This window comes from Monodelphis domestica, chromosome 2 (genome assembly GCF_027887165.1).
Source record: "Monodelphis domestica isolate mMonDom1 chromosome 2, mMonDom1.pri, whole genome shotgun sequence".
NCBI classification, from domain to species: Eukaryota; Metazoa; Chordata; class Mammalia; order Didelphimorphia; family Didelphidae; genus Monodelphis; species Monodelphis domestica.
In genome coordinates, this window is record NC_077228.1 from 187583785 (window position 1) to 187727963 (window position 144179).

Consider the following 144179-nt stretch of genomic DNA (forward strand, 5'->3'; position numbering starts at 1 on the left):
TCATTGTAAGTGCTGAAGTTTCCATATGGTACAGCAAAGGGCACTGGGCTATACTAAGTCACCTTTACCTTGGACCAAATTGGTAGTCTTTTTGCAAGAAGGTCATTTTGCTATGAAATATAAGTTAAGGCAATTAACTATGTAAGAGTGGGAGGATACCAGGGAGACATCAGAATAATAATGCTATGCATGTTAATTACTACGCTTAATTCTTTAAATCCTTACTTAAAAACCACATAATTTGGGGGTGGGTAGAGGTAGGTTGCTCAGTGGAGAGTCAGACCTAAAGCCAGAAGGTCCTGGGTTCAAATTTGATCTCAGACACTACCTACTTGCATAACCTTTGGCAAGTCACTAGACCCCTATTGCCTAGCCCTTATCACTCTTCTGTCTTGGAACCAATATTTGATTCTAAGACAGAAGGTAAAGGTAAAACACACACACACATATACATAAAGCAAATTACACAAAACACATCCACCAGGACCATATGTCTGCCCTTATGATACAAGTCAACTGAATTTCCTAAACATCTCTTTAACTACCTTTCCAATTCCTGATCTTGTAATTCTTACTAAAACACTCATGACAAGGTTCATACACTAGGTCATCCTACTTCATCATAGTACAGAGACATGTTCCATTCAGGTTTCTGAATGGTTCTATATTCTATAGGTTCTAATTTGAAAAAAAAATGATAGGAGGAATTCCTTCCTATTGGTATGGAAAAGTCACATAACCTGAGTATTTCTGTGACTTTCTTAATTATAGTTTAGTCCTGCTTTACCATCCAAATCTTTTACTATTATCATTCCTAAATCAGGCAGTCCTCATTTATAAATCACATTTGTTGGTAAGTACTCACATTAACTTTTCTGATGGTAAAACAAACAGAGACAGGACAGGTATTATTTTATCATCTAGGAATGAGAGCACAATTCAAAGTGATAGATTTGAAAAAAATATCTCTTTGAAAGAGTAAACTTTAAATTTTATTAAAATTTGAAACAATGGAAAAGGTGAAACCAATATTTATCATCTTGTTTAGTCAAGCATCAGATTCTATTAAGAAGAAAAGATTTTATATCCCATCAAAACTCTGAAACATGGAGAAGATACTAAAGCTAATCATAATGGTCCATTAATGAATAAAGGATTGTCATTGGTATAGAGATAATGTTCCTTAGTAGCATGGTGCATAAAGGCTTTAGAAGAAAAGAAGTTTCTTAGGCTACAAATATAAATGTACTTCCTAGGATCACAGATTAAGGGCTTTCAATTCCACTCTCTTAATGGCATAAATGTAGGAAATAAACCCCAGAGGAAGGGAATGAGACTTGTGTCTCATACTGAATACAAGACAGATACAGCTTTAAAACCCAACTCACAGATTTCTGAGCCCTGAGTGTTTTATAGTATACTATGAAGAAAAAAAAAAAACAGAATTATTTTTATTGAATTAAATAACTACAATCATTATATCCCAACACAGAATATTTTCCCTTACATAATTCTTTTCCTATACAAAATAATACTGCATAATACTTCAAAGCTTCTTTCAATAAAACACTAGCACCTCTCGCTACCTTGACTCTCCTCTATGCTTTGCCCTCCTATACATACCTCCTTTCTCCTGTTTCTTTTTATAGAGCTAAATACAATGTCTTTCATGTAGTAGTGCCTAATAAATATTTAACTTATTTCATACCAAGAAAAAAATAAGGGGAAGATAGAAAGGTAAAGTAAATGCTTACTAATTTCAAAAAGAAAAAAAAATATTACATGGGAAAGAACCCAGATTATTTTTCATATCATACAAAAAATCTCAGGATTTCCAAAGAATGAAATTCTTGAAATATTTCTTTATTCAAACACATGTTCTAGAATCCCAGAATGTTATGTTTGGAAGGGCCATCAGGAATCATCCTAGGCAACCCATACCTAATAAATATAGCTAATGAGTTAAAATTTATAAAACAAAATAACTACCAAATCTCATTTGATCTTCACACAAACTTGAGGGAGGAGTGAATATTATTATGGTCTCCATTTTACAGATGAGGTAACTGAGGCTAAAATAGGTTTAGTGACTTGCTCAGGGAAAATCATGTAGTATCTGATATGGAATTTGAACTTTGGTTTCATGACATCAATTAAATCCAGCTTTCCCAGTCAATGGACTATCTTAAGTATTTACTAGGACAAAGGAAACATTCTACATATTTATCCTAAGAAAAATTTTATAACCTCCCTAGTAAGTGATAATTTAACATAATAGAATTAAGTTTCTTTGTTTCACTCTATATCACCTTGAACCACTTGTTTTATCTTTTAATATGCCTTTTTCCCCAACTGTGGAATACTGATGCCATTTTCTCATTAGACTTTTTTGCAGGGATTTTTAGGGATTTAGGATTGGAAAGCTGTAAAATGTTTTAGATATTTTAAAATATGCATGAGTCCTTTAAATATAGACCTCTATAAAGTATCATGAATAGCACAAGTGTTACTCTATTACTGTATTTTGAAATCTTTCAGTGCCATGACTGAAAAAGGGGAATGTAAAAGTATCACTTAATTTTAGTACCTAGAGTAACATGTGTGAGTGACACTTGTGACTTCCTAATCCTTAATACTCTTTACTCTTAATTTATCAGTATCTTCTGTGTTTTCTTTTAAAAGCTGCGAGTCAGATTGCAGTTGCTTTTCAAATAAGTATCATCAATTAAAACACTAAATTAAACTACATATCAGAAAAAAAATCCTTGGATGTTCTGTCATGGGAACAGCAACAGATTTATCCAATCCTCATTAAAATCTCCAAAGGTTAATAGTTCAAAAAAATGAAAAAACTTTTGGAGGATGTGTATGTATGCATATATATATATATGTACATATGCATTATATATAATATGTATTCATTTATGTGTATTTATTTATACAGGTATACATAAGTTAAGTTTGTATGTGTATTCATATATAAAAATATGTTTGTCTATCTTTACTTATATGCAAACATATGTATATATTTCCAGAATCATCTTTTATTATTAGGATTTAAATACTGAAGTATGTTGGAAATATGATTGCTCACACAGAGAAGGAAAGTAGATCTATAATTGCTTGGACTTTGTCTTTCATGCTTTGATTCAGGACTCTATGGTCACTTAAATATGAACTGATGAAGCCAATAAATTTTATCCTAATGTTAGCTATTTGTTAAAGGGACAGGGAAATTCAATGAAGTCAAATAACATTAGAGATGTAATTGATTAGATATCAAAACAGTTCATAGAGGCTCCATGATTCCCTAAGTGTGAGAACTGTCTATTATTAGGGACAGTTTTTTACCTTTGTAGATAAATCTTAAATAGTGGCTATAGACTCAGGGAAGTTAAGCCACTCAATGGTCAAAAAGCAAATGAGTAATTGAGGACTAGATTTAAATGCCAAGTTCAGTTATGTCTCTATCTACCAAGGTAGCACCAAAATTTTGCCTCAAAAATTTACTAATTAGACACTCTGAGAAAGTCAATTAATTTCTGTCTCAGTATTTTCAGTGTGAAATGGTGGTTTTATTTATGTGTGTCTATCTCTGTCTCTTGTTTGTTTTTTTCTTATTCTATTGATAATAATAATCAACATTTTTCTCCTTCAAGCAAACCTTTCATCCCAAATAGGCTAAATTACTGTACTCACTTATAAGAACTATGTTGTCATTATTCAATGAGGAAAAGTAAAAAGAAAAGAAAAAAAATCCAGTGAAATCAATCTGTAAGTCTGACTACTAAGGGTTTCTGGATATTATAATTATTTCTAAAATAGCCAGTTTTCTAATTCTGATAACTTAGTCTCATATTATTTCTAAATTCTGTGAACCTTCTGAGGCAATTTTTTGTCTTTCAGAAATCCTATTTTTCCACTCTATAATTTTAGAGAATAATGCAATTAAATGGAGATCAGGGGAAAAAAAAAAGTCATCAGTGGTGGTCTTCCTACTACTCATGGATGAACAGAACATCATTGAACTCTGAATACAAGAATGACTTTACTTTGATTAACTTTGAGTCAAATATCTCAGTCACTGAATATTGTAATTATTTTCATTTCTTTTTGAGGACTGTGGGGAAAAGTGGACCAACTTGCAAAGTTATCCAATTAACATTTCCAATAAGATTCAGTCACCTACTCCACTTTCTCTATTCACTTCTGAAATCTCCAAGAGTTCTAAAATTACTTCAATGCACTGAAATACTTCTTGGTCAATAACATTTTTATATAAATTAAGTAAAATTTTGTTTTGTTAATAATAATGATAATCATAACCACAGCAACAAATTAATAACAATAATAATTCCTTTCAGTGCTCAATCCATGCTATGGAGTGGGATTCTGTGAGTATTGAATAATGGTGTCAGATTAAAATAGAAGTGGATCCCTGTTACCTGAATTTTGACTTAGAAAAAGCACAAAATAATATCTTATTCTCCATTGTACTTTTATTTCTATTGCTAAACATTTCCAAATTATTTTTTTAATTTTATTTGTGGTGCATTCAGGTGTTTTACAGGTCATTGTTAGCACAAAAAGTGAATACTTCTGGGCTAGAGGAAAAGCAAAATAAGGAAATTCCAATTAAGTTTATATACCACCTCATACAAGGTCTGACTTAAGGGCGTTATGGTAGTCAAAAAGTCTGGAAAGAACCATGAAAACTTGAGTTGAATTATATTGATATTACTATAGTATAACATAATAAAACTGTTTCTATGGATCTAAGAATATATATAGAAGGAAATAAATTTTTGACTGGCCCTCCGTTTTGAGTAATTATATTAAAATCGTGATTATGATAAGTCATGGAAAAACAAGTAGAAAGGAAGTTACTTTTTCCTCATAATCAAGATTCAACTTCCTATAGATGTTTTGCTGCAGATAGCATTGACCACTAAAAGGAGCCAACCACGAAGGCATGTAAAATAGACCATAAACAAAAGCATTCCTTTATTATTAAATTAGTAAATATTCATTATCTTTATATACTGTGATGATTAGAAATTCTGAGAGACGAAATTCTCAGTAAGAAAATTAATTTAAGTATTAGGCTGGTAGCATCCAATAAATTATTTAATCAATGATTATTTTTGGATATGAAAGAAATTCTGCCAGTTCCATCATTAAATACAATTTCAGAATCTCAAGAAATTTCAAGATAACCTTAACTGGTGAACAGCCAATGAGAAAATGATCCATCATTTTCTCAGCCATTCCCAGATTCCTTGATTGATGGCATAAATTTACAAGCCAGTCCTGTAATTTCAATGTCTAGAAATAGAAATCTAGGTCTGCTCAGTTAGGATGATTTTGTTAAATACATTTCAATTCAAGATTCAAAACTCTGTTCTGTTACTCTCAGACACACCTAGCCTAAATTGGTTTCTATTTACTAGGCAAGAAAGAACCTATAATCTCACTTTTCCATCACTCTACAATGGGTGTAAGAAATAATGATATGATGTATTGGAAATAAATCTTCTCATTACCATGTCATAATAAAATTAGAAACAACTCGCAAAAGTTTTGGAGAGAGCTTCATTCATTTACAAATAATTTTATTGATATTTTCTGGGTTTTTTATATTAGCAGAGACCTTTCCATTTTTATGCTGTATCTTATAGCATAGTAGTATTACATTCCTCTCAAGAACACCATTTGTTCAGTAATCACTGGTTGATGGAACTATCACAAAAATTTTGTGTATCTCTGTGTCTATATGTATTCATACATAATATACATAACTGTGTTGTGTGTTTCTGGGAACATTTTTTCCTTATTGTTGGTTTCCTTCGTCCATAATTCTCCATCTACCTTTTTACTACTGTTGCCTCTATTGGATTACTGCATTTATCCTTGTTTTCTTGTAGAAAGAAGTCTCTAACTAATGTTTCTGTTGTCACTCTGTAATTGTTGCTATCTGCATTTATGCACTCCTGCATTTCTGTTGTTTGGGGTGTTTGTGAGGCAGGAATTCATCAGTTCTAGTTTTCTTTCTAATTTTTTTCAAATTCTTCCTTATTATTGAATATCATCTTTTGTCCTGTATGAGACAGCTTGGGTTGCCTCCTGAGTTCCATTGCTCTTTGAAACACATTTTCCATTCCCTTCTCTTTCACCTAATGAATTCAGAATAATATTGCATTATTCTAATTCCTTTTCTTTTGAATTTCAAGGTCTTTCCCTAAAGACTTGCTGAACTTTTTCTGAACTGAATCATTAATTTTAGCCAATATGTGTTTTGGAGTTTGCAGCATTAGGATTTTTTTTGTTTTTTTTTGGAGGCCATCTGTGAATTCTTTAAATTGCAATTTAATCATCTATGTTCAGAAGTTCTAGGTAGTTCTCTTGTGTGTTTTTAGTAAAATTTTTTTTAAAATCTTGTCTTAATAGATTACCTAAGTAGCCCAATATCAGAAAAAGAAATTGAACAAGCCATCAAAGAACTCCCTAAGAAAAAATCCCCAGGTCCAGATGTATTCACAAATTAATTCTATCAAACATTCAAAGAACAACTAATCCCAATATTATACAAACTATTTGACAGAATAAGCCAAGAAGGAGTTCTACCAAATTCATTTTATGACACAAATATGATACTGATCCCAAATCCAGGCAGATCAAAAACAGAGAAAGAAAACTATAGACCAATCTCCTTAATGGATATAGATGCAAAAATCATAAATAGGATACTAGTAAAAAGACTCCAGCAAGTCATCACAAGGGTTACTCACTATGACCAGATAGGATTTATACCAGGAATGCAAGGATGGTTAAATATTAGGAAAACCATCCACATAATTACCATATTCACAAGCAAACTGACAAAAATCACATGATTATCTCAATAGATGCAGAAAAAGCCTTTGATAAAACACCAACACCCATTTCTATTGAAAACACTAGAAAGCATAGGAATAGAAGGGCCTTTCCTAGAAATAATAAACATTATATATCTAAAACCATCAGGAAACATCATCTGCAATGGGGACAAAATAGAAGCCTTCCCAATAAGATCAAGAGTGAAACAAGGATGCACATTAGCACCTCTATTATTTAACACTGTACTAGAAACACTAGAAGATGCAATTAGAGAAGAAAAATAAATTGAAGGTCTTAAAATTGGCAATGAAGACACCAAGTTATTACTCTTTGTGGATGATGGTCCGCAAAGAGTGATAACTTGGTTTCTTCATTGCCTAGAGAATCAACCAAAAAGCTAGTCGAAATAATCAACAACTTTAGCAAAGTTGAAGGATACAAAATAAACCTGCATAAGTCATCAGCATTTCTATATATCTCTAACCCCATTTCAGCAGCAAGAATTAGAAAAAAATTCCATTTAAAAATCACCCTAGACAATATAAAATACTTAGGAATCTAACTATCTGCCAAGACAAAAAAAGGAACTATATGAACACAACTATAAAACATTCTCCACACAATTAAAACTAGGTCTAAACAATTGGAAAAACATTGATTGCTCATGGGTGGGACAAACTAACATAATAAAAATGACAATTCTACTCAAATTAGTTTACTTATTTAGTGCCATACCCATTGAACTACCAAAAAACTTTTTTACTGAATTAAAAAAAAAAACATAACAAAGTTCATTTGGAAGAACAAAAGATCAAGAATATCCAAGGAAATCATGAAAAAAAAATGCAAAGGAAGGAGGCCTTGCAGTCCCAGATCTCAAACTATACTATAAAGCAGTGGTCATCAAAAAAATTTGGTATTGGCTAAGAGACAGAAAGGAGGATCAGTGGAATAGACTTGGGGTAAATGACCTCAGCAAGACAGTCTATGATAAACCCAAAGATCACAGTTTTGGGGGCCAAAACCCACTTTTTGATAAAAACTGTTGGGAAAATTGGAAGACAGTATGGGAGAGATTAGGTTTGGATAAACATCTCACACGCCACACCAAGATAAACTCAGAATGGGTGAATGACCTGAATATAAAGAAGGAAACTATAAGCAAATTTGGCAAACACAGCTAGTATATTTGTCAGACCTATGGGAAATGAAGACTTTAAAACCAAGCAAGAGCTAGAAAAAAATCACAAAATGTAAAATCAATAATTTTGATTACATCAAATTAAAAAGGGGTTGTACAAACAAAATGAATGCATCCAAAATTAGAAGGGAAGCAACAAATTGGGAAACAATCTTCATTACAAAAACTTCTGACAAAGGTCTAATTACTCAAATTTATAAAGTGCTAAACCAATTATACAAAAAAATCGAGCCATTCTCCAGTTGATAAATGGGCAAGGGACATCAATAGGCAATTTTATGTTAAAGAAATCAAAACTAATTAAAAGCACATGAAAAAGTGTTCTAAATATCTTATAATCAGAGAAATGCAAATCAAAATAACTCTGAGGTATCACCACACACCTAGCAGATTGGCTAACATGACAGCAAAGGAAAGTAATGAATGCTGGAGGGGATGTGGCAAAGTTGGGACATTAATGTATTGCTGGTGGAGTCGTGAATTGATCCAACCATTCTGGAGGGCAATTTGTAACTATGCCCAAAGGGTGATAAAAGACTGTCTGCCCTTTGATCCAACCATAGCACTGCTGGGTTTGTACCCCAAAGAGGTAATAAGGGAAAAGATGTGTACAAAAATATTCATAGCTATGCTCTTTGTGGTGGCCAAAAATTGGAAAATGAGGAGTTGTCTTTCAATTGGGTAATGACTGAACAAATTGTGGTATATGTTGGTGATGGAATACTATTGTGCTCAAAGGAATAATAAAGTGGAGAAATTCCATGGGAACTTGAACAACCTCCAGGAATTGATGCAGAGAGGAGCAGAACCAGGAAAACATTGTACACAGAGACGGATACACTGTGGTACAATCAATGTAATGAACTTCTCCATTAGTGGCAATGCATTGATCCTGAACAACTTGGAGGAATCTACAAGAAAAACCACTATCCACATTCAGAGGAAAAACTGTGGGAGTAGAAACAGAAGAAAAACACCTGCCTGAACACATGGATCGAAGGGATATGGTTGGGGATGTAGACTCTAAATGAACATCCTGGTACAAACATCAACAACATGGAAATAGGTTCTGATCAAGGACATAAGTAATACCCAATGAAATTGCGTTTAGGCTGTGGGAAGGGTGGGTGGAGGGGAGGGAGGGAAATAATGTGATTATTGTAACCAAGGAATAATGTTCTAAATTGACTAAGTAACCTAATTCAAATGGAAAAAAAATAAAATTCTGTCTTTTTCTTTTAGAAAACCTATGATCCTTAGTTTATCTCCATGTATCTTATCTTATGAATCCTATATTTTGCTTGTAAAATGAACATTTTTTTAGTAGTTTAGTTTCTTGCTTCTCTTCTTCTATGTTCTCTTTCATTTCTTTGTATATTCCAGGCTATTGTTCACTCTTTTATTTGGTGATGTCTGCCATTGCAAATTAAATTTTCTGTATTCTGCTTATTATTTTTGTTTTGTAGAGAAGAAAACTAATAATAAATATAATTTTCATTTCCTCTTTAAACAATTTTAAACAATTCAGGAGGAGTGTGACTATGTTCTTCACAGGCATTTGTCTCAAGTGTTTGGGCATTTCCCTTTATTTTTTGTCTTAAAATAAGAGGGATTTGTTGGCAGATAAAAGTTAAGTATGTGTGCTTAGTAAAGACTTTGCAACAGGGAAAACTGACCCTATTTTCCTTCATTTTTCAGTATTTATTCATAGATTCCTGAACTAATTTACTAGATATGGAGGCAATATTTTCTTCTGTTGTGACTGGTTTTTCTATTGACTTATCTGTTTATAGTGAAAGGCTTGAGGTTTCTTCTTCCTGGAATCTTGGGGAAATTCAGTCTCTTTCCTTCTCCAAGTATTTTACTTAATCATTTATTTCTGATTCCCTCTTAAAGTGTAGTTTCATTAGGGCCTGAATTTCAAAGCATCTCAGCCTCCTCTCATACTGGACAATTTATGATTCACTAGCTTACGTCTTCCCCAGTTGACTTTTAGGTGGTCAGAACTGGCTCCAGCTGTGTGTTCTTCCCTGAGACTTGATGGAACCTGCACAACTTCCCATCAGCACAATGTCCTGTCTTGGTGATGTGTGTCAGTCCCTTTGTTTCTTAGTTCTCTGGCCCAGTACTAGTACATCAGACCCTGAATTTCCTAGCATGGGCAGAGGATAGTTTCCCCCAGCACCCACAGTTGAGAACTACTAGCAATTCAGATCATTGAAATGTTGGTGCTTCCAGGTTACAACTGATGGGATTTTGCTCCTAAAAGTCTATACCCAACTTGACTGTCAAGATCTGAGGAAAATCCCATAGCTTGGATCCTGGGTCTCAGCAGCACTAGAAAGAGGGAGTGGGGATCAGGAAATAGAAGTGGGTTTTGATATAAGACTGTGTCTGGTAACCTTGATGCTGATAGTATGGTAGATTAGGGAGGGTTGCTATGAGGGCAGAATCAGTGAACATTAGTTCTTTTTTGTCTCCTTTTTGGATTCTGAGCATCAGATCATGGAAACAATTTAAACTGCTTTGCCCTTGGTGCATAATTTTAGTTCTGGAGAATTTTGACAGGTCATGGAGATAGAATAAAATGTCTAATTTGAATAGGATTATACCCTTTTTAAAACTTTCTTTTATTTTTTCAATTACATGTAGTTAAAAAAAACTTTTTACAATTGATTTTTGACTTTTTGTGATTAAGATTGTTTCTTCCCCTTTTGAACTGTCCTCCATGAGACAGTAAATAGTCTGAAATAGGTTTAACAGTGCTTTCATGCAATACATATTTCCAAATTCCAAATCTAAATTTCCAAATTCCAATACATATTCCAAACTCCAAAGACACATATCATACATACAATTAAAAAGATGAAGGAAATAAAGTCATGCTTTCATCTGCAATCAGACTCTAATAATTCCTTCTTTACCTGTGGACAGCATTTTTTTTATCATGATTCCCTTGGACTTATCTTGGAACCTTGTTTTGTTGATAATAGTTTAGTCCACAGTTGATCATCTTATAATTTCTGTCACCATATACATTGTTTTCCTGGTTCTGCTCATTTCACTTTGAATCAGCTCATATAATAAGTCTTTCAAGGTTTTTCTCAGTTCATCTGGTTTATCATTTCTTATGACACAATAATATTCCATTACAACCATATACCACAACTTGTTCAGCCATTCCCTAACTGACAGACACCCCTCATTTTCTAAGTCTTTGCCACTATAAATAGAGCTGCTAAAATATTTTGTATGAGTAGGTCCTTTTATCTGTCTCTTTGGGATATGGACACTGTAGTGGTATTGCTGGGCCAAAGAGTATACATAGTTTTTATATTGTTTTATCAGTTCACAGTTCAAACAGCAATGAATACTTATGTAATGATGGAAAAAAAGTAATACAAAATGCAAGAACCAACAATATCTAAAATAGCTTTGAAAAAAAGAAAGTCATACTTAGAACGTCATTCTAAAAATTGCTTTTTAATTTTATGGTATTAATATTGTCAAACTATATCAAAACAGAATAGTTTTTTTTTAAGTTTATGCCTGCTATAATCATTATGAAGTCTTCCATACTATATTTGAATATTTGACAGAAAGTATAAAATCATTTCAGGACCTGTATACCTCAGAATAATCAGCCACCATGGTAAGAACTACAAAAAGAAAAGTGAAGGTATCAAGGAATGCCCCTAAGGAAAGGAATACACAACCAAGTTGGAAGAAAACAATGCATTGTATAAGGAAAAAAATACTGTGTCAAAAAATTGCCAACAAGAAAAGGCAGTTTATAACACATTTGTTAAAATGAACAATATTCCTACAAGGACTACAACATTTAAACTGCTTTTGCTGATTATCACGAAGCCCAAAATTCTTTTCCATTCTCAAGGTTTATTTATGTACTGCAAAAAATATAAAATAGTCAGAAATACAGTGAAAATGCTAGAATATTTCATGTGCAAACTCAATACATTTCTCTATTTAAAACATATTACCAAGAAAAGACAAGTATTTATTATGCACTATGTTCCAAGCACTCTGTTAAGCTCTTGACATAGAAATGCAAACAAAAAGATGGTTCCAACATCTGCCATTAAATAATTTTTATATACTACATTAAAAGGAGGTAAAGTGGGTAATGAGAGGAATAACTGTACCCATGAAGGGTCATTGTGATAATGTCCTAAGAATCAGAAGCAGAGTCATGAAAGTAATGACCTCTGTCCCTCTCCAATATGGAGGTGCTAGGACAAATTCACCAATAAGATAAGAAGCCTAAAATGGTAGAGGGATATCCCTGGTGATGAGATCTCAGACACAAAGGGAATTTCTGTGGTGAAATAGCTGTGGAAAAGTCTGGCAAGTCACAAAGAGAGTCAGGAGGAAAATGAAAGTTGGCCAACCTGAACTCCTCAGGGGAACCTGATATAAAATAAAGTATTTTTCTGTGACATAGTTTCAATCCATTATATTTCTATTTATTCTTGACTATATTATTTATCATAAACATAATTATTTCTTCCCAGTTAAAACCACCTTACTTTTTGCTTGCTTGATATGAAATATCAAGTTATGTGATTCCACTAAAATATTTAAAAATTCCTTCTTTTCACTGAATCCTTGTCAATGAAATTTAAATATTTTGCTGACATGTGAAAATTTTGAAATGTAAATCAAGTAAATGGAAATCTTCAAGAATTAATCCAGAAGTCATATTGAACCAATTGGTGAAAGTAAATATCTGGGTGGACATCAGGGTAGACACATTAGGTATAAAGATAACAAAAAGAAAGCTGTGGCTTAATAGGTTGAGAGCTATTAGGATTATGAAATTAAAATGTAATAGGAGGGGACAGCTGGGTAGCTCAGTGGATCGAGAGTCAGTTCTAGAGACTGGAGGTCTTGGGTTCAAATTTGGCCTCAGACACTTCCCAGCTGTGTGACCTGGGCAAGTCACTTGACCCCCATTGCCTAGCCCTTACAACTCTTCTGCCTTGGAACCAATACACAGTATTGATTCCAAGATAAAGGTAAGGGTTTAAAAAATAAATAAAAATAAAAGTAAAATCATGTTAAAATATATTCATAATTATGGACCAAAAAAGGTTTTGGAAGTTTTTCAACCCAAAATTGACATAAACCAGGAAAAAAATAGCACCAGCCTAAGGCAGTAATTAATGGGGAAATTAACAATTATTGGGAAGAATATAATAAACATTTTAGAGTGCATAAAATAGGTACAAAAATAGGTATAAAAAATAAAAACATACAAATATAAGCAGACATTACTTCAACACAGTAATCATAAAAACTACTAATAGGTAGTAACATTAGTTTTGTGTATTGTAACTGAAAGTAATTTATTTCAAATGGATAAAATTAAAAAAAGGAATCAAAAGGCCCCCCATGGGTGAGATCCACATGAATTCAGGTAGCAATCTCTCAACAAAAATGCATTAACAAATCTAACTCACTCAGACATATTTCTGGAAACATAGATGTCAATTGACAATAATATGATTGCCCCTAGAAATCACAGAAGAGAAATCCTTGAAGAGCCTAGACATTGTTATTAATGCAGACAGTGCAAAGAAATGATCAAAAATTGCCTGACCCATAACTGCAGGCTACAGAAAGTTAGTACTTACCAAATGCTAGCAAGACATGATCTTACAATTAGAATTATACATAGAAGCTCGTTACATTTTATGGACTGAGAGATAATAAGTCCCGATGAAAGATAATAAATCTATGTAAGGGAGGGAATTGGTCCCTTATCGATTGATTTTCCCTGCCAGTTATAATAATAGATAATGAGATATTACTAAGTTAACAAGGTATTTAGATACTTTTCTTTCTTTACAAATTGGGAATACATTTCTTTGGTGGAATTGTTTAGGGGGGTGGGGGATGCCCTTGGATAGCTTTGAATTGTAATACTCTTCACTAGTCCATAATAACTGACAAATTCAATAAAACCCTTAATAAATAGCATTTTCATCTTGTCTTGCAAATATAAGCCATGTTATTTGGGCTGTGTCTATACATGACAAAACTATCCTTCATTTCCATTACTGCTTTCCAAAAGTACCAGAAAGGATTTTTTTTTACACATAGCTTCCTTGAGCTTAAGTTCCTCTCAAAACTTTCTCCTTCTTGTAGATTTTATAATAGTTTGTTGCATTGTTGCCATTCTCCTTCCACATCTCAGGTTGTTTCCTATTTTTTTCTCTTCTTGTTGCTACCCTTTACATATGATTATAACAATATGTGATCCCTAGTTCTTTTTCTTCCCCAAATTCTTTTCCTTAGGGACTTTATCCACTGTCCAGTCTTCAATTATCATCTTGATACAAATACTTTCAAAACACATATCCCTAACTTTGGCTTCTCTCCTAAATTTCAGATTTCAATTTCAAACTTCCTCTTGGTTTCCATATGGATAGTTGCCATCGACTCAAATTCTACATGTCCTATACTGAATTTATTTTCTTACCTTTTAAACCTGTATCTTTATTTAACTTCCTCCTTTCTGTTGTTTGTACTACCACTCTCATAGTCACCAGGATGAATTTGTATTATTTCTACTGTGAAGATTGGATTTGGCTCTCCCCTGATTGCAACAATGAAGGTACTTAGCTCTTCTTTGATTGTGAAGATTAAATTGTAATCCCCTCTCTATTTTTAGATTTTAATCCCTAAAGTGTAAAGCACTGTACTTAAAGTTGAATATGGAGATCTACCCATTTTGGATTTTAACCACAAAAAGATGTGAACACCCATTTCATAAACTGAGTGGGAGGTCTGTGACCCATGTGTGAAAGAGTGGGCAGTCCTGGAGTAGAGTGTCGTCTGTGATTGGTAGACGTAAAAATTTAGGGAAAGTGACACAAGAGAAAAAGGCCTTTAATAGTGGATATAGAGACAAACAGAGAGGCAGACACTTGGATAGCAAAAATGTTATTCCTTATTGTTCACCAGATAAAATGAAATACCTTAGTATGACATTCAAAATCATTTTGAATTGGATGCTCTCCTGCTTTTACATCAAAATTATTCAACATTTCTCTTCTTGCAATTTGTTTCAGACAAATCAGATTACTCCTCTTTTTCTAAGATTGTTTTATCTTTCCCTGGCTCAAGTCATTTGTTTTCTCCTTCCCAGAATGACTTTCTCCCATATCTACTGAATTCTTTCCTTTTGTTCAAATGTCTGTTAAGATCCACCTCTTCCAAGAAGCCATCCCTTACCTCCACCTCTAAGGAAATAGTCTGTCAATTGTCAAATCTCTCATACCATTCTGGGGGATCTCTTTTGTATACTTAAATTTATATGTATAAGTATCAGAGTCATCTGTATGTTTCTTTTATCCCATTCCACTAGATTATAATATCTTTAATGGCAGGAATTTTGGCCTATTGAATCTTATCACTCTCAGAACTTAGAATGATGTTGAACACATAAGAGGCATTTTATAAATGTTTATTTGCATTTTTGTTGAATGTAGTTTTATAATAAGGTGGCCATTTTCTTATATTTAGCTTTTATATATAGTTGGTAAATCAGCTAGGCATAACATAAGGTTCTCTTGGATTTATATTCATTGATAACTAAGACTTATATTTTACATAGTGAAGTAAAAAATTCCAAATTGCGTTCAAGGTGTTGTAGAGTTATTGTAATGAGAGTCTCCAATTAAATGACTCAGGATAATAACCAAGGAAACGTTTCTTTTATAGGATAATTATATGCCTTGCATTTCTATGTATCGCCATTTTAAAAGGCATATTAATGTTATTGTTATTAATAAAATAAAAAATTAATTCAAAAGCATTGCTAAATTCATAATGGATTTTGTTCATATATTTTCTCAAATAGATAATAACAGTACAACATGTGGAATAATCAGGAAAAAAGGTTTGAATCTAAACCAAAAAAAAAGTGTTGCTATTATTCAAAAAGTGGAACAACCATTATGGTAAAGTAATTATAGATCTTCTCTGAAGGTCCATGAAAATTTTGAAATTCTACATGTGCTTTTCTTGCCAAGGAATTTCACTGATATTATCAGGAAAGATCTTTAAACTTAGCTGTTTTCTTTCTAATCAAACTTAGTGGTATCTTCCTATTAACTTTTGTCCAGCCTGGATAGCCCAAATGAGTAAAAGCCACTTTCTTCACCTGGAACATTGAAGAAACCATTAGAAATGCCAATCTCTGAGCATACTGATAAAGATTTGGGATGTGACATTTATATATATATCCATCAAGTAAGTGGAAGAATTGTGGAAACTCTGCTTTGGAATTCTCTAGATTAAAATTTGGAATAGATGCTTCAGTCTGCTAAATAAGAACATCTCTCTATTCTAATTGAAGGCTGAAGTGATACAGGAAGCTGACCTTCATTCCTCCACCTATGACCTGATTGCCCACACATAATGACAAACATTTAACCTGAGGGGCATTTTCTGTCATTTACTTGATCTAAAACCAGATTCAATAAAGGTATTTGATTGAAAAGGAGTTCTATTCTTGCTTGCAGAAATGAAGACAGAAAATATGGGAAATTCCATAAACAGCTAGAGTTTGCCATGACAAAGAAGTAGGTTTTGAAGAAATTTGACAAGGTGGGAAGCTATTAATTATTGGTTTTTAATTTTCTGGGGACTAGATCAGTTTGGACTCTATTAAGGATAATACTTGTTTCACACAATCCCAGAAACTGAGTTTGAAGCACTTTAGAATTAGTCAATGGGTTAGAGATGAAAGATTGGATAACAAAAAGAAATATAGGTTTTAGTGCCTCATATCCCAAATTGCATTGAGGACATTTCCAATCAAACATACTATCATCATTTAAAACACAGAAATCAAGATCTAAACAAATCTTTTACAAATCAATCTCCTAGGGCTTCCATATTTCTGTCAGTGACATCTCAATTCCATTTCCTATATTTCAGCTTAAAACCTCTCCTCCCTTTCTATACTTTTTAACTGCTCACTCAGCCTTATTCCTTATTTTCCTTTTATGATATTGCTTATAGATATTCTACTGCAAACCTAGATCAGATCTTGATAATATCATGTTTGGGCTATAATTAATAGTCCTTTATCTGGTTTCTCTGGCTTCAGTTTCATCTCCCTCTTCATCTATCTAGTTCATTCTTCTAAAGATATCACTTTGACCAATTACTCTCTTGTTAAAAACATTCAATAATTCTAGCTATAAGATAAATTTCAAACTACTTATCTTACATCATAAAGCCTTCCATAGTCTTGTCTGATTTCCAGCTCTAAACTTATTATCCATAGTACTCTTATAAAAACTGTTTACTCAAGAGACATTGTCTATTCCTCTCTTAGATCCTTCACAATCAATAATATATCCATATATGTGCTTATGCTGTTATTAACCTATGAAATGACTTTTTCTTTCTTTGCTACATGTTGGAATTCTACCCAAACTTCAAGGTCCTACTTAAGTCCCATTTTCCTGGCTATGCCTTCCCATAGTAATCTTTGATCTTCTAAAATAGTGTTTTTTGTAAAACCTTTATGACATTAAGAAAGACATTTAATTTAATTGTGCCTCAATTTATTTACTTATAAAATCAGAGGGTTGGAATAGATGACCTTTGAGGTTCTTTCAAGTTATAGAAGTATGATCTAGAACTTTAGACCTTATGATCTATAACTTGTCATTTATAATAACAGTATACACATATCATTTAATAGACAAAAAACAGCTTCATATACACATATGTATGTATGTAAATATACATGTACCTTGTAGCGATATATAGTGTATATATCTGTATTTATATATGCCTCTGTGTAAATATGTATCTATTTCATATATAAATATATTTATCTATATCTATATAATATATACATATATATTCCACTCATCTCCATTTAACAGAAAAACAAAAGGCCCAGAATTCTCTTTTGGATTATTGTCAATCAATGGATCATTAAACTAAGCAAAACTAGATGTGGACAGCTCCTTAATTGGTTTGGAAGGAGTTATATGCTTTGATCATTAGATAAAAAAAAAGAAGATAACACATAGGAAATTTGATTGGCGAAATGAATGAGACATATTCCTCCATCTCTTTGTAATGCCGAAATGTATTTTAGAATCTTGCAGTCTAGCAGCAAAATCAGGCTTTGGAATCTTCCTGGTTCAGCATTTTAAAGAAGCCAAAACAAGTGCCTGTAACAAAGCACTTCAAGAAGGGAATGAGTCCAGAAGTATTTCCTACAGATGCACATACTTATTGACCATGTCCTTTTAAAGACTGGGCCACTAGTAAACTATGCACCAAAGTGGGAACCAAAAGAATCATGCAAAGCAAACAATACACATCAAGAAAATAGAAAACTTCATGATTTTACAACGACATCAGATATTGTCCCTCAGAGCCCAGTAGACAACAACATCTAAGAAGAACTCTGCAAGTGCTCAACAAGGAAAGAAATGGACTAATGTAATAGGCACTTTTAAATTTCTCTTTATTGTAGATATATCCTAAATGTGTACCTCACCACCACTGTACTCTATATTCAAGACCAATATTCCCATGAACCTGTGACTATATATAGGAGAAGACACCCAGAATATGATGTAGGATCACTATCCACCCAGAATATGATGTAGGATCACTATTTTTGTGCCAAAGATTCTTACAATATCACATTAAATACAATGTCAAAAGGCAAATTAATGAGTAATGAAAGGATGGGTGCTCATGTTAAGTACTAAGTACTTAAGGAATTTAAGAAGACTAATGAAATAGGTATTAAACCACTTTTCAGGAGCCAACCCTGAAAATTCCAGTGGGAGTGGGTAAGGTTCTTCACACATACACATACTCATACATATTTTCTTTCTAAATCATGAATTTAATAAAAGTTAGCCCAGTTCTTTTTTAATTTCATAAACCAATAATGATACCCAATAATTGAAAACTATAGCTCTTGAAGCAAAAATCAGGTACCCTGAAATGAATCTCTTTCAAATACAATGACAAGATTATATTTGCCACAGAATTTTCCTGCCCATAGATATTTTGTGTTTTGGATGAGCATGAGGTTATACAAAATTAAAGATTGTACCCCTTGGTGAAGTTGAAAAATTGGAATTATATGGCAGAAATACCTTTATATCAACCCTGACAAGACTGACTGATTATAGATATTTGAGTAATTCTGAATAAAAGAGAACATACAAATGTGTTCTTTACTATTTTCATTTTGAGGGAACACAGGATTTTCCTGATGTCACAGACTTTGAAAGTATCAAGGATTGATTGCTTCTAGTCATCTTGTTTAAAGTCAAGCATCATATTGCCTGACTACTTTGGTTTGGTCCAATAGCTACATCTCAAAATCGAAGCCCACTGGAGTGAGAATCATGAGAACCTAGTTCTAGATTCAAATCTACTGGTGATCATCTGCATAGAATTTTGAATATCTCTTTATCACTCTCTATCTCAGCTTCCTCATCAGTAAAGTATAAAGTTTGTATTAGATGAGCAAAATGACTAAACCAATGTAGATGCCTAATAAATGTTGTTGAATTAAACAGAATATTTTCTTAAACTCCTTCCCAATCTAACTTCTTAATTTTGTTTTAAACATTTTACTATAATAATAGAATTATTGTACGGAGTTATTTCCCTTGCAATTGAAAAAAAATTACTAGTGTATTTCTGTTTTAGTCTTTAGTTCTTTCATCTTCTCTGCTATTAAGAAAATGAGCAGGGGGCAGCTGGGTGACTCAGTGGATTGAGAGTGAGGTCTAGAGATGGGAGGTCCTGGGTTCAAATCTGGCCTCAGACACTTCCCAGCTGTGTAACCCTGGGCAAGTCACTTGACCCCCATTGCCTAGCCCTTACCACTCTTTTGCCTTGGAACCAATACACAGTATTGATTCCAAGACGGAAGGTAAGGGTTTAAAAAAAAAAGAAAATGAGCAATAAAAAAAATCAGATTATAGCAAGAACTTGTCCTTCAGGATTAGCTCCTTTTGACTTATCAAAGTCTCCTATAGAGAAGTCAGGAAAAAACAAACAAACAACAACATGTGCTTTAACTAGAAATTTTTCTTTTATAATCTAGAGATTGTAAAAGTAAAGTTTAAGTAACACATGGTCATCAAAAACGACTATATGGTTATTGTCTCCCACCCCAAATCTCATCCACTAAAAATATAAATGATAACTTTAGGAAAGTGAAAGCTGCATCCACAGTAAAAGAATGCAGAACATCACATAAGGCAAAAGTCTGTTATAATATTGAACTACTTAATAATGCTTAGAGTTTCACTCTAGTTGTAGTCATGCTCTCAGAAAAAATAAAAATAAAATTCACAAGATCAAATGAGAAAAATGGAAATGCTATACTATATTTAAAGGCATCATAAGCAATGAAAGAATATAAAATATTAAATGTTAAAATTAAAAGAAATTAAAATATTAAATTCCCGTATCACTTAGATCCATATGGGAAAAATGAAGTGAACTGGAAAAGGTCATAGATAGTAACACACTAAGAAAAACTCAACTTTGTCTCTTTTACACTTGCAGAAAACAAAACAGTAAGATTATAAAGAAAATTACAGAGAACTGAACCAACAATGTTGAATATCTTATGAGTCTTATGGTATCTTTAGAAGAGATAGATACAGATATAGACACAGATATTTCAGATCTATATCTCTGTGGACATATATGGAGAGTTATATAGCACATAAATACATTTAAATATTTAATAATCTCATTTAGTAGGCAACATATATAAATATATACATGTGTGTACTGAATATATGCAAAGACAGATGTCTTCTTAATATATAGAGAGAGGTACACATAATTTGGATATATATATTTTCAATGAATAGACATATATTGACTTAATTTAGAGGAAAGCATAAATTTATATATTACATATCATTTTATATGAAACATCTACTTTAGGCACAAGTATCATAGGAATTATTTGAAAAGATAAAATAAGTGTTATTGCCGAGAAAAATTGTAAATGACTATGACAAGGAAATACTACCCTTCCCCAATTTAGAAGTACCCATAGATTGCTCATTGCCAAGCAAATGGTGATTAATTAATTTCTTTAGCTTGGCATTAAGACTTTCCTATCATTGAGTCCTAACATACCTTTTCAGTTTTCTGTTGCACTTCCACCTTACATGCAACTTCCATCAAAAATGTCCCATCTCATCACCTAAATATCCTCTACTTTCCTAAAGATTTCCTTTTGAGAAAACTGAAACAGATAGGGTTGAGTGATTTGCACAGGGACATAGCTAGCAAGGGTCTGAGACTAGATTTGAACATAGAAAGATGAATTTTCCTGTACTCAGGAATTGTACTCAATCCATTGTGCCATTTCATTGCCTGTGTGTGTGCCTGTCAGTCTGTCTGTCTGTCTATCTCTCTATCCATCTATCAGTCTGTCAGTCTGTTTGTCTATCTGTCTATACATTTTTTCCTGTAATAACAATTTAGTAATAAAGACAAAAACGGTATATATTTTATTGGCATTCAATCAAAGCTTTGAACAAATTGACCTTGAACACTGCCAAGGCACCCTTATGTGCTGTTGGCATAGGTGTCGTTGCTAAGATACCTGTTATTAATCTTACCAAAGAGAATATCAAGATCAAGTTGTGGAGAAAGTGTGTTTATTATAGAACTTTAGTACTGAATTTTGTTTAGAACATTGAGCACCCAAAAGACATTTTAACAAGTTTATTTGTCTTCTCTGATTTAGGAACTAATTTCAACTGGTTAAGGTGTATTTGTGATTATTATTATATTTCACTATATGAGGCAGCATGACATTGTTAGATTTGATAGTGCTATTCCTCTATAAAACATCAGCAGATGCCTATTATATCTAGGTTAAAATACAAATATATATCTAGCTTTTAAAGCTCTCCAAAATCTCCCCCCAATCTACATTTCTAGTGTAGATTTTCCTCCATATTATTTTCTTTTATTTATTTTTCCCTTCTGTTCAAACTGCCCTGATATCTGGACCCCACAAATGATACTCCATGTGAGGTCTTTGCCCAGGTGAACCTTTTGCCTGGACATCATTCATTAGTCAATTCCATCTTAAATAGTTACACTTTCCTATAAAGAATAGTTTAGCTGGAACTTTCTCCATAATATATATTTCTTGATCCATTAAAGTATTAGTCTTTTCTTTCTGTTGAAATTAATAGTTCTCTGGCTAGCTAGATGACATATAGATAGATAAGTATATAGATTTATTTAATATGTATTTAATTCTGACCCCCTACCACAATATAGTGTAAGTTCCTTGATGGCAAAAACTCTTATTTTTTTGATGCCTCCTAGGAGCCTAGAATAGCACCTAAAATAATAAATATGTACTATTTTTAAAACATGTCAATCTTCAGTTTCCTTATCTATAAAATAAGGAGATTGGACTGAGCGGCTAAAGTTTCTTTTACCATCAAATGTTATGAAGGACTGGTCCTTTGATTTATTTAATTGGTACAAGGAGCACCCAGGTGAGAAAACACAGATCAACACCTTCTTTAGAAACTTTAAAATTTAGTGTATTATCTATAAAATAGAGAGATTGAGTCATACAATATATGTCAGAGGTAGGGCATGAATGCATTATCCTTCTGTTATACAATATTTTAATCAGTATATGTTTTGTCTTTTAAAGTGAGTTTTCTATTGTGTTCCTTGATAATCATAAATATGTACATGTATATACATTTATAGATGTATATATTATATACTTACATATAAAATGTTCCATAACTATATATATGTATATGTATATGTACATGCTTCATTTAAAAAAGAATTTATATCTTGATTTTTATTTTTATGGGCACAGTAAAGGAATGCATTTTATATCCCATTATCAAAGTTTTCATATCACTGACCTTTAACTTAATCACGTGATCATCTGATGAAGATAATTATTTTTTCTTGTTATGTAATATCATAGTTCATGACCGGTGACCTAAAGAGAAAATTTGCTTCCATTGCCAATAAAAAGGCAAAAATCTAATTAGTGAAGTTCCAGGGTGTCATAATAATAATTAGCATACCAAAGGAAAATCTGACTTCATTAAGTCATTATAGGAGAAGTTTAGTGGCAATTTTCAACTAGTCTCTCAGTTGTCAAATATAAATAAGAAAATAAAAGAACTTTTTGAAGATGTGTGGTTAACACTTAATTTTTGTACCTTACTATCTTATCTAATTCTTTGAAACACAGAGGCTGCCATGTGCTATAACAATATCGAGTGCCCCAAATAACCAAGATCACATTAAAACTCCCCATATTCTATATCTACAACAATGTAACCTATGTAAATTATGGAAAGTTCTTATCCCTATCACCACATGTGCTGAGGGGATAGATCCCCATAACAAGAGCAGCTCTTTCTCCCCCTCAGAATGCTAGGAGTTTTCCTTAGGAGCCTATAGACACAGATATTGAATTCCCATTCTAGTATGTTCTCCTAAAAATCAGTTTCCAGTTCCAGTTGCTTTATTCATTGTATTTCTTGTATCACCTTTGACTTAGTCATTAGTGTTTTATAATCATTTAGCCAATTAGAATTAATTAGTTAATATAAAAGATACACTCACTGGGAAAATATAGCAAGAATAGAAATGTAAACATTTCTCCCCAAACTAGAGACACACTCTCCCCTATAACACCTAGGTGACTATCCAGAAGGGAGTCAAACTAGAAATACTTAGCACAAAACATTCATCTTCCCCCCAAGTTCATTACTAACAATGGCATAGACAAAGGACACTTTTATTGTCTTGCTTGCAAAAATCAGTGGTCATATGTTGAGTTATTGCTAAGCTGAATATAGGATGGAGCTCCATACTGGGCTCAGATGCCCTCAAATTTTGGCATGGATTCTGGTTTCTGAAGATTTGATTATCTCTTGACCATTGGAGGCTCACAAGGTTTCAGACTATTGATCAGTCAAATATTTATTAATCATCTATGTGCAAGGAATTGTGATTAGTGCTGGGAAAACAGAACAAGGCAAACAAGAGAGCCTTTGTCTTCAAGTAGCTCAGAATCTCATGGAGAAAGACAATACATAAAAAGAAGGTTTAAAAGGTGGTAAAAGTGGGAAGCCATTCAGTGAGGGAGCAAGATGAAATCCAAATAAATAAACCAGGCTGATCTGGTTCATGAATAAATGGCTAGTCTGGGTCCCCTCTTTAAATGTAGAGATTAGGAGGAGCTCCCCATTCACCACCCTCCATCCTCTCAAATCAGATAGAGGAATGGGCTCCACAGGAAAGCAGTACTGCTTCAGTGAGAGTTTCAGGACTGATGTGAGCTTTCATAATGATGATGAAGTCTGGAGGAGTGCAAGAATGATAAATGAAGAGAGATTCCTTTTATAATGTTTTTTTTTAATTTAAGGTAAGAAAAAAATAGATAAAGGAACAAAAGTAGGAAGAAAAATATGCTCATGGCTTCATATTAACCCCAGGTGGGCAATAGGCCACCAGCACAAAGTTATTACTTCTCCTTTCACATCCCTGGACTTACAACAGTTATTACTTTACTCCACCAGAAAAGTAAAAATTTTGGATCCTCTTTTCTAGTTTTAATCATAGATAAACTAAATTATGTTTTAGGAGTCAACAGAAGAGGACTTTTCTTAACAAAGTGTAAAGTGGATAGAAAACTTTCATAAAATATATTTGCATGCACTGAAAAGAACTAATACCTTCCATTCAAAATCATTGCATACTCCTAGAAGCAGGTTCACCAATTCTATATGTTCCCAGACCTAATCCCTCCTTGGCCAGTGTTGTGTTCCATTATATTGTACTTAAAAACAAGAATTTGATAGTTTATCACATTAATTCCTTTATAACATGAACATGAGAGTTATTATCAAAAATTCAATGTTGGACAAATTGTATAAGACAGAAAGCAAGTTATATATGTTTCATTTTGTTCTGATAATTAGCCTTTAATTAAAAGTCAAAACTCCTCTGTGTTTTGTCTAAATATTGAAATTTTTCTATCATTTCTATCATATTTATATCTAGTTATCTATCTACAGATGGATAGCAACAATAAAAGAAAAAACATTAATAGCATTTTTTGCATTTGAAATTATGTTTCCTAAGCACTTTCAAATCTATTTCTCAAATATTTTTCTTAATAATTCTTCTTTAGTAACTTGAGACATTGGCAGGTTAAACATCATTATTCTTATTTTACAGTTGGAAGAACTAACACTCAGAGAAATACATTGACTTACTCAAAGTCTCAAAGCTCACTCATGGTAGAAGTGGGACCAAGAAATAAGAGGAGGAGGGAAGAGGAGAAGAGGAAGAAGAGGAGGAAAAGAAAGAGAGAGAGAGAAAAAGTCATAAAAACCCTAGAGAAAATACCAAAGAGCAGAACATAATCAGTAGTAGGTCTAAAAGAAGTCCTCAGATTAAGCATTTAAGAGATCATTGATAAAATGAGGAAGAGATTTTTCCATTGAATAATGAGTTAGGAAGCCAGATGGCAAAGTGTTGAAAATGACTGAGTAGAGAGAGTGGAGACAACAGAAGACAGATGTATTTATATATTTTCTTGTAAATTACAAAAAATAGGACAAAACAATTAGGGTAGTGTAAGGGGTGTTTTTATGTTGTTTTTGTGCCCTCAACGCAAGTTTTGTGCCCCAAAAACAAGAATGGTAGATTGTTTGTAGGTGGGAGCATAGGATCCAGAATATAGGGAGGAATTAAAAATGAGAAGGAGACAGTGATTGTGAGAGCAATATTGATAGAGATGACAAGCAGAGATAGGATCAAGGGCAAATTCAGAGAAAATAGTTTTAAAAAATGTTTCACCTTTTCATCAGAGACTGAAGTAAAAGGAGGAAGGAATATCAAACATGAGGTCAAGGGGTCGTTAACTGTAAAGAAGAGAAGAGAGAACTCACACTGAATAATCTCCTCTTGTCATTAAAATATGAGGCAAGGTCTTCAGTTTGAGAAAGTGAGGTAGAAAAGAATGTGAGAGACTTGAGCAGAAAGAAAAAAGGTTTCAGTTAAATAGAGAATCAGGGAGAAATTTTTTAAAATTGGCTGACTACAGTGAGGGCCTAGTGGGCATTAGATAAAATTTATTTGTAGTTTGCCAACTTACATAACTTGTGAGATTTCCTACAGTTCCATTCAGCAGAAAATGAATAATAGTGATAATGGAGGTGGTTAATAAGAGTAATCCAGAGTTAATGTTTGGCAAAGTGTTCACTTCAATAAGAGAGAGAAACAAGGGATTCAAGAGTAGGGGGACAGTGAAGAATTTAACTGGTTAGCTATGGAGTTGATAGAAGGAAGGAAAGAAAGTAAAGTTAGACCAGAGTTGATCATAGGAAGGAAGGAAGGATGGAAGGAAGGATGGAAGGTGGGATAGAAGGTGTAAATTATGAGGAAATATAAACTGTGATGAAAGAAATTATTCCTCCCAGTATTTATTTGAATTGAAAAGAGATAGAAACATGTTGTGATTTAAAGGGGAGAGGAGAAGTGGGTTTGCTTAAAATGTTATTGGCAACCAAAGAGGAAACTTGGAAAAATCTCTGAAGTGGTAATGAATTAGAAAAAATAGTATTCAAATGGGAAAAAATTACAACCAAACTCAAGGAAACCTTATATAATGTGAGACATAGCTGTATTACATTTACTTAATCCAGTAAGTGGAAAATTCTCATTACAGTCTTTCTTACTTTCTGTATTCTAAATTGCTGATGAACTCTCCATTTTCTTTCTGGAAGGAACAACTTGTATGACATTATAATTTTTAAAGTGGTAATCTAGTTAGACATGGACCATTAAGTACAAAATAAAAAGAAAAGAATATCCAAGAACCAAACTAAAGCAGCAATTTTATAAGAGACATTAAGAAGGAAATTGACACCATTCCATTCCATCTATCATATAAAATTTGAATCTACCATTTTAATGTTGTCATTTTGTACATTTGATATAATGTGAGCAAAACACATATCTAAACTCTCAACTTCAGATTGGAGAACTATCTAGGATTCAACATAAAAATGAGAACCCATAGATTTGTGGTAAAATTATAACATGAAACATATGACACATTTAGAATGGACAAAGGGCAGGTGTGGGAGGAAAAAAAAAACAGGTCCATCTCTATTAAAGACATAGTAGAGAAAAAGAATAGAGGAGGGAAAAGGTCTCCTGTCCAATGTTCTAGAAAGCTAGAAAAGGAGATTAAAAAATGAAGTAAATAAACAATGAAGTATAGGGCAACATTCAATTAAGATCATTTTTCTGCTTTTCTAATCTAAGTAAATCATGAGGATTATTTTTAGATTCAAATTTCTCTACAACTGTTTCTTCATGCATTATTTCCTACTCTAAAAGTAGGAAATGTATTGCCCTGAGAATTAATTGGTAACTATAAAAGATGAACATAAAGTTTCTTTCCCAGAGAACCCTCACTTCATATTGCAGAGCTTAGGAAGTTCAGGAGCAGTTACTATAGAAAAGAGGATTTATCTCCCAAAATTTCAGGAAACATAAGATACATACACAAGCAAGGAGAATACAATGTAGAAAGTGATAAATACAGGTAGAGGTACAAAGTAGAATGATTTGGGAAAAGAGAGAGAATACTTTCAACTAATGTGATCTTTGACTAGCTCTGTTTGGAATTGATTGATTATTTCAGATTAACAATAATAATGGATGCTGAGAGGCAGACATAAGTATTTTTAAAATTCAATTTCATTTTAAGTCCCAAATTCTATCCTTCTCCCATCTACTTCCCTGCATCAAGAAGGCAAAGAAATAACCTTCTTCCAAAACCCACTTCTGCATTAGTCATATCAATCCCAATGAAAAGAAAAGATAAAGAAAGAAAAGAAAATATTCTCCAAGTTGTACTATGAGTTGATTGACTCTTTAACTGAAAATGGATAGCATGTTTTACCTCAAGTTCTATGGAATTGTAACTAGTTATTGTGCTGATCTAAGTAACTGTCTTTCAGAGTTCATTATTTTTATATTTTTGTTACTGTAAAAATTGTTTCATTAGTTATGCTTATCACTTTCCATCAATTAATACAGCTTTTCTCAGTGTTATTTTTCTTATCTTGACACTATCTTTTTTCATTATTTCCTATAGCATAATGGAATTACATCATAATTTATTCAACCATTAACCAATTAATGCACATCCCCTCAGTTTCCAATTCTTTGTGGTCACAAAAATAATATCTATAAATGTTTTTGAACATATATGTCCTTCTATTTCTTTGATAATTTTAGAGTATAGACCATAATATTGCTTGGACAGGATATATACAATTTAATAGATTTTTGGACATATTTCTAATTTACTTTTAGAATGGTTGAACTGATTCAAAGTTCTATCAACAATACATTAGTGAACATGTTTTCCCATAGCTCCTTCGGCATTTGTCATTTTCCTTTTTTATATCTTGGCCAATTTGATAGATATGAGATGATGCTAAAATACTAAAAGAACTAAACTAAACCAAGACACCAAAAAATAGAGAAATGAAAATTAGAGCAACTATGAACCATCATTTTTGGAGTTTTCCTAATTTTCATTTCTCTATTTTTTTGAATTTTAGTTATTTTTAATGTGCCTGTAGATAGTTTTGATTTCCTCCTTTGAAAACCATGTATTTATATTGCTTGCCTTTATCATTTGGGAAATGGCTTAATCTTGTTGTAACTTAGTTCCTGATATATTCTTAAAATGAGATTTTTGTCAGAAAAACTTGCTCTAAAGAGACAGCAAATCTTAAATTATCCATATGCTAAAAATTCCAAAGCTAAAAATTATTATGTAAAAAGCACTTCATATATCTTAAAATGGTAAATAGATCCTATCAGCAGCAGCAACAGCTTGCCTCAGTTTTTGAAACAAGGAATAGAAAAACAAAAATCTTTTTATTGCCAAACAATATATGTGTATGTACACATATATACTATATTTTTCAGATTTTAACCAACAAAGAATGAGAGCTTTTCTCTGAGAATAATGTCATTTATTAATAGGGGCATTCAATTCTCATGAACAAAGAATAGATCTGTGTGAAGACAGCAAGTGAGTCTTGCTTCTTGCCTCTAAAGGGAGTTGTGTTCTCTTTCTGATTGACCAGATAGCAGGGCCTGCCTTGGCAGCTCAACCTTAGGATGACCCCTGACAGTTCCCATTGGTGCATATTTCAAAAGAGGAGGTGGACTTAGAAACCTAAACTCCTCTCTCATTACTTCACTGCAGGGGCAGAGGGTCTTTCTCCATACAAGGCGGACACCACCTTGAGTTTTCACAGCCATGATGCTAAATCATCTTACTTTTAAATGGGCCAAAGTTCAATAACTAGTGCAATACCCTTCTCTGACATATTGATAGAAAAATGAATGTCAAGGAGCTTATAAAACTCAGTTTCTTCTAGAAATCTTTGTTTAGAAAATATATTGAATCAAGTAAATTTTCAGTGATTCTTATCCCTTATTTGTGGATATAGTTATGCCAAATCTAGATTATATATAAAGCAAAGACCAAGAGAATTTTTGTTTTCAAATGATTCATAGAGTTCTTATTTAAAAATAAAGAGAAGGTCTCCATTAACAAAAGACAAAAGGATTCAGCTCAGTGAGATGCCTCAAGGCCTAGAAGTAAATTACTTTAGTTTGGAAGTCGAATGACTTTCAAAACCTGAAGTTTAAGAAAAATTTCATGTATAGAAATATTACTAATCCAACATTAATTTTCCCTAATGCAAACACACATATACACACTGTAATATGCAATGTAGAATATCAAATATTATATATATACAAAATACCAAGTACTATATTACTATTTACATATTATAGAATATAAAAACTATACCATATGTCATACTATATGTATTATATGTAAATATATGTATACACTGTTATATATGTCTACATATATATCCATATACCATGACAAATAGTGAATATATATCTTTGGATATATAATCACCAATAAATTCATATGTGCATGTGTTTGTAGATGTGTGTATGTGAAAAGAGGGAGAGAGGAATAGAGAGCAAAGCAGAAACAGGAACAAAGACAAACTCAAACAAAATTTCCATAGCAAATTTTTTTCTTCTTTTTTTTTCTTCCCATCCATAGTCCCTAGTCTCTAGCATAGTACCAGGGAAATATAGTCATTTAACAAATGTTTGCTGACCGATTGGTACTACAACTTCAAAAGTTAAGGACCCATAAGTTCTAGAGATTTAAATTACTAGTTTAACAAAGAAAACTTCTTAAGATATTGCATAAGAAAAGAATTTGTTTCTTGATGATATTGGTCAATATTATTTTAGATAAGAGATTTATTTCTAGATTAGTTTTTCATATTACTATGAAGAAGCCCACTAAATCTGCTGCTGAAGTCAAAAGGTCAAAAAAAATACTAGACATTTCTGAGAAGAGTATTGGAAATAAGCAAAATGACTGCTTGTCAGATATGTCAGAAACAAGTTTCCTTTTTAGTTAAAGGTTGAACTAAATGGACTTTGAAGTCCCTTCCAACTGTGAAATTCTTTGATTTTCTGATTTTCCTAAATTCAGCATAACCATGGAATACTCTTAAAATACTGTAGACAATTGTGTATATACTTCAAAAAAGATATTGAGGTGTTAGAAAAAATCAGAAGAAAAACAACTAAAATGATCAAGAAATTAAGGATATCTCTTTAGGAGAGACAAAAATGAAAATGAGCATGTTTCCATCTAAAAAGGTGTGTATTACTGCAATTTGTAAAATTATAAATATTATTAAGAGATTCAATATAATCTTGTTAACTGCATCCCTAAGTATTAGGACTATTCCCTAAGTTAGAAAGAATTAAATTTAGGACAAGAAAAAGAAGCAATAGTGTACTTTACATAGGAGGCAGGCAACTTGTACACTTCCTTTTCCCAAATGAAGACAAAGGCCAAAAATATGCAGTCAACTGACTACACAGGAGTTTCAATAAATTTGTGAATCACAGAGTCACAAAAGTTTATTAGAGGCAGGTAGTACCGTTTGGGTGCATAGCTAGCTTTTTCGAAGTTGGAGGTCAAGGCGGGCAACAGTACCCTTCCACAAAATATCCCTTTGTGCCATTATCAGAGGCATAAGCTTAGTCTGGGTGCACCATTAGTCTAACCTACTAGACCATCTCAGCCACTCTTATGTTTTTATCTGACCCTTCGGGAAAGCCTCAACAATAAGTTCCATATATGATTGTAGGGTACATGAAAAAAAGAGACATTTGAGGAAGCAGGCATTTTACAGAAGAGCTAGGATGCAATGCCTAAGGGAGTTTCTCAGTATTGATTTTTAGGAAAAGGTTGCCATCTGATCTCTCTTCCACTTCCCTCTGTCAGTGGGCAGCTACTATATAATAGCAACAATACTCTAACCTTAAAGTAACACCTTATTATTCAGTTTCACTAGGGGAAAAAAGATGCCTTTTCCAGTAACTGAAGTGTTTATATTTAAACTCCATAACTTTTCTTATTTTAACCAGTTTGCATGAAATTTTTTCTAAAATGTAGCACCTGTAGCAAAATGAATGCAGGTTTGGGAGATAAAAGACCTGTGTTCAAATTCCAATCCTGAAATTTACCTTGGACCGGGGACTTTTCTGTTTAGCTCTCAAAATTCTCATATGTAAAACAAAAAGGACCCTAGTCTTACTTAGTTTACTAGTCTTTCTATATTGTATACTGAACCTATTTTGTCCTTTCATTGGTAATTCAGGGTTATCAATTGTCATAATATAGCGATGCTCTTCTGGACTATTGAGATGTATTGGGTTGTTGTGCACTTCATCAAAGAGCTCCAGACTACTGGGCTTTTTGAGTTTTTTCCTTTTTTGATTTTTGAAGGAGTTATATGTTGAGGTTTTTAAAAATAAAATTCTGAATAACATCTTCTTTCATTTTGAATGGTTATATATTCCAATTGTCTCCCATTTTTTAAAACCTGTTATTACCTATGAAAACAGAAAATTAAGTTTCCTCATTTTATGAGTAAGCATTCTATGAGTAATGTGGAAAGGAAATAAGACTGACAGTTTGTGGGGGAAGGGGCCAACTGGGAGTGGCAGTTGGGTCTTGTGACTAGCACTTCCTTCCTGCCAGGTGGGTCTTGCTTCCTGGTGTTGGAGGAGAGAGGAGCTTGTAAGCCCAGTCTGGTGTGGTGTGCCTCTTTCTTGGTTCAGCCCGAAGATTCAGGCCCAATCGCTTCTGAAAGTCAGATCTGTTCTTGTTTGCTTTCTGTCTACTGCTAAGATTCTAAAAAGACAAAACTGGACTGATATAGAGTAGACGGGAGTGGGAGAACCCTCCGCCAACCTCTGGCCTGGCCTCAGGTCTGAAGCTGAGAAAAAACTCCAATCCCAACTGGTTATTAAACTTTATATATTTTGAATTCGCAGTCAGATACGTGGACTATCTTTTCTGGTCATAGAGGGAGCTGAACTTCAGTTCAGTCATTCCAGGACAAACAGGCCTTATCGGACCCCTGCTGCTTTGTCTCAGCAGGGGGCATCTCTCTCCCTTGCCTCACCAAGCAATATACTCTCTCTCCCCCTCTCTCCTCCATACCCCTGCTACAGACCTCACATTATCCCCATTTTTTTCAATCCTATTTATTTTCCCAATAAATATTACAGTAAAATGTATTTGTTTGAATATGTGTTACTTTGAAAAATTTTTGCTTCATTTTTAGTAGCTCAGTGGCCATTATTTGATTTCTGATTTTGAGTAAAGTTGATAGATGATCTTTAAATGATCTTTAAATACATGGTAAAATGGAATCAATGAAAACCTTGGACAATGACCATTTTTTTTTTTACAATTTGTGACATTCAAAGAGAGGAATATTTCTTCTGGTCAGATGCATCTAGTCTTTAAGAAGGCATTTCTAGATGTTCAGAGAAGAGATTGGTAAGATCCTTTGACTATTCTCAAGAGGTATATAAGCTTCTCAAGTGCAAAAATTTGATGAAAAATTATGAATTTTTCTGATGAGGAAGAATAGTAGGAGGTCTGAAATGATACTGCTATGACTTCACATGGTTCCAAGAGTTCAGATTAAGAGGAATGTAACTACAAAAGCAATATGTAGACAAAATGATATAGGATATCAGAAGGAGAGAGTACAGCCCTGAGTCCATCAGGGCACTGGTTAGATTTTCTTGAAGGAGTTATGGAAGGATCTTTTCCTCTCATACCCCTTGTATGTTCTGGGAGGCATGAGAATATGGTTGTTCACAGAAGGCTTTGTACTCATGGCCACAATCTCCAGCCATTGCTGTAGCTTTTCTCCTGCCTCCTGATTTATTCAATTAACCAACCAACCAACCTACCTATCAACTAACCAAACAAACAAGCATTTATTAAGCACTTACTATGAGTCTGGCACTGTTAAAAGCTAGGGATAGAAAGAAAAGTAAAAAAAAAAAAGGCCTTCCCTCAAGGAGCATACATTCTAATGAACACACTGATTAAAGAGAAAGAGGAATATGTTTTTTCTTCACTGCCTCTCCCTGATTCTCTCACTTCCCTCTGCTGCCTTCACTTAGCAATCAGTCCTCCTTACAGTTTCATTCTATACAGACCTACTGCCCTGTCTAGATAAAACCACCTTAGACTTAGGTCCAAAAGAGACCTCACACTATATGTGGAACAACCACTTAATTTTAAAGCTGAGAAAACTGAAGTCCAGGTGGGGTTAAGTGCCATGTCCAATGTCATACGTATAGTAAACATCAGAGGGGGTGTTGGAATATCAGTCCTCTGACTCTAGAATTGCTTGTTTTACCACAGGATTGCACTGCCTTTCATGGAAGTGCAGATTTTCTGTCACATTCTCACCAAACCATTCTCCCTCTGTTCTCAAGGAGCTCTTCTTTTCTACCATAACTCTTGCCCTTTATAATAAGAGGGACTAAATATATTTGCCAATATTCCCTAAAATACACTGGCTCCTCATTTCATCAACCTAGTCACCTCTTATGACCTTCAACTTTTCTCCATCTGAGCTGCATGCAGAAGTAGCCATATTCATGATTTCAACATCACCTACAATTATTTCACTTGCATTAACAGAGAATTGTGAAATTACTTGATACAGTTATGACTCCCCATCTTTACATCTCTTCCTGTGTCTCACCCTTCCTAATTTATCCTTATTCTTCACTGCTTCATCCCTTCACCTTATCTCATCTTGCTTTCCTAGGTCATTATTTCTATTTAATATCAATTTCATCCCTTCTCATTCTCCACTTTATGCTTTAACCAGTTACATTGTATACTACTTTATATATCTACTCTGGAATTCCCTGTCCTTTTGTCCCTCATATCTTCTCAAAGCCCAACCATGGGTAATCTATATCATCATCTTTCTCCCTTCCTATACACATATTGCTGAGAGGTACTGAAGGCAATCATAAAACTGTTCTGATATATTGGACTATGTGTGTGTGTATGTATATATATATATATATATATATATATATATATAATTTCAATTAGTTACTAATTATATGAGGCAATTATTTTACTCTTTCCTAAATGATACTATTTCATAAGTCCCACAATAAGTGCTCTAAGCCTTTCTTTCCTCTTTATATCTCACCTCCATTTCACTCATTCTTGCACTTGTCCCTCACTGTGAGCATATCCCAAGGTTCTATCCTGAGTGATGATCTCTTTCTTTTGTGCACTCTATATTTTTATTTTCCTTTATTTTTTAATTTTTTTTAAATTTTCTTCATTCATTCATTCATTTAGTATTATATCTTTTATTTTTCTTTAGGTCCAGCTGTCATATCTCAGAAGATGCTATTTCTATAATATATCTATAATATTTCTATAGTATATCTATATCTATATTTTCATAATAACTATATCTGTATATTTAAGTATCCTTTCTGATACCAGGACTGTATTATCAAATGTCTACTGCACATTTCCCATTGAATGTCATCAACATACTTGAAATTCCATATCTTTGGAGTGGAATTTCTTTTTATTCTCAAAAACCCTTCTATTCTTCTTAACTTTATTCTTCTATCCTTCTGTCATGGGTTCCACCATCCTTCTATTTATCCATATTTTCAAATTGAAAGTTATTCCTGAATATCCTCAGTCACCCCACATAGACTTTTTTCCTAGCCATATCAATCTTAATTCCATAATATTTCTCAAATCTGTCTTCTTCTGAACAGTTTTCAAGGCCAGTTTGTTGTGTTGTCCTATTAATTCTCATATACTCCTGCTTCTCTCCTCTGACTTCAACCACATTGGTACAGACCCTTATCACTTCACACCTAGACTATTTCAAAAGCCTTTTCCCTGATCTCCCTCTTTCTAGCCTCTCTTCATTTCACTCCACCCTTTAACTCAGCTATCAAATTAATCTTCCTAAAGCACAAGTCTGTTTATATCATCCCCTTACCTCGGATAAAAATAATTACAGTGGTCCCCTATTATATCCAGGATCAAATATAAAGTTCTCTTTTTTGCTTTTAAATTTTTTCATAACCACCTTTCCTCATACCGTTCCAGTTTTGTTACACCTTCCTTATCCCCCTGCCCACATATGCTGTGACCTTGTCAGTGACACTGACCTCCTTGTTATCCCTTACACCTGACACTTCATCTCCCAACTCCTAGCATTTCACTGACTCCCTCTTCATCTCTGAGTTCCCCTGGCTTTCTATAACTCTGTTAAAATCTCATCTTCTTCAAGAAGCATTTCCCAGTTTTACTTAATCATTGTGTCTTCCTCTATGCTACTTTACACACACACACACACACACACACACACACACAAACACACACATATTTTCTTCTACATAATCATTTGCATATTGTTTCACCCATTGGAATAAGAGTTCCTTGAGATTAGGGGTCGTATTTTTCTTTCTTTCTTTTTTATTTTTTTGTATTTCTTTATATCTCTTGTATATAGCATAGTCCTGCATGCTAGGTAGCATTTAAAGAAATGCCAATTGACTGATTTCTCTCCACTCACACAGCTAATAACTAGTTCAAAATCTCATCATTACATCTGACCTGGACTATTATAAGTTTCCTAAATAGACCCCATTTCTCATATCTCTTCCCTCTCAAGCACATTCTCCAAATAGCTGCCCAAGTGATATTTCTAAAACAAGGTCTGATCATATTATTCTTCCTAACAGGAACTTCCAGTGGCTCATGATTTCTCCTTGGAGAAAATATAAACTCTTCTTTTTGGCAAGCAAAGCCCTTCATAATTTTATTCCATCTCTGTGGAATTGCCTTTCCAGGATTATTAATCAATACTCCCTGCTCTATGTTCTATATTTTAGCAAAAGTTAGCTACTTATAGTTCCTCATAATAAACATGCCATTTCTCATTTCCATGTCTTTGCATGAGCTAACCATCATCATTCTTGCAATGCATTCCTTCCTTCTTTTTGCTTTCTATAATACATAGCTTTCTTCCAAGCTCAGATCAATTGCAGTTTCCTACATGTGGGCTTTCTTGATATTCCAAGCAATTACTGAATCTCTGATATTATGATCTATTTACCTTGTATATACATTTCCCTTAATTATAATGCATATTTTGCTTCCTTGGATGGAGTATAAACTTCTTGAAAATGGAGACTATTGGAGGGGTTGGGCGGGGAAGACGTATCTCAAGCACTTAACACAGTGTTTGGCACCTAATTATGTGGCAGTGGTTAAAAATACCTGTGTAATGTTATGCATGACTAAAAGTCCCTCTAAGGATTTAGTTTTGGCTCCAGCTATATATAAAAAGCCAGTAAAGCAATTAGATAAATATAAGAGATAATCACATGACCCCATCCCCTAGGCTTTTCTTGTCTCTAGCTTTTCTTTGATAATTTATCTTCTTGTGAGAATAAAAGAGGCTTAGAGTTCAAAAACTAGGTAGCTCCAATCCCTTCTTGGTAGTTATTAGTCAAATAGTCATTATCAGATATCCTATGGGTAATATATACTCAATGGATATTAGGTTAAACTTTTGTTTTTAATATTGAAATGCCTTCAAGATTTAATAGGTCCAGGTATATAAGACCTGAATCATCACTGTACACTTCTATTGAATTAATACTATTGTCAAATATCCTTTCTAAGATATGACTGAGTATATTTCCTTTTGATAACAGATAGATGTTCTGTGTATCTCATTTCATTCTAATAATGAACCTGGACTACCAGAATAACCTTATTTTAGATGGTTTGCAGTCCATTCATGAGATTAAAATCAGGAAGTATATGGACAACTCTCTCCATAAGCTATGGTAAGAGGTATGACAAAGAAACCAAGCCCTAGACTTGAAGAATATTCACATAGAGAGAGGCAGACAGAAAGACAGAGGGAGGCAGAGACAGAAATCAAGAGACAGAGAGATTAGGCAAGTTATATGAACTCTGCTCTTTGCTCTAAAAAGTTTGTCTCTTGGGGCTGAAAATTTCCTGCTGTGCAGAAGAGGGGGCTTTTTAGCCAAGACTCCAAAGGAACAATGAAATAAAGATAATAAAGGGAAAGTTATGTGCTTGTTCTCAGGCAAGATGTTTTGTTTTACTTTTTTTTCCCTTAAAGAGCTAGGTGAGGAAAAGAAGTCTGTGTGTTTTAAAGATCACAGTAGCATCCTCTTTTCCTTAAGGAAGAAATAGCCAGACTGGAGACAGCACAGACTGTACAGGAAAACATCATTTAATAGAGCAGAGAAAATTATAAAGCACACAGTCCAGTGTCATGGCTTGAAGATGTCATTCATCATCATAAGAAGATGTAAGATGTGGCATATTGAGTGCCTTGAGACAGTTGTCTTGGATAAGGGAGTACCTCCTGGGAAGAGAGAGGCACTCCTTTTGACTTGCTTTTTAAGACTGGGCTCACAGAACCAAAGACCCCATCAAAGGTGCATTAGTCAAAAAGAAAAATCCATGTCCAAACTAGTTTATGTTTATGAAAAGGTCCATGAGCTAGCCAGTGATGTAAAAAAAAAAAACAAAAAAAATCTTAATAAGTTTCAATGCTTGTGGATAATATATCATAATAATGAGAGCCATACAGAATGAATATTTGAAGAATGACTTGTGAATGTCTTTCTCCAGTGAAAAAACTGATAAATAGAAATATGAAAGAAATAATTTATATATTCATTATTTTTTTGGTTTAGTGACGCCCTCTGTGGTGTGAGGAGGTGAGGGAAAATGCAAAATATCTGAAAATAAATTCTTCAAATTTTTAAAAGAAAGAAAGAAAGAGAGAAAGAAAGAAAGTGAGAGAGAGAAAGAGAGAGAGAAAGAAAAAGAGAGAGAAAGAAAGAAAGAAAGAAAGAAAGAAAGAAAGAAAGAAAGAAAGAAAGAAAGAGAGAGAGAAGAAAAAAGAAAGAGAGAGAAAGAAAGAAAGAAAGAAAGAAAAAAGAGACAGAGAAAGGAAGAGAGAGAAGAAAGAGAGAGAGAAAGAGAGAAAGAGAGAGAAAAAGAAAGAAAGAAAGAAAGAAAGAAAGAAAGAAAGAAAGAAAGAAAGAAAGAAAGAAAGAAAGAAAGAAAGAAAGAAAGAAAGAAAGAAAGAAAGAAAGAAAGAAAGAAAGAAAGAAAGAAAGAAAGAAAGAAAGAAAGGAAGGAAGGAAGGAAGGAAGGAAGGAAGGAAGGAAGGAAGGAAGGAAGGAAGGAAGGAAGGAAGGAAGGAGGGAAGGAAGGAGGGAGGGAAGGAAGGAAGAAGGGAGGGAAGGAAGGAGGGAGGGAGGAAGGAAGGAAATTGAAAATATACTAAAAATAATGGGGGCCAATTAAATGTTCAGGGAAGAATGAGAAGGACACCCAAAATATAATTTAAAAATACACACATTAATATAAAATAAACTCATGTAAAAGAAGCATTGAGTTAGAGATCAAAGAGATATAGATTCACATATCTGTGAACACTTGCTTTCTTTGGAACAGCATGCCCCTGGAGAGGGGACATAGGCTCCAATGGGATAATACAAGAGGCCAGACTAGGGAAGAGGTGGTGGGAAGGGAACTACAGGTAGAAATAAGCTTAATTATTATCTGCATAGGAAGTCCATAATTAATTCCAAAATGCCCTTCTGAGAATGAGATACTTAAAACCTGATCTTGTTGATTACTTAGACCCAACTGATTGGCAAGTCAAGACTCAGGGCACATTGGGAATTTTTGAGGTACTCAGGTTGACCCCAATCCAACTCTTTATTCTCCCTGTTTAGGATCTTGGAATTGATTCTGGCTTCCTATGCAGATGATAATTAAGCTTATTTTTACCTGCAGTTTCCTTCCCACCACCCCTTCCGTAGTCTGGCCTCTTGTATTATCTCTTTTTTTAATAATGGCTTATTATATTGTAATAAAGGTCCCTGCCTCTGCCAGAACTTCTAATGCCTAAACCACATATTTTTCTCATCCTCATTTCATTGTGATTCTAACTCTAAGCATTATCCTTCAGTAGGCTGATAGGGAAATTAACTTTGCAAATGTTGTGTGTGTATGTGTTTGTATGCAATTTTAGGTGGTATACCAAATAAAAGTATAATGTCTAGAATACAGGAAGAACTAGTAATATATTCTGTTCCAGTCATATGACACCTTTAAAGTGCTTAGAACAATGCCTAGTATACAGTAAGTTCTCTATAAATATTAGTTATTATTTTTATTAACTGAAACCATTTTCTTGGAACTAAATGTTAAGTGGAACAATGCAAAGCTAGAATATATTTCTTGGAAGATAAATGGATAGTGATAGGCTAATGAAAGATTTCGAAATTACATGACATGAGCACTTGTTGAATGAACTTACAGTGTTTAGGCAGGAAAAGAGTTAAGACTTAAGAAAGGTATCCTCCATAAAGTCTCCAAATCTCTATTACTACAGCGGAGATCTGACCAGCTATGTCTTTTGTTCAAGAAGTTTCATTGATTTCTTCTTGGCCTTAGAATGAAGTACAATTTCCTCATTTCAAACTTTTAAACCTTTCACAGTGCGATTTCAGACAGTTTCTTTAAAGTAATTTTACATTTCTCCCCCTCCATACACTCTATATTCCAGTCAAAATGAACTACTTACTTTTCCCCAAATCCATTCTCTCTTATCTCCTTGCTTTTGTACATAAAGTCCTCTGCAACTAAAATGCTATTCCTTCTTACTTCTTCCTCTTAGAATCAGTTGTGTCCTAGCCATCTCCTTGCCAGCTGACATATGGCCCCAGTTAAGACCTGAAGGACTTAATTCTTTCATTCCTGGAACTCTGATTGGGACTCAAATTTGGAGGTCATTTCAGGTCATTTCTACAGGAAGGTAGAATACATCCATAATCCACTTTACTCATCTCCAAACAGATACCATGCCAAAATGCAGACATTCTCATTCTATCTCCCTCTCCACCTCTTCCAGTTTTCAAACGATAATAAAGATAGTAATTAAAGAATTTAATAAAAAAAAAACTTATTGCTCCTTATAGTGTTATGGCTACTTAATAGCTCTATACTTTTCCAAACCAAAATATTGTTCATTCTCTACTACTCTGATATTATATATTTGGTCTCTTTCTCTTAGAATACAAGCTCATGAAGGAAAGGGACATTTTGTCTTTTTTTTTTTAATTTTCACCTGTATTACTTGGAAATATCTACCACATAGAAGGAGCTTAATGAATGCTTTGACATTAATTTCTTGTAGTTCATTTCCTCATTATTCAATTCAAGACTAGACTTAAGTTCTACTACCTTCAAGAAATCTTATCTCTCATTTATATCTCATTATTTCTCATTCTATTTGATTATAGTGTATTTATAAATGTCCTTCATTTCTTTAGCTGTGTATATGTATCCCTAGAGAAAAATAGAATCTCCTTGGAGGCAGAAACTGTCTTACTTGTGTTTTGTGTTCCTAGTACCTAGTACAATTCCTTGCTTATATTAGGTGCTAATAAATAAATAAATGTGGAATGGATTGGCTATCAAGAATACTTCTCTTCCCTTGACACAATGATCAAACAATACTACCTGCATAAAATTTCTCATGATGGCCCCATTTATTAATGCCCTATCTTTTACCTTGTATTTAACTTTTTGTAGTTATTTGACATCCTATTTATGATTTTTCTCCATATATAATGTTAATATATTTTTGTTGTCTTCTGCTTTCAATATAAATTGCTTTTGAGTAAGATTTTTTTCATCCATAGTTTTCCATCCTCAGTTCTAGTAAAGCACTAGGTAAATTATTTTGGAATTGTGATTTTTATGAAGTGAGATGTTACTATAACTGCAAATGATATATCTCATCATGCCATGTTCCTGAACTCTAGTCTCTACCTTGAATTAAACAGTCTAGCTCTGCTGTGGGTTCTACACTTTGGGTTGGTGCATAATCCTGATGCACCTGTTGTACATGATGTACCTGTTCTGGTACATCACTGCTTTCCAGGCATTTTGATGCCATATATCCCTATGTACTCTTTTCACTCCCACTATTGCTTTCTACTATTAATTTAGGGAAGAGAAATCAGGTCAACACTACCATTCTTCAGTGGACATATTCATGAGTTGTTACCACTTTTGTGACTTCTCTGATCAAAACTTCCTAGACCAGAGCTTCTCTGTAGGTATTGTCTTACTATCTCAATTCTATAAGTTTCTTGAAGAAAAGGAATTTCTTGCCTTTAATTTTATATTCCCAACACTAAAGACTGTGTCTGACACACAAAAAAGAGTTTATTAAATATTTTTTCATTCACTCATTCATGTCTTATGGCTCAAGTATGATCAGAGAACAAAGAGAACTGAGAGGATAAAAAGAAGCAATATAATAAGCTCAAGATGTGTCTAATACCCAAATTATTATTGGTAGGATCAAAACTCTATTTCTCCCTGATCATCCTTAATTTCCATCACCCTTTTGAACCAAATTATATCAGAACTATCCCAAAAGTAATTCAAAGTTACCAAAGACATACAAGATTACTACTGGAAATGTTTTAGCAGTTTAAAAATGTCCTATTCGAACATGTTGTACTCCTTACAGCATCTTTAGGGACACTAAGTTGATGCAGCAGAAACAGCAATCAGGTCAGTGTTGCTTCCCAGAGAAAGAAGCTGTGACTCACTGATCCACTTCAAAGTCAAGTTTAAATTTAATATTCCTGCATAAATTTTGAGACTATACTTAGCTTATTTGACAGTAATGGAAATAGGGCTATTTCTAATAATAACGGACCCAAACACTCTAACAAACACATACAATGGTCTTGAATGCCCAAGGTGTCAGAAAAAAAGTTGTTAGAAAAACAAAATAAATGATCAAGCTTGGTAGCAAGATTTTAGGAATTCAAAGCTTTTATTGAAAATTAGCCTATAAGAATGAGACCATTTTTTTAATGAGCTAGATGTAAAATAATTCTCTTCTCCTTCATACAAAAATTAGGAAGAGTTCTGGATTTGAAGTCAGAATACCTGGATTCAAATTTTATCTCTGTTGCTTGATACCTCTGTCAAATCATTTGAATACACGAATGCATGCATCAATTAATTAATTACAAGTATCAGATATTTTGTGCCTCAAAGTGTATTGGGGATGAAAAAACAAGCAAGTAAGACAATGCATAGGCATTTCCTGTTTATATTCTAAAAGTACAAAATAGAACATAAAAGAGAATTCTCTTTACTAGGGGGGTAGACAGGATATGGATAGTGATCCAGGAGTGGGCTAGATTAGATTCTTTCTGAATATAAGATAAAACTTCCTTGGGTTTCAATTCACCTATAAAATTAGAAGGGTAGATTACTTAGATTCTAATGTACCTTCTAGTTTGAAATATCTTTTCATTATCTATTTAATCCTTCTGTGCCCCAGGTAAGTCACTAAGATTGAATATTATAGACAAGTTACTGATATGCAAGAATAAAAAGTTTCCAGTGCAAGAAGTATAAACACTGATGAAATAATGCTTCCAGACCCAACCTCCAACCCATATATCCCTAAATTAAGATTAAAAAAAAACAATGATTGTCACCAGCTCTCCAAGAAAAAGAAATCATGAAATATGTGGAATCAAGCTAGAAGAGTTGATGAGATATTCTTATTGAAATTATTCCTTTTCCCCATATAGGCTGGAAAAAAGTTTAACATTGAATGTAGTTGGAGTTCAAGTGACCCAGAATTCTTGTTTCTCAGTGAGGTGAATATAATGTCTTCAAGAACCTTTTGTATCAAGAATTAGCAGAGGAAAACATGAATTGTCAACAAATATTAAAAAAAAACAATTTCTGCAGGAAATATGACTCATAAAATTAATGCACTGGTATGTATTTGTATATGTATGTATTATCTTCCCAGGAGTAAAATGTGAGCTTCTTAATGTACCTATTATTTCTTTTTATTTTTAACACCTACAACATAGTAGGTTCTTACAAAAATACTTATTGATTGGTTGAATGATTTAACAGTAGGTCACACATATGCTGTGTATCTTAGAGAAACCTTAGAATGGTGATTGAGTGAATATCCAAAGGGGAGAATACAAATTCAAAATTCAAATTCCACCTAACTAGGAAAGGTATCATAGGTGAAATTACTTAAAAATAACATTTCCATAGGTGTTCTGTGATTAGGGAATTGGTAGATATTTATGTTACATAAATATAATGAATTATCATTGCATAGTAAGACAGAAAATATAAGAAATCAGAGAAAAATTGCCATACTTTTGAAACAGTAGAGCCAACAAGGGAGAACTAGGACAATAAATGCAATAACTTCAAAAATATGTCAAGATAGCAGTAAATGATAAGCAGATTCTGATTAAATGAAATAATCGATATTTGAGATGAATGAAGTTTGAAAATACCATATTCTTAGAAGAGATATGGAAGGTTCTGTACAGAAGAAATACCACATATGCTTTCAGTGGTAAGTACTCTATTACTACTTTGTTTGACTTGTCTCCGTACTCCTTCTCTGATTTAAGGGATGGTACAATGTGGGAACAATTGGTAACTGAATTTTTTAGGGAAAATTACATTAATAAAAAAAGGGCTCTTCCCCATGACATTTCTATATTTTAGAAAGAGCAGATGGCAAATCAATGACATAATCTCACAATTTCACTTAACAAAAAAAAATATATAAAAATTCTTTCAGAACTAAGGAATTTGATATCATATGAATATAATTGATGGACATCTGCCTGAAAGATTTACCTCTTGGTTATGGAATGCATGCTTTCCTTAAACTGCCCTTTCAAATTCTATTTTCTTCCAATTAATAACTTACAGACTGAGTGCTTTTAATAAATGTATTTGAAATAGCTGAGTTACCACGAGGTATTTTAAAGAAACATTCATTTAAACTTTACTGCTTAAATTGCATGAGCTTTACCTATGATATAGCATCATGATTAGTGATTCATGATTGATGTATACTAAAAAGGTCTTCTCACTTGTAGCAAAGAATAAATACAGGCAGTTATTCAATCAATAGTCATCATTCTGCAGTCACACTTACTTCAGGTATAGACATAGGGGAGGAATGGGGAGGGTAGAAAAGAGCCATAGTCATCCAAGAAGTAGCTGCTTAAGAAAAACAAATATTTGTCTAGAAGAAAACACTCTATGACACATGTAAAACCTGGTAGAATTGTGGGTTAGGTATTGGAGGGGGTTAGGGGGATGGGAGGGAAAGAACATGGTTTTTGTAATTCTGAAAAAATACTCTAAATTAATCAATTAAATAAAATTTTAAAAAAGAGAAAAAAAGAAACATCTAAAACAAACCAAGAATTTGATCCATTCAGCCTGGTTGGACCCATAACAACTCATGATTCTTATGATGGGAAGCAGAGCTTGAAACAAGTCTCAAATATGCAATATTATATAGCATTAAAGGGTTGGAAGGATCTATTGAATTAATCAATCACCCTTCCCTTCTTAAAGTGACTAACAATATGCTATGGTACTAAAATGTTTATCAGGTGAGAACACCTCTATTGAATTATCAAGGGCATTGAACTATGTCTGAACAATCTCATTAATCAAGTTGGGAAGAAATATAATGCTTCTAGTCATTGGATAAAGTGAAATGACACTGCATAGGAAGTATATTGGAATTGGTGGGTAAGACTCAATCATACCATATGGATTTTGGATAAGTGAACAAACCAGCTCAGAAGCTACCATTCTAGTGACAAGCCAAGAGAAAACAGTTTCTACCAGACCCCAGAGAATAAATCCCTTAAGAAGGAGGAACAAATAATAACACACTGGCCACCTTTGAAGGAAGGAAGCCTTTGAACTTCATCTATCTCTAGCTATCTGTTTATCTGTTTCTGTCTCTCTCTCTTGATAGATAGATAGATAGATAGATAGATAGATAGATAGATAGATAGATAGATAGTTAGATAGATAGACAGATAGATATGTCTCTGTATATATGAGGAAGTACATTAGCAGTTTCCCAGTAGGCAGGAAATTCATGAGACCTTCATGAAGGGAGGGAGAAAAAGAAATTTGAGCACCCAAAGCTTTGAGTTTACCCTTTTGCTAGGTAAGGTCAATTTGATCCTATTTTTCTCTGAACTCTTTATGTACTTGTGAGAAAATGTCATGGGTATTTGAGGGACAATATATACCAACTCTTTTGCTTTTACCACCTTGGCAAATACTCATTTTAAAAAACTAATTGATATCAATAGGTTATTGATGAATGATGAGGAACCATATCAGTTAGGTTTTTTGGAGGCAGGGAAAGAAGCCCTGAATGAGGGGTTTAATAGCTACTTTTGTTTTGGAAACATGGTGTGTTAGTCCAAATAGAAAATTTGGAATGACAGAGATCATAGATTGAAGCTGTAGCCTTCTCAACAGGCTAGCCTCCTAATTTTACAGTTGAGAAAACTGAGGCTGAGAGAAGGGATGTGGATGCTGCCTATCAAGAGAAGATCTAGAAGGAAAGTAATTAGTCAGGACACAAAGTGATGGTGGGGGTCAGCATTTTAAAAAATGAGAGGACTGAATGAGGTTTGGGATATTCTAATTAGGAAGAAGTGATAATTTACCACATGTGGTATTAAAGGTATTGAAAGTTATTCTTTTTCCTAAAAATATCTCCCCTACTGATTGTGCTGTGATAACTTGAAAAAGGTCATATTGCTCAGTCCTTTGATTAGTGCTTCTACTGTTCTCTACTCAAAGCAAATGCGATCTATGAACCACTATCTTCCATGAATATGTTAGTGTTGAAATATCTGTTAATTGCCCTGTAGAACTTGGGAATACTAGGACAAAACTTAGCAAAGCTAAGGAAATGGAGAAAGAAGGATGAGGAAATTTTAGTGCAGGTTGAAAGGCACATTTCAATTTAGAAAACATTAAGTGCTAACTAGTACAAGGTACTAGGTATTCAAACACAAAAATGAATTTATCCCTCTATTCAAGTTTACATTGGTAAAGTGCATTAGGTAAAGTGCACTGGTAAATGGAGGGACCTAAAGAAATACGAGGGATGACATGGAAAAAGGAAAGAAGGAAATGATTATTTGTTTAGCACCTACTATTGCCAAAAACTATGCTAAATACTTTGTAATTAGCATCTCATTTGGTCCTCAAAACATTTTACATTTTAGGAAACTGAAGCAGACAAAGCTTAAATTACTTGTCCAGGATCACGTAGGTGGTAAAATTCAGAGGCATAAACTGAACTCTCTTAATTCTTTTTTCCAATGTTTTATCATCACATAGTCCTAACTTGGGATTCTCAAAAGTTGTGTGAGAAGAACACTAAATGGAAAATACTAGGATTCAGATACATTGGTGAACTAAATCCTCTTGCCTAAGGGTCTGTAGGTTAAGTGCAAAAGACTCCTGTCTAGGGCAATAGTGGAGCGACAGATTTGTTAACCACATCAACTCAAGAGACCAAAATCCTTTACTAAGCTAAAGGGGGATTTTGATCCCCACTGGAGGACTTCCTAAACTGATGAATACATAGTTCTTTGAAATAGCAATGAACCTAAGAATCACTGATGTTAAGTCCCTGCTACCAAGCAGCAAATGCCAAGAGTTGTGTAAGGGGTGTTATTCACTGAATACAAAATGACAAAGCTCAAGCTGTCATGTAGTTTATTTTAGGCACAATTGGTGACCTTCAAGAGTTGACTACATTTAGCCAACAACAAAAACTTATGGAAACATGTTCTAAATGTGAACTCAAATGTAACCCTGCATTGTTGAAGTTGAGATGACAAGATACTGATATTGATTTTTTTTCTTATCCATAATCACCTTGTGAACAGCTGAATAGATAGAAACATTTCTACATGTCTCCGGATAAACTATTGATCAGATTCACATATGTCTTGGGGAAATTTTATTTATTTATTTATTTATTTATTTATTTATTTTTTAGGAATATAAACAAAAATTTTATTGAATCTCATAATGATTTCTCTTTCCTGTTTACCTTTCTATCCTTCTCTTAAGTCTTGTATTTCAAAAGCAAATTTTCTGTTCAGTTTTATTCTTTTTTTTTATCAGGAATGCTTGAAAATACTTTTTCAATAACTATTTTCCCCCCTTAAAGGACTATACTCAGTTTCACTGAGTAGATGACTGTTGATTGTAATCTTCCTTGCTCTCCCTCCACTTTTCTTTCCTGTTTTCCTCCTCCTGCTCCTCCTCCTCCTTCTCTTCATTCTCCTCCTCCTTCTCCTCCTTCTCCTCCTCCTCCTCTTCTCACTTTACTCTTTTTTTTTTTATTTTTAAACATTATTTTATTTGGTCGTTTCCATACATTATTCACTGGAAACAAAGATCATTTTCTTTTCCTCCCCTCCACCCCCACCTTTCCCTCTCCCATAGCCAATGCACGATTTAACTGGTTATCACATGTGTTCTTGACTCGAACCCATTTCCCTGTTATTGGAATTTGCATTATAGTGTTCATTTAGAGTCTCTCCTTAGTCTTATCCCCTCCAACCCTGTAGTCAAACAGTTGCTTGTCATCGGTGTTTTTACTCCCACAGTTTATCCTCTGCTTGCGGGTAGTATTTTTTAGATCCCTGAAGATTGTTCAGGGACATTGCATTGATACTAATGGAGATGTCCATCACCTTCGATTGTACCACAATGTATCAGTCTCTGTGTACAATGTTTTTTTGGTTCTGCTCCTTTCGCTCTGCATCACTTCCTGGAGGTTGTTCCAGTCTCCATGGAATTCCTCTACTTTATTATTCCTTTTAGCACAATAGTATTCCATCACCAACATATACCACAATTTGTTCAGCCATTCCCAAATTGATGGGCATCCCCTCGTTTTCCAGTTTTTGACCACCACAAAGAGTGCAGCTATGAATATTCTTGTACAAGTCTTTTTCCTTATTATCTCTTTGGGGTACAAACCCAGCAGTGCTATAGCTGGATCAAAGGGCAGACAGTCTTTTATCACCCTTTGGGCATAGTTCCAAATTGCCCTCCAGAATGGTTGGATCAATTCACAACTCCACCAGCAATGAATTAATGTCCTCACCTTGCCACATCCCCTCCAGCATTCATTACTTTCCATAGCTGTTATGTTAGCCAATCTGCTAGGTGTGAGGTGATACCTCAGAGTTGTTTTGATTTGCATCTCTCTGATTATAAGAGACGTAGAGCACTTTTTCATGTGCTTATTAATAGTTTTGATTTCTTTAGCTGTGAACTGCCAGTTCATGACCTTTGCCCATTTGTCAATTGGAGAATGGCTTGGTATTTTGTACAATTGATTTAGTTCCTTATAAATTTGAGTAATTAAACCTTTGTCAGAGGTTTTTATGAAGATTGTTCCCCAATTTGTTGTTTCCCTTCTGATTTTAGTTACATTGGTTTTGTTTGTACAAAAACTTTTAATTTGATGTAATCCAGATTATTTATTTTGCATTTTGTAACTCTTTCTAATTCTTGCTTGGTTTTGAAGTCTTTCCCTTCCCAAAGGTCTGACATGTATACTATTCTGTGTTCACCTAATTTTCTTATAGTTTCCTTCTTTACATTCAAGTCATTCACCCATTTTGAATTTATCTTGGTGTAGGGTGTGAGGTGTTGATCTAAACCTAATCTTTCCCACACTGTCCTCCAATTTTCCCAGCAGTTTTTATGAAATAGTGGATTTTTGTCCCAAAAGCTGGGATCTTTGGGTTTGTCATATACTGTCTTGCTGAGGTTGCTTGCCCCTGGTCTATTCCACTGATCCTCCTTTCTGTCTCTTAGCCAGTACCAAATTGTTTTGATGACCGCTGCTTTGTAATATAGTCTGAGATCTGGGACTGCAAGACCCCCTTCCTTTGTATTTTTTTTTCATTATTTCCCTGGATATCCTTGATCTTTTGTTCTTCCAAATGAACTTTGTTCTGGTTTTTTCTAAATCAGTAAAAAAAAATTTTGGAATTTCCATGGGTATGGCACTAAATAGATAGATGAGTTTGGGGAGGATGGTCATTTTTATTATATTGGCTCGTCCTACCCATGAGTAGTTAATGTTCTTCCAATTGTTCAAGTCTAGTTTTAGTTGTGTGGAAAGTGTTTTGTAGTTGTGTTCATATAGATCCTGTTTTTGTCTCGGGAGATAGATTCCTAAGTATTTTATTTTGTCTAAGGTAATTTTGAATGGGATTTCTCTTTCTAGTTCTTGCTGCTGAGCTGTGTTGGAATTATATAGAAATGCTGATGACTTATGTGGGTTTATTTTGTATCCTGCAACTTTGCTAAAGTTTTTGATTATTTCGATTAGCTTTTCGGTTGAATCTCTAGGATTCTTTAAGTAGACCATCATGTCATCTGCAAAGAGCGATAATTTGGTCTCCTCCTTGCCTATTTTAATGCCTTCAATTTCTTTTTCTTCTCTAATTGCTACTGCTAGTGTTTATAATACAATGTCAAATAATAGAGGTGATAATGGGCATCCTTGTTTCACTCCTGATCTTAATGGGAATGGATTTAGTTTATCCCCATTGCAGATGATATTAGTTGATGGTTTTAGATATATACTGTTTATTATTTTTAGGAATGACCCTTCTATTCCTATTCTTTCTAGTGTTTTTAGTAGGAATGGGTGTTGTATTTTATCAAAGGCTTTTTCTGCATCTATTGAGATAATTATGTGGTTCTTGTTGGTTTGCTTGTTGATGTGGTCAATTATGTGGATAGTTTTGGGGAAAATTTATTTAAAAAAACATTAAAAATAGAGAGGTACATATTTACAAAAATATAAATAGCCCAGACTAACAGAGGAAGAAATAGACTACCCAAACAACCGCACATCAGAAAAAGAAATTGAATAAGCCATCAAGGAATCTCTAAGAAAAAACCCCCAGGTCCAGATGGATTCACAAATGAATTCTATCAAACATTCAAAGAACAACTAATCTCAATATTATACAAACTATATGACAGAATAAGCAAAGAAAGAGTTCTGCCAAATTCCTTTTATGATACAAATATGGTACTGATTCCAAAGCCAGGCATGTCAAAAACAGAGAAAGAAAACTATAGACCAATCCACTTAATGAATATAGATGCAAGAATCTTAAATAGGATACTAGCAAAAAGACTCCAGCAAGTCATCACAAGGGTCATCCACTATGACCAGGAAGGATTCATACCAGAAATGCAAGGATGGTTCAATATTAGGAAAACCACCCACATAATTGACCATATTAACAAGCAAACTGAAAAAAATCACATGGTTATCTCAAAAGATGCAGAAACACCTTTAACAAAATACAACATTCATTCCTATTGGAAACATTAGAAAGCATAGGAATAGAAGGTCCTTTCCTAAAAATATTAAACAGTATATATCTAAAACCATCAGCCAACATCATCTGCAATGGGATTAAACTATAAGCCTTCCCAATAAGATCAGGAGTGAAACAAGGATGCCCATTAGCACTTCTATTATTCAATATTGTACTAGAAACACTAGAAGTAGCAATTAGAGAAGAAAAATAAATTTAAGGTATTAAAATTGGCAAAGAAGAGACCAAGCTATCACTCTTTGCAGACGATATGATGGTCTACTTAAAGCATCCTAGAGGATCAACCGAAAAGCTAGTCGAAATAATCAACAACTTTAGCAAAGTTGCAGGATACAAAATAAACCCACATAAGTCATCAACATTTCTATATATTTCCAACACAGCTCAGCAGCAAGAACTAGAAAAAGAAATCCCATTCAAAATCACCTTAGTCAAAATAAAATACCTAGGAATCTACCTCCCAAGACAAACACAGGAACTATATGAACACAACTACAAAACACTCGCCACACAACTAAAACTAGACTTGAGCAAATGGAAAAACATTAACTGCTCATGGATAGGACGAGCCAATATAATAAAAATGACCATCCTACCCAAACTTATTTATCTATTTAGTGCCATACCCATTGAACAACCTAAATACTTCTTCACTGATTTAGAAAAAAAACATAACAAAGTTCATTTGGAAGGACAAAAGATCAAGGATATCCAGGGAAATAATGAAAAAAAAAACACATATGATGGGGGCCTTGCAGTCCCTGACCTTATACTATATTACAAAGCAGCAGTCATCAAAACAATTTGGTACTGGCTAAGAAACAGAAAGGAAGATCAGTGGAATAGACTGGGGGAAAGCGACCTCAGCAAGACAGTATACGATAAACCCAAAGATCCCAGCTTTTGGGACAAAAATCCAGTATTCGATAAAAACTGCTGGGAAAACTGGAAGACAGTGTGGGAGAGACTAGGAATAGATCAACACCTCACATCCTACACCAAGATAAATTCAAAATGGGTGAGTGACTTAAACATAAAGAAGGAAACCATAAGTAAATTGGGTAAACACAGAATAGTATACATGTCAGACCTTTGGGAGGGGAAAGGCTTTAAAACCAAGCAAGACATAGAAAGAATCACAAAATGTAAAATAAATAATTTTGACTACATCAAACTAAACAGCTTTTGTACAAACAAAACCAATGTAACTAAAATCAGAAGGGAAACAACAAATTGGGAAAAAATCTTCATAGAAACCTCTGACAAAGGTGTAATTACTCATATTTATAAAGAGCTAAATCAATTGTACAAAAAATCAAGCCATTCTCCAATTGATAAATGGGCAAGGGACATGGATAGGCAGTTCTCAGATGAAGAAATCAAAACTATTAACAAGCACATGAAGAAGTGTTCTAAATCTCTTATAATCAGAGAGATGCAAATAAAAACAACTCTGAGGTATCACCTCACACCTAGCAGATTGGCTAACATAACAGCAAAGGAAATTAATGAATGCTGGAGGGGATGTGGCAAAGTAGGGACATTAATTCATTGCTGGTGGAGTTATGAACTGATCCAACCATTCTGGAGGGCAATTTGGAACTATGCCCAAAGGGCGACAAAAGAATATCTACCCTTTGATCCAGCCATAGCACTGCTGGGTCTGTACCCCAAAGAGATAATGGACAAAAAGACTTGTACAAAAATATTCATAGCTGCACTCTTTGTGGTGGCCAAAAACTGGAAAACGAGGGGATGCCCATCAATTGGGGAATGGCTGAGAAAATTGTGGTATATGTTGGTGATGGAATACTATTGTGCTAAAAGGAATAATAAAGTGGAGGAGTTCCATGGAGACTGGAACAACCTCCAGGAAGTGATGCAGTGCAAGAGGAGCAGAACCAGGAGAACATTGTACACAGAGACTAATACACTGTGGTATAATCGAATGTAATGGACTTCTCCATTAATGGCGGTGTAATGTCCCTGAACAATTTGCAGGGATCTAGGAGAAAAAAACACTATTCATAAGCAAAGGATAAACTATGGGAGTGGAAACACTGAGGAAAAGCAACTACCTGAATACAGCGGTTGAGGGGACATGACAGAGGAGAGACTCTAAATGAACACTCTAATGCAAATATTATCAACAAAGCAATGGGTTCAAATCAAGAAAACATGTAATGCCCAGTGGATTTACGTGTCGGCTATGGGGGGTGGGGGGAGGAAAAGAAAATGATCTATGTCTTTAATGAATAATGCTTGGAAATGATCAAATAAAAAATATATTAAAAAAAAGACAAAAAAACCTAGATCTAAACAATTGGAAAAACATTGATTGCTCATGTGTAGGATTAGCTAACATAATAAAAATGACAATCCTACCCAAAATAATTTACTTATTTAGTGCCATATCCATTGAACTATCAAAATCCTTTTTAATGAATTATAAAAACCATAACAAAGTTCATTTGGAAGAACAAAAGATCAAGGATATCCAGGGAAATCATGAAAAAAAGTGTGAAAGAAGGAGGCCTTGCAGTCCCAGATCTCAAACTATACTATAAAGCAGTGGTTATCAAAACAATATGGTACTGGCTAAGCAACAGAAAAGAGGATCAGAGGAATAGACTTGGGGTAAATGACCTCAGCAAGACAGTCTATGATAAGCCCAAAGATCCCCGCTTTTGGGACCAAATCCACTATTTGGCAAAAACTGCTGGGAAAATTGGAAGACAGTATGGGAGAGATTAGGTTTGGATCAAGATCTCATACCCTACACCACAATAAACTCAAAATAGGTGAATGACCTGAATATAAAGAAGGAAACTATAAGTAAATTAGGTGAACACAGAATAGTATACATGTCGGATATTTGGGAAAGGAAAAATTTTAAAACCAAGCAAGAGCTAGTAAAAAACAAAATGTAAAATCAATAATTTTGATAACATCAAATTAAATAATTTTTGTACAAACAAAATCAATACAACCAAAATAAAAGGGAAGCAACAAATTGGGAAACAATCTTCATAACAAAAACCTCTGACAAAGGTCCAATTACTCAAATTTATAAAGAGATAAATCAATTGTACAAAAAATCAAGCCAATCTCCAATTGATAAATGGCAAGAGACATGAATACGCAATTCTCAAAGAAATCAAAGCTATTAATAAGCACATGAAAAAGTTTTCTACTTCTCTTATAATCAGAGAGATGCAAATCAAAACAACTCTGACGTATCACCTCACACCTAGCAGATTGGCTAACATGACAGCTATGGAAAGTAATGAATTCTGGAGGGGATGTGGCAAAGTTGGGACATTAATGCATTGCTGGTGGAGTTGTGAATTGATCTAACCATTCTGGAGGGCAATTTGGAACTATGCCCAAAGGGTGACAAAAGACTGTCTGCACTTTGATCCAGCCATAGCACTACTGGGCTTGTACCCCAAAGAGATAATAAGGAAAAAGACATGTACAAAAATATTCATAGGTGTGCTCTTTGTGGTGGCAAAAAATTGGAAAATGAAGGGATGCCCTTCAATTGGGGAATGGCTGAACAAATTGTGGTATATGTTGGTGATGGAGTACTATTGTGCTCATAGGAATAATAAAGTGGAGGAATTCCATGGGGACTGGAAAGACCTCCAGGAAGTGATACAGAGTGAGAGGAAGAGAACCAGGAGAACATTGTACTCAGAGACTGATACACTGTGGTATGGACTTCCTTATTAGTGGCAATGCAATGACCCCTAACAACCTGGAGGGATCTATGAGAAAGAATACTGTCCACATTCAGAGGAAACACTGTGAGAGTAAAAACATCGAAGAAAAACAACTGCTTGATTACATGGGTCGAGGGGATAAGATTGGGGATGTAGACCCTAAATGAACATCCTAGTGCAAACACCATCAAAATGGAAATGAGTTCTGATCAAGGGCACATGTAATACTCAGTGAAATTGCGCATCAGCTACTTGAAAGGCTGTGGAAGGGAAGGAGGGAAAGAATATGATTCTTGTAACCAAAGGATAATCTTCTAAATTGACTAAAATTAATTTAAATTTTAAAAATTATAAAAATGTATAGAAAAAAAGAGAGGTACAATTTATTACAAAGTATTTAACTTTAACTTTGCTTGTAGAATTATTAGATATTGTGGCTAGGAACAAAAAGACATCATTTCATTTTAGAACTACATAACCTCAAAAGGAGGCAAGAGGGTCTCTTCAAAAAGCACAATAATAAGCCATTAAGAAAAAAAAACTAATTTCCGTCATAGATATCGTAGTATCATGCCATCTACTTAATGACTTAAAGGAAAGCTAATTGGATATATGTGGATATACATGCATGTGTGTGTGCTTGTATACACATGATATGCTCACACATATATGTATGTGTTTGTATATAGATAGACCATATTATGTTTATATGTAGATATGGATACATGTATATAAAAGTGTGATATTTTGAAATCTCATCACACTTAGGAGCAAGAAAAAATTGCTTTGTACATAACAGCAAGCTGACTTGTGTACAGGCTCAGAATGTTGGAGAGAGAAATAAATGATGTTGCAAAATCTCAGTGTCACCCAAGGTATTTCAGTAGTAAAACTGCAAAAAAAAAAAGTAGTTCTTTACTAAAATGTTCTTTTTTTTTTAAACCTTTACCTTTTGCCTTGGAGTCAACACTGTGTATCGTTCCAAGACAGAAGAGTGGTAAGGGCTAGGCAATGGGGGTCAAGTGACTTGGCCAGGGTCATGTAGCTGGGAAGTTTTTAAGGTCAGATTTGAACCTAGGACTTCCTGTATCTAGGCCTGGTTCTCAATCCACTGAGTCACTCAGCTGGCCCCTAAAATTGTTCTTAAAGAGAGACGATCTTTTAATGTTTGTTTTGAAGTGTAATCCATTGTTGTAGAGAGGCCATGAAAGGTCTGAGTACACATTCTCACATCCCATCAATTCAATGGTAGCACACATTTGTTCATTAACTTTGTGCAAAGGTACATGTTGAAGGCTTTGAAGATAAAAAGATAAAAAATGGAAAATACTTTGTTTCAATGCTCTAATATTCTGAAGTTTTTTTGACTGGAAAGAAAATCTGGGAAAATGTTTTGAGGTATCTCCCTTTTATACCCAAGCTGACCTCTCATTTGCAAATACACAGTTCTAATGTTACAGAAAAAGGTTTAGTTAAGAGGAAGTGGACATTTTTTTGAGGCTTATCACACAGTTTTACCCTTCACATAATTTGTAATCAAGCTAAATGTATCTTGCTCTTCTTCAGTTCTAAAATGTTCTTTCCTATCTCCATGTATTTGTATGCATTGTACACTCAAACCTTCATTCTTAGAATATATTCTTTCTCATGTTTTAGAATTCCTGATATCCTTCAAAAACAGTTTTTCAAGCACCATCTCTTATGTCAAAGCTTTTCTGATATATAAAGCTGCTAGTATAGACAATATATACATTTATGTATATTATCTAAACATATATGTTCACACCCCCATATATATTATGCACACATACATGTATTATACATATATGCATGTGTTTATATATGTATATACTTAGCTCTCTACATATATACACATCTAAGTGTATATGTATGTGTGTGTGTATTTCTACAGTTAGGTTATTTCAAATCTGGCCTCAGACACTTACTAGCTATGTGAACCTGGACAAGTCACTTAATCTAATTGGTTGCCTTAATTTCTTTATCTGTAAAATGAACTGGAGGACATGGCAAACTACACCAGTATCTTTGCCAAGAAAACCCTAAAATGTAGTCATGAAGAGTCAGACACAACTAAAAACAATTGGACAAAATATATAATTATATGTATGCATAGTTTACCCTGAAGGGATCCTTGAAAACAGACACATTTTCATTTTTAGTTTTTATTTTATTTTTTTTACCTATTATTGGACTCAGTGGCTAACAAACAATAAGTACCTATTAAATACTTATTGGTCAATTAATATGGGACAGATTGCTTGGTTTGGGGTCACAGATATGGACTTGAAGCATAATTCTGTTTCTTACAACAATGTGTCTCAGGAAAGTAAATTTTTCTGTCTCTCATTTTCCTCATCTATAATATGAAGGTGTTAGACAAAATGCTATTTAAAGCATTTTAAATATGAATCTCTAATTTTATTTATTTATTTATTTTTAAATTTTTATTTGGTCCTTTCCAAACATTATTCATCAGACACAAAGATCATTTTCTTTTCTTCCCTCCCACCCTCCCACCATCTCTCCCACAGCACACCCGCAATTCCACTGGGTATCACATGTGTTCTTGATTCAAACCCATTTCCATGTTGTTGGTATTTGCATTAGAGTGTTCATTTAGATTCTCTCCTCAGGCATATCCCCTCCACCCCTGTAGTCAAGCAGTTGCTTTTCATCGGTATTTTTACTCCCACAGTTTATCTTCTTGTGGATAGTGTTTTTTAGATCCCTGTAGATTGTTCAGGGACACTGCATTGCCACTAATGGAGAAGTCCATTACCTTTGATTGTACCACAATGTATCAGTCTTTGTGTACAATGTTTTCCTGGTTCTGCTCCTTTCGCTCTGCATCACTTCCTGGAGGTTGTTCCAGTCTCCATGGAATTCCTCTACTTTATTATTCCTTTTAGCACAATAGTATTCCATCACCAACATATACCACAATTTGTTCAGCCATTCCCCAATTGAAGGGCATCCCCTCATTTTCCAGTTTTTGGCCACCACAAAGAGTGCAGCTATGAATATTCTTGTATAAGTCTTTTTCCTTATTATCTCTTTGGGGTACAAGCCCAGTAGTGCTATGGCTGGATCAAAGGGTAGATATTCTTTTGTCGCCCTTTGGGCATAGTTCCAAATTGCCCTCCAGAATGGTTGGATCAGTTCACAACTCCACCAGCAATGAATTAATGTCCCTACTTTGCCACATCCCCTCCAGCATTCATTACTTTCCATAGCTGTTATGTTAGCCAATCTGCTAGGCATGAGGTGATACCTCAGAGTTGTTTTGATTTGCATCTCTCTGATTATAAGAGATGTAGAACACTTTTTCATGTGCTTATTAATAGTTTTGATTTCTTTGGCTGAGAACTGCCAGTTCATGTCCCTTGCCCATTTACCAATTGGAGAATGGCTTGGTTTTTTGTACAATTGATTTAGCTCTTTGTAAATTTGAGTAATTAAACCTTTGTCAGAGGTTTTTATGAAGATTTTTTCCCAATTTGTTGCTACCCTTCTGATTTTAGTTACATTGGTTTTGTTTGTACAAAAACTTTTTAATTTGATAAAGTCAAAATTATTTTTTTACTTTTTGTGACTCTAAGTCTTGCTTGGTTTTAAAACCTTTCCCTTCCCAAAGGTCTAACAGGTATACTATTCTGTGTTCACCTAATTTACTTATATTTCCTTCTTTATGTTAAAGTCATTCACCCATTCTGAATTTATCTTGGTGTAGGGTGTGAGGTATTGATCCAAACCTAATCTCTCCCACACTGTCTTCCAATTTTCCCAGCAGTTTTTATCAAATAATGGATTTTTGTCCCAAAAGCTGGGGTCTTTGGGTTTGTCATAAACTGGCTTGCTGAGGTCACTTGCTCCAAGTCTATTCCACTGATCCTCCTTTCTGTCTCTTAGCCAGTACCAAATTGTTTTGACAACCACTGCTTTATAGTATAGTTTGAGATCTGGGACTGAAAGTCCTCCTTCCTTTGCATTATTTTTTCATGATTTCCCTGGATATCCTTGATCTTTTTGTACTTCCAAATGAACTTAGTTATTTTTTTTTCTAATTCAGTAAAGAAGTTTTTTGGTAGTTCAATGGGTATGGCACTAAATAAGTAAATTAATTTGGGTAGGATTGTCATTTTTATTATGTTAGCTCATCCCATCCATGAGCAATCAATGTTTTTCCAATTGTTTAGATCTAGTTTTAGCTGTGTGGAAAGTGTTTTATAGTTGTGTTCATATAGTTCCTGTGATTCTTTTGGCAGATAGATTCCTAAGTATTTTATATTGACTAGGGTGATTTTAAATGGAATTTCTCTCTCTATTTCTTGTTGCTGAGATGTGTTGGAAATATAAAGAAATGCTGATGACTTATGCGGGTTTATTTTGTATCCTGCAACTTTGCTAAATTTGTTGATTATTTCAATTAACTTTTTGGTTGATTCTCTAGGATTCCTTAAGTAAACCATCATATCGTCTGCAGCTTGGTCTCCTCATTGCCAATTTTAATACCTTAAATTTATTTTTCTTCTCTAATTGCTATTGCTAGTGTTTCTAGTACAATATTAAATAATAGAGGTGATAATGGGCATCCTTGTTTTACTCCTGATCTTATTGGAAAGGCTTCTAGTTTATCCCCATTGCAGATAATGTTGGCTGATGGTTTTAGATATATACTGTTTATTATTTTTAGGAAAGGACCTTCTATTCCTATGCTTTCTAATGTTTCCAATAGGAATGAATGTTGTATTTTGTTAAAGGTGTTTCTGCATCTATTGAGATAACCATGTGATTTTTTTCAGTTTGCTTGTTAATATGGTCAATTATGTGGGTGGTTTTCCTAATATTGAACCATCCTTGCATTTCTGGTATGAATCCTTCCTGGTCATAGTGGATGACCCTTGTGATGACTTGCTGGAGTCTTTTTGCTAGTATCCTATTTAAGATTCTTGCATCTATATTCATTTGGGAGATTGGTCTATAGTTTTCTTTCTCTGTTTTTGGCCTGCCTGGCTTTGGGATCAGTACCATGTTTGTGTCATAGAATGAATTTGGTAGAACTCCTTCTTGGCCTATTCTGTCAAATAATTTGTTTAATATTGGGATTACTTGTTCTTTGAATGTTTGATAGAATTCATTTGTGAATCCATCTGGACCTGGGGATTTTTTTCTTAGGGAGTTCTTTGATGGCTTGTTCAATTTCTTTTTCTGATATGGGGTTGTTTAGGTAATTTATTTCTTTCCCTTTTAGTCTAGGCAATTTATATTTTTGTACGTATTCATCCATTTCACCTAGATTGCCATATTTGTTGCTATATAATTGGGCATAGTAGTTTTTAATGATTGCCTTAATTTCCTCTTCATTAGAGGTGAGGTCTCCTTTTTCATCTTGGATACTGTCAATTTGGTTTATTTTTTTACTTGTTTTAATTAGACTGACTAGTACTTTGTCTATTTTATTTGTTTTTTCAAAGTACCAGCTTCTAGTCTTATTCATTAAATCAATAGTTCTTTGACTTTCAATTTTATTAATTTCTCCTTTGAATTTTAGGATCTCTAATTTAATCTTCATCTGAGGATTTTTAATTTGTTCACTTTCTAATTTTTTAATTTGCATGTCCAATTCATTGACCTCTGTCCTTCTTGATTTGTTTATATATGAACTCAAGGATATAAATTTCCCCCTGAGTACTGCTTTGGCTGCATCCCATAGGTTTTGAAAGGATGTCTCACCATTGTCATTTTCTTCAATGAAGTTATTGTTTCTATGATTTGTTCTTTAACTAACTGGTTTTGGAGAATCATATTGTTTAATTTCCAATTAATTTTCAATTTACCTCTCCATGTTCACTTACTAATTCTTATTTTCATTTTAATCTCTAATTTTTTGACCCTAAAAATGAGTGGTCATACAAAATGAGATGGTGTAATGATGTATGTAAATTCTCATAGTCAATCACATGGATCCTCTGTTAGACTCACATATGCAAGAGGAGAACAGGACTCCGGGGTTCTCTTCTTTTTTTTTCACTAAAGCTTTCACTACAGTCACTTTCTTTCTGGCCCTACCTTTAAAAAGATCTGTTCCTTCTGCCATCTAGAAAAAAGTAAACAAATGAAAGAATCAAGCATCTACTAAATGACTATTTTATCCCTCCTATTAATAGAAATACTCTAATTTTTGTTTCCTTAAACATTAAGAAACACATAATTAGGAAATTTAAACAACTCATACAAAATTGAAGTAAAAATGAAAAAATAAAGAAATGCACTAAAATTATTTAGCTATTAATAAATGCAGAATTTTCTTTAAGAAATATACTAGATGTGTATATACTTATCAATGGTTTATACATTTGTAGGACAAGAATATACTGTCTATGAGCAAATGACTTCTCAGTCACATCTGTGATTCATTGATAGATTTTTGTTTTGGGGGGAAAGGAAGGAGCTTGATTTTTCTTATTTTTAAGTATTTTTCCATGGATATATGATTCATGTTCTCTCCTTCCCCCTTTCCCTTTTCCCTCTCAGAGTTGACAAGTAATTCCACTGGATTATACATTTATTATCATTCAATATCTATTTCCATAATATTTATTTTTGTAATAGAGTAATCTTTTAAAACAAAACATCAAATCTTATACCCATATAAAAATTAATAAATCACATGCTTTTCTTCTGCATTTCTATTCCCACAGTTCTTTCTCTCAATGTGGATAGTGTTCTTTTTTATAAGTCCTTCGGGATTGTCCTGTAACATTTAATTACTACTAATAGCAAAGTCAATAACATTAGATCATCCCACAATGTTTTCATTACTGTACACAGTGTTCTCCTGGTTCTGCTCATTTCATTCCACATCAGTTTATGGAGGTTCTCCCAATTGTTATAGAAATCAAGCAGTTCATCTTTCTTTAACACGATAGTATTCAGTCACCACCATATGCCACAATTTGCTCAGACATTCCCCAATTGAGGGACACACCTTCATTTTCCATTTTTTTTTGCCACCATAAAAAGCTTGGCTATAAATATTTGTGCAAACTTTTTTTTTATCTCCTTGGGATACAAACCTAGGATTGGTATTGATGGATCACAGGGCATGAAGTCTTTTAAAGCCCTTTAGGCATAATTCTAAATTGCCTTCTAGAATGTTTGGATCAATTCACAACTCCACCAGTAATATATTAGTGTCCCAAGATTATGCTGTTTCATTTAAAAAAAAAGTGATTTTAGTTAAGCTGAAGAGGCTATGTGTTTCAGATTAAAAAAAAACCCAACACTTTCATCAGTCTTCTCAAAGTAACCACTATATATGAATACTAATATATTGTAGTTTAAAGCACCTATTACTGTCCTCATACATTCAGTTCTCTGCTAGGATTCAGGTGTTAATTGGCTCTAGAAAGAATAGACAATAATAAAAAAAATAAACTGTTGCCATGTATATACATCATGTCAAGGTATTGAGACTGCATTAGTGCTAAAAGTAAAAACTCATATAATACATGATAATAGATTTAAAATTGGGACCTTGTAAGCCATCTAGTCCAATGACCTGATTAATAAAGGAGGGAACTAAATCATGGAGAATTTAAGTTAACTTACCCAAAGTCATTATTCAGTTTTTTTTTTCATTAGTATCTGGCTATTTATGACCCCTTTTGGGGTTTTCTTGACAAAGATACTAGCATGGTTTGCCATTTCCTTCTCTAACTCATTTTATAAAATGAGGAACTGTGGCAAATATGGCTAAATGATTTGTTCAGGTTCACAACATGTAGTAAGTGTTTGAGGCTGGATTTGAACTCAGGAAAATAATTCTTCCTGATATCAGGTTGATTATTCTATCCACTTTGCCAACTAGCTGTTCTATATACCAAAGATCACACAGGTAGTAAGCATCAGATCCAGGATTTGAACTTATTTGAAGCTCTATCTATAATTTAATCTTAAGAGAGTTTCTGGATACTTAGAGAAGCTAAGTGACTTGCCTATATCACATCAATAGTGAGTATCAAAGAGAAAAATTGATTCCAGGTCTTTTTGACTGTGAGTCTATTTATAAACAATTGAAACAACACAAGCAGATTAATTGCTTTTGACAAGTGAAGGGGAAGTATAAAGTCTTCATGGCAATTAAAGTCCTTTACAACATGCTACCTTCCTACCGTTCAGTCTTCTTATACTATGCCTTTTACATATGCTAGCTTCCAGATACATTGGTTTCCTGGCTATCCTGTCACAGGAAATTCCATCTCCAACGTTCATGCCCTTGCATAGGGTGTCCCCCATTTCTAGGATAATCTCTGACCTCACCTCCACCTGTTAATTTGGGTCCTTTGATTCTCTACTGGAATCTTATAGTTTTTTTCTTAATGTATCTATTAAAGTTTACTTCTGTACATATCTACTCTGTATATAACTTCCATGTGCTTGATTATTGACTTGTTGTTTCCCCTATCAAATTATAAACTCATTAAAAGCAGGGATTATTTGTATCTTTCTTTGCATCCTCAGTATTTAGCAAAGTGCCTTGTATATAGTAAGGGCTTATTAGCAGTTCCTTAATCGATTGGAAATATAGAATTAAACTTCAAAAGGATGGATTCTGTTCAGGCAGAGAAAAGAAAAAACTAGTACAATGATCGCCTACAAGTAAAGAATATCTGTCTTTCAATTTCCACTTCTGTCAAATTCTAGGACCATATGAAATCATTTAACTTTAGGTTAACTAACATAGGAAGCTCTCCAAAACCTCTCACTTAAAAATAAGGCGTCTCTGAAAGTGTTTGAAATTATAGATTTATGTTTGTGTCTGTGTGTGTGTGTGTCTATGAGAGGGGGGGAAGAGAGAGAGAGAGAGAGAGAGAGAGAGAGAGAGAGAGAGAGAGAGAGAGAGAGAGAGAGAGAGAGAGAGAGAGAAGTTTCATAGCAGTGTGTGCTTTTGCCATACACAATGATGTGAATATAAAATTCTGAGATCTTTAATAAAGCTCTTTAGCAACAGGATAAATAACCATCCATCTGGATTAGCTTAGGTGAAGCTTTTGCAGATGCATAATAACCTTAATGACCTTTAAATGTCCCCTCAAATCCCTTTTTTTCTTGCAGTTTTCTAATTATGCTACACATCTTCCTCTCACTCTGGGATGAAATATTTGTATACATTATTGATCAGGCTATTTGTTTAAATAATTAAATAGAATTATTCTGTGCACACTAAGGTTATAGAGTATCTTAAAATGACTTGGCTGCATGCTTTATGCATCAATAGTCATTTCTAATTCAGTAATATGTATCTAAAATGGAGCTGTTTACATTACTGATTGACTTGTTCACCTTGATGTGTTTAACCACAGTCTTAGTTGAGCTTTCATCAGGGACAAGATTAATGTTCTCTGAGCTCTCAATAATAATAATGATAGTGTATTATTTCCTTTAAACAATCTGAAAAGAGTTGCTAAAATCATATTCACTTTACTTATTACTCCATGATTCTTTTCTAATTGAGCTGCATATTTTAGCCAAGTGTTTATATGCTGAGCTAAAAGACTTGCATATAATCCCTCCCTTCCTATTCCTTCAAACATATTTGACTAAATAGAATGTTCAACAACCTGCTGGGTGATTAGAGTCACTGCAGATACCACAGTTCTGGAATTATCATCATTGTACTAAAGATTGAAGAAGATAATATGTTATCTTTAAAACACTGACTAGGGAGTTGCAAGCTAAGAGCTAAGATGACTGAAGTAAAGGACATTCTGTTTGTCCAAACTCTCCACACACATGAAAAAAGAAAATAAATGGTCTCAAAACAAATGAAAATGGGATGGACATATTTAATTGGGGGAGAAGAGAGAGTAGCCCAGGGGGCACAGCATCCATGGGAATCAGCAGAATGTGGACCAGCAACATGGCCAGCAATAAAGCTATAGTCAACTGAACCCATACCAGCCCAATTCAAACCACTCTGCACAAGGCAGCAAAATGATGGAGTGGGAACAAGTTAGCAGGAAAGGAACTGGCTTGGCAAAATTCACTTAGCCAGAGTGGAGCTAGGACAAGATGAATGAATCTCTACATGGCCTTAGGCAGTGAAGCCTGCAGAGCACCTGAGGCGGTGAAATGGCAGATTGGGGACAAGCACAGCCCATAAAACAACAGAGGAACTGGTAGCAAGGGGGGTGGTATAATCTAGCTAGACAAAACAGCTATAATCCCCCCACAGCAAACTAACAGGGCCAATTTCTTGACAGACACACTGTGGCAAACAAAGGCAGCCAGACTATTTATCCCAAGAACCAAAGAAAGGTACTCTGAAAGCTTGGAAGATAATTCCCTCTATTTTAGTATCAGAGAAGAAGCTCAGAAATAGATAGAGTAATGGGGGGGAAATAACTAGAAAAATGAGAAAAAAAGACAAAGAAAAAAACCTGATCTTAGAAAGTAATTTTAGTGACAGGGAAGGACAAAAAAATGAACCTAGCAGAAGACAACAATGTGAAGACTATAGCAACATAATGTTCAATAAACCTGAAGATCCAAGTTTTTGGTGGAATGACTCGTTATTTGATAAAAACTTCTCAGAGAAATTGGAAAATAGTAAGATAGAAATTAAACACAGACCAACATCTCACACCATACACCAAGATGAAGTAAAAAGGGATAATTATTCTATGAAAAGTAATACCAAACACAAACTAAGGGTAAATGATATAGTTTACCTTTCAGACTTATAGATGAGAAAAACTTATGACTGAACAAGACAGAATATTACAAAACTTGAAATGGATAATTTTTATTACATTGAATTAAGTTTTTATACAAAAAAAAATTCAACTCAGATTAGAAAGGAAACAAATTTTATAGCAAATGTCTCTGGAAAAGGTCTTATTTCTCAAATATATAGAGAATGAATCAAAATGAGCCATTTTTTTCCCTTTATTTCTATCATGAGTTAGTTTTTTATTGTATACATGATGTGTCTTCTTTCATAGCATAAGGAATATAGAAATGCGTATTTCATTAAAGTGCTGGTATAACCTATGTCAGACTACTATCCTGAAAAACAGCAGGGGAAGAAAGGTGGGAGAAAATCTGAATCATGAAATATGAAAAAACAATTGTCAAAAGTTTTGCTACAGGAAATGGAAATGAATAAATCAATCAATAAATCATAAAAGTATTGCTTTTCAGAGTTGGCATAGCATAATAAATAGTGACAACCTCATGTCCAGGAACATTTAGCTTCATGGGCCATCTTTGACAATCTTACTATATGACCCTGGGCAAGTCTCTTTACCTGTGATTTGGACAAGTCTCTGAGGTTACAAATTGAGAAGAGGAAGCCATTGTACATAAGGAGTTTCCTCCCCAGTGCTGTCCTAGAGCCAACTTGAACTGTCTCATGAGAGCTGATTATTCAATTTTCAGTATGAAAATGTTCTTGTCAGATGCTAGAAATGATGCAAATTAGGCCCTACTGTACTGTTTTTGATATTCTAGACTTTAAGAAGTGATGGAGAAAATCTTAATAAAAATTATCCTTAAAAGCATGTTGTATGTATATATTTCTTCCCTTCATAGATCCAAACATTATACATTTACCAATAAATCAGTGCCTATACCATTGAAGTTAGATGTTCAATACCAATTCAGATTTTTTTTAAATAAATTCTAACATTTATGAATTGTTTTCTCCTTAGAATATAAGCCCCTTGAGGGATGACTATCTTCGGTGTGTGTATGTGTAAACAAGGAAGATACAGATAGATAGATAGATAGATAGATAGATAGATAGATAGATAGATAGATAGATGATAGATAGATGGATAGATGGACTGATATATAGATGGACAGATGGACAGATGTATCTATAAATGTATTGTGTGTATATACATATACATATATTTTTTATCTGGGGATGATGAAAATATTCTCTTATGTAAAAACCATAATAAAAAAGAATAGATGTACTCTACTTTCCAAGTTTGTGCAGGTTAAGTACTAAGTAACATTTTTTAGATATACATGGAATGGAAATCTTAAATTTAAATCATACAACTTAGTAAAATATTAGTCATATAAATTCAGTGCCACAAGTATTTGAATACTTAATCTGATGCATATTCTCAACTATTAATCCCCATTATTGATGAGCAAAGAGAAATCTTTTATAACTACTCTATTAAAGTGATAGGTTAATCTTACAAATTTGCATTACATTTTTCTCTCACTCATTTCATTTATTTACAGGGAATAGGGTAGTCAATTTACTACTTTGCTCATTTAACATAAGGGAATATGCACCTACAGCTATTGAATTAGTCATCATATGTGAAGCTGGTAGAGAACTTGAGTAAAATTTATGTCAGGTTCTGCAATTTTAAGTGTAAATTGGAAGTATCACATTAAATACTAAAGTTTGTGTTGGTATAGTAGAAAGAGACTTGGAACTGAGATTTGGAAGAGACAAATGACTGTGGTTCGATGCCTAATTTTTCCACTTATTAATTGTGTGACTCCAAGTAAATCACTTAAGCTTTCTGATTTTTTTCTAATTTACAACATTGTAAGGAAAGCAGTTTGTCAATTATAAAGTGAATATATAAATATGAATTGTTACTATGATATTGAAATTAGGCTCAAATCTATCTCAAGAAAGGATCATCGCCATAATTATCTGGATTTTATTATCCCAGAGGACAACCAATGTTGTCTTAAAGTGTTGAAGAATGGAAGATCAGCAGGGGAGGGTAGAATAGACTTTTTAAAACACTGGCATTCAGCCAGGTATATAGAATCCTTATGCCAAGTTCTCTAACAGATTCTACTTTGATGCTTTTCATATTTTCCTCGAGTTTATTTCTTAAATATGTCTAGCTAGAGCTATTTAATATTTATTTAAAGCACCATAAAAATATGAGTTATTATTCTTTGCTTTCTACTAGAAGAAGGCATTCTTCACCAGGGGACAATGAACTCTTAAAAATAAAAATAACTCATTGCTACATTTCAATGTAAGTAGTTTCACCTATTTTATTTTATTTTATATATTTAGAAATATTCTTCTGAGGAAAGTTCACCAAGCTACCAAAGGGCTATCTGACACACAAAAAAGTTTAATGACTGCTGTGAGAGGAAGCCTTCTCCCCATTGGAAATGAATTTATAAGATTACATAAAATGTGGTCATAATATAGGGACATGAATGGACAAATTTCAGTCTATAGCATTGAAGAAAAATTCTAGATTAATGAGATTATAGTTCAGTTGGAATTTTTGAGAAATATCTTTATCTTCCTCCTTATCATCATCATCAATCATTCCTGTTGTTAATTTGAACTCCATTTTGATAGGGTTCATATAGAAATGAACTGAGGACAAGATGCTGTCCTGCTTTTATTCTTCATATTTAATGTTTCCTACACTCTTGCACAAGCCAATATTATGATGCTTTTGTAATTAAATAAAAATATTGAGATGCCAATTCTTCTCTATTCTCTCTGAAAACATCTTCAGGAAAACTTTAGCAGCATTCAAGATGACATTTTTCCACATTTTTTTTATTTCTCTTTGCTAGATCTTAATATTCTGATAGGTTTTCATTCCATGAAGTTTTAAAAAGAGAGAGGTATTTGATATGATAATGTATATGTATATATGCATCAGTGCTATTTAGGCAGTTGTGGTCAACAATTCTGCCTATGATGATACTCTTGTTCCAATATAGTTTATTTGTTGAATTCTAAATGATATTTGGGAGTCTTTATTTGTAGTAGAACTTGTTGTTTTTGATATTTTATAAAGGATAGTGTGCTTTTGGTGTTTGATTCTAACTAATTGATTGTGTCTTTCTAGGCTTCTTAGATGCTAAACTTTTGCAACATATAATGATAAGGTAAATAGTTTCCACACCTTACTCTGATCATTTGCATTGATCAATAATGTGGGCTACTTAAGAAAATTCTGTTATTTTTGCTAGCAATGATATAATCTTCAATCACTATCATAATTCCTACCATTTCTGTAAATAAATTAGAATGACTCAGCTACTTGTTCCTTGTGGATATATTGGTTATATTGGTTATTGGTTAAATTAATATTTGCATCATCCATATGGATTATCTTTTGTACCCACTCTCAGATCTTAGTCATTTTATAGATTTCATCTGGACATAAAGAACATATTGTTACATTTGACAAATCCAGTAACATGTACTTTTTTCTATTTTTTGTTCAGTATAATGAGTTATCTCTGTTCTAAAATTATATTTGTAAATGTTTTATAAATTTATTGTGTGTTGTAAGAACATAAATCAACAATCTTCTTTTAAAAAGAGGAAATATTGATGATATCTGTGTCCCTGATGCCATGGTAAAAAAGACATGACCCAACAAAGCCATTGGGAATGATAAATCAGAAGAGTTTTACTGAGAGATATGTAGTGATGTGATGAACATGAAAGGTAGATAGATCCTCTCCTAACTATGAAGCTATGGCAAGGAGTCTGCAGAACAGTTCCATTCCCCAAACCTCAGGGACAAAAAGCTACATCTATAGAAGACTTGGAGACACTTAGTTATTAGGCAGAATCTAAAGGAGGGATGCTTCTGATTAAAGCCTACAGGATAGCCCGAGGCAAATGATTTTTTGTTTTGAAATTTGTCTATAACTGTCCTTCTAGGTGAGACAAAGAACCTTGTTTTCTCTAAAGTTAGCTTTGTAAAAGGAACAAATCAAGGTGTTTCTCCTGTTTTTACCTAGGACAATTTATCATTCTCAATGTTTATCCTAGCACATCAAACTGTGTGGGAGAAAAACTCAAACACAAAGATTTGATCCAACTTATAATGCAATCAAGGCTATTTTAAAATGGAGTCAATCTCTTTTGCCTGCATATTCTTTCCTTTTATATTTTCAGGTAAATGCATTTTTAAAATAAGAGACTTTCATTGTTAGATTTCAGGGTGAAAATGGAGGAGACAAAGGAGCTACATGGATATAGTTACTAATTAATATGGTAATATTTATTTCCAAGGAATTCTGATTCTAAATTGGCTCTGATATTTCTCATTCATATCCCCTTTTCTCCATTAACTGAGCAACTACCCTTAATTTGGTTTCTCATCAGTTCTTACCTGAAGTCCAATAATCTTTTGATTGATATCCCAGCTTCAAAGTTCTATACACTCCAATTCATCTTTTATTATATTGAAAAAGTGGTTTTCCTAAGTGTGGATATAACCATCTCATCCCCCTATTCAATAAAATCCAGTGGTTCCTTATTATTTCAGGGATTGAATAAAGTCCTCTAGAACATAAATATCTGAGATTAGATAAAAGTCCTCCTTTCACAATGTGCCCTCCGGATTTCTCAGTCTTCTTATATTTTACTACCAGCCCCAAGCTCTGATTTAGTACACTCACCTGCTTGGCTGTTCATTGTATATGATGCTTCATCTTTTAACTGTTTGTTGCTTTTACTGTTCTTCTGCATGCCTGCTATGTTCTATATTTCACCTGTAACTCTTAGCTTCCCTGGCTTCCTTCTGACATGAGCGCTGTACCCCAAAAACCCAGGTGAACTATTACCAGGGAACCTCCTTTGCCTTTGCATCCTCTGACTCTTAACCTAGAAACACCCAATGACCCCACCCAGGGTCCTGAGATGTTTACCCTATTTCGTCCTCTAGATTTAAGGTGGACAAAGAAATGAATCTTTATGCCTCCAGGCAGGCCCCAGTCAGATGACCACCTCTCCCCACCAAATGCCTGAGGGACTAATACTCTAGGGTCACATCCACACCAGGACATAGCATCTAAAGAGTATATAAACCCCGAATCTGATGTTCTCTGAGGGACAGCCTTTCCATCCATGCTGTCCCCATAGGGGAACAACCTTTCCTTTCATGCTATCTTCCCAAGGAACTGCTCCCTATCTTGCTGTCCCACCTTGCTATCCTCCTGGCCACTCTTAACATTACTTTCTAAATTAATAAATCTCTTTTTTGTTTTTAAGCAAAGTTTTGGAGTCTTGCATGCTTGCAAAAGGTATCCTTCCTAAACCCCAAGGGTATCCTTCCTGCCCATAACACTTCAAGACCTACTTCTAATTCTGCTTTGTATCAGAGACCTTTTCTTCACTTATCCCACACTGTGAATACCTTCTATCTGCTCTCTAATATCTTATACAGACATAGTTATCAAATTGTTCTCTCCTTCTTTCCCATCAACTTAGAATGTTAGTTCTTGAGGGCAGGAACAGTGTTTTTGACTTTTGTTATTAGAGGTTAGCCCATTACCTGTCACATTCTAAGTGCTTTAAAAAGGATTGTTGACCTTTTGTTCATCTTGTGATCAATTCTTCATGATTCCTGTTGGGGGTTTTCTCAGCAAAGATATCAAAGTAGTTCATCATTTCCTTCTCCATTTTATTTTAAAGATGGGGAAACAGGGGCAAATAAGATTAAACAAATTGCCTAGAATCACATTATTAAGGCTTCCTCAGCCCAATTTGGACTGAGGAAAATGGGTCTTCCTGACTCCAGACTCAGCACTTTATCTACCAGACCACTTACTTGTCCTTTGTTGACCATTTGTTTTGTAAAGTATGCAATCAAATCAGTACTCTGTATTTGAAGAGGTTAATAATATTCTCAATTGTTGTTAATAGATTCATGATGCGCCTTGTATTTTTTCTCTTAATAAAAGTGGGATTAGACTTGCTTCTTAGAAGAGACATCTAAATTGCCAGTATGAGACTTGCCACTTGCATTTTAGTAAATTATTATGTATGTTATCCAGCCCTGGGCTTTGTAGTTTTGCTGAGAAATTAAACTCTTAGTCTCTTCTCTTGATGTAACTCTTCTGTCATTCATTACTATAACAGTGTACAAGCTGGATGTTATTTCATTCCTTTGGACTTTTTCAATCACAGAGAGAATTAGAAAATTTCTTCATCATTCTTTTTCAATGTACGTATATGAGGAGGAGTGAGGTGGATCTCTCTAGACTGATTTACTTCTCAAGGTAGTGTAGTTGTCTTTTTATTGTTTAATTCTTTATTTTTGTACTCTATTAATTTATCAAATAACCTTAAACTTGACTTTTCTTTCAATTTATGATTAAGGAAATACAACATTTCTTGTATGTATTTTTATACCCTTTTATAAATTTTGTGGTTAATCTTTATAGGAAATGATATTTAAGTTTCTTATTTGATTATTTGATATACTGGATAGATACTGATTCAATTGTCTAGTACCTTTCTATAAATCTTCATTAGCATTTGAGACTCTTCTTCCATAATGATGTTTGGTGACTTTCCTGAGAGATACTTTTTGATAACTTTGCTTTTCTTCCTAAGATTTTTACCCTAGTGAAGGTTGCCAAGTATGCTGCTATGTGTAGGTCCTGAAGTGTTTCTCAAATATTATGAAAGAATATATTGCAGTGGTTCTATTTTTTGTGGTTAACAGTCTTTTTGAACTACTTTATTTTGATATATCTGGTCTTAGTTGGATTCATGTAGACATATTCAAAACAGGCCTTTGGAATTAAAGTCCAAGTAAGCCTATATTATTTTCAAAGCCATTTTAAATGTGTTCTTTTCATCATCTGTTTCACTATTGAGTTTATAATATTTGGAGTTTCCTTTCAGTGAAGATTTTCATGGACCTTGGACTCTTCAACTTATACCTCTTCAAGATTCAATTAGTTCCTTGATTTCATTTTTTATTTGATCTAAAATAACCTTAGTGATAACATTTTTTCCCTGTACCATTTGAGAATACATTATTACATGATCTGAAATGGTAACATTGAGAAAAAGTAGAATAAAGCTCTTGTTTATAGTTCTGAGACTCAATGCCAATTTTGCTATATATAGCCTGATTCAGATGCAAGACAAAAATATATCAATTTCTTCAATGCATTTGATTCCAATTCATAGTTACCTTTTAGTGGTCAGTGCCATTTCCTCTGATACATTTCAAGTGTGTAGGATGTTGACATTTCTGATTTGTTCCAATTTATCTTGATTTCTTTTGGAACCAAGGTATAAAGAAGGACTACTTGTTCCATTTTTCTCAGTGACATGATAATCATCATCATGATAATATTGACAAAGGTCAACCTATAACACTAAAACATCCTATTTATGGATTTTATTTATATAGTTTCATCACAGTGTCCAAATCACATCCATTTAGTCAATCATTCTTGTTGCCAGAGTCTACTTTGCAAGTGTTTCAAAGTTCCTACCAGGATATTTTTTTCTACTGTAGGATTTTCAGCGTTCATAGAATCCCAAGACTACATATCAGTCAAGTTACTATTCCCCTACATTGTGTAGAAATTTGAGGGGAAATGGTTATTATTATTAATCATTGCCATCACTATTTTTATTCCTTTACTTGAAGGAATTTGCATAAATATTTACTCCACTTTTCCTCTTTTTATAGTTGGAATAATGAAATAATATTAATCAAGAAATGAAAATGAGAATGGAAATACTTTTGCATTAATTTATGTAGTTATCTCTTAGTTGTTAGAGAATCAGAGAATCATAATTATCCCTGGGAAATTAGCTACATTGTTTATCCTTGGTCAATCTTGCTTTTGTACTCATTTGATTCAAATCAACTAGAACTTATTAAGTGCCTACTTAATGCAGAAAACTGCTATGTATTTAGAGATATATTTTATATATATTTTATATATTTTAGCAAGGATAAGTTCCCTGCTATAATAGAGTTTTATGGGAAGGTTTGTATAAAGTGATGTAAATCAAAATATAAATCAAAATAAGCAAAATCAGAATATAGAATGTATCATCAGTAATATAAGTTAAAAAGGTTACTAAAATGAAGCCAACTTTGAGTAAATGGAAAACCCATAATTTTCCAGAAGAGTCAATACATTGCTTTCCTTAGAAGAAAGTAGAGAGATTATGTAGATAAAATGATGCAAACATTTTAGATAAAGTTATCGTATTACTCATTTACTCTTACCTGCTTTGCTTTCACAAGGATATGATCAATTCAAGAGGTGAAAAATAAGGTGAGATAGTTTATCCAGAAGTAATAGTGATGTAACAAAAATGTCACTCAGTAAAACTCTATTGAAATAAATATTTTAGAAAAGTCCAATCAGAATGATATGAAATCAAGCATGTGTATCTATTCTGTGATGTCATTACCAACTAGGTGAACAGGAAAATATTTATGAAGATAGTATTAATGTTGGGCTTTGTAGACATGTTGAGATTCAATTACAAAATGGTAAGTAAAGATTATTTCAGAATTAGGTACAGCATGAGAGGTTCAGATCAAGAAGAGTGAAAGGCATGGATAGGACCTAGTAGGAAATCATTTTTTTTTAGTAAATAATACTTAAATAAAATAGAAATATGTTATAAAACTGGAGAAGCAGAGTAAATTCAGTTTGCAGAGGATCATGAATTCCAACCTAAGGGATTTATATTTTATTTAATAGACAACAGACAACTCCTGAAGAGTTCCAAGTAAAGGAATTCTGTGACTTTACACCAAACAAAGGATAATTATTAGTATGAATGAAGAGTGGAGAGACACGAAAGACTATCTGGGAAGATTTGACAATGTCTTGGGAATTATTAATGAGGTTTTATTAGTTAAGGTAATAAGTAAGAGGGGACAGATCCAAGAGATCTTTCATAAACAAAAGGGACAAGACAATATCTAATCATGTTGGAAAGATGGAGGAGGAGCAAAAGAAAATTCCAAAGTTTCAAACATCAGACACTAGATGAATCAGTATGGCTGATGGTGTCTGAAGATAGGAAAGATTTTGTCGATTTCAAGGTCAGTTAAGATATTCAAAGGACTAGGAGAATGACAATAGGCAAATGTAGGCACATGTGTCTATAACTCTGAAAGGGGATCATGGCTGGATTAATAGGTTTGAGTCTTCTAAATATGAAGAATATTTGAAACAAAAGAAATAAATAATATTACCCAGAGTATAAGGATTTAATAAATGAATCAAAAGGAATGATTAAAAGTTCAGGAAGAAGTAGGAAAGTAGAATCTCAGAAGCTAAGAGACAGTATTCAGAAAAAAAGCTATGGTCAACAAATATGTTGATAGCAATTTTAATACTTAGTTTGGCATTTACATACTTAGTGCAATGATTCCAGCTAATCTAACCTATTCTGTATTATTGTCTTGTGAATTTCTTTCATTTCCTACATGACATTAGATTCCAAATGTGCCAACTACACCTTCACTTATGTTATGGTTAAAAAATGTGTTATTGAGATTGATTGCTTTTTTCTCACCTTTCTCAGGTTTATTGTCCTCTTTATAGATTCATCCACAAATGCTCTCAAGATAAACTAGGTTAATTGCATTTTATAATAAGATTCTATAAATCTGAAATTATACAAAAATTCATGCTAAAGATTGAATATTCAAATGAATATCATCTCCTTAAAATTTTTCATACTTGAAGATCACATGTCCATCTAATCAGTCTGTAGTTAGTAAAAATATTTTTAGATATCTTAATTTTGAAATAATCTTATATCACTCTAAACATAATCTTTTGAATGCCAAAATGGGTAGTGAATTTTAATCTTTTGAAAATGGATTTAGGAGGACTTCTGGTCAAGATGGGGGCTTAGAGAAAGCTAAAGTTCAGATCTATGGAAAACCCTTCCCGACCGATCTCAAACTATAAGCTCCTAAAGCGCTGAAATTCAAAACGATCAACAGCACAGACCCTGGGAACCCTCCTCCTCAACCTGGACCCGGATCAAAAGGTACGGCCCCCCTCAAAAGCCAGAACCCGAGATCACTCGGACCTAAGGGGTAGGAGCGCAGAGTCCAAGGCTCCGGGAAGCCGCAGCCAGGCCCCGCTCAGAGAGCAGGGTCCTCCGAAACAACAACAACCCTCAGGGCCTTCTATCCGAGTCCCAGTGAAAGTCACTGCCCTCAGAGTTCCAGGAAGCCACAGCCCATACCCCGGCAGAGAGCAGGGCCGTCTGAAACAACAGCAACCCTCAGGGCCTTCAATCCGAGTCCCAGTGAAAGTCACTGCCCTTGGAGCTCCCCCTCAGAGAGCAGGGTCGTCTGAAACAACAGCAACCCTCAGGGCGGGCAAGACAGCCTCACGGGAAGGATCCTGCTATCCAAGTCTCAGTGAAAGTCACTGCCCTTGGAGCTCCGGGAAGCCGCAGCTCCTTCCTCCGCAGAGAGCAGGGTCCTCTGAAACAACAGCAAACCTCAGGGCCGACAAAACAGCCTCACGGCCAGCTATTCTGAAGGCAACTTCCGGAAAGCAACACAACCCAGTCCAGTCGAGCAGGCACCTTAGCAGCAGGGAAGCAGAGAGAACTGGGGGAGAGTGTTGCCCCCTGGTCCAACCCTTCCATTCCAGTTCCAGTGAAAGTCATTGCCCATACTCAATTTAACCCAGGGAAAGCTCATAGAACCGACAATCTGCCCAGGACTAAAGCCTCTGAACACCAGATAGAGATAAGAAAAGCTGATCCTCCCCATTCAGAGATGGCAAACTCCACAGAAGCACAGAAGCCCCAAAATCCCAAGAAAAATAAGAAGAAAGGGGCGACTTTGGACACATTCTATGGAACCAAAATACAAAATACAGAGGAGATAGAAGATGATGCACAAGAAAATGCTCCGAAACCTTCCAAAGGAAATGGAAACTCTCCAAAAACACATGAAGAATTTGAATCAGAAATGACCAAAAAGATGGAAGCCTTCTGGGAGGAAAAGTGGGAAATAATGCAAAAGAAATTCATGCATCTACAAAACCGGTGTGATGAAACTGAAAAGGAAAACCAGACTTTAAAGGCCAGAATCAGGCAGCTGGAAGACAACGATCATGTAAAAGAGCAAGAATTAATAAAGCAAAGCCAAAATACCAAGAAATTAGAAGGGAACATAAAATATCTCACCAACAAGGTGACAGATCTGGAAAATAGAGGGAGAAGAGATATTTTAAAATAATTGGACTCCCAGAAAAGCCAGAAATAAACACCAAACTCTACATCGTGATACAAGATATAATCAAAGAAAATTGCCCAGAGATTCTAGAACAAGGGGGCAATACAGCCACTGACAGAGCTCACAGAACACCTTCTACACTAAACCCCCAAAAGACAACTCCCAGGAATGTAATAGCCAAATTCCAAAGCTATCAAACAAAAGAAAAAATCCTACAGGAAGCCAGAAAAAGACAATTTAGATATAAAGGAATGCCAATCAGGGTCACACAAGACCTTGCAAGTTCTACTCTGAATGATCGTAAGGCATGGAACATGATCTTCAGAAAGGCAAGAGAGCTGGGTCTTCAACCAAGAATCAGCTACCCAGCAAAACTGACTATATACTTCCAAGGGAAAGTATGGGCATTCAACAAAATAGAAGACTTCCAACTTTTTGCAAAGAAAAGACCAGAGCTCTGTGGAAAGTTTGATACAGAAAATCAAAGAGCAAGGAATACCTGAAAAGGTAAATATTAAGGAAAGGGGAAAAATGTTATCTTCTTCTTTTACTCAAACTCTCTTCTATAAGGACTACATTTATATCAATCTATGTATACTAATGTGTGGGGTAAATGTAATGTATAAATAGGGGGTAAAGAAAGACCAAATAGAATAATCTTTCTCACACAAAGATTCACATGGGAAGGGGAGGGGAAGAAAACTCCTATAAGAAGGAGAGGAATAGAGGGGTTTTTTTTTACTTAAACCTTAATCTCAGGGAAATCAACTCTGAGAGGGAAAAACATACAGATCCATTGGGATCTTGAATTCTATCTTACCCAACAAGGGTAGGGAGAAGGGAAAACCAAGGGGGGAGGGGGAGAGGGAGAACAAAAAGGGAGGGAAAGGGAGGGGAGAGGGGGAGGGAAGAAAAAGAGAGGGACTAAAAAGGGAAACATCAAGGGAGGGGACAAGGGGCACTGATTCAAAGTAAATCACTGGACTAAAAGGTAGAGCCGAAGAAGAAAAGGTTAGAATTAGGGAAGGCTATCAAAATGCCAGGGAGTCCACAAATGACAACCATAACTTTGAACGTGAATGGGATGAACTCACCCATAAAACATAGACAAATAGCAGAATGGATTAGAATCCAAAACCCTACCATAAGTTGTCTTCAAGAAACACACATGAGGCGGGTTGACACCCACAAGGTCAGAATTAAAGGATTGTGAATTTTAAAAGTCTCCATCTTGGTCTAGCACCCAAAAATTGTGCACACCCACATTACACGGGCATGTGCTAGTCAATGACAAATCAGAAATAACTAACTGCCCACCTGGGCTGTCCTAAGCCAAGCTAGAGCCAACCATTGGCATTTGTGAGACACAGGAAGTGAGGTAGGGAACAGCCTCTGGAATTCGATGACTTCCTGTGGAGAGGGGAGATGGGAGTTGGTGTTAGGAGCTTGGACAGGGAGGATGCCCACAGCCTTCAGATCACTCACGTGAGTTAAGGACTGATTCTTTCCACCTTGGCCCTTTGGGCCTAGAACTCCCTCTGCCTTGGTCAGAGGTTGAGTAGCCCTTTTCCCTTTTCTCTTCTCTCCTTCTCTCCCTCTCCTTTCCCTACTCCCAGTGTGATTAAACCTCCATAAACTTCATTCTGACTTGAGTGTTTCATTTTAGGAATTTCATAAGTAAATTCCTTGGCGGCCATTGTTCAATATTACATAAATCCTGTAGTCACATTTTTAACTATTATAGTGCTCATAACCTCTCCCAGAAGCCTAAAATTTCCACCATTACAATTGGCGTAACCACTTTGGGAAAAAGAACTATATCAGTCTTCTGATATCCTTACTAATCACCTGGGAGAAGTCCCACCCCCGCTACCCCCTCTGGCTCTTGGCCCTGCTTTAGTGCTTCAAAGGTTTCTAGAACCTCAATAAATTTCCTGAATTTTATTGCCTTTTCACCCCACTTATTACTCACTCCGTCAGTCCTTTTACCAAATAAATACCTTGGCTTAAAGACACAGCTGCCAGAACAGGTGAGTATAAAACACCTTTTCTCTCTTCCCTTTTCTCCTTAAGTTAAATTGGGGTCAACAGGATTTTTTTTTCCTTCTCCCCTTTGTTTCTCATTTCTGCCTCCTTTTACTTTAAGGAGGTGGCTCAGTAGATTGAGAGGCAGGCCAGGCTTACCTAATCAACTGATTAGCAACGAGGAACCTCAGGAGAAGGAGCTCTTAGGAGCTCCTAGCCCGCAAAAAGCAAAAAACAAAAAACCAGCTGAATACAGCTAGGGAGCTAACTTAAAACCCATTTTTTTCTGTTTCCTGGCCTTTCTAGTCTTAAAAATTTAAGTGGGCTTTGCTCAAGGAAGATAGCACATGGTCCTAGGGGTTTTAGCCTGAGGGCTAAAGAAGATTGCTGGGACCCACCCATACCCACACTTTGTAAAGAAGGAGGTTTAGCTCTACCTTTTTGTTTATGGTCTATTCACTCCTAATCAGCCCTTTCATAGCTTCTACCTTCCTGCATGAGGGCTTTTGTAACCCCTCCCCGAAGCTTGATAAGGAGAATTTTACAACACAATAGGCCCTTAGCCTGTATAGGGTTGTAGACTAGGGAGCCACCTACTGTAAAAAAAAAAAAGGTTACAGGCAACCTAGCAATTGACTCAAAGAAGAAAGAAAAAAATGTGGCTACAACCAATGTCTGCTTTGCTTCGAAATTGGCTTATAAGTTCAATGACCAAGTACATTGGATTTTTAGTAGGTGTTCCTCTAGGATGGTATTTTTCAGAAACTATAAACCTCTTCGTGACCCTTACATTCATCGTCCTTGGGATTGTAATTGTTGTACTTACAATAATATACCTAACCTCTAAGAGAGAACACTCCCTTGTTCCTTCTATTACTAAACAAATTAAGGAATTACACACTTTTATGGAAAACCAAATCAGGGAGCAACATACTGTCACCGAGCAACATACTGTCACCGAGCAACGAATTAGGGAACTCCACACTTTTATTGGGGAGCAAATTAAGGAACAGAATATTTTTACTCAAAGAGTTAGGGAACAGAATATTATAACTGATCAGAGAATTACAGAATTGCACACATTTATTGATCAGCAAAATAAAGAATTGAATATTGTCACTGATCAAAGAATTCGGGACCAAAATGCTTGTATTGAACAAATTAAAAAAGAAATTACTCTTATTTATCAACAATTGGTGGAACAGGATGAAGTTAGGGAGAAAACATGGGGAGAGATAAAAACTTCCCTGGCTGAAATTAGTGAGGGAAGATGGGGAGAGATAAAAAATTCCCTGGATGAAATTAGGGAGGACAAATGGGGAGAGATTCCACATTAGGAGTGATTTAACTCTCCATCCCCCATCATTATCAGACTCCCTGACCAACCCTGCCCAAAACAATTTGGCTCAAATAGAAGCCCCTTCACACCAACCAGCTCCTCCCCATCCTGACCAACCAGCCCCTCCCCCTGCCATTCTTGCCCCTCCCACCCTGGTTCCTCCTTCCATTCATGCCTCTTACCCTGCCTCCTCAGCCCCGGATCCTCCCCTTGCCCTTCCCCCCACCCATGCTCATGCTCTAGCCCCACCCCCTGTTCCTGCCCCGGCCCCTCTCCCTGCCCTTCCCCCACCTATGCTCATGCTCCAGCCCCACCCCCTGTTCCTGTCCCAGCCCTTCCCCCTGCCCTTCCCTCCAATCATACTCTAATCTCCAACCCCCATGCTCCAACAGCCAATAATCCTAACATTGAAAATGGAGCAAGTAGCCTAGAAACAGTAACACCAGAGAGTTTAGACAGAAGTTTATTTCCATTGAGGGAAGTACCCACCTTTAATAAAGAAGGGAACTTGGTGTCTGTAAGACACTATACACCTTTTAAACCTGATGATTTAGAAAAATTCAAGCACAATGTTCAATCATTTGAGGCAGAACCAATGTTGGTTATAGAAAAATTAGAAAATATATTCAGAAACTTTGACCCTTCTTGTTTTATTCTTTTCTTTCTCTTATCTTCAAATTATTGTAATCTTTAAATTGATTATGTTTTCATGATCCTTTGGAAAAAAAATTAATTTTTTTGCAAACGATCAAAGGGGGGGATGTAAAAAATAGACTCGAATACAGGACTACAATCCCCATGAGCCTTTGCTCCACTTCCCCAGAATGCCTTGTAATCTCACCTGGGCCGAGATCAAAAAGGGATTTAAGTTGATTCAAAGGCTTTTGAGGGGGCTTGGCGCTTTTTGGACTTCCGTTTGGAGCAGGCTCGTCTCTTGCGTGATGTGAGGTTATTTTGTCTAGGCCTCTGGCCTAGGCACATGTTTCTTACTTGTATGTTCTTTAATCTTTAGCCTTTAATAAACCTCTAAAAAATATAATACTCCTTGCAGAGAGAAACTAATTTCTACCTGCCTCAGTCTCCCCATCTCCCCTAAATTTTAACTGTTACAGGATGGAGCAAGACCTTCTGGGCCTCAACTGATAGAAAGAAGGCAGGAGTGGTAATCATGATATCTGATAAAGCCAAAGCAAAAATAGACCTGATCAAAAGGGATAGGGAAGGTAATTATATTTTGTTAAAAGGGATTTTAGACAATGAGGAAATATCATTAATCAACATGTATGCACCAAATAATATAGCACCCAAATTTCTAATGGAGAAACTAGGAGAATTGAAGGAAGAAATAGACAGTAAAACCATATTAGTGGGAGACTTAAACCAACCATTATCAAATTTAGATAAATCAAATCAAAAAATAAATAAGAAAGAGGTAAAAGAAGTAAATGAAAACTTAGAAAAATTAGAATTAATAGACATATGGAGAAAAATAAATAGGGATAAAAAGGAATACACCTTCTTCTCAGCACCACATGGCACATTCACAAAAATTGACCATACATTAGGTCACAGCAACATAGCACACAAATGCAGAAAAGCAGAAATAATGAATGCAGCCTTCTCAGATCACAAGGCAATAAAAATAATGATTAGTAATGGTACATGGAAAACCAAATCTAAAACTAATTGGAAATTAAACAATATGATATTCCAAAATAGTTTAGTTAAAGAAGAAATCATAGAAACAATTAATAATTTCATTGAGGAAAATGACAATGGCGAGACATCCTTTCAAACCTTTTGGGATGCAGCCAAAGCAGTAATCAGAGGTAAATTCATATCCCTGAATGCTTATATTAACAAACAAGGGAGAGCAGAGATCAATCAACTGGAAATGCAAATGAAAAAACTCGAAAGCAATCAAATTAAAACCCCCCAGCAGAAAACCAAACTAGAAATCCTAAAAATTAAGGGAGAAATTAATAAAATCAAAAGTGATAGAACTATTGATTTAATAAATAAGACAAGAAGCTGGTACTTTGAAAAAAGAAACAAAATAGACAAAGTACTGGTCAATCTAATTAAAAAAAGGAAGGAAGAAAAGCAAATTCACAGCATTAAAGATGAAAAGGGGGAGAGCACCTCCAATGAAGAGGAAATTAAAGCAATCTTTAGAAATTACTTTGCCCAATTATATGGCAATAAATACACCAATTTAGGAGAAATGGATGAATATATACAAAAATACAAACTGCCTAGACTAACAGAAGAAGAAATAGAATTCTTAAATAATCCCATATCAGAAAATGAAATCCAACAAGCCATCAAAGAACTTCCTAAGAAAAAATCCCCAGGGCGTGATGGATTCACCAGTGAATTCTATCAAACATTCAGAGAACAGTTAATCCCAATACTATACAAACTATTTGACATAATAAGCAAAGAGGGAGTTCTACCAAACTCCTTTTACGACACAAACATGGTACTGATTCCAAAACCAGGCAGGTCAAAAACAGAGAAAGAAAACTATAGGCCAAACTCCCTAATGAATATAGATGGAAAAATCTTAAATAGGATACTAGCAAAAAGACTCCAGCAAGTGATCAGAAGGATCATTCACCATGATCAAGTAGGATTTATACCAGGGATGCAGGGCTGGTTCAACATTAGGAAAACCATCCACATAATTGATCACATCAACAAGCAAACCAGCAAGAACCACATGATTATCTCAATAGATGCAGAAAAAGCCTTTGATAAAATACAACACCCATTCCTATTAAAAACACTAGAAAGCATAGGAATAGAAGGGTCATTCCTAAAAATAATAAACAGTATATATCTAAAACCATCAGCTAATATCATCTGCAATGGGGATAAACTAGATGCATTCCCAATAAGATCAGGAGTGAAACAAGTATGCCCATTATCACCTCTACTATTTGACATTGTACTAGAAACACTAGCAGTAGCAATTAGTGAAGAAAAAGAAATTGAAGGTATCAAAATAGGCAAGGAGGAGACCAAGTTATCACTCTTTGCAGATGACATGATGGTCTACTTAAAGAATCCTAGAGATTCAACCAAAAAGCTAATTGAAATAATCAACAACTTTAGCAAAGGAAAGTAATGAATGCTGGAGGGGATGTGGCAAAGTAGGGACATTAATTCATTGCTGGTGGAGTTGTGAACTGATCCAACCATTCTGGAGGGCAATTTGGAACTATGCCCAAAGGGCGACAAAAGAATATCTACCCTTTGATCCAGCCATAGCACTGCTGGGTCTGTACCCCAAAGAGATAATGGACAAAAAGACTTGTACAAAAATATTCAGAGCTGTGCTCTTTGTGGTGGCCAAAAACTGGAAAATGAGGGGATGCCCATCAATTGGGGAATGGCTGAGCAAATTGTGGTATATGATGGTGATGGAATACTATTGTGCTAAAAGGAATAATAAAGTGGAGGAGTTCCATGGAGACTGGAACAACCTCCAGGAAGTGATGCAGAGCAAGAGGAGCAGAACCAGGAGAACATTGTACACAGAGACTAATACACTGTGGTATAATCGAACGTAATGGACTTCTCCATTAGTGGCAGTGTAATGTCCCTGAACAATCTGCAGGGATCTAGGAGAAAAAAACACTATTCATAAGCATAGGATAAGCTATGGGAGTGGAAACACCAAGGAAAAGCAACTGCCTGAATACAGTGGTTGAGGGGACATGACAGAGGAGAGACTCTAAATGAACACTCTAATGCAAATATTATCAACAAAGCAATGGGTTCAAATCAAGAAAACATGTAATGCCCAGTGGATTTACGCGTCGGCTATGGGGGTTGGGGGGGAGGAAAAGAAAATGATCTATGTCTTTAATGAATAATGCTTGGAAATGATCAAATAAAACATATTATAAAAAAAAGAAAAAAAAAGAAAATGGATTTGACTTTTGGAAAAAAAAATAAATTGTGGTCAATAAGATGAATGATCAAGCTAGAAATAAATTTTTGTTGGTGGAAGTGGTAATAAATCAGTATTTGCAGGTAGGTGGCACAGTGGATAGAGTGCAGGACCTAGAGTCAGGAAGTTTCCATTCCATCTCAGACATTTACTAGTTGTGTGACCCTGAACAAGTCACTTAATCCCATTTGCTTCAGTTTTCTTGTCTGTAAAATGAGTTGGAGAAGGAAATGGTAAATCACTCCAGCAGGATTATCAATAAATGCCAAAATGAGATCACAAAGAATCAGAAATAACTGAAACAAGTGAAGAACAAAAACAATAAATAGATATAAATGCATATATAAAATATGAATGTAATTCCCTGGGAGAAATTCTGAACATGTGTTCATAAGTATGAAAATAATTAAATCAATTGAATTGTGTAATTTATTAAGCAGATTTCTGGAAAATGCTACCATTCTTTTAATGACTACAAGCATCTCCTTGAAACAAAGGATCATCTTTTAAATGACAATATTTTTCTAAGAATGTATGACTGATTCATAGCAAATTACTGCCACCAAAGAAATGAAGTTGAAGATTATTCAAAGGCATATAGTAGGCAAAATTAGTCTATAATTCATATTAAATGAGGAATTATGGAGGACAAATAGCACAAAGATTGTCACCAGAGAAATGCATGAATTGGGAAGAAAAAGAAAAGTGAAAAAAATAATGTATTGATCCTATGGAGATAGCTAGGTGGAAATGATTAACATACAGTATGGACTATGGGTACCTACAGAGTATAAAGAAAATATGAAGAAGACTCTAGAAACTTAGGTGGCTTGCCTATGGGACCATATTGACAAGAATTGCAGAAGACAGGAAGACTTGATTAGACCATTGGGGATAATGCCTGCATGAATGAGATCATGGCTTCATTGAGTATTTTATTTGTTTAAAAAAAAATAGTCCCAGCTGTATTCTGGTAGCTAAGATGGCAGAGTAAAAGACATTCTGAGAAAGAAAGAAAAAATAAAGAGAGAAAGAGAGAAGAAAGAGGGAGAGAAGAGAGAAAGATGAAAGAGAGAAAGATGAAAGAAAGAAAGAAAGAAAGAAAGAAAGAAAGAAAGAAAGAAAGAAAGAAAGAAAGAAAGAAAGAAAGAAAGAAAGAAAGAAAGAAAGAAAGAAAGAAAGAAAGAAAGAAAGAAAGAAAGAAGAGAGGGAAGGAGGGAGGAAGGAAGGAAGGAAGGAAGGAAGGAAGGAAGGAAGGAAGGAAGGAAGGAAGGAAGGAAGGAAGGAAGGAAGGAAAAAATTACCTCAAAACAAAGGAAAGCAGGAGGAACCCATCTCAATGAGGTAAGAAAAGAGTATAGCCCAAAGAGCGCAAAATCTGTGACCACTAGCTCAAAAGGCCACTATAAGACCAGAGGCAATGAAGCTGTAGAGCCAGGAAAAGCCCAGCTTCAGCCACTTGGAAGGGGTAATAAAGGTGGAGAGACTATGATGCCAGTACATTTTCATTTGGCTTGAGGTAGTAAATCAACCAAAAAATTAATAATAATAATAATAATAATAATAAACAACTTTAGCAAAATTGCAGGGTACAAAATAAACCCACATAAATCATCAGCATTTTTATTTACCACCAATAAAGCCCAACAGCCAACAGATAGAAAAGGAAACTCCTTTCAAATTAACTCCAGGCAATGTAAAACCCTTAGAAGTACACTTAACAAATCAAACCCAGCTTCTATATGAACAAAATTTCAAAACACTTTCCACACAAATTAAGTCAGACCTAAACAATTAGAAAAATATTAATTGCTCATGGATATGCTGAGCCAATATAATTTTAAAAAGAAAATGCTACATAAATTAATTTACCTCTTCAGTGGCATACCAATTGAACAAAACACAAAAATTGTTTCCTAGAAGTAGAAAAAAATAATATCAAAAGGCCAAGAAATATCAGGATAATTAATGAAAAAATATGTAGGAAGGAACCACAGGTGTACTAGATCTCAAACTATATTATAAAGTGGTAATCATCAAACGAATCTTATATTAGCTAAGAAATAGAGTAGTAAGTAGAGGAGTGGAATAAGTTAGGTAATCAAGACACAGTGTAGTTAATGGCCATAGCAACATAGTGTTCAACAAATACAAAGATTCAGGCTTCGGAGGCGGGGGGGACTCATTTTTTGTTTAAAAAAACTGCTGGAAAAATTGGAAAATAAGATGACACAAACTAGGTATAAACCAATATCTTACAGCATACACCAAGATGAAGTCAAAATGGATACTTGACCTAGAAATAAAGAGTGATAACATAAACAAATTAGGGCAACATGGAAAAGTTTATCTGTCAGACTTATTGAGAAGGGAAGAATTTCTGACCAAACAGTACACAGAGGACATTATGAAAAATGAAATGGATAATTTTGATTATATTAAATTTAAATGTTTCTATACAAACAAAAGCAATGCAAACAAATAAGGGAAATAATTAATTGGGAAAAATTTTATAGCAAGCATCTCTGACAAATAATCTCTCAAATATTTAGAGAATTAACTCAAATTTATAAGAATAGAAAAGATTCTTGAATTGAGAAATGGTTAAAGAATATGATGAGGCAGTTCAAATTAAAACAATCTATAGTTACATGAAAAAAATGATCCAAATAACTATTGATTAGAGAAATGTAAATTTGAACAACTCTATGATCCCACCTAACAGGTATCAGATTGACTAAAATGATCAAAAAGGAAATTGATAAATGTTGAAATGGATGTGGAAAAATTGAAAGACTAATACATTTGTGAATAGGCACAACCATTTTGGAGAGTAATCTGTAACCTTTCCCAAAGGTCCATAAAACTAAGGTATATATATGTATATATATATATATATATATATATATATATATATATATGTACATATACATGTATATATACCTTTTCACCCAGCAATATCTCTACTGGTTCTATATCCCAAAAATATCAAAGATGAGGGAAAAGGACCTACCTGTATCAAAATATTTTAGCAGCTCTTTTTACAGTGGAAAAGAATTGGAAATTCTTTTGTGAATTAGAAGTCATGGTAGAAGGGTCATTCACTATGATCAAGTAGTGTAATAATTAAAATAGTGGAAGACTTAAATTGTGGCAGATACAAGAGTGGATGGTTTAAATTGTGACTGCAGAAAATATGGTTTCAAGACAGTGTCTTGTTTTTAAATCAAATATAAGGTGGTCGCCAGGGGAAAATTCCCAATTATTAAATGTATATCCAAGTCAAGTGGGGTTTATAGAGAATTTTAATTAATACAAATGAGGAATTAAAGAAAGAGAGAAAAAGGAAATAATGAGAAAAGGATAGGCTGTCCCAGGGCAGCCCTGGCCAACCTAGGCCTAAGCCCTAAGAGAAAGATCAGTCAGTCCTTAATCACTCACCACAAGATTTGTCCAAGCAAGGATTCTAGTGACACCAGTTCAGCTTCATCTCAGCTGACTCCACCAGCTCAATCCTGAATCTCAAACTGAATGTGAATGTCTTCAGCTCCCTTTCTGAGTTCCTTTTAAAGGGAATTTTCTCATATGTCACCTCCCCTAAGTTCTCCTATCTACCAATCACAGTAGACGTTTTCCAAAGGACAGACCATTCTTAGTTCACACCTAAGAAGTCTTAAATTTTTGAATAATTCACACCTGAGTAAGTTTTTACCTCTTTGCCTTTTGCAAGTTCACAAGTTGCCTGACCTTTATAGGTACTTAGCACCCTTTTGTATTAGTTCTAAAAATAGGCACAGCTTAAGAACTTTTTGCCTTATTATAAGTATGGGTTTAAGTACTTTTCATTGTTCAGCAAAGAGTTTACAACTTTATCTTCCCCTAAAGTATGCTTAAGTAGGGGTGGAGTAGAGGTCTTTACATTCCTGATCTAAGTTCCTTCATTGTTTAAAATGGAGAATGGTCTTAACCCAACCTTATGAAGTAGGGTCTGAGAATTTTTAAGGTTCACAATCCCCCCTGATGATCATTAGGAGACTAGTCTCCCCATTGATCATTTAACATAATCATCTTGTAGTTCTAAATGCACTTTTAACTACAGATATATACAATATTCAATTTTCTAAGAGGAAATTAGAGTAGTGAGGGAGGAAATAGAAAAGAAAGAAAGCAAAACCAATGTTTTGCTAGGTGGATTGACAGAAAGCCAAATTAGGGGTAGTCCCTTTTGGCATAAATGTATACATTTACAGTAAATGTTCAATCAAAGTTCAGTTCAATCAACCATATCCAAAGTTCATTCTTGATCTTCTTGACGTGGTCTGGGTTTTCTGGCATATTTCTGCAACAATTTATTCTCTGGATATAGAAGTTTCAAGCTTCTTTCTTGAAGATCTTTTCTCAGACAAAAATAAAAAATCTTGGATTTTTATGAAAATACAATCTCAAACAAAAAATCAAAATTCTTGGATTTTAAATTAAAATACAATCCCCCCTGAAGTATGTGTCCAGTTCATCTCAGAATGCAATGTTGAGTTGTGGGGGGTGTATGAGTCAATTATCAAAAGAAGAGAAAAATAATCAAAAACATAAGGAGAAAAAAATTCAAAATAGGCCCTTGTATAGGTCCAATTTAAAGTAATTTCTATCCCACAAGTCTGTAGGACAGAATGCAGCAATATTTCATTTACCCATTTGCAGCCAAGACTACAGGAAGTTGCCATGCCATAAGAAGAAAAAAATTAGAATTCTATTTTGATAAGGAAGTGTCATTCCCTCATCTGATTTTTTTACATTCCCAGGGATATAGGGAGCCAGCATGATAGTCAAATGTTGTAATTGTATGAGTACTTCACAAAGAGTGTAGATACAAGGAAGTCCTACGACTTAACATATGTCAAGTGTCGCAACCTCGAGTCTCACATTATTATTTCCCGTGTGCTCTTTTTGGCACTTTTCAGGTGAAGTCTATGCTCCTTGTTTTTATCCCTTTTTCTGGAATCAGATACAAACATTAATCACAGTCCTATAATATTTTATCAATAAATGGCAGGTTCCCATAGTTTAAAGCTTTTGGGGTATGCATTGATAATCACAGTAGACGTTTTTCAAAAGACAGACCATTCTTAATCCACAAATAAGAAGTCTAAACTTTTGAGTAATTCACACCTGAGTAAGCCAAATAAATAAAAACTATTAATAAGCACATGAAAAAGTGTTCTACATCTCTTATAATCAGAGAGATGCAAATCAAAACAACTCTGAGGTATCACCTCACACCTAGCAGATTGGCTAACATGACAGCAAAGGAAAGTAGTGAATGCTGGAGGGGATGTGGCAAAATCAGGACATCAATTCATTGCTGGTGGAGTTGTGAATTGATCCAAGAATTCTGGAGGGAAATTTGGAACTCTGCCCAAAGGGCACTAAAGGACTGTCTGCCTTTTGACCCAGCCATAGAACTGCTGGGATTTTACCCCAAAGAGACAATAAGGAAAAAAACATGTACAAGAATATTCATAGCTGTACTCTTTGTGGTGGCCAAAAATTGGAAAATGAGGGGATGCCCTTCAATTGGGGAATAGCTGAACAAATTGTGGTATATGTTGGTGATGGAATACTATTGTGCTAAAAGGAATTCCATGAAGATTGGAACAACCTCCAGGAAGTGATGCAGAGCGAAAGGAGCAGAACCAGGAAAACATTGTACACAGAGATATACACTGTGGTACAATCAAAGGTAATGGGCTTCTCCACTAGTGTCAATGCAATGTCCCTGAACAATCTGCAAGGATCTAAAAAAACACTATCCACAAGCAGAGGATAAATTGTGGGAGTAAAAACACCGAGGAAAAGCAACTGCTTGACTACAGGGGTTGAGGGGATATGCCTGAGGAGAGACTCTAAATGAAAATTCTAATGCAAATACCAACAAAATGGAAATGGGTTTGAATCAAGAACACATGTGATACCCAGTGGAATCGTATGTCGGCTATGGGAGAGGTGGGGGGGGGTGGGGGAGGTGGGGGGGTGGGGGAGGAAAAGAAAATGATCTTTGTGTCTGATGAATAATGTTTGGAAATGAGCAAATAAAATAATGTTAAAAAAATAAAAATAAAAAAGAAGTCATGGTATATGGTTGAAATGAAATACTATTGTGCCATGAGAAATGATGAATAGGAAGAATTCACAAAAATCTGGCAATACTTAAATGAAGTGATGCAAATTGAACTGAGGAGAACCAGGAAAACACTGAATATAATAACAGAAATATTTCTGTTTATTATTAACTATGAGGACTAAACTATCATCAGCAAAACAAATTTCCATGATATCTACAAGGGACTCATGATGAAAAATGCTATCCACTGCAAGAGGGAAAAAGTGCTGGAGTCTAATTGCAGACCAAAGCATGCCAGCTTCCACTTTATTTCCTTCATGAGTATTTTTTCATTGTATGTTTGATACTCTGTCAGAACATGAACAATATGGAAATTTATATTGTATGAAAGCTCTGACATAACCCATTTCAGACTGTTGCCTGTGGGGAGAAGAAAGAAGAAAATCTGAACCCCAAAATGTTGGAAAACAATTGTCAAAAAATAGCTTCTACATGTAATTTTTATATATATGGTTTGGTGGAGGGTGGTATTGAAGAGAAGCTGAGAATGATTTCATTACTATTTTCTCATGGGAAGGAAACTCTCTCCCCACTCACATTAATTGACAATTATTCTGGAACTTAGAGTTCTAGAGTGTTGTCTGGGTCACGAACATGCTAGTTGACTTGGCCAAGGTCATACATGAACAGTATGTATCAAATATAAAATTTAAAACCAATTCTCTGTGACTCCAGGCCAATTAAATAGTATCCATTATGACACAGAACTCTCATTTTTACTTTTTTTAAATTTATACCATATATATTACATTATAATGTTTCTATTATTTAGTTGGAGGTCATTCACAGCACTGTCCCACCCCCATTGATGGAAAAATAATAAAAATTTCTCTAGTATTTTAACTTCATTTTACCTATAATTAGTATTATTATTATGGAGGAACCATTAAATAATTTTATTCAGAAAACTATATTTATCACTTCCCTAAGAAAACAAAATAAATGTTAAATTTGTCCGTTTCTACATATATATATTTATGTGTGTGTGAGGCAGTTTCTTTTCTTGTTGTTCAGTGGCCCAAAATTCTGAGAAAGGTGAGTGAATAAGACAGAATATTGGAATTTAGACATCCTAATATGAATTTCTTGACCTATCCTTATAACTAAAAACCTTGTTTTTATATTGTGTATAACTAAAAACCTGACCTTGATCCCTTTTTTCTTTATCCCTGCTTCCATACTGTAGAGGAAGTTCCCTTTATTTTTTACATGACATCTCCAGTTTAATTGGTGAACAGATGCTTCTCCCTTCAATTTCATTACTATTATCTCCCTGCTAGCTTTCCACATCAAACCTGTCTGCCCCAAATTGGGTGGTATTTCTTGGGAAAACAGTTAGGCTGGAGTGATGCTGGAATTTCTGCTGCCCCAGGCAAACTAGAGGATGCCTGTCACTCACCTTCTTTTCCTTGAATACCTTTCAACCTCAGAGAATCTCTAGTTCTACAAATAATGTGTAAACAAATACCCCCTCTATTCTTTATGATGTCAGAAATGCTAATTGACTAATTATAAGGCTTTTTCATAGGAAGAAATATTTTAAGCTATCTTCTAGTCTATTAGTGCCCTTCTAGTTCTTCTAGACCAGAGAAAGTATCAAAAAATGCCTTGGAGGATTTGTAGTCCCAGTTTAAATTTCATCAAAAGAATACTTGCCCTAGTACTTCACCTACTGATAAATGAATCCCTTAAGGTAGAGCTCCTTGCATTTAAATCAGATGGAGAGCAAAGAAGAAGGTAAATACTTGCTTCATAGACTTAGAGAGGTAGCTCTTGCTATGAGTTCATAACGGTGGTGGATAAATTATTTAACAAACATTTAGCATATTTCTGAATAGCATACCATCAAGCTTCCTTATCAGTTAGGGATTTATATTTATCCCCTTCAGCATTTAATCAGAAAACTGTTGGGGAAAAGGGAAAAAAAAAACTATTTGCTATAGCATGATATGTAGAAGCGATTACACACTCACTCCTTCATGCATAGTTAATCATGCAGTGATCACTTAGGCAAATAATCTAGTGCCTAAAACAGTATGTGGCAAATTTGTGAGGACAGCATCCATCAAAGTCAGGGCTGAATGACTTTTTTCTGATGTTGAAAATTGCAATCTTGTTGGGTATGCTACTTAGTAAAAGCTTAAAGGGTTGCTTAGAATAAATGCTGTTCTGAAGCTCAAATAGGTAGGGCTTATAGCAAAGGATTCCTTCTTTCCATTAACTATATATTATGTCAGATATTACAGACCTACCAAAGGGTTTGCATTAATAATTGTATGTGGCATGCAGAAATATAGTCAATATTTTCCATGGGATAATTTTTAAAAGCAGTGAAATGGTTTGGGTTTAATCACACACTTGTTCAGACTCTCATGACTTCTCCCATGGACTAGTATTGCAATAGCCTCCTCTTCATTAGCCCCAACCCCGATCTCTTCTCACTACAATCCAGCCTTTCCACAATCACTAAAATGATTTTCTTAAAAATCAAATCTGACTATATCATCTCCTTATAGACTAAAAACCAAGGGCCCCCATGATGTCTAAGGGGAATCTGTATATACATATAAATATGCATGTATATATCAACAAATATGCAGACAGATACATATGCACATATAATTACTGAACTAAATATCAATATTAAGTTATGTCTAAATATACAATTATAAGGGCAATACATGGTTTAATTCCAAAGTAGTGAAAATGACCTTATAAATGAGATATAAAGGCAATTTCCAAGAGAGACAAAAAATGTATATTTGACCCTTATTATTCACAGATTACATACTTGTAAATTTGCGTACTTGCTAAAATTTATATGTAACTTCAGTTTAAAGGGAGCATCACTTTTGCAATCATTCATTCACACAAAGAGTGTGGTGAAGAATTTGAGTTACTCCCCAGATCATGCATTCCCAGCTGAGGTCAAAGGCAACACTCTGGAGTCTTGTTTCAACTCCCATATAATAAACAAATGTCCTTTTTGTAGTCTATTTAATGTAATGTTTTCAAATTTTGTGTCTTTAGGGGGCAATTTTGCTATTATGATACCCCCCAACTATGTTGCTGAAGAGCTCTCTAGAGCACCTTAGCACAAAAAGATTGTGATGTGACTTTAAAAAGAAAACACGTGTGGGGGATAAGATCATTCAGTCATGAACTATAGTGCTCTTGGCAATAACTTTAGTGTTGATGAATCAACAATATGGTACATCCAGTGAAAGGAAGCTGAAATTCATTAATATGTACATGAATTCACTCAGGAAAATGATCTAGTAAATGTGGGGACCAGATGCTCAAAGGAACCTAATCCTATATTTTTCTTAGGAGTAATAATTCAAAATTAACTAATTATGTTGAGTGACTATAGAATATAACTATCTTAAATGAGAAATACATATATTTGTGTATATATATATATATATATATTTACATATAAACAAACATATGTGCATGATTCTCTTCATTTGTGGTAATTGCATTCTATACACACATTTACATATATATATGTATATATATAATTTGGTTCATTTAAAAATAAAAGACATACAAATAGATATAGAAATTCAATAGGATAATGGCTAAACAAGGCATGGCATATGAATGTGATAGAATAGTACTACCCCATAAGAGAGGACAAACAGTTTAATTTTGAAAAAAAACTTGGAAAAACCTACATGAAATTATGAAGAGTGAAATAAGTAGAACCAAGAGAATAGTATGTACAATAAAAATGTTATTTGAAGAATGACTTGTATAGGTCCACCTCCCAAGAAAGAATTGTTAAATAGAATAAGAAAGATGTGTTTTTATATATACATATATCTTTTTTTGTCAAATGATGCTTTCTGTAATGGGGTGAAGGAGTTAGCTGAGTATTTTAACATAACAAACTAATTAATTAAACAAAAGAATAAGGTTAAGCATGAAGTTGCTTCATGAAGCCTTTCTTGGTTCTTTTAAAATGTCAGTTCCTTGCTGCTGCTACCATCCTAGTACTACCTTTTTTTCTGTTTCATATGTATTATACAATGTGGCTAAAAACTCCTAGTGAAATTGTATATGTCTGAGTGTGTGTGTGTGTGTGTGTGTGTGTGTGTGTGTGTGTGTGTGGGTGAGAGAGAGAGAAATAGAGACAGAGAGAGACAGAGAGAGACAGAGAGAGAGAGAGAGAGAGAGAGAGAGAGAGAGAGAAATTGTATTTTTATTACTGTCTTTCATAGACTTTATCCCAAGTAGAGGAATCTTTGGCTCAGAGTCAACTGAAATTTTAGCCATTTTATTATTTCATAATAATAAAATGGCTAAAATTTCAGTTTCACTTTTGTCTTTGTATTTTCAGTTCTTAGTACAGTCCCTAGAACAAGGCAGGGACGTAATAAATGCTTTTTGACTGACTCATATATAATCCCAAGGAAAGCAAGTAAACTAGATTAACAGGGAAGGGCCATATGGGTCATGTGTAAAGGAGGCATTACTACCCAAGCCACTGATACCACTGAATAACACTTGGGTGATTTTTGTTGATATGCTATTATTCTCCACCAAAGGGAAAACAAAACCCTAAAATATTTCAGGCAAGGGGTAATATCATTATGCAACAAGAGGTAGATATGTTAGTGAAAAAAGAATATATATATATATGTAAAATGTGTTTTAAATATAGAAATGATAGGATTTGAGAACAAATTGGATACATAAGGTGAATATGATTAAGAAACTAAGGATTATATAATTTAGTAAATCAAATACCAGGTCAAAATTATCAAGCATACCTAAAGTTAGGGAATATGAGATAGATAGTAATCCATAAAAAGAAATTTAGAATCATTGATCAGATAGATCAGAGGGGAGCCAAGGAAGAACAGGGTCACAATGATCCAAAGAGGAGTGAGTAAGTATGTAGGGAAAGAGTGGTAAACACTGGCAAATGTTGAAGAGATATTAAGAATGAAAGTTGAGAAGATCATAAGATTTGTCAATTAAGTTATCAGTAACTTTGAACAGGCACATTTTAAATATTGAGAAATTAAGGACAAGTAGAACATTAAAAACTTGAGAAGCCTACACCAGAATGGGTGAATGACTTGAATATAAAGAAGGAAACTATAAGTAAACTAGGTGAACACAGAATAGTATACTTGTCAGATGTTTGAGAAAAGGAAAGATTTTAAGACCAAGCAAGAATTAGAAAAAATTACAAAATGTAAAAAAAAAATAATTTTGATGACATTAAATTTAAAAGGTTTGGTACAAACAAAACCAATGCAACCAAAATAGAAGGGAATTAGAAGGGAAGCAACAATTTGGGAAAAAATCTTTATAACAAAAACCTGACAAAGTTCTAATTACTCAAATATATCAGGAGCTAAATCAATTGTGCAAAAAATCAACTCATTTCCCAACTGATCAATAGGCAAGGAACATGAATAGACAGTTTTCAAATAAAGAAATCAAAACTATCAATAAGTACACGAAAAAATGTTCTAAATTTCTTATAGAGAAATGAAAATCAAAACAACTCTAAGGTGCCACCTCACACATAGCAGATTGGCTAACATGACAGCAAAAGAAAGTAATAAAGGTTGGAGGGGATGTGGCAAAATTGTGACATTAATGCATTGCTGGTGGAGTTGTGAATTGGAGTTGTGATTTCTGGAAAGCAATTTGGAAATATGCTCAAAGGGTACTAAAAGACTGTCTGCCTTTTGATCCAGCCATAGCACTGCTGGGTTTATACCCCAAATAGATAATAAGGAAAAAGACTTGTACAAGAATATTCATATATTCTTTGTGGTGGCAAAAAAAATTGGAAAATGAGAGGATGCCCTTTAATTGGGGAATGGCTGAACAAATTGTGGTATCTGATGGTGTGCTCAAAGAAACAGTGAACTGGAGGAATTCCGTGTGAACTGGAAAGACCTCTAGAAATTGATGCAGAGTGAGAGGAGAAGCAGAACCAGGAGAACCTTATACACAGAGACTGATACATTGTGGTATAATTGAATGTGATTGAATTCTCTACTAGTAGCAATGCTATGATCCAGGACAAATACTATGAATGTAGGGGTGAAGATGAGCTTAGGGATAATTACTGATCACTCCCATGGAACAGAGATTTTAGCTATGGTGATTTAAAGTGGGGGAGGGGGTCTAAAGTGAGAGAGAAAAATATATTTACCATTATTCCAGCAATGTATTAAGATAGTTTCAATTCAGTTCAGTTACTCCAAAGTGGATTTTCTCAAATATTAGATTAATGAACAAGAATAAGAAAGCCTCTGACTGCTTCAGCATTTAAGATCAATTCTGAACCAAGGCATCATTCATTTGCTGTTGGTCACCACTAATATAGGGTCTCCCTCTCCCCTGTATTAGTCACCTCTCCAACTTTCCAGGCCATCAAAGACCTACCAGGCCAGCTTTTACTGTGTAATAGATCTCATCTGGTAAATGGAATCCTATGCTGGGGAAACACAGGTTGTCTCTTTGCAATTTTGAAGTACATTTCCTAGATCTTCAACATCTCAGTCCTGCATAAAAGACAAGTCTATAATTTGGCTGAATGTTTTATTAGACCCTGATTAATATCTTACCACTTGGAGTTTACCAATAGAAACTTTGGAGTCATATTGTAGTTTCCTTGGGTGGACATTGTCACCACCAGGCTATTCTGATGTAATCAACCCTCTATGATTAGAAGTTGCAGAGGAGTTGTGGATCTGTACACTGATCTTATTGACAAAATCCAGTGTTTGGAATATTGTTCTTCATGGATGAAGATCATTGCATTTTAAAACATCTAACAGGTCTAACAGGAGCATGTTTGGTTGTTTTAGTCTTTCTTTTGATGTTGTTCTTAGCTTGAGGTCTCTCCTTATCTGAGTTGGTGTGGAGATATCATTCAAATTTCCATCTTTAATTCTTTCTGTTTTCAGTATCCCCTGGTGTCCAGTCTTCCCCATTCCCCTTCTCTGCTTATATCTTCCTTTTGTATGTTATTTTCCATATTAGATTGTAAGCTTCTTGAGAGCAAAGTCTGTTTTCCTTTTTCTTATATTCCTGGTGCTTAATGCAATGTTTGGCACAGAGCAGGCTCTTGATAATTATTTATGGAATTGAAATAACTTTTCATAATTTTTATTCAGCAGTCTTAACCATGGTTTTCACTCTCTATTTTTAGAGCACTGAATTAGCCATCTAAAGACTTGGGCTCTAGACCCAGCTATACCACCAATTAGCTATGGACTTTAAAACCCTTGTGCTTTTTTTAAATCTCTAAAATAATGTAGTGGGATGAGGTAATTTAAGGTTCCCTTCCAGTTCTATCCTCTTGGATTAAGCAAAGCAATTATCAACCTTCCTTGTATCTAGTGCTGCTTGGCTCAGAGGTACATGGAGGTGGGCTGATGAAAATTTCAGGGCTGGGAATTACTAGTTTCATTAAATAGAGCCTGAATGCTTTTCATTTTCCTTTGTTCAGTTAATTAAAATAAATAATTAAAATGAAGTACTCCCCATTGACCTCCAAAGTGTGACAGTCTCAAACAACTATTCTTCTTATATGTTATAAACACTATAATAATATCCCATTATATAAAACAAAATGAACTCTTGTATTTTTTGTGAAATTACATTATCTTAAGAATAAAGTATAGCAGAAGGTTTGTATGACTGATCCATTTAGACCAACTAGAAACAACCCAATTATTAAATTACTATTCTTGTTTGCTCTTCATTTGATAACTGTAAGTTATACTTAAATCTAATGTAATTTCCTGGGAAGTCTATTGACATAGAAACCTTACTAATTTGTCATCATTTAATTCATAAAAGAATTCAAGTAGGAACAACTGTTATCCTCCAGTCAAAATGGGAGAGTTTTTGCACATTATAGTTTGTAAATTAGAGTAAAAACAAAACCAACAAACAAACAAACAAAAAAATCCTTTCATTACATAGTGTCTTGGTTCCATAAGGAAAGATACTGAAAGATTTTGGGGTGTCCTGACAGCTCTAGGAAACAGAAGATATGACCATTTAGAGATATTTGTCACTCCTCACACACTTTCTATAGGTTTGGAAGGATATACAGGGCTAAGATGTGAAGTAGAGGTAGTTATCCAGATTGAATATGGGGTCAATGTCTGTGATTATCCAATCAAGTTGGGACAGAAATTTACTGGATGAAAGGGGAAGAGTGATTACTTTTCTTTTCTCCTTCTTCTCTTCCCTTCCCTTCTTTAGTTTTATATTTTATTTTGAATTTAATAAAGATCAAAAACAGACTGTGCATATATAAAGAACAGAAAAAGAATAAATATGAAACTATCTTACTGTTTGTTTTTTTTTAAATTGTTAATATTTAAAAAGTTGTCCTACTTTTCTATTTTTCCCTATAGGCCTTTTTTCTACTAGTTTCCTTATGTTTTAAAAGATGCCTCAATGAGGAATCTCTTATTTTTTTCTTCCTTTAAAATTTTTTAAGGACCACTGTTACTAGTTTCTCTCTCCTTATAATACATACACACATACATATACATATATGTGCATATATGTATGTGTGCATATAATACAAGTGTGTATATATACCTACTTATACCTATATGTGCATACAATGTATGTACATGTGTGCATATGCATCTGTGTATATGCATACACACATATGTTTCAAGAAAACAAACCTGCTTGTTTATCTGTCATGGCCAAAAATGTGTGTATCATTCTCAGGTGATGGATAGTATTGAACATTATTGGAGAATGATTGCTCATAGTTCCTAAGTCTTTCTAAGTTAATATTCTTTATAACATTGTTAATCTCTATGTTGGTATTCTGGTTCTATTTACCTCACTTTGAATCAGTTTATACAAGGTTTTTGATATGTTGGACACTTTCACTTTTGTTATGTATCATGCAATAATGTTCCATTAATTATGTTATAGTTTTTGCTAGCATTTAGCAGTTGAGAGATATCTCCTTTGTTTGCAGTTTTTCACTAGACCAGAAAGAGCTGGTGGGAATATGTACTCCTGTATCTTCTTTCCCCACTTTTTTTCTCTTTGTTATAAAAATTATTAATTATACCAGTTGTCAAATGGAATGTACATTTTAATAATTTTGAGACATAATTCCAAATTTCTTTCTAGAATAGCTAGATCAATTCGTTCCATAGATGATCACTTTGCAAGGAGATGGACAATTTTTCCCAATAATTCACCATGTCTCAGGTGTGGTGATCTTGCCTTTATAGAGAGTAAAGACTCTTCAGCAAATCCATAATTTTTTTTTGAAGAGCTGTGTATCCTTCTGAAGCAGCTAGTTAGGGACTACATCAGGAGAAAAATCCCAAGGTGCCTTCTGAAAAAGCTGAAAAGAACATCATATCCTTAGAAAGGGAGGTAAAGTAGCAAAATGAAAATTCACTGAACTTGGAATCAGAGAATCTGGACTTAAATCCTAAATCTGATACTTATTGTGTCTTAGAAAAGTAACTTTTCTCACTCCGTTTCCTCTTCTGCAAAATGAAGAGCTTGGATTGTTACATGTATTATTTCTTATAGATCTATATCATATGTTACTACACTATGGGGGAAAAGAAAGCATTGGGTCAGAAGTTTTAGAATGTATATAGTATACAATGTAAAAGTTACTCCTTTTAGTAGAAGCCTGAACTGTTGACATGAATGGCTTGATGAATTTTTCCATATTGTTATTAAAAGTTACTTTTTTATTATAGTTTTAATCATAGTATTTTCAAGTTGTAAATCACTATACTTTCAGTAGGATGAGTTTCTTAGGCTCTAAGAATGGACTCTAGATAGTTATGGTGTCTTTCCCCACCAGAAAATTATTTTTTGTTCTGATATTCTAAATTATCCATTTATTTTGAAGCAAAGTTAATATTTCACCTACTAATGTAAGTATATGAATAATTCAGATTCAACCCTGACTTTACTTACAACCTACATAATCTTGGAAAAGTCACTTCAACTCAGTCTCATCTTCCTGTTTATAAACAGAAGGTTGGATTAGATTACTTCTTAGGGTCTTTCTATTTCCAATTCTTAGTATTAACTCAATAAATGTTTATTTATGACCTAAAATTGTCTTTTTTGTTTGGCTAGTATGGAAATCTCAATTGGTCAGGAAATCCGTAGTCTTGTTTAGTGTCTAGCTATCATCTCAAAAAGAAAACAATGGATCCAGGGATCATATTCTTTTCTTAACAACAAGAAATAAGAAATTACTAAAAACACAAACCAGGCCCCAGCTCAGGAAGCTCTGGTCCATAATGGAGAGTCATTAGAATTCACTAGTCTTTGGAGGTGATGAATTGTTCATTGTTCAGCTATGCTATAATTAAAATGAGTGTGAAATCCTTTTACATTTAGTTTGATTCTGCTCTACTTGAGTTTTACAATTAACGAGATTTTACTCATAGGCACTAAAACATAAACATATAAACAAAACCACAGATGGAGAAAAATTTTAATATATTTCCATAGCAACTTGCATGACAGAGCTATTGAATTCCAGGATTCCAGTGGAGGCAAAGTATTTATACAAATATAACAGGCAAAAATAAGGATTGAAAGCATACTTCTTACTGTGGGGGACTCCATTCAATTAACATTTACTAAGTTCTTAATCTATATAATGCATAATTCCAGGTACTGGGGATACATGATAAAAATAGAACAAATCACTCCATACTCTCAAAGAGTAGAATAGTTTACTGGAAAGGTTCATTGAGAAGTTTGCTGTATACTTGAGCTATGAATTATGAGTAAGTTTTCACAAGATTGATGAAGAAAGACATGTATGTTAACATGAAAATGTCATATGTACAAAAGAGGGGAGCTATACTAGTTTGGCTGAAGCATGGTGTAAATGAAAGATTTTAGATTGTATTAAGGCTGAAACATCAGAAAATATTTATCTTTGAATTATTAAATTAAATAATATTTATTAATTAATTACTGCTAAAGCTAAGTGGCACAGTAGATAGAGTGCTAGGTCAGTAGTCAGGAAAACCCATCTTCCCAAATTCAAATTTGGTCTCAGGCACTTACTAGCTGTGAAACCTTGGGTAAGTCTCTTAAGCCAATTTGCCTCAGTTTCCTTATCTATAAAATGAGTTGGAAAAGAAATGACAAATAACTTCAGTGTCTTCACCAAGAAAACCCCAGACAGAGTCACAAAGAGTTAGAAACAACTCAACAACATTAACAATAAAAAGTACTTACTATGTGCCAAATATTATACTAATTGCTGGGGATACTAATGAAAAAAGTCTAACTTAAAAAACTCATACTAATTGGAAAATACAAAATATTTTAGATAGTTCATCTGCAAATGAAGATAAAAAGTTCAAAGGCATTATCAGCATGGCAAGTGTCTAGGCTTAGGAGTCTTTGGGGTATATCAGTTGGTCAGTTGTCTGTGACTGGTTGGCTGGAATGTATACTGACTTTCATACTCTCTAACAAGACATATGCCAAGTCATGGTGGGCCTTCATCTCAACAAAATTGAATGTGTTGATTGCTAAATAATCCAAACGTGAATAAATCGTCTTATTGCTCTTTCCATTTGTCTTCCTGGATTGTGTCTGGGCAACCCTGAGGCAGGTGAAGTATAAAGGAGCGGCAAGTGAGAAGAATACTCCAAATGGTGGTCATAGAAGACTTCTTAAGCTGTGCTAAAGAACTTAAAATATATTTAGAAGGGAATATGGAATCATGGAATGATTTTGAGTAGAGAAATGACATGTTAAAATGGATATGATGAAATACTTTTGTTGTAAAGGATAAATGGAAGAAGATAAAGGCTGGGAGGGTGGACGGGGAAGGTAGAAGATTGTTTTGGTAGGTCAGATTGGCAGTAAAAAGATCTAGTATTGGCAGTAGTAGAAACAAGGAGACATAATAGAAAAATATTGCAGAGGTAGACTCAATAAGGCATGTTAAGTAATTAGATATGTAGAATAAAGAAAAAAGAAGAGTCAAAGATAACACAAAAGGTTTCAAATATTCCTGCTATCTAGAGTGAGAAATTGTTTTTACAAAAACAGCATACTTTCATTGAGGACAGTAATTTTGAGACTGGGAAAATGATGATGCTAACAATAATTAGGGAAGTATGAAACAAAACAAATTTTGAGTTAAGATTAACATTATTTTGTACATATTGAATTTGAGATGTTACTGGAATTTGAGATGTTACTGGTACAGGCAGGTAATTCCAGTTTAGAAATATAGTTTGGTGGGTCATCCAAGTAGAAGTGATTGAGAATAGATGTGTTGTTAGAAATCACTAAAAGAAGAGAGAACAAAACAATTAGAACATATATACCAAAAGGGATTAGGAAAAGGAAACAGAGGAAAACTTGCTAGAAAGGTAAAAGGAAAACCAGAAGAATATGGTTTTACAGAAACCTAGGAAATACCAAGTAGAAAGACATAAACAAAACTATCAAATGTTGCCAAGGTTAAATTGATGAGAGAAAAGCAAAAAGTTCTTGGAATTATCCATAAGGTGTTCATTTCTGAACTTTGTGAAAATAAGTTCTACAGCATGGCTTATATGGAAACAAGATTGCTAGGAGATAAGGATTAAGTATTATAATATTTATTGGGAAAGGAAATGGAGGATTGGAAAAATAGGTATGTCTTGTTGTGTGTTAATACCTTTGCCACATTGTTTCTCTTCAGTCAGTTGCTTCATCATTTCCTTTAGTTGCATCATCTTCTCCTTTATGGCTAAAATCATCACAGCCATTTCATTATCTTTTGCTTTTTTTCCCATAAATTAGATGCACACCTTTTTTTTAGGGCATAGTATAATTGAGTTAAGAAGAATAATGCTCCAGCATATGTGGGAATGAATGAAATCAAGTGATATATATTTATATTCAGCCATTGCAAACTTTCATAGATGCTAAGCAGAAAATAAATATAATCTGGAATTGTGACCAAAAAATAGTTGTAAAACATATAAAAGAAATATCCAATCCAGGCTAGATAACCCATGGCAAGTAATAGTTTCTTTGCCATCTTGTATCTTGAAAAGCTTTTTGCAACAGAAAAAATGCTTTTAAGTCTGGCCCTTTAAGAGTCACCTCCTCCCTTTAGGAGGAGTGGTTTCTTTTGGGTGTGGTATCGCTAGGCAGAGTAGTTGCACTCAACACTGCTCTCAAAATGGTTACTTTTCACAGGCACACAGGCTTTTGAAATGTATGCAGGCCCAACTTCTCTGACAACTCCAGTTGCCTTCTTTTTCCCAAATTCTTGACAAAATAGGTTGGAAATCCTGGCTGGCTCGCCAAAAACTGTAATATTTATTGGGAAAGGAAATGGAGGATTGGAAAAATGGGGGATAAAGGGAGGTTAGTATGGGGTATGGAGGAGTTGAGGGGAGAGAGGGAATATTGCTTGGTGAGGCAAAGGAGAGAGATGCCCCCTGCTGAGAAGAAGCAGCAGAGGTACGATAAGGACTGTTTGTTGTTGAATGACTGAACTGAAGTTCAGCTCCCTCTATGACCAGAAAAGATAGTCCACTTATCTGACTGCGAATTCAAATAATATAAAGTTTAATAACCAGTTGGGATTAGAGTTTTTTCCTCAGCTTCAGAGTTGAGGCCAGGCCCAGAGGCTGGCGGAGGGTTCTCCCACTCCCGTCTACTCTATATCAGTCCTGCTTTGTCTAATTCAGAATCTTAGCAGTAGACAGAAAGCAAACAAGAATAGTTCTAACATTCAGAAGCCTGTGTCTTCGGGCTGAACCAAGAAGAGCATGCCCCTCCAAACTGGGCTGAATGGGCTCCTCCCTCCTCCAACACCAGGAAGCAAGTCCAACCCAGCAGGAAGTGCTAATCACAAGACCCAACTGCCACTCCCAGCAGGAAGGAAGTGCTAGTCACAAGACCCAACTGCCACTCCCAGTTGCCCCTTCCCCCACCAACTATTAGTCTAGTTTCCTTTCCACAGTATGTGCAAGGGAGTTGAGGCATCTAATATCAAGATTTTGTTATAGTTCTGTCATTTGAGTCATGTAAGACTCTGTTACCCCATTTGGGGTTTTCATGGAAAATATGTTCAAGTGGTTTGCCATTTATTTCTTCAGTTAATTTTACAGATGTGGAAACTGAGGCAAACAGGTTTAAGTGATTTGCCTAGAGTCAGAATTTCCTATCTGCATTAGTGGAAGGAGTTTACAAAATCCTGAGATGTCTTCATAATGATAAAAATGCATATTTTGTGTGTATGGATATGTGTGCATTTGTGTTTGTGTGTGAGAGAGAGACAGAAAGACAGAGAAAGAGACAGAAACAGAAAGAATAGGAAATGCCTTACTATTTGAATCAGCTTAACAAATACATTTATCTCTCTGGGCTAGTTTCTTCATCTGTAAAAATGAAGGTGTTAAACTAAATGACCTACAGGAATTGTTCTAGAACTAAATCTGTGAGGCCATGAATGAATGGAAATCCAGTGATTTGACCTTGTGACAAAATGTTGCCAAGAAAATATATTTCTTTTTTTAAAACGCTTACCTTCTGTCTTGTAATTAATTCTATGTATTGGTTCCAAGGCAGAAGAGTGGTGAGGGTGAGGCAATGGGAGTTAAGTGAGCTGCCCAGAGTCACACAGCTAGGAAGTGGCTGAGACCAGATTTGAACCTCCCATCTCTAGGTTTGGCTCTCAATCCACTGAGTCACCCCACTGCCCCCGAACAGGTATTTCTTTATTGAATAGGTGAATTTAAAATTTTGTATTATAATTATTAAAACTAAGTTGTTATTCTAAGTAGGTTAAACATGAAACTAAAGCCAACATTACTACTTTACCAAGGCTAAATTATGGAACCGTTTAATTAAATATGATTGCTTGGACACCAAGAAAAAAAAAAAGGAATTTTGCCTTGATTTTAAGGATCCCTATAGTTAACCAAATATCAACTGAATAAAGTAAAAAGCTTTTTTTGTGATTCTGGAAGTCTGCTTTTATAGGAATAAGGACTTAAAGATAGTGAAACAACTCTGTTACTCTTTAAATTTTTTTTTTAATGAAGAATTTCTTCTATCTCTACTAATAAAATGCAAACTAGGCTATTTCACTGGCCTTTTGCACCAAAATGAATGTCTTTTTTTCTATGTAAAAATTATAGCTTGTGTCTTGGCAACTTGCCTTATATTTTATAACAAGCATAGAAAAGAATTACACCTTTTTGGTTTTTTAAACTTGTGAAAAGTTTTGTTTTTTTTAAGTTTACTACTGGCAGATAGATTTTATTTTTACAGATTTATACACATAGCAACAAATTTGCTAACATTCACAAAAACCCAATTCAAGCAATTTTATTCAAAAGACTAAATTGAGGCTAGAGAGGAAATATGACATAAAGAGAAGATAGAGAGGAAGTATAGCTAAAGGATTAACCTTAGAATAAGGAAGATCTGGGTTTAAATTCTGCATGTGGAACATACTTGGCTCTTTAATCATGAGCTGATACATAATTTGATTGATTTTCTTCTTCCATTGGGGGTAAAAACTATGATGAAACATTGGTTTGGGGAAGAATGGAAAGAAGATACAGATTTAAAAATGTATTGTTTCTTCTGCTAGTTAACTGTATAACATTCCAACTTTTCTTAGGTTTTCAGTTCCTTGCTCTCATATAATATAAAATGTGTTGGCCTTATATTCAGAAGACATTAAATGGCATATGTGTCCCTGACTAGTTTTGAAACATTGAGAAATTGTTTGACCTCCTTGAGCCTCAGTTTTATCATCTTTAAGATATATGTTACAATTCAGAGAACTGGAGATATCATTAAGGTATATGAAACTTAAACAGTGAACTCTACCATAACTGGGAGAAAAGTCTTAGTTAAACAAGAAAGAAATTAACAAATATTGACAATGGTTATGAAGACTTAGGCAAGAGACTGAAGGCAAGAGGGGAACATAGGTTTTCTTCTTTGTGGTCCATGAAAAACAAGGAGAGCAGAAAAGAAAAAAAATGGCAAGTGAAAATGTAGTAAGATGGAGACTAAAAAAAAATGTATTTGGATTTCTGGATTACCATTTTCAATATAGGATTGACAGATTCCTCCCTTGAATTGAGAAATACTTAATAAAAGCTAGTAAGAACACATTTTCGAAATGTCTTACATTTGCATCCAAAAGGAATTTTTATCTGAGTAGGATTGAGAAAAGAAATCGCAGCATATCTCTCTCTCTCTCTCTCTCTCTCTCTCTCTCTCTCTCACAGACACACACACACACACACACACACACACACACACACACACACACACACACACACGTACAATTTAATAGTTGCTGAAATAGCCAAATATTTATAAGAAACAAACCAGCTATGAAACCAGTGGCCTCAAGATAGCCAAAGATTAGAAAAGAAATAAGAATTAGAGGTTCTCTTCTATCTCATGGGGGTTCTGAGACTTAGTGGAATGAAACCTATGACTATACTGTCTGGATAGATATACCATCCGCATCTGCAGCATTTTTTTCAGTTCAGGACACCATAGCTTAAGAAGGACATCACTAAGTTGGATCATATACTTGTTCATTGATTGATTAATGGTTGAAGGAAGTGGAAGTGTCTATACTGAAGAAAAGAATACTGAATGGCGATAGGATAACTGCTTTAAAGTATTTGAAATGTTATCATGTTTCTATTTCCTCTCAGAGAACAGGAAAAAAAGATGTCAATTTAGAATTGTGATTAAAGAAAGCAAACAAGAAAACACAAATAACTTCCAACAATAAAAGCTATCCGAAGTGGAACAGTTTTCGTTAAAAGAAAATAGGTTCCCCCTTCTTGCAAGTTTTCAAGTAGTCTTTCAAGATATATATATATATATATATATATATATATATATATATATATATATATATATGTGGGGATTCCTTTTGTTGATATATTGGACTAAATGGATATTGAGGCATTTTCCAACTTTAAAATGATGTTATTCTATAACTGTCTTGCCCTGAAATTCTCTTCTTTCCTTTGAAGAAACTCCTACAGTTTTTATTTAGTATTTATCATTGATATCATATCATCATTAAGGGGTGTATGGGGTGCTCAGGGAGGGGTAGTATCTCTGGTATGGAGGGCCTATCATGCCCTCCTAGGGCAGCTCTCCAGCCTCTGACCCCCACCTGACACCCAGCTCTCACTTGTGGCTCCCAGTAGTTACTAGCATGTGGCAGCGGCCACACTCCGGGCAACGGCTTCGACAGGCTGGCTAAACCTTGTGAGGGTAGCCATCGGGTCGTCGACCCCTGGTGAACCAGGGCTTTGCTCACCCAGCATGTGAAGACTGCTTCGACTGAACAGACAGAAGAAACCAATAAGAAGGTTCAGCGGCTGAGAGGGTGATGCAGCGAAGCACTGTGGAGTGCTCAGGGCATGTTGGAGCACAAAGGACAACACGGCCATCCAATGCAGCTGAGGAAGTCTCCAGATGTAACAATTTTTTTGTGCCACTGGACCCAGGCTTCCAACGCCGAGAGAGTGGGACTGTCTCTGTGCATCGAATTTTCCACTTAAATCTCTTTCACGCACAAGTATCTTTGTGCACACTCATCTATCCTAACCCTGTACACCCTCTTCAAGACCTGCAGCGATGGGGGAGTGACAACTCAACAGGTGGGGGTGACCACTGGCAGTTGTAGTCACGATCCTGCACGTAGGCGGCCCACGGACCAGTGGTTGCTCGGCCCTGTGGGCAGCATCCTGGGCGACTGAGCAGCCCTCTCTAGGACAGCACTGCTCACCCTAATCAAGGGAGAGGACTAGAAAAGGTGTCCCAAACATTGCCTGCCCTACAAACACCCGGTTAGCACACCGTGGCTGGCGGGTCATCCCCTTTAAGCGGTCGAAATAAAAGAAAAAATACAAAGAAACTCCTTCTAGGAGCATGGAACATCAGGACATTACTTGATAGAGAGAATACCCCAAGACCTGAGAGAAGAACAGCTCTAATCGGTAAAGAACTGGCGCGATATAACATCGACATCGCAGCCTTAAGCGAAACATGCTTACCAGAAGAGGGATCACTCAGCGAACCCACCACTAGATACACCTTCTTCTGGAAAGGTAGAGCCTCAAATGAAGACAGAATCCATGGTGTTGGCCTGGCCATCAAGACCAGTTTGCTCAAACAGCTGCCAGACTTGCCTGTGGGCATCAGCGAGAGGCTCATGAAGATCCGTTTGCCTCTCCGCAAAGACCGGTATGCCACAATCATCAGCACATATGTCCCAACAGTGACCAGCACAGAGGAGACTATCGAGCAGTTCTACTCTGACCTGACTGCCGTCCTGCACTCAGTGCCCACAATGACAAGCTGATACTACTGGGAGATTTCAATGCCCGCGTTGGCCAGGACCATGAAGGATGGAAAGGAGTGCTCAGCAAACACGGCATGGGCAAAATGAACAACAACGGCCTACTGCTACTCAGCAAATGCTCAGAGTTCAAACTCACCATCACAAACACTGTGTTCAGAATGGCGAACAAATACAAAACAACGTGGATTCACCCACGATCAAAACAGTGGCATCTCATTGACTACATCATTGTACGCCAGCAAGACATCCAGGATGTAAAGATCACCAGAGCCATGAGAGGAGCTGAATGCTGGACAGACCACAGATTGGTTAGAGCGACTCTTCAAATGTGCATTGCACCTCGCCATCCAAAATGCACCCAGACAGTTCGCGCATTTTACATCATGAGTCTAGAGATCCATCTTATCTGCAAACATTCCAGTCCTGCCTGGACAATAAGCTGTCTGCCAAGGGACCACTCACTGGAAGCTCAACCGAGAAATGGAACTAGTTCAGAGATGCAGTGAAGGAAATATCAAAGGCAATACTAGGCCCAAAACAACGCAACCACCAGGACTGGTTCGACGAGAACAACACTGCTATTGAAGACCTATTGAGCAAAAAGAACAAAGCCTTTATGGAGTGGCAAAATAACCCAAACTCTGCTCCTAAAAAGGACAGATTCAAGTCTCTCCAAGCCACGGTGCAGCGTGAGATCAGGAAGATGCAAGACAGATGGTGGGAAAAAAAGGCAGAAGAAATCCAGCGGTTTGCTGATATGAAAAACTACAAACAATTTTTCAGTGCCCTCAAGACTGTCTATGGCCCATCAAAACCCACCACCACTCCCTTGCTATCCTCTGATGGTGACACTCTCATAAAAGATAAAAAAGGCATCAGCAACAGGTGGAAAGAACACTTCAGTCAACTTCTCAACCAACCCTCTTCAGTCGACCAAAGCGCCCTTGACCAGATCCCCCAAAACCACTCCATTGAACAACTTGATGTCCCTCCTTCAATAGAGGAAGTCCAAAAAGTCATCAAACAAATGAGTGCAGGCAAAGCACCCGGTAAAGATGGGAACCCAACCGAGGTGTACAAGGCCTTAAATGGAAAGGCGCTCCAGGCATTCCACATAGTGCTGACCAGCATATGGAAAGAGGAAGACATGCCCCCAGAACTCAGAGATGCCTCCATTGTAGACCTATACAAGAACAAAGGCTCACAAGCAGCCTGTGACAACTACAGAGGCATCTCACTACTCTCTACTGCCAGAAAGATCCTCGCCCGTGTTATACTCAACAGACTCCTGTCATCTGTTTCAGAGCAGAACCTGCCTGAATCACAATGTGGCTTCCGACCAGATAGCAGCACCATCGACATGGTCTTCATGGTGAGGCAGATGCAGGAAAAATGCCTTGAGCAGAACCTGAGTCTCTACATTTTCTTCATAGACCTGACAAAGGTGTTCGACACAGTGAACAGGGACGCATTGTGGGTGACCCTTAGCAAGCTCGGTTGCCCAGCAAAATTTGTCAAACTGATCCAACTCTTTCATGTCGACATGACAGGGGAAGTCCTATCTGGTGGAGAGACTTCTGATCGCTTCAACATCTCCAATGGCGTGAAACAAGGCTGTGTCCTCGCTCCAGTACTATTCAACCTATACTTCACCCAATCATTACAACATGCTGTGATGGATCTCGACCTGGGCATCTACATCAAATACCGACTGGATGGCTCACTATTTGACCTTCGCTGCCTGACTGCAAAAACAAAGACAACAGAGAGACTCATCCTGGAAGCTCTCTTTGCAGATGACTGTGCTCTCATGGCCCACCAAGAAAATCATCTCCAAACCATTGTGGACAGGTTCTCTACCGCAACAAAATTGTTTGGCCTGACTATCAGCCTCAGCAAAACAGAGGTGCTGTTCCAACCTGCACCAGGGAAGCCAACGAACTAGCCGTGCATTACAATCTATGGCATACAGCTTTCTAACGTTTACACTTTCAAGTACCTGGGCAGCACCATCACCAACGACGGGTCCCTAGAGCACGAGATTAATTCCAGGATCCAAAAGGCCAGCCAGGCACTAGGGAGGCTGCGCTCCAAAGTCCTCCAACACAGAGGTGTAAGCACTGCGATGAAGCTCAAAGTGTGCAACGCAGTGGTCCTCAGCTTGCTCCTGTATGGTTGCGAGACATGGACACTGTACCAGAAGCACATGAAACAGCTGGAGCAATTCCACCAACGCTCCCTCCGGTCAATCATGAGGATCCGATGGCAGGACCGAATCACCAATCAGGAAGTCCTCGACAGAGCCAACTCCACCAGCATAGAAGTCATGGTCCTCAAAACCCAGCTACGATGGTCTGGACACGTCATTCGCATGGACCCACAGCCAATACCAAGACAGGTATTCTATGGTGAACTGTCAGCTGGACTCAGGAAACAAGGCCGACCAAAGAAAAGATTCAAGGATCAGCTAAAGTCAAACTTGAAGTGGGCTGGCATTACACCAAAGCAACTAAAACTCGCTGCCTCTGACAGAAGCAGCTGGCGAACCCACATTCACCATGCCGCCACCACCTTTGAAGATGAGCGACGTCAACGTCTTGCCGCTGCGCGTGAACGCCGACACCAGGCCACAACCGCACCTCCCGTAACAACTGGTGTCCCATGCCCCATGTGCCACAAACTCTGCGCCTCAGCCTTTGGACTCCAAAGCCACATGAGGGTACACCATAGATGAAACTGCACAAAGACAATAGTCATTCTCGATCACCGAGAGACTACAATCTATATATATATACATCATTGTATTTTTCTGTCAGCTATACTTAAGAAAAGATGCCTTCCTAAAGTCACATTCTGCCTGAACTATTGAAATTTGACCCCAGGCAATGCTTTTGAATCTGAACAAGGTACACACTAATCCTGACTACAAATCCTCAATTCCTTGTTCAGGTCCCCAGCAATAATTTTCACCTTTTAATATTTTCCCAATTACATTATAAGAGAATACTATGGTTCTCTAAAAAAATGATGAACATGATATTTTCAGAAAAACCTGGAAAGATTTACATGAACTGATGCAAAATGAGGTGAGTAGAACCAGGAGAACACTGTACACAGGAACAATAATAATGTATGACGATCAACTGTGAATGACAGCTATTTTCAGCAATATAGAGATTCAAGAATTTTTTTTTCACTTTCATATTGGTCATTTTTGTAAAAGAAAACTCATCAACCCCCCCACCCATCCCCCATCAAATAAAAATCCAAATAAACTAATGTGAAAAAATAATGTGTTTTAATTTACATTCTCACTCAAACAGCTCTTTCTCTAGAGGTAAATAGCATTCTTTGACACAAAGTGATTCACTCTGACCTGAATCATTGTATTGCTGAGAATATCTAAATCTTTCACAATTGATCATCATACAATATTGTTGTTATTGTGCAAAAAGTTCTTCTGGATTTGCTTATTTCCCTCTGCATCAGGTCACAAAGATATTTCCATGTTTTTCTGAAATTATCCTCTTCATCATTTCTTATAACATAATATTATGACATCAGCCTCATATGCCACAATTTGTTTTGTCATTCCCCAATTGATGGACATCCTCAAAATAATTTCCAATTCTTTGCCACCACAAAAAAAAGAGCATCTATAAAAATATTTGTACAGGTAGGTCATCCACCTTGCCTTTTTTATCTCTTCAGGATATATACCTAGGGCTGGTAATATTAGATCAAAGGGTATGCACAGTTTTAGAACTCTTCAAGTATAGTTTCAAATAGCCCTCCAGAATAGTTGGATAAGTTCACAACTCCACCAACAATGCATTAGACTACCAATTTTTCCACATCCCTTCCAACATTTATCATTTTCCTATTGGCCAATCTGATAGGTAGGAAGTGGTACCTTGGAGTTTCTCGAATCAAGTGATTTAGAGCATTTTTTCATATGACTATAGATAATTTTGAGTTCTTCATCTGAAAACTATTTTTTCATATCCTTTCACCATTTATCCACCGGAGAATGACTGGTGTTCTCATAAATTTTATTCAGTTCTCTATATGTTTGAGAAGTAAGGCCTTTATCAGAGAAAATTGTTGTCAAATTTCCCCCCAAGTTGTTGTTTCTCTTCTATCTTTTGTTATCTTTTATTTTGTTTGTATAAATGCTTTTTAATTGAATATAATCAAAATTATTCCTTTGACATGTCATAATATTCTCTCTATTTTATTTGGTCATAACTTCTTCCCATCTTCATCTCCATAGATATGACAGGTAAACCATTCTATGCTTCCCTAATTTGCTCAGTTATCACCTTTTATGTCTAAATCATGAATTCATTTTGATCCTATTTTCTTATAGAGTGTGACAATTGTTTCTCCATTACTTTTTTCAGTTTTCCCAATGATCCAAGTCAGTGATGAAAAAATTGCTGTCCATCAGCAGAAGAATTGATGAAGTCTGAATGCAAACCACAGCAATAATTTTGAAACTCATGATTTGAGACAACAAAAAGGTGATTTGAATGGAAAAATGTTGTCACCGACACTTTTTCTTTTAATTTAAAAAAAAAAAACCCTTTACTTTCTATTTTGGAATCTTAGAATCAGTATTATGTATTGGTTCCAAGGCATAAGAGTGGTAAGGGATGGGTAATAGGAGTTAAATTATTTGCCAGTGATCAACCTGGTTGGGAAATATCTGAGTTCAGATTTGAACCCAGGAATTCCCATTCTCTAGGCCTGTCTTTCAGTACACTGAATTGCTCCTGACACCTTTTCAAAGCTAGCTCATCAACTAATACTAGTTCCATATTTCTATTCTGCTTTCTACTTTATAAAGGGCAGTCTTTATAAAACCTCTATGTTTTGGGTCTCATATTACTACTATCCATCGTTTATAGTTGAGGAAAACTGCTCAGAGAAAGTAAGCACCTTGCCCAAATTCACTTTGACAGTCAGACTGTCTGAACCCAGACTAAAACCAGGACACTTTTTATATATCATGGTATATACTAAGATAATTTGCTTTCTTTTTTCCTTCTAGATTCCAACTCTATAATTTTTAAGTTATATAAATATTATATTTATAAAGACTTTTTGGTATAACTAGTTGAATACAATTGAACTCTGCCTTTATTCCAAAATTTTTACAAAAGATAAATCAGCTTAATGAAAATGACTTGAGACTAATTCTAGCTTCTATAATAGCAACATTGTAATTATAAACAAATTCTCAGTGTCGGATGCTACTTTCTTCTCCTCATCAGTCTCTTCTATTTGACATTAGTGATGATGGTTAAATACTGTATATTCATTAGTGATTATACCAAAGATATCTAATAGCGTTTAATGTGTTTTCTAAATAAACACCAATTACAAATGTCCACAGTATACAAAGGAATCTAGCTATTTTAAGACAGAGAAAATTCAGAAATGTCTAACAACATGTAATAAGGATCTCAGAGCTGGAAAGACTTTGGACTTCTTCATGACTGGCAGACCCTAAACTCAATAGCTCCTTTATGTATTTATTGCTAAGGGGTAGAGGTAGGAGAAGATTCAAAGGTGTCATTGATTTTATCTTTTATTAAAATACATTACAATGCATCTTTGAAACATTTATACAGGATTAAAATACATCACATTTATTTTAAGATTAATCTAGTAAAGGGTATTGTCAGTGTGAGAGATGAGTAGAGCTAGGACCTATTTTAATGTTTTATGAACACATTATTAAAAAATCCATCATTAGTTGCATTTCCCCCCAAGTCTCTAAGCTCAGTTAAAATACATTAAGCTTACTTTAAAATCAATAAAGTATTTTAAAAGATTCTTTCCCTAGCACAAAGCAAAAGTGGGATTCATTTATTTTAATCTCTCTTAAACATGAATACATAATCTATCATCATGGGACAGTGTGTGCAAAGAAAAAAAAAGAACCTATTTGTTGAATAGATCAGTGTTTCAAAGTATGTTTTCATATTCCCTAGACCAAAAATAGAAGTTTTCTTCACGTTAATTCTAGTTTCTTGGCATTTGCCATTAATGCCTTGGGTGTTTGAATTCTTAAACATTATTCTTTTTATCAAAGTATCAAGAAGCAAATAATTCAGAGACTGGAATTTAAGTCCATTATAAGATCCAATGCTATTCAAAAAAATTCTCTTCATTTAATCATACGATAAAATAAATGAATTGCAAACATAAACTTCACTTGGACTTAACATCTGCATTGCACCAAGAGACCTCAATGAAAAGTTTAGTCATTTATTTGGTCACTCATTTTAGCTCAAAACCACAAACATCTGGATGTGTTTGGCATTGTACACTCAGCTTTGTAAGTCACCATGTCTCAGGAGTGGTATAATAATGTTGCTGGAAATTGGCCAATTTTCATTCTTGCTATCACAATCTCAAAACATTCCTTTTATTTAATTAAACAGCAATTCTGCTAAAATGTAATTGGCATAGATAAATTATTTTTCTAAGCTTAAGGGGTTTTCAGATTAATTTAAAAAATTGAAGAGGTTTTTATTGAAAGAACTAAAAATAAATGCTACTTAAGTATTTGTTGCTTTTGAGTATGAAGAAAGTACCTTGGTTTCTTTGCTGTTCCTTTGCTGTTCTATTCTTTTTCACTGAATTTCCTTTGCACCTAGAAAACTCTTCCTCTTCATCTAAACTTTTTAGTTTTCTTTTCTTCTTTCAAAATTTTATTCTAGGGAGATAACCCAAATGCTCTATAACTACTCCATCAAAACCCTAACTTTCGTAACACACTAGATTATGTTAAACAAATCCATTGATAAGGTATAGTGGGCAATAGAAATGATAGTTTCCAGCAAGGATACTATCAATATTTCCATCGAAACAACATCAATATATCGATTCATACTATCCAATAAGAGATGTCTATGAACAAGTGAAAGACATAAGTTCTGTATGCAGAAGCAGCAAAAGTGACTATTATCCTGATAAAATCTCAAAGTCATGAAATTATCTCCAACTAGGAACCTCGTAAGTGTGGAAGAGCAGAAGCTAATAGCACAGTATTTTACAGTGCCACAGACTTCAGAAATAGAACCAGGAGCTCTGAAATTTAAAAAAAAAAAAAAAAAACCTAGTTCTGAGATGGCAGACAGGACCTTGAAAAAAAATGATACATTGAATGTCAAAGATCAATGGTGGGAGAAGAGCTAATAACAAAAAGGAGAAGTCAGTGAAGAAAATCAGGTAACTTAAATGAAATCAAATAAGGCCAAATGCTCTGACCAAAGTAAAGTTTTGAGGTGGAGAAAGAACTGGTTTGAACCTGAAGTCTCAATTCAGAAAATGAAATTAAAGAGGTAAATGAGGCAAATAAAAAACTGACCAGTCTTTTTTTTTTAATGAAAATCTGGAAATTGCACAAAAGTAGTGAGTAATTACACTATAATTATAAGTTGGTTCAAAGATTTTCCATAAAGACTATATGAATACAAAGAAGAAGTGAATCAAGAAAGAAAAATGGATATGAAACTATTGGAGAAAGAATCAGAAGGAGACTTAAAAGGGAAAGTGCTAAACATTACTCAAGAAATGGAAATATTAGCAGAATACAGCAAACAGAAATTAATAACTCCATGACACAGCAAGGGATATTAGAATGGCATCAAAAGTGAAAAGAAAAGAAAAAAATAAAACATAGTTTATATCAGAGATATATTAACAGGAAAACATGTCAAGAAGAAATAATTTAAGAATCATTTGACTCCTTAATTACTATAATAAAAACCTACTATAAAAAAAAAACCTGGCTAAAATGGCTGTAGTGTACAAACAAGTTGCTTTCTCTCCTTACAATCTACCAATATAAAGCACACCAAAAGGACAAAAAACAAAATAAGATGAGTGAAGGGGCTCATCTGTAGGGTGCAGCCTTGGAGGCAGGCAAGGTTTGGGCATTTGTACTCTATAAGGCAGTAAAATTACTACTACCAAATCATGAGCTGATCACCCCTCCACAACTCCACTTACAGTGCCAGAGTCAGAGCAAGTGTGGGGCAATATCTTGGTTCTCAGGGGGCTGACTAAGGAAACCACTGATTTACCCCAGAGAGCAGTGAGACTTGGGACCCCAAGAGGTTGAGGAACTCAGAGATTTGGCTCAGAGATTAGGCAGAGAGGGGCTGCACACAGCAGGCACAACAGAGTTTGAAAAATAGCCTCAGGGAAAAAATGCTCTGTAGCTCCATACAAAGACCTGCCTACCCTACTTACTCAGACTTCTGACTATGAAGGGAAGTAAAAACTAATGAAACAATGGCCACCAACACCCAAGAACTACAATCTACATGTACCAAAAACAATAACAACTACAACAACAAAAAAAGCCTCTGACCTTGGATAATTTCTATGGTAAAAAACTCCAGGCTACAAAGGAGAAGGCAGAGGACAACAAACAAGCAAACACATCCAAACTTTCCCCCCCAAAATGGAAATTGGTCACAAGCTCTTGAGGAGCTCAGACTTGAGAAGATGAACTAATTTAAAAAGATAGGAGATACTGGGCAAGAAAAGTGGGAAATAGTTCAAACAGAAAATAACAGTTTAAAGGACAGAATCTCATCCTTGGAAAAAGACATACAGAAATCAAATTAAATGATAAGCAAATTGAAGCCCAGAAATGGCCTGCTGGATGCCATGAAAAGCAGGATAGACTAAACCAAAAAGGGAAATCAAATTAAACCTTACTCTTAGTGGATTCAATCTTGAGAGGAAAGAGCATCTAGATCCATTGGGGGATTGATTTCTAGTTTATCCTATAAAGAAATTGAGATGGGTAAACTTAGGGGGGGAGAGTGGCAGGGAGTACAAAAAGGGAGGGAAAGAGGAGAGGGAATTCAATAGACCCTAAAGAAAAATATAAGGGGAAAAAAAGAGAATGGGTGGGAAGGGAAGTAAAATAATGGTGGGGATTAGGGGGACTGATTAAAAGCAGAACACTGGTATTAAAGGAAATAGCAAAATCAAAATAATGGGGAATACCCAGGTGGTAATCATAACTCCAAATATGAATGGGAAGAACTCACTCATAAAATGGAAGCAAATAACAGAGTGGATTAGAAACCAAAATCCTATTATATGTTGTCTACAAGAAACACACATGAGGCAGGTAGACACACACAAAGTAACAGTAAAAAGTTGCAGCAAAATCTATTGGGCATCAACTGAGAAAAAGAAGGCAGGAGCCACAGTCATGATATCAGATAAAGCCAAAGTAAAAAAAAAAGGTAAAAGAAATAGGGAAGGTAATTACATCCTGATAAAAGGTAGTATAGACAATGAGAAAATAGCAGTACTCCACATGTATGCACCAAATAGTATATAGCATCCACATTTTTTAAAGAGAAACTACTGGAGCTGAAGTAGGAAATAGATAATAAATCTGTGCTAGTGGGAGACAATAACTTTCCCCTATCAGATCTAGATAAATCAAACCAAAAATAAATAAGAGGTAAGAGATGTAAATAATATCTTAGAAAAATTAGAGTTAATAGATATATGAAGAAAAATAAATATGGACAAAAAGGAATACACCATCTTTTTAGCAGCACATGGTACATGCACAAAGCATATGTACTAGGGCATAAAACATGGCAAACAAATGCAAAAGAGCAGAAATGATAAATGCAAACTTTTCAGATGATAATACAATAAAATAATAATAATTAGAAAGTGTACATGGAGAGGCAAATCAAAAATTAATTGGAACATAAATAATATGATTCTCCAAAATCATTTAGTTAAAGAACAAACCATAGAAACAATTAATAATTTCATTGAAGAGAATGACAATGAGGAGATATCCTATCAAAATCTATGGTATGTAGTCAAAGCAGTATTCAGGGGGAAATTTATAATGCTGAGTGCATATATTAACAAATCCGGGAGGGAAGAGGTTAATGAATAGGGCATGCTAATTATAAAACTAGAAAGAGAACAAATTAAAAATCCCTAGATGAAAATTAAGTTAAAAATTAAAAAAGAAATTAATAAAATTGAAATGGAAAGAACTATTGAATTAATGAATAAGACTAGTAGCTGGTACTTTGAAAAAACAAATAAAATAGATAAAGTATTGGCTAATATAATAAAAAAGGAAAGAAGAAAAAGAAATTAATAGTATCAAAAACAAAAAGGGCAACTTTACCTCTAATGAAGAGGAAATTAAGAATTATTAGGGGAAAAAAAGAATCATTAGGCACTATTTTGCCCAATTATATGGCAATAAATTTGGCAATCTAGGTAATATGGATAATTATTTACAAAATATAAATTGTCTAGATTAACAGAAAAGGAAATAGAATACATAAATAATCCCATATCAGAAAAAGAAGTTGAACAAGTCATCAAAGAACTACCTAAGAAAAAAATCCTCAGAGCCAGATGGATTCACAAATGAATTCTTTCAAACATATAAAGAACAACTATTCCAAATATTACACAAACTATTTGACAAAATAAGCAAAGGAGTTCTACCAAATTCCTTTTATGAAACAAATATGGTACTAATTCCAAAGTCAGGCAGATCGAAAACAGGGAAAGAAAACTGCATACCAATCTCCTTAATGAACATAGATGTAAAAATCTTAAATAGAATAATAGCAAAAAGACTCCAGCAAGTGATCATGAGGAATATTTACTATGATCAGGTGGGATTTATACCAGAAATGCAAGAATGGTTTAATATTAGGAAAACCATTCACATAATTGACCATATCAACAACCAAAGTAACAGAAATCACATGATTATCTCAATAGATGCAGAAAAAGCCTTTGACAAAATACAACACTCATTCCTTTAGAAAATACTAGAAAGTAGAGGAATAGAAAGAACTTTCTTAAAAATAATAAACAGTATATATTTAAAACCATTAGCAAGCATCATCTGCAATAGGGATACATTAGAAGCCCTCACAATAAGAATGCAGGGAAACAAGGATGCTCATTATCTCCTCTATTATTTAACATCAGACTAGAAACTCTAGCAGTAGCAATTAGAGAAGAAAAAGGAATTAAAGATATTAAAATAAGCAACAGGAGACTAAACTACCACTCTTTGCAGATGATATAATGCTCTATTTAAAGAATCCTAAAGAATCAACTAAAAAGCTAGTGCAAATAATCAACAACTTTAGCAAAGTTGCAAGATACAAAATAAACCCTTATTAAGTCATAAGTATTTTTATAAATTTTCAACATAGCAACAGCAAGAGTTAGAAAGATAAATTCTAATTAAAACCACCCTAGACACTATAAAATATTTAGGAATGTATCTGCCAAGACAAACACAGGAACTACATGAACACAACTACAAAACACGCTCCACACAATTAAAACTAGATCTAAACAATTGGAAAAACATTGATTGTTCATGGGTAGGATGAGCTAACATAATAAAAATGGCAATCCTACCCAAATTAATTTACTTATTTAGTGCCATATCCATTGAAATACCAAAAAACTTTTTTACTGAATTAGAAAAACTATAACAAAATTCATTTGGAAGAACAAAAGATCAAGGATATCCAGGGAAATCATGAAAAAAAGTGTGAAGGAAGGAGGCCTTGCAGTCCCAGATCTCAAACATACTATAAAGCAGTGGTCATCAAAACAATTTGGTACTGGGTAAGAGACAGAAAGGAGGATCAGTGGAATAGATTTGAGGTAAATGAACTCAGCAAGACAGTCTGTGATAAGCCCAAAGATCCCAGCTTTTGGGACCAAAATCCACTATTTGGCAAAAACTGCTGGGAAAATTGGAAGACAGTATGGGAGAGATTAGATTTGGATCAATGTCTCACACTCTACACCAAGATAAAATGGGCAATGACTTGAACATAAGGAAGGAAACTATAAATAATTTAGGTGAACACAGAATAGTATACATGTCAGATCTTTGGGAAAGGAAAGATTTTAAAACCAAGCAAGAGCTAGAAAAAAAATCACAAAATGTAAAATCAATAATTTTGATTACATTAAATTAAAAAGGTTTTATACAAACAAAACCTATACAACCAAAATTAGAAGGGAAGCAACAAATTGGGAAAAATCTTTATAACAAAAACCTCTGACAAAGGTCTAGTTACTCAAATTTACCATGAGCTAAATCATTTGTACAAAACATCAAGCCATTCCCCAATTGATAAGTGGGCAAGGGACATGAATAGGCAATTTTCAGATGAAGAAATCAAAACTATCAATAAGCATATAAAAAAAAGTTTTAAATCCCTTATAATCAGAGAAATGCAAATCAAAACAACTCTGAGGTATAACCTCATACCTAACAGATGGGCTAATATGTTAGCAAAGGAATGTAAGTTTTGGCGGGGATGTAGCAACATTGGGACATTAATGCACTGCTGGTGTAGTTGTGCATTGATCCAACCATTCTGGAAGGCAATTTTTTTTTAATGTACTGTGAATAACCAGCATTTTATTTTACATTTTGGAACTGTGATCAGCATCCCAGATCCCTTATGGCTGCAAATTCTACTACTTCTAGTGCTATTAGCTAATGGTACTTCTTACATTAGGACTGCCACCAGGCCTGGAAGTAGAATCCACATATGAGCTATGAAACAGACTCCTGCATCCAATGCTAAGAAAGGGAACTCTATGATCTTCTCATAAGTTGTCTGACCTCCCCCTGACCTGTACTGTCTGTGGACCAAGAGCTCCAGAAGTTGCTTCTGCCAATTCAGTTCTCTTAAGAGCCTGCTGCTGATGAGTCAGGGCACATGGCTTTGCTTCTGACAGAGTAAGACATGTCCTTGCTATTATTCTGTTAGGGTATAGTCTATGCTAGATGTTGCTCCACTTTCACCATGGTGGGAGTGACCTTTCCTGCTGGCCTTCTAAAGTCTTTAGGCTGAAAAGATTTTTAACCTCATCCTTTTTGGAGTTCTTCGATTCCAGAATGTTCTGAGACATTATTTTAAAGTCATGTCGAGGAGAATTTGGGAAACCTTAGGTAAATCTCTGATTTTTGTCTTCCATCTTGGCTCTGATGACCCTGCATTTTTTTTAAATTTTGAGTTGCAAATTCTCTCCCTCCCTACTTTCTCACCCTACTTCTTGATAAGGCAAGCAATCTGATATAGATTGTACATGTGCAGTCATCTAAAATTGATTTCCATATTGCTCATGTTGCAAAAGACAAGATGATTGGCAATGCCCCAGAAATGGTGAATTATCTTGGAATCTTTGATGTCTGATCAAACTCTAAATGCTTCCATAGTGTTTGCTTCAGCTACATTTGTGGCTACTGAAACAAACTGCTCTTATCAACCAATTCCAATTGGGCAGCTAAGTGGCACAATGCATAAAGTAATAAGAATTTTAAAAGGTAAATTGCCATTCATTTTGCTAACTGGCTAAGGAGCTAAAAACAAACAAAAAATTCATATCCATCCCTCAGCAAGAAAACTTGTAAAATTCTCTCATTTTCAACCTCACTCATGTATGAGCATTTTCAGTTTTCTGGTACACTGGATAGAAGCATACCAATCCCAGACATTTGCTAGTACTGTGACCCTAGGCAAGTCATAAGACCTCTGTTTGCTCCGGTTGCTTCACTTGTAAAATGAGAATAATTATTACACTTAACCCTTATGGTTCTTATGAGAACCAAATGAGCTAATATTTATAAAGTACACTGCACACAGTAGATGCTATATAACTGCTAGCTATTATGTTTTTCATTATTATTTTGATTTTTACTATTTGTTCCCCAATTCTGCCCTTCTTAAACTTTAATTGTTCTCATACCTGTATTCACTTATTTGCCTATTTAACTAAATATATTTCCATTTGTAAAACACCCTCTTTTCCCTGGATCATTTAACAGTGAGGTTCATGATCTGTTACTTCTTCTTGAACTATCACTATGTTTGTATACTATATTCTAAGCTTTGACAACAGGGACTGTCTTTACTGACTAACAGACTAGGCCAGGGCTGATACTAGATCCCAATCTCTATCTCCATTCTGCATTCTGATGTCTTTCCTAGTAGTCAATGCATGTTCTGGCTTCAGTATGTGACTATCTTTTTCTTGTACCTAATCACCTTTAAATGACTAGACCTAACACTGAAGATCATGGAAGCTCCCTTTCAAGCCCCTAAAGTGTCATGCTATGAGACAGCAAGGAGCCTCTATTTCTCATCTTCCTCAACTGAAGTGGTAATCATACTCATGATTCCATAGGGAAAAAGAAAGGGATACAGCTTGAATTATGCAAACCTTAGACTTGGATTACTTCCAAGCAAGACAAAAGCCATTGCTCTTATTTATGTGCTCCTCCATCATTAGGCACAACCTGGGATGGAAGACAATTTGGAACTATGCCCAAAGGGCTTTAAAAGACTATACTCCAGGACTTCCAGGTAAGCATGCCTGCAGAGTAGACGCATCTGGCTTCCTCTCCTCAGACCCAACGACACAGATGACCTCAAAAGACCCTCCCAAAAACAAAAACAACCATCCTCATGAGTACAGAGAGACCCCACACTAAGGTGCAGCACTGAAGGTAGGAGGGACAATGGCATTTCCACGATATAAGGGAATGAAAAACTGACCCACTCTCTCCCCACCCTCTACACCTACAGAGCCAGAGTTTAAGTCGGCACTGGCCAGAATGAAAAAGTGAGGGAGGGGCACCCCAGGACTGAACAACCGGCAGTCCCAGGTCTGGGGACCTGAGTAAGACCACCATGGACCCCCTCCTGTGAGTAGTAAAACCCCAAACCCTGGCCGGCGGGCAAGGGGAACTCAGATCATGGGCTCCCAGAACTAGCGTGCTATAATCAACAAGGGCATGAAAGGATCCCCTGAAGTGAGCAAGGGGCACCCACAGGTCTTGGGAGTTAACTAAAAACACCAAAGACCCACACCTGAGAGCAGTAACAACCAAAATGCCGGCAGGCAGGGGAGGGAAGACCCTGGGCTTCTCCAGGAAGACAGCACAGCTGCAAAGAATGGAAAATATGCCTGAAGCTAAAGCCTTGAGCATTAAAACCTTACACTGAGAGCAAGACCTCCTCACTCAGATTTCTGACTGGAAAGGGGAGAAAAAAAAAACATAGAGATGCCTAACAGTACACAGGAGCAACAGCTTCCAAACACCAAGAAAAGCAAGAAAATGGGGGTGAATTTGGACACATTTTATGGAGTGAAAATACAAAATACAGAGGAAATACAAGAGGAAACACAAACAAATGCTCCAAAACCTTCCAAAAGAAATGGAAATTCTCTACAAACTCTTGAAGAGTTCAAATAGGAAATTATCAAAAAGATGGAAGCTTTCTGGCAGGAAAAATGGGAAATAATGCAAAAGGAACTCAGCAATCTGAGGGACCAAAATATGCAAATTCAGAAACAGCTCTAAGCCTCAAAAAACAGATCAGAACAAACTAAAAAGGAAAAGCAGTCTTTAAATGTCAGAATCAGGCAACTGGAAGACAATTATCTTGCAAAAGAGCAACAATTAATAAAGCAAAGTCAAAACACTAAGGAATTAGAAGAGTACATGAAATATTTCACTGACAAGGTGACAGACCTGGAAAACAGTGGAAGGAGAGAAAATCTGAGAATCATTGGCATACCAGAAAAGTAAGAAATAAAAAAGTAATATTGACATTATAATACAAGATATCATCAAAAAAACTGCCTGGAGATTCTAGAACAAGGGGACAAAATATGCATTGAAAGAGTTCACAGAACACCCTCTACCCTAATCCCCAAAAGACAACTTCCAGGAATATAATTGCCAAATTTCAAAGCTTCCAAGCAAAAGAAAAAATCTTACAAGAAGCCAGAAAAACACAATTTAGATATAAATGAATACCAGTCAGGGTCACACAGGACCTAACAATTTCCACTCTGAACGACTGTAAGGCCTGGAACATGATATTTAGAAAGGCAAGAGATCTGGGTCTTCAACCAAGAATTAGCTAACCATCAAAACTGACTATAAACTTCCAGGGGAAAGTATGGGCATTCAACAAAATAAAAGATTTCCAAGTATTCATAAAGAAAAGACCAGAGCTCTGTGGAAAGTTTGACATCCAAACACAAAGAGCCAGAGAAACATGAAAAGGTAAATATGAAGGAAAGGGAAACGGAGGAAAATGTTATCTTTTTCTTTTATTCAAACTCTCTTCTATAAGGACTACATTTATATCAAATTATATATATTAATATGTGGGGAAAATGTAATGTGTTACTCTCAAAAATTGTATGTATCATTAGAGTAGTAAGAAGAATCATGCATAGGGAAAGTTTGGGGCATCAAGATGACATGAAGAAAGGGAGGGGAAGAAAGAAAAAGGGAGGGGGGGAATAGTCGATGGTACTAAGATATACTCCAAGAAATAGAAAGGAAAAAAAAATAGAATAATCTTTCTCACACAAAGATACACATGGGAAGGGGAGGGGAAGAATTCTCCTATAAAAAGGAAAGGAAGAGAGTTTTTACTTAAACCTTACTCTCAGTGAAATCAACTCTGAGAGGGAAGAACATCTAGATCCATTGGGATCTTGAATTCTATCTTATCCAACAGGGTAAGGGAGAAGGGAAAACCAAGGGGGTCGGGGGGGAGGAGGGAACACAAAAAGGGAGGGAAGGAGAGGGGGGAGGGGAAAGGAATAAAAAGGGAGAGGATAGAAAGGGAAGCATATCAAGGGAGGGAACCAGGGGGACAGATTTAAAGTAAATCACTGGTTTAAAAGGTTATAGCTAAAGAAGAAAGGTCAGAATTAGGGGAGGATATCAAAATGCCAGGGAATCCATAAGTGACAATCATAACTTTGAACATGAATGGGATGAACTCAACCATAAAAAATAGTCGAATAGCAGAATGGATTAGAATCCAAAACCCTACCATATGTTGTCTTCAAGAAACACACATGAGGCGGGTAGATACTCACGAGATCAGAATTAAAGGATGGACTAAGACCTTTTGGGCCTCAACTGATAGAAAGAAGGCATGAGTGGTAATCATGATATCTGACACAGCCAAAGCACAAATAGACCTAATTAAAAGGGATAGGGAAGGTAAATATATTTTGTTAAAAGGCATTATAGAAAATGAGTAAATATTGCTAATCAACATGTATGCACCAAATGGTATAGCACCCAAATTTCTAATGGAGAAAGTAGGAAAATTGAAGGAGGAAATAGACAATAAAACTATATTAGTGGGAGATCTGAACCAACCACTATCAAATTTAGAAAAATAAAATAAAAAATAAGTAAGAAAGAGGTAAAAGAAGTGAATGAAATCTTAGAAAAATTAGAGTTAATAGACATAAGGTGAAAAATAAATAGGGACAAAAAGGAATACACCTTCTAAGCACCACATGGCACATTAGCAAAAATTGACCATACACTAGGTCACAAAAACATGGCATACAAATGCAGAAAAGCAGAAATAATAAAGGCAGCCTTTTCAGATCATTAGGCAATAAAAATAATGATCAGTAAGGGTACATGGAGAGCCAAATCAAAAATTAATTGGAAATTAAATAATATGATACTCCAAAATCGGTGAGATAGAGAACAAATCATAGAAACAATTAATAATTTCATTGAGGAAAATGGCAATGGTGAGACATCCTTTCAAACCTTTTGGGATGCAGGCAAAGAGGTACTCAGAGGAAAATTCATATCCCTGAGTACATATTTTAACAAATTAAGGAGGGCAGAGATCAATGAATTGGAAATGCAAATAAAAAAACTTGAAAGCAAACAAATTAAACCACCCCAGAAGAAAACCAAACTAGAGATCCTAAAAACTAAGGGAGAAATTAATAAAATCAAAAGTGATAGAACTTTTGAAGTAATAAATAAGATTAGAAGCTGGTGCTTTGAGAAAACAAACAAAATAGACAAAGTACCGGTCAATCTAATTAAAAAAAGGAAAGAAGAAAAGAAAATTAACAGCATCAAAGATGAAAAGAGGGAACTCACCTCCAGTGAAGAGGAAATTAAGGCAATCATTAAAAACTACTTTGCCCAATTATATGGTAATAAATATACCAATATAGGCAATATGGATGAATATTTACAAAAATACAAACTGCCTAGTCTAACATAAGAAGAAATAGAATTCTTAAATAATCCCATATCAGAAAATGAAATCCAACAGGCCATCAAAGAACTCCCTAAGAAAAAATCCCCAAGGCCTGATGGATTCACAAATTAATTCTATCAAACATTCAAAGAACAGGTAATTCCAATAATATACATTTTTGTGTATAAAATACTATTTTTCATAATAAGTGAAGAGAGAGTTCTACCAAATTCCTTTCATGAAACAAACATGGTACTGATTCCAAAGCCAGGCAGGTCAAAAACGTAGAAAGAAAGCTATAAATCAATCTCCCTAATGAATATAGATGCAAAAATCTTAAATAGGATACTAGCAAAAAGACTTCAGCAAGTGATCAGGAGGGTCATTCACTATGACCAAGTAGGATTAATACCAGGAATGCAGGGCTGGTTCAATATTAAGTAAACCACCCACATAACTGACCATACCAACAAGCAAACCAACAAAAATCATATAATTATCTCAATAGATGCAGAAAAATCCTTTGATAAAATACAACACTCATTCCTGTTAAAAACACTAGAAAGCATAGGAATAGAAGGGTCGTTCCTAAAAACAATATATCTAAATATATTATATAATATCTAAAACTATCAGCTAACATCATCTGCAATGGGGATAAACTAGATGCATTCCCAATAAGATCAGGAGTGAAACAAGGATGCCCATTATCACCTTTATTATTTAACATTGTACTAGAAACACTAGCAGTAGCAATTAGAGAAGAAAAAGAAACTGAAGGCATTAAAATAGGCAAGGAGGAGACCAAGTTATCACTCTTTGCGGATGACATGATGGTCGACTTAAAGAATCCTAGAGAATCAACCAAAAAGGTAGTCGAAATAGTCAACAATTTTAGCAAAGTTGCAGGACACAAAATAAATGCGCATAAGTCATCAGTATTTCTATATATTTGCAACACAGCTCAGCAGCAACCACTAGAAAGAGAAATTCCATTCAAAATCACCTTAGACAAAATAAAATACTTAGGAATCTATCTCCCGAGACAAACACAAGAATTATATGAACACAACTACAAAACACTCTCCACACAACTAAACCTAGACGTGAGTAATTGGAAAAACATTAACTGCTCATGAGTAGGATGAGCCAATATAATAAAAATGACCATCCTACCCAAAATTATTTATCTATTTAGTGCTATACCCATTGAACTTCCAAAAAAATTTTTTACTGAATTAGGAAAAACCATAACAAAGTTCATTTGGAAGAATAAAAGATCAAGGATATCCAGGGAAATAATGAAAAAAAAATACAAAGGAAGGTGGCCTTACAATCCCAGATCTGAAACTCTATTATAAAGCAGTGGTCATCAAAACAATTTGGTACTGGCTAAGAGACAGAAAGGAGGATCAGTGGAATAGACTTGGGGTAAATGACCTCAGCAAGACAGCATATGACAAACCCAAAGACTCCAGCTTCTGGGACAAAAACCTACTATTTGACAAAAACTCCTGGGAAAACTGGAAGACAGTGTGGGAGAGATTAGGTTTGGATCAACACCTCACACCCTACACCAAGATAAACTCAGAATGGGTGAATGTCTTGAACATAAAGAAGGAAACTATAAGCAAATTAGGTGAACACAGAATAGTATACATGTCAGACCTGTGGGAAGGGAAAGACTTTAAAACCAAGCAAGACATAGAAAGAGTCACAAAATATAAAATAAACAATTTTGATTACATCAAATTAAAAAGGTTTTGTACAAACAAAACCAGTGTAACCAAAATGAGAAGGGAAGCAACAAATTGGGAAACAATCTTCATAACAAAAATGTCAGACAAATGTCTAATTACTCAAATTTATAAAGAGATAAATCAATTGTACAAAAAAAAAATCAAGCCATTCTCCAATTGATAAATGGGCAAGGGACATGAACAGGCAGTTCTCAGCCAAAGAAATCAAAACTATTAATAAGCACATGAAAAAGTGTTCTACATCTCTTATAATCAGAGAGATGCAAATCAAAACAACTCTGAGGTATCACCTCACACCTAGCAGATTGGCTAACATGACAGCAAAGGAAAGTAGTGAATGCTGGAGGGGATGTGGCAAAGTCAGGACATCAATTCATTGCTGGTGGAGTTGCGAATTGATCCAACCATTCTGGAGGGAAATTTGGAACTCTGCCCAAAGGGCACTAAAAGACTGTCTGCCCTTTGATCCAGCCATAGCACCGCTGGGTTTTTACCCCTAAGAGATAATAAGGAAAAAAAACATGTACAAGAATATTCATAGCTGCGCTCTTTGTGGTGGCCAAAAATTGGAAAATGAGGGAATGCCCTTCAAGTGGGGAATGGCTGAACAAATTGTGGTATATGTTGGTGATGGAATACTACTGTGCTAAAAGGAATAATAAAGTGGAGGAATTCAATATGAACTGGAACGACCTCCATGAATTGATGCAAAGTGAAAGGAGCAGAACCACTAGAGTATAATACACAGAGATGAATACTCTGTGACACAATCGAATGTAATGAATTTCTCTCCTAGCAGCACAATGATCCAGGAAAATTCTAAGGGACTTACGAGAAAGAATGCTATCCACATCCAGAGAAAGAACTGTGGGAGTAGAAATACAGAAGAAAATGGTTCCCTGGGGATATGATTGGGTATGTAGATGCTAAAGGATCACTCTAGTGCAAATACTAATAATATGAAGATGGGTCTTGATCAATGACACATGTAAAACCCAGTGGAATTGATCAGTGGCTATGGAAGGGGGTTGGGAGGAGGATAGGGAAATAACGTGATTCATATAACTATGGGAAAATTTTTTTTATTAACTAAATAAGTAAACTTAAAAATACCCTTGCCATGATATTTTAAGAAATCATGAGTAGGAATTGACCATATCAATTACAAGAGGAAATTAAAGATATAAAGAATATACCATTCTCCTTTTATATGAAGTTGTAAAAGTTCCAAGACTTGTGTGACTAAATTATATTGTTCCCACCTCAAAAAAAAATGGAATTGCTTATGTACCAAGGAATAACCTTCCATTTCACACAAGACCTGGTAACTATTATTAAAAATGAGAGAAGATGTTGGAAATAATATTCCAAAATGCAAAAGATTTGGACTTATACGTAAGAACAACTCATTTTTTAAGGTAAGTTTAATCTTAGATGGGGAAAATCAATCTTTAATGGAATAGAGGGCTTTCAAGCATTCCTGAAGAAAGATCACAACTGAATAGAAACTTTGAAATACAAGCTCAAGAACTGAATAAAAGGTAGAAATGTAAATTAAATCGAGCAATTCAAAGTAACTGTGTGATGAAGTAATGTTAACATTCTAACAATGAAAGGTAAAATCAATTTTCTGATCCTTATAGTCTTAAGAGAATGAAAATCTGAGGTCTTTCGAGTGGATTTGCTCTGAGAATTTTAAGAATCAGAATAGGAAATTAAGAGTAGGAAAAGACATGGTAAAAGTAACACAAGAATAGAAAAAGAACAAAAACAGTGTTTGGCAAATTACCTTTCATCATTCAAATACTTTGAAAAGCTATGCAAAATATATGTAAATTTCATGCAAACATACAGAAGGGGATGGGGAGAGGGGGTATCAGATGAACATCATTCTTACCTGAAATGATCATAGGAGGACTGAGCATATGCGCACGTATCTTTTTAGAAACACATGAGACTTAACAAGAAAACAAATGGGGAGAGGGAGGTGAGAATTAAGAGGGTGGGTGATTCTGAAGGGGGGAAAAGAATTAAAAGGGAAAAAATGTTTAAAAAAAACATGCTTTAAATTGCCTTGGGGAATGGATGAACAAATTGTATTATATGAATTTACTAGAATATTTTTGTATTATTAGTAATGACCGCATAGACAATTTCAGAGAATCATGTCTATTAACTGGCATGAGGCTAATTTTGAAGAATCAAAATAATGTATACAAGGACAGCAACACTTAAAGGTAATTGCTTCAGAAAACCTGAAGAGTTATAATTAATTGATTAATGCAATGATTGAGGACCTATGATGAAACGTGTTACCTAACTCCTGACACAATTATGGACACAGGGTGAAGAAAAAGATATACATTGGGTACATGATCACTGTATAAATTAATTTTTCTTGACCATATTCATTACTTACAAGATTGCTATTTTTATTGTTGTTTTTTCTTTTGGATAATTGGAAGGAACAGATTAAGGGAAAGATATTTAGAAGTAATCATACCAAAAAAGAGGAACACTGTAACAGTTTTTAAAATTCAGTCCTTTGCTTCCACAAAAAGAGATCACATGAATATTTCAGTACCTAAATGTCTTTTTCCTCTTTCTTTGATCTCTTTGGAGTAAAGATTTAGTAAGGATGCCACTAGGTCAAAGAGTTTGCATAGTTTATTAACAATTTGAGCATAGTTATCTAGTTATATTTAAAAAGAAGCTAGTGGGGAAAATCCCATTAACTATTTCCTTTCCTATTTAAGCTACATTGGTTTTATTTGTTCAACAATTTTAAAATAATATTCATAGCACTTAATCTCTGGCTCAGTCTCCAAGAACCAGGCCAGCTAAATCTCCCTCTAAGGTTTCTATTAGTCCTTTTTTTAAACGTTTCTGGGTGCCTGTAGTCTAATGCCTTTGCATGGAGTCCCTATCAACTATGTCCCCTCTACCTGTTAGCTGCTGGTGAGTTGCATAATACATTTACCTTTAACTACTCAAAATAAATTAGCTTTTTAAAAAGAGATATTTATTTCAAATATATAATTATAAAACAAAAAATTTCCCCTAAATTGGGAACACAATTTCACTTGAATCCTGGGGAGAGTGGACTGGGTCTCTACATAGAATTATTACTAACAAGTTCACAAACAGATATGAAAGTTTTTCAATGAATCCCATTATTAACTGCTAATAGGCTGGGCTTTGTAGGTCACACTTGAAGATTTATTCAGTATTCTTTTTTAATTAAATTTTTATTTTTCCCAATTACATGTAATTTTTTTTCTCTTTTTGTTGAAATTTTTAGCACCAAATTCTCTCTCCCTCCTTCCTTTTCCCCACTTCTGAGATGAAAAGCAATTTGAGATAGACTAATCATATGTAGTTCCAAAATATATTTCAATATTAGTCATGCAGTAAAAGAAAATAAAGGCCAGAAGAAAAAGAAAGAAAAAAGAAAACAAATGAGAAAAATAAAGTGATTTTTAAAAGTATGCCTTGATTTGCATCCTGACTCCACGTTCTTTCTCTGAAGGTGGATAGCATATTTCATCCTAAGTATTTTATAGTTGTCTTGGTTCATTGTATTTCCAGGAATAGCTAGGTCACTCACAATTGATCATCATACATGTTATTGTATACAATATTTTCCTATTTCTGCTCATTTCACTTTGCATCAATTGGTATCAGCCTTTCCAGGTTTTTCTGAAAGCTTCATTCTGAGAGCATGTCATTTCTTATAGCACAATAATATTCCACAATAGTATTCCATAACAATTATATACCTCATTCTGTTCAGTCATTTCCATTTGATGGTCATCTTCCCTTTTTTTCCATTTCTTTACCACTACAGAAAGAGTTCTTAATTTTTGTTCATATAGGTTTCTTTCCCCTTTTCTTTTCTTTTCTTTTCTTTTCTTTTGCTTTCTTTTCTTTTGTTTTCTTTTGTTTTCTTTTGTTTTGTTTTCTTTTCTTTTCTTTTCTTTTCTTTTGTTTTCTTTTCTTTTCTTTTCTTTTCTTTTCTTTTCTTTTCTTTTCTTTTCTTTTCTTTTCTTTTCTTTTCTTTTCTTTTCTTTTCTTTTCTTTTCTTTTGTCTCTTTGGGATACAGACCTGATACTGGTCATGCTGGTACAAAGAATATACACGGTTTTATAGTTCTTTGGGTTTAGTTCCAAAATGTTTTCCAGAACAATTTTTTATTATTATTATAGCATCAAAGGTAAGACAGTTGCAAACAACAACAACAAATCAGAGGTTATGATGCAAAGATTCCTCTAAGCTTGTTCTCCCAAACTTTTCTAAACTCACAAAGTCTAAGGCTCCAGATTAATCTACTTCATTTATTGAAAATGAATACTTGTCTAAGATAGGAAAAGAAATAAAGCTCCTTTTCATTAGGCTATAATGGCCTCTGAAAAGAAAACCAAAACCTCTCATTTTAAAGCATCATCTCATACAACATGAGAAGGAGTTAAAAGAAAAAAAAAGATTAATTAGTCGACAGAAAGTGGTGAAGCTCTGGTTGCTAGTCATTTGAAGTTACTACTAGTTCTGCCTTTGTAGTCAGTCAAGAGGATGACAACTTAATATGTTTAGCAAACCACAGTCAGAAAAACATGGATTCTCCAGTCTTTCAAAATAAGTTCATTATGTATAATACCTAGAATTTATTGATTACAATATATAAAATGCTTCCCCAATATTATCTCATTTCATCCTCACCAAAACTTCTGAGGCAAGTGGTATTATTACCTCCATTTTACAAATGAGTAAACTAAAGCTAACATAGGGGAAGTGTATTGCCCAAGGTTATCTAGCTATTAAGGGTCAGAGGCAGGATCTGAACTATATAGTAGTCTCTCGGTGATCGAGAATGACTATTGTCTTTGTGCAATTTCATCTACAGTGTACCCTCATGTGGCTTTGGAGTCCAAAGGCTGAGCCGCAGAGTTTGTGGCACATGGGGCATGGGACGCCAGTTGTTATGGGAGGTGCAGTTGTGGCCTGGTGTTGGCGTTCACGCACAGCAGAAAGACGTTGACGTCGTTCATCTTCAAAGGTGGTGGCGGAATGGTTAATGTGGGTTCGCCAGCTGCTTCTGTCAGAGGCAGCGAGTTCTAGTTGCTTTGGTGTAATGCCAACCCACTTCAAGTTGGACTTTAGCTGATCCTTGAATCTTTTCCTTGGTCAGCCTTGTTTCCCGAGTCTAGCTGACAGTTCACCATAGAATACCTATCTTGGTATTGGCTGTGGGTCCATGCGGATGATGTGTCCAGACCATCGTAGCTGGGTTTTGAGGACCATGACTTCGATGCTGGTGGAGTTGGCTCTGTCGAGGACTTCCTGGTTGATGATTCGGTCCTGCCATCGGATCCTCATGATTGACCGGAGGGAGCGTTGGTGGAATTGCTCCAGCTGTTTCATGTGCTTCCAGTACAGTGTCCATGTCTCGCAACCATACAGGAGCAAGCTGAGGACCACTGCGTTATACACTTTGAGCTTCGTCGCAGTGCTTACACCTCTGTGTTGGAGGACTTTGGAGCGCAGCTGCCCAAGTGCCTGGCTGGCCTTTTGGATCCTGGAACTCATCTCGTGCTCTAGGGACCCGTTGTTGGCGATGGTGCTGCCCAGGTACTTGAAAGTATTGACGTTAGAAAGCTGCGTGCTGTCGATTGTAATGCACGGCTGATTCCTTGGCTTCCCTGGTGCAGGTTGGAACAGCACCTCTGTTTTGCTGAGGCTGATAGTCAGGCCAAACAATTTTGTTGTGGTGGAGAACCTGTCCACAATGGTTTGGGGATGATTTTCTTGGTGGGCCATGAGAGCATAGTCATCTGCAAAGAGAGCTTCCAGGATGAGTCTCTCTGTTGTCTTTGTTTTTGCAGTCAGGCGGCGAAGGTCAAATAGTGAGCCATCCAGTCAGTATATGATGTAGAGGCCCAGGTCGAGATCCATCACAGCATGTCGTAATACTTGGGTGAAGTATAGGTTGAATAGTACTGGAGCAAGGACACAGCCTTGTTTCACACCATTGGAGATGTTGAAGCGATCAGAAGTCTCTCCACCAGATAGGACTTCCCCTGTCATGTCGACATGAAAGAGTTGGATCAGTTTGACAAATTTTGCTGGGCAACCGAGCTTGCTAAGGGTCACCCACAATGCTTCCCTGTTCACTATGTTGAATGCCTTTGTCAGCTCTATGAAGACAATGTAGAGACTCAGGTTCTGCTCAAGGCATTTTTCCTGCATTTGCCTCACCGTGAAGACCATATCGATGGTGCTGCGATCTGGTCGGAAGCCACATTGTGATTCAGGCAGGTTCTGCTCTGAAACAGATGACAGGAGTCTGTTGAGTATAACATGGGCGAGGATCTTTCTGGCAGTAGAGAGTAGTGAGATGCCTCTGTAGTTGTCACAGGCTGCTTGTGAGCCTTTGTTCTTGTATAGGGCTACAATGGAGGCATCTCTGAGTTCTGGAGGCATGTCTTCCTCTTCCCATATGCTGGTCAGCACTATGTGGAATGCCTGGAGCGCCTTTCCATTTAAGGCCTTGTACACCTCAGTTGGGATCCCGTCTTTACTGGGTGCCTTGCCTGCACTCATTTGTTTGATGGCTTTTTGGACTTCCTCTATTGAAAGAGGGACATCAAGTTGTTCAATGGAGTGGTTTTGGGGGATCTGGTCAAGGGCGCTTTGGTCGACTGAAGAGGGTTGGTTGAGAAGCTGACTGAAGTGTTCTTTCCACCTGTTGCTGATGCCTTTTTTATCTTTTATCAGAGTGTCACCGTCAGAGGATAGCAAGGGAGTGGTGGTGGGTTTTGATGGGCCATAGACAGTCTTGAGGGCACTGAAAAATTGTTTGTAGTTTTTCATATCAGCAAACAGCTGGATTTCTTCTGCCTTTTTTCCCCACCATCAGTCTTGCATCTTCCTGATCTCACGCTGTGCCTTGGCTTGGAGAGACTTGAATCTGTCCATTTTAGGAGCAGAGTTTGGGTTATTTTGCCACTCCATAAAGGCTTTGTTCTTTTTGCTCAATAGGTCTTCAATAGCAGTGTTGTTCTCGTCAAACCAGTCCTGGTGGTTGCGTTGTTTTGGGCCTAGGACTGCCTTTGATGTTTCCTTCACTGAGTCTCTGAACTGGTTCCATTTCTCGGTTGAGCTTCCAGTGAGTGGTCCCTTGGCATACAGTTTGTTGTCCAGGCAGGACTGGAATGTTTGCAAATAAGATGGATCTCTAAGACAACTCACGTTGTAAAATGCACAAACTGTCTGGGAGCATTTTGGATGGCGAGGCGCAATGCGCATTTGAAGAGTCTCTCTAACCAATCGGTGGTCTGTCCAGCATTCAGCTCCTCTCATGGCTCTGGTGATCTTTACATCCTGGATGTAAACTAAACTGAACTAAACTAATTCTATCCAGCACTCTACCCATCATGGTGTATCATGACACTCCCGGTAACAGTCCCTCCAATTTCTCCCACTCAGTAATTTACATCAACAGAGCCTGATGATGCACTTTGACCATATATTTCCTGATAAACTTTCTCCATTTGAAAAGTTTGCTCATGTGTCCTTTGTCCATTTTATCTTTTGTTATCATTTCTGTCTCATTACCTATTTCTTCATGAACTCCTCCCTTAGTCATAGGTTCGAAACAGTTCTGTCTCATTACCTATTTCTTCATTAACTCCTCCCTTAGTCATAGGTTCGAAACAGTAGTATCTTTTCCGTTCCCTTCTAGTTTTTAGATATGATGTGACCTAAGTTATGTATCTATTTGTCAATTATCTTGATATAAGCATGAATTGTTGGTCTAAACCTAATTTCTGACAAATTTAATTCCATTTAAAAATGTCATTGAATTACGATTTTATTGGGGTCTTTGGATTTATTAAATACAAAGATTATTTAGTTTGTTTCTTTTTCTTGAACATTTAATTTGTTCCACCGATCAACCTGCACCAAATCATTTTGATAATCTGTGCATAGTCATAAAGGTTGAGAACTGATACTCTTAGCCCCTCTTTTCACACTTCATTATGTATGTTGCGATTCTTTGCCTTTTTTCATTACCATGAATAAATGAATGACTTTACAAGGAATGGCATGTGAATGCAACATTATATTATCGTTATTTTTTAAAATGATAAATGAATGGGTTTTAAAGAAATCTGTAAAGAAGTGAACTAATGTAGAATGACAGGAACAGATACAATATAAAAGGTTATGTTAAAACAAAATTAGAAAAATTAGAACCTTTGAAAAACTTAAATCTTCTCATTGCAATGACCAACCATGGATTTAGAGGACCAAAATAGGAATGCTATCCACCTTTTAAAGGAAAGGTTATGCCTTTGCTGCACAGTGGGGTGTACTCTTTGAACATGGACCAAGCAGGAACTTGACTTTTGGTTGAACAATCAAGCAAAAAGTCTTTAGTTCAAAGGCTGTATTCTCTCTCTCTCTCTCTCTCTCTCTCTCTCTCTCTCTCTCTCTCTCTCCCTCCCTCCCTCCCTCCCTCCCTCCCTCCCTCCCTCTCTCTCTCTCTCTCTCTCTCTCTCTCTCTCTCTCTCTCTCTCTCTCTCTCTCTCTCTCTCTCTCTCCCTCCCTCTCTCTCTCTCTCTCTCTCTCTCTCTCTCTCTCTCTCTCTCTCTCTCTCTCTCTCTCTCTCTCTCTCTCTCTCTCTCTCTTCTCTCTCTCTCTCTCTCTTTCCTGAGTGCTACAGAGAGAGGTATGGGAGAGAAAATAAATTCAAATTAACTGAAAAAAGTTGATTTAAATATGCATGGAGGAGAACAGAAGAAAGTTTCTTGAACATTTAATTTGTTCCACTGATCAATCTGTACCAAATCATTTTGCTAATCTGTGCATAGTCATAGAAGGAATATAAAGATGATATAAATGGTTGACTGGGGGTTTTACTTGACCCAGTCAGGCAAGTTGGTCTTCTCAAGGCCAGAGAATGAAAATGGTTGTTCTCTCTGACTCTGGCCAGTAGGCAATCACTCTGACTCCACTTCTCAAGGTAACAGGTTTATTGTAGTAGTTGTTGAAAATGAGGAAAGGTATGTGGGTTGAGGATTTCCCCTAAAGACTAATAAACTTGTCTATATCCCACCACCAGACTCTTCACAGAGCCTCTTCGGCCTACAGCTGAGCTGAGGCTAAACTCTCTACCCTCTCTACCTCAATTCTCCCTTTATAATCTGATCTTATCTAGGCTAAACCCACTATGGAATTAGACTCTAGAGTAAGAACAGATAATGATGAAGTCAGGTGCCAGGTGTGACCTTGGTCTACTCAGGTGAGGCCAAACCCTCCCTCCCTCCCGCCAAGGTAAACTGAGAAGTTCAGATCAACCTTGTTAGCGATTTCTTCTTCAGAGTGGTAGCAGTTTCAGTGACTAAATGGATCTTCAGGAATCAACTGGGTTATTCACAGGAACAAGTACAAAGGCCCACAGGAGGTCAGAACTGGGTCCTGGAGATGTTTTTTTTCTCCAGGATCCTCTCCCAACTCCCCTGATGGCAGTTATTTTCACAGGATTCTAATCCAGGATTCTGTGCACTTGCTGGATCCCCAGTGAGAAGTTCCTTGTTCCATCAACTCTGTGCATACACTGTTTCATTACTTCTTCCAAAAATCCCTCTTAACAGAAAGCATAGGCAAGCAAGAAGACTAAAAAAGTAAATTTAAGAATTTAATATATATTTTATTTGAAGAAAATGAGAAGGATGAAATGAAGAGCCATTTTTAAAAAGAATGCTCATTTAGGGTTCCATAATTAAAAAAAAAACAAAAATAAAAAGCACCTCTCTCCTTACAAAGGCAAATGATGTGAAATACTGCTCATACTGTCAAATACAACTGACATGGCATATTGATTAGTTTTTTTTGTTTGTTTGTTTGTTTTGCAAAGTCATTTTATGTCTTTCTTTTTCTTTATAAAATCCTTGTTATAGGAGCAGCTATATCTGGTGACAGAAGGTCTTGGGTTTAAATCTGTCCTCTCTCACTTCCTAGCTGTCTGAGCCTGGGCAAGTCACTTAACCTCAATTGCTAATCTTTTGCCATGGAACCAATAACTAGTATTGATTCTCAGGGTTTAAAATTTTTTGTCACAAAGGAAGCTACTCTGGGTGGGGGGCATATATTTTGAAATAGAGGTGATGTAAAAAACAACAATAACAGCAAAAGGCTCAAATCTAATCTAAGCTTCTTCAGCAAACTTTTCTGATTCTCTATTTGCTAGTGCCTTCCCTCTCAGATTACCTATCATCTGCTATGATTATATCATATCTGTATCTATTTAATTGTATATTATCTCCTACTGTAGAATGTGAGCTCCAAGATGATGGAGACTTGTTTTTGCCCTTTTTGACAAAATTGTAGTTTCTCTTATATTTGACAGTCTTTCAAATATTTGATGTCAGCGATGTTATGAAATTCAGATGATATATTGCATATAAAGCACTTTGCAAAACTTAAAAATGTCATATAAGAATTATTATTATTATTAGGGGAAGGGGAAGATGAGAGGAAAGAGTGGAAGACAGGGCAGGGGAGAGAGAGTAGGAGAAACAGAGAGAGCAAGGGAGAAAGGAATGGAAATTGTGAGGGAAAAAGAAGAAAGAGAAACAGAGATATACACACAGATGTACCACAGGTATACCAAATGTTAAAAAAAAAAATCTTGGTTTGGTCTTCATTCTGTCAATAAGACAAATTCAGAAAAAGAAAAGGTAAAAATATTTTATCACTACAGCTAGGCAACAAGTATTGATGTAGGTCTATCATGAATATTAGATGTTGCTTTCTTCCCCAACCCATACCTTCTATTTTAGAATCAATGCTGTGGATTGGTCCCAAGACAGAAGAGCTATAAGGGCTAGGCATTGGGGGTTAAGTGACTTGCCCAGGGTCACACAGCTAGGAAGTGTTTGAGAACAGATTTGAAATCAAGACCTCCCATCTCCAGACCAGGCTCTTTATCCCCTGAGTCACCTGGCTGCCCCTTGACATTATTTTTATACTGATGTTAACAATTTCCATATAAGGATAAAAGTATGCTAACTGGTACAGTAACATGAGGAAATGGATTATGTCCCACCTGAGCTCCTCCTTTATGCCTAAATGTGGATAAGCAAGGTATCATGGGTGCCATCTCTACAATCTGGCATCACAGGTACACAAAATCATGGGGTCTTTCAGAATAACTGCACACGTGGCTGACTTTGCACAGAACCAATGCATAAATGGCATTTGGAATTATATGTAATGTTCACACCCATAATCCCCCACCACTGCAAAGAAAGTCCATTTTCTTCTCTTTTCTTCCAGGTCAAGCCTAATATATTAAATGCTTACTGATTTGAGAAAATTGACTATAGTGAGTCCAGGAAGAAGTCAGGGTCATTTGGTTGGGATTACAAAACAGAAATCATGGCAAAGACCTGTTCTCAAGCCTGATGACTTTCTTTCTCTCTCTCTCTGTCTGTCTCTAGTGTGCATTCTGACAATCATATAGCCTTCCTTAATATTTATATAAGCTAAAGAAAATAAGAGTCAGGAAGCATTCTAATGATGACTGAATACCTTGTGATTTATGAACTTTTAATGAAAAATTAAATTCACCCCTGCTACTGCTGGTATAGGTATACTTAGAAAGTTATTGTATTAAATTATCTGAGATGGGGGGGTGGTTATTATGGCAGTCCATGAAAAGAAACCCTCTTCAGGGTGGGCAGAGAGAATCTTCACCCTCCAAATAAGAACTTATCTTGACCATGCAGAATATACATTGATAGCACATGCAAGTAGTTTCTCATTCACACAAAAAAATCATATAACCTTGTTGTTAGCTTCTTTTCTTGTTAGAAATTAATGTTGAGCTTCATCTAGCAGAGATGGTATATAACTTGGTTTCTTTTTATGAGTGCTTAATACCGCTCTGCTTCAAGAGAATATTTCTGCCAGGTCCCCCAGACAAATAATGAAAACATCAAGAAGTGAAATGTACTATGTGCAATGCTTACTAACTGGTCCCAAGAATTGAGTAAATGGAGCACACCTGGATAAGCTAAAATGCACTTTCTAACTTCCATGATGACCTGTCACTCTAAATACTGTATTTCAGTAGCTTTTATCAGGAGCATTCTCTCCCCCTCAAGGCTTTCCAAATGAGACTCACATTTCACATGGTCTCTGAAGCAATTTTCTATGATTTCTCACAAACCCTGAGCTCCAAACATTATTAAGATTTTTCCATATACATTACAAACCTCTCTGCAGCCCAACAGTGAATCATCATAATTTGGTTATGCCAAATCCGTAGGTGATCGAAACAATAAAAAGGAAATCAAGAAAAGGCTCATGCTGAGTTTTAGCAAATGATTTCTGACCAGCTTGACAGCTCTATGAAGTTTTAAGGAGTGTGTTCATTCTCTCCGAAGCACACACACTCTGGTTCATTATCTCAGGCTACGGACATGCCCTCCCAGCAGGCAGACACACTCCCTCTTTACTTCTATGCCTAAATCTTCTTAATGGAAATGTATGTAGAGTCATCATTGTTTACTTTGGTGATCATTCTTAGAGACCTAGTCCCCTCCTTAGTTACTAGATCTTCTGCAAAATTATTAGTGAAAAAAAAAGCACATTTTAAACTAAAAAGCTACCTGAAATATAATCTTCCATTTTTTCCCTATTTGAGGTTTGTTATAAGGCAGATTTGGGAAAGTGGCTCATCATCCATATAGAAGCATATTTCAAAATCAAATATATATGTGCTGCCTATTAAGACAAAAATGACAAGTCATCCCTTCTCCCAACAGATCTAAATTCAAACACTTTGATTTTGATCTTTTGAAATTCAGCATCATATGGTGCAAAGGATAATGATTTTTGATTCATGGAACTCCGGTTCAAATCCTACCTCTGACACTTAGCAGACAGCAAAGTGGCATGTTACATAGTGTTGGACCTGGAATCATAAAAATGATTCCTGCTTGAGATGTTTATTAGCTCTGTGATATTGGGCAAGTCATTTACCTTCTGTTGACCTCAGTTTTCTCATCTGTAAAATAAGAAAAATAATAACACCCATCTTCCAGAGTTGTTATAAGAATAAATTAAATAACATTCGTAGAGTTTTGCAAACCTTAAAGTGCTTTATCCATACATTTTTTTTTTTGCTCTATCTATGTGGTCCAAAGAAAAATGTTTTCTCCTCTGGGCCTCTGATCCCTCTTCTATACAATAAGGAAGTTGAACTAGAGGTTCTCTAAGGTTCCTTCTAGCTCTAAATACTATGGTCCTATGATCATATAAAAGAAAATGAGGTTATCATTACCTTTTCATTGTAATTCCAGAAACATCTGATACAAATGGATAAATGGTGAATGTAAAATAAAATACTAGAAGAAACAATGATTTCCTCTGTAGAAGGAACTTAATACATCATAGATTATAACTCATAAGTGATTTAGGAAATAAGTCCTAGGGAATTGCCAGAGGCTGAAAGAGGTTAAATATCCAAGTGTCACATAAATAATGAGTGTCAGAAACTGCATATGAGTATGGCTATTCATGACTCTAACCCCAGAATTCTATCAGCCTCAGGAGCCAGACTACTAACTGCTGACACTCATGATAATTAATGTTACTTTGGACAAAAATGTTAAAGAAAAAAAGAATAACTACTTATTTTAAGCACCATTGTGTTCAAAAGGATGTTTATCTACACCTCTCTCTTCTTATTGACATAGCTAAGAGAATAAAAATGTTGCCTAAATAAAGAACTTAGAGAAATTTGGACAATAGGATCCTAGTGCTGGACCTAGAACTAAGAAAAGTCTTCCATCTCTGCCTCTTACTTTTCTTATTGATCTCTCTTGCAATCCTTGTCTCCTCCCCCCCTCCCTCCTATTAGCTTTTGGTATTCTAAAATGTTAGTGGTCAGCAGAGTTTGCCCACAACCCAATGTCAGCATTCAAAGCTCCATTAATTTCAAGTGAACAACTCTTTCCAAAGGCAGTGACATTGATGGAGTTGGTTACCCAGTAAAAGCTATATTGAAACTTGGGGTGGGTGGAGAGATTAGTATAAACATCCCTAGTTTACACAATTTAACAATCTGCTCTGACAGCCAGTAGCCGCTGGGATGTTCTCATGCCTAGAGTCCTCCACTCATGTCACTCATGTGGATATCCTCCTGACTTCCTAATAGCTGTGATTGATGCATAGGATTCTGCCATATTCCCCAGTAGTGGCTGGAGCCAGTAAGTTCCTCTATCTGATATTCCTTTATTTTAAACTCTTTGAATAGTGATGGAGTCTTGCTCCTCAGGGTGGTGATAAGATGAAGTAGAATTGTGTAAGAAACAGAAGAGTTGGGGACAAAGGAAGCTTCTTTTAACTTTTAGTAAAAACTAAGCTTAAACTTTGATGACCAGCATGTAGATTATGCATCTTATGGTCAGATTTACTCCTGGAATCACTTCTCACAGTCATTCAACATGTTCTTGGCTACTTCCCTGCATCGCTGAGCTAGCGTATGTTCATGGGATGCAAAGTAATATTAATTAATTTTAATGGTAGTCTGGGCCAAATGTAATTAGGGAGGTAAATCTGGTGCAAAAGAAAACCATATGCTGGAATTTTAAGTCAAATATAAATGACACTCTGATTACTTACCACTTTTGACTAATTGAGCCATTATTCTTCTCTTAACCTTGATAATAGTGAATCAACTCTTCTGAATTTCCCACTCCCCTCCTTGGAAAGCTTCCTTTTTTCTCCCCAATTAAAAATGTGATTTTAATTTCAAGGGCCTACTACGTATAGATAGTAGATAGAGTGCCAGGCCTGGATTTAGATGATTGATCTTTTTTGAGTTCATATATGGTCTCAGACTAGCTGTAAGACCCTGGGCAAGTTTGTCTCACTTCCTCACTTAAAAATTGAGCTAGAGAAGTAGAGAAGGAAATTGCAAACCACTCTATTATCTTTGCCAAGAAAATCCTAAACAGGGTCCCAAGGAGTCAGACATGACTGAAACGACTGAACAACAACAAAAATTATGTATAGAACAATTCGATAGATGACTCAGAAAAGAAAATATAAGGTGTTATTTCTGCTGTCATGTAGGTCACAGCTGAATTTAAAGTATGATACATATAAGAAAAATTAAAATAAAAAGTGATATGTAAGTATATGGGGTCCTGGCCATTGAAAATTCCACATTTGAATATGTGAAGTGTTCTGCCAAACACCATTCCCATGCTGCATATACATGAGGTATTTGGTGAGCCTGCCCTGGATATGTACAATGAAGATTCCTGGTTTCCACTCTGAAATATGCATAAATATTGTGATTGATTCTTTTTTTAAACTCTTAACTTCAATCTTAGAATCAATACTGTCTATTGGTTCCAAGACAGAAGATGGTAAGGGTTAGGCTATGGGGGTTAAGTGACTTGCCCAGGGTCACACAGTAAGGAAGTGTCTGAGGCCTGATTTGAACTTACAACCTCCCATCTGGCTCTCAACTCACTGAGCCACCCACCTGCCACTCTGTATGATTGATCCTTATCTGCATACTCAGGGCCAAAGAGGTTCCTTTTG